Genomic DNA, 144179 nt, shown 5'->3' with positions numbered 1-144179 from the left:
CCTCTATTGTCTTGAAGAGACACAAGGGGAGAAAACTTCCCTCCCTTACAAGGAGAGGCAAGGAGGCAGCCTTTAAAGAAGTGTCACAACTAAAGGCCTATAGGAACAGACATCTCTAGGAGCTGCTGTGAATTGACCTCTGTGTGCTCTGCCCTTTCCCTATATCTGGGCCTTCACTTGGGTGTTGTGAAAAGTCACAGTGTCCCTCATGCATATGAAAGGAAGGATGAGAAGGCTTGGCCAGAGATGGTAGTGTTTTAATAAAGAAGTGGCTCCTGAGGAAGGCATGACATTACAGCTTGGGCCCAAGTGTGTTCTTAAGGTCCTGATCCATAGGATGCTCTTGCCAAGGGGTGGGAGGTCTGGCCTGCTGCCAGAGATGGGATCAGAAGTAAGGGTCTTCCTAACACCCCTAGGATAGAGCAGAGTGGGCCAGGCAGGGACACATAGGGAGTTCTGAGGTTGGGAAGTAATGTTACAGAGAATCTATCTGGGGTCTGGCTTTCCCACAGGTGGTAGGTGTTAACAGAACTTCAGTTTTTCTAGTAGTGGAATTTCACCTATACCTATAAACAGTAGAAGCCTAGAGATACCCGGGTGGCTCAGAGGTTGAGCGCCTGCCTTTGGCCCAGGGCATGATCCTGGAGTCCTGGGATCGAGTCCCACATCAGGCTCCCTGCATGGAGCCTGCTTCTCCCTCTGCCTATGTCTCTGCCTCTCTCTCTGTGTCTCTCATGAATAAATAAATAAAATCTTTAAAAAAAAATAAATAAATAGTAGAAGCCTAGAAGACATTTCGTTTAGGTTATTTTTTTCATATTGCATAGTAAGAGGTGAGAACCTCATAACCAAAAAAGCCCAACCAACCAGCCAAACAACCAAAGAGACTGACTGCCCAGACTATGAGGATAACTATTTGATTATGCTTTTACCTGTCAGACTGTCGCTACCTTAGCAACAGGGACTAGTCATTTTTAGCAGTTTCTCTCAGTATAGTGTGTGCAGTAAATGAGTTTTCAAACTTACAGTTGACTAGCTGAAAAATGGACTCCTTTATAACTTAGCACATAATAGCTGAGGAGATCCAGATTTCTGTGGTTCTCCAGTAAGTCTCATTAAACATTTTATGCTGAAAGGTTTTGGGAGTGAAGAAGTTTTAACCATGTCTCTGGATTTCTAAAAGGGCTGACACATAAATTAGAATTCTTTTAGAGTTTTGATTTACATTTTTTTCTGTTTATTTTTTTTTTTTAGCCTGTTTTCACTTTCCAATTGGGTATTCTCTTTTATAATACTCTTACCTTCTTTAATTTAAGGATGTTATATTCTAGAGAAAAATGATCTTAAGGGGAAAATCTTGTTAGTGAAATCCTTTTGTCAGTATTTTTATAGTAGGCACTATTACTCAAAGGCAGTATTTCTGGGTGGTGTGTTTTCCGGTAGATTTCTTTCTCTTGCCTTCCAATGTCTCTTCCTTCCCGTTACCTCATCTATACTCCCTGCACCCATACCAGAAATACACACATGCACACATCACATCTTTGGCTATTTTCCTTTTCATCATTTGGGCTTTTGTATTCAGGGTGCAATCACAGAAGAGACTTTTCTTTCTTTCTTTTTTTTTTTTTAAAGATCTTATTTATTTGTTCATGAGAGACACAGAGAGGCAGAGTCATAGGAAGAGGGAGAAGCAGGCTCTCTGCAGGGAGCCCGATGTGGGACTCGATCCTAAGATCCCAGGATCCTGACCTGAGCCAAAGGCAGACGCCGACCACTGAGCCACCCAGGTGCCCCAGGTTTTTCTTATTATTATTAAAAAAAATTTTTTTTAATGATTTTATTTATTTATCCATGAGAGACACAGAGAGATGCAGAGAGAGAGGCAGAGACACTAGCAGAGGGAGAAGCAGGCTCCACACAAGGAGCCCAACATGGGACTCGGTCTCGGGTCTCTAGGATCACAACCTGGGCTGAAGGCAGAGCTAAACCGCTGAGCCACCTGAGATGCTCAGTATTTATTATTATTAATAAGCTGATGTAAAGGCTTCAGCTGGGAGGGGAAATATCAAAATTGTTGCTTAAAATGACATTTGATGCCTCTGTAAAATTTCATGATATACACGTGCTCCTGTGCCTATTTCCTCATTATTGCTAGAACATCCCTAAATGTTTTTAAGTCGAGAAATATAGTGGCACAAAGAATGTTTGAAAATATTACTATGTACATTAAGAGAAATGTCTTCACCCTGTGGCTCTGTAGTGATGTGGAAACAGATACCTAACAGCTGATAGAATTAGAATATAAAACATTAGGTTTTCTAGAGATGTTTGAGTTTTATTTGTAGCTAATTAACATGGAGTTTTCAGTGGGCATGACTCTTTTCTCAACTACAGCTCGTTTTATCACTTAATATTCACAATAAATATGCTACAGTATAGAAATAGACTCTCTGGAGAGCAGCAGGAAAATTAAACCACCAATCTAAGCGAGCCAGGTTTGCCGCAGAGCCCATACCCTTCAGCATCCAGGGTCCAGTAAGCATGGAGGCTGACATACTAAACCACAAGTAATAACACGGTCACTCCTGTGGAGCAAATAGGTCAGGACTGCTGGCTGGATCTTTGGAGACCAGCATACACCCTCATTCCAGGCACATAATCTCCCACGGTCTCCAATCTTGCCTCGGGTCCTAACACCTGTCTGCAGTCTCTGGGATTTTTCAATAACATTAACCTTTCTTCCTGCTTCTTTTCTTGCACATGAAGAGCTGCAGAGGCTCCATGTTGCCTTCTGCTTTCCAATCCCTTTCTGAGCAGGCTCTGTGTCATTGTAGGGCTTTGGAGGACCACTGTGACAGGAAAGCAGATAGTTTTAATTAGGTGTAATGATTTTTAAAGTAAATTTTAGAGGGTTGGGGAAAGCCATAGCTGCAGAAGCACAGGCATTGTTTAGAGCAGAATCTATGGAATGGGTGTGGCTATTCACAGAGAAAAGAGGCCTTTTCTTCTCCCTCCTTCCCTCTTGAGGAGTAGGAGACTGACTACCTTCCTCATGGAAGAAATCCACACCTCCCCCAGCACACACAGGCAGGTACTTCTTTTCTCTTTTAAGTCAAACTGGAATAGAAACCCAGTTTGAGGGAAATTGCAGATGAAACAGATAGGCTCTGGAGTTTGCAATCAATTAGAATTTAAATATCTAACTTATTTATGCTTGCTTACTTGGTTTGTTTTCAGCACAACCTGAAAATTCTTAGATTTGGTCTGCCTATGAGGTCATGTGAAATCATTTACAGCTTAATGAAGAGAAGCAATGCAAGGATATAAAAGAAGTTCTCAGTCGATGGATATGCTACTTTACGCAATAAATGTGGGAAGAATTTCTTTTTTTCTCCAAAGATTACCTTTAAGGAAGGTCACTTAACCCTCATATTTGCAAACTTGGATCTGTGTTTACCATATATGAAAAAAATCGAATAAATGGAATCAATTTGAACAGCAAGATTCTCCATCTAAGTAGTTTTATCAATGAAATCACTGCTTGTCTTTAGCCATAAAACAACCTGGACTATTTGGAACAGATATCTCATTCATCCTTATGGCTTTATTACTATTTCTTGCATTCCAGCCATGATAATAACCTTGATGAAGTAGGCCCAAAAGTCAAGTTGCATTCTAGGGACAAAAATTTAAGTTGGAAATACATACTTCATCAAAATCCTCTTTTGTTTGTTTATGCAGGAGGAGGTAGGAGGTGAACTGCCCAGGAATGTTAACTGAGTGGATCATGGCTTTCTGTACTTGAATATATATCTTCTTGTCACCTCAACTCTGCTCGCACTAATATTCTGTGTTTGAAAGAAATTAGGTCTACAGGGAAATCAAGCTTCTAGACCTCACAGATATGAAATATTCAATACTCTGCTTTTCCCCATATTCCCTATACATTTCTCTGAGAACCTGTGAGATGAGTTTTAAAATTACTGACAATGTTTGGATTATTATTATTATTATTGTTGCTATTGTTATTAGGATCCAGGAGCCATACAATTAGCTAGAAATAATTGGAAGAAGAAAGAGTAATATTGGTAATTGTTGTAGTTGGCTGCCAATAAATGACAGTGTGTTTAAGAACTATTTGAAAAAAATACACAAGAGTTAGGCAAATATCAAAATAGAAGCTTTATTGATGATAGAGTTGAATTAGAAAAGGTAGATTGAAAATATATCCATAATAGGATTTCTTCATGTATTTCTCTCAGAATTAAATAATCCTCCAAGGCACAGTCAGAACCACAATCCTTACTATCCCTATCCCCATTGTGTTCCCCAGTGCTGGAAATTCTAATAATGGATTACCCTATACGAGAGTCTAAAGCCAAGGCCACATGTTTGCAGACTCTTTTTCTAATCTCACCAGTCAGATAAGCAATGTCTTTTCCTTTGGGAGGAGTAAGTAAACTCGATGGACGGATGCATGGGAATTACTTTCTTAATAGTTCCAGGAACAGGAAATGTTTCATTGGCCTGCTTGGGCCAATGCCAAAAAAGAATGAAAATGATTCCTTTAACAATAAGCCTCAATGAACCTATATGAATTTTATGGAGGGACTAGAAGTATTCCAGAGCTAGCGATATTTTAAGACTTGATTTAAAGCTAAATTATGAGCCTTCCACCAAAGGTAAAGAATCTTCTATACTAACCACTACAATGAAGGCACCTAAAAGAAACAAACAAGCAAAAAATTGAGTTCTAGACCAGTACACAATCTTACTCTTTTTACTTTTCATTAAGCTTTGTAACCTAGAAGGAAACCTCAATTTTCTACTTTGCTGTATTTCTTGGGCCTGAAGCCAGTCCTAAGAAGTATTTTTTTTTAATTTCTTTCCTGTTTCTATTCATACTCCATCCCAGAACCCCACTTTATTTTTATTTATTTACTGATTTTATTGAAATTCAATTAGCCAACATATAGTATATACTTAGTTTCAGTTGTAGTGTTCAATAATTTATCAGTTGCATATAACACCCAGTGCTCATCCCAACCCTGCCCTCCTTAATGCCCATCACCCAATGACCCCATCCCCCCATCTACTTCCCCTCCGACAACCCTCAGTTTGTTTCCCATAGTTAAGAGTCCTCATGGTTTTCCTCCCTCTCTGATGACTTCCTATTCAGTTTTCCCTCCCTTACCTGCACTGTTTCTTATATTCCACATATGAGTAAAACCATATGGTAATTGTCTTTCTCTGATTGACTTATTTAACTTAGCACAATACCCTCCAGTTCCATCCATGTTGATGTAAATGGTAAGTATTCACCTTCTCTGATGGCTTAGTAATATTCCGTTGCGTGTGTGTGTCTGTGTGTGTGTGTGTGTGTCACATATTCATTATCAATTCATCTGTAGACAGACATCTTGGCTCTTAACACAGTCTGGCTATGTAGACATTGCTACTATGAACATCGGGGTGCAGGTCCCCCTTCGGATCACTATATTTGTATCTTTGGGTTAAATATCGAGTGGTTCAATTGCTGGGTCTAAGGGTTGCATATTTTTAACTTCTTGAGGAACCTCCATACTGTTTTCCAGAATGGCTGTCTCAGCTTGCAACCCCACCAACAATGTATGAGGGTTCCCCTTTCTCTGTCCCCTTGCCAACATTCGTTGTTTCCTGTCTTGTTAATTTTAGCCATTCTGACTGGCGGTATATTGTCCTGATGGCAAATGGTGTGGAACATTTTTTCATGTGTCTGTTGGCCATTTGTATGTCCTCTTTGGAGAAATGTCTGTTCATGTCTTCTGCCCATTTCTTGACTGGATTATTTGTTTTTTGGGTGTTGAGTTTGATAAGCTCTTTATAGATCTTCGATGTTAACTCTATCTGACAGGTCATTTGTGAATATCTTCTTCCATTCTTTAGGTTGCCTTTTAGTTTTGTTGACTATTTCTTTGCTGTGCAGAAGCTTTTTATCTTAATGAAGTCCTAATAGTTTATTTTTGCTTTTGTTTCCCTTGTCTTTGGAGACCTGTCTAGCAAGAAGTTGCTGTGGCTGAGGTCAAAGAGGTTGCTGCCTGTGTTCTCTAGGATTTTAATGGATTTCTGTCTCACATTTAGGTTTTTCATCCATTTTGAGTTTATCTTTGTGTATGGCATAAGAAAATGGTCCAGTTTCATTTTTCTGCATGTGGCTGTCTAATTTTCCCAGCACCATTTATTGAAGAGACTGTCTTTTTCTGAACTCCACTTTAAAGAGCTAGATACTCTCCAAGCAAAAGATAGTCTTCTGCCACTGATTTTCTCAAATTTTATCTACTTCAGTCAAAAACCTCAGAGGTCAGATGCCTTCAGGTTCTCCAGATTTTCTAGTTTATAATCCTCACACTATAAGCACAAAAGACCCAATTTTGAATTCTGTGATATCTCCATAAAAGTACTACATGTTCTTTTATGTGATTCAGCATCAGCAAATACATTCCTTATGTTGTCACAGCCGATTTCTTTGCTTCATGCAGACATCATTGGTTAGCCATGTTGTGGCAGGTGTGGCTAGCTGATCACAAAATTATTTCTCTTTCTTTCTTGGACTCAGCTAGATCACATTCCCTAGATTTCTTTGCACTTGGTTATGCCATATGGCTAAAGTCTAGAACTAATGGAATGTACAGGGAGATGATGTACTTTGCTTCCATTCCTACCACAATAAAACTATCTATGTATGATCCTCTATATTTTTTCTCCTTCTAGAATGAGGGTTATACATAGGGAAGTGGAGATGAACGAACCTCCAACCATCTAGGTCTTTCAGTGACTTTATGGAGCAGAGAGAGTCCTGTCCTCCTCATCTCATTAAGCAGAAACACCCATTTTTAAGACTTGACAATTGACAATAAACAAACTTCAATTGTGTCAGGTCACTGAAAATTTGAAGTGTATCTGTAATAGCAGATAACATTGTCTTAATTAGAACTCATGAGGATGAGTATTAGTTTTATTTCTTAATGAGTCCCAATTCTATTTTTGCCCTAATTTCCAGGCAACTCCCTCCATTATAGTTGGCAACTGCTTCCCATAAACCTACTTGCCATTCCCACTACAAGGATGTTGCTGGCATCATCCTTCCCTCAGACTGGCTATTGTTCTGATTTTCTCTCCCCATTACTTGCTTCCCAATTTTAGTAAGCTTCTTCATTTCAAAATTGTTCAGTTTGCTGTAATAAATATTTAAGAACATGACCTATGAGCAAGTTACTCATTATGTTGATGTTGTTCTCATAAGAATATGATCAGTTACTTACCTATCTGTCGTCTTCTATGTAACTATTGTTGGCATGCTTTCTAGGTCTCCTCTTTGTGACAAAAGAAATGAGTTTGATCAGGTTGCAAGGCAAGTAATATTTATCAGATAATGGTCTTTTGCTTGGTGATGTGGCATATTCTAAAGTATTAAAAAGGAGCTTTGAGTCAAGAAATTTAGATTTTTTTATGATAAAAATTATTCACATATTACTATCAAGAACTATATAAAATAAATCAAAATAATTTTTTCTTGCTTAGCTGCCAGATACTGAGTTAATCCTCTCTGTATATTACCATCTTAATCCTCACAAAAAAGCTTAGCAAAAGATGAACCAAACCTCAGAAAAGTTAGTCATTTATGTTCTCACATAGCTAGTGAGTAGTGGAGCAGGACATGAGCTCAAGGATCTGATTGTAGAGAATGTATTCTTATCCACTACACTATATTGCATTGCTCACAGTGACAATTATAACTATTAATTTAAATAAAATTACTTTGAAATTATTGATCTAAGCCTTTAATAGCCATTATCCTATTTAACTGTCACAACTGCATGAGGTGGGCATCATTATTTATTGTCATTTTACAAGGGAAATTGAGTCAGAGACAGATCTTGTACAAAGACACATGGCGATAAATTTTGGCAGTAGCATTTGAAAATAGGCTATCTGATTTAAGAAATTTCTTTCCCAACCTTTTGAAAAAATTTTAAGTCTACAAAAAGGTACCAGGAAAAATCCAATAATCACCCATATACCCATTACGTAAATTCACTAACTATAGTATTTTCCACATTTGTTGAGCCCATACTGCTAAACAGTATGATTATGCAGCTAAATTATTGGTCAGATTAAATGCCATTGATTTTATTCAATTTTATAGAAAATCAAATGAATAGGTAAGGGAGGCTTTATAGACGTGTGTCTTGAACTAGTTCCTGAAAATTGTAGATAAATAGAAAAAGGAAGGTATACTGAAATAGAGACATTCAGCACAGTGGGTTGATCATGCAGACATATGTGGAGGGAAGATTTGAATTTAAGAGCATTTGGAAAACTAATTTGGGACCAAATTAAGAATATCCAAAAGCCAAAAGTGGGGGGTTCAGACTGATTATTATAGAAAAAAGGGAAACTTGGCAGTTTTTTTTATTAGGGGGAATAACAGCTAAGTATTGGCATTTATGAATAATTAACTTCTCATTGCTTTTTAAGAGCTTCCATTGAAGGGCACCTGGGTGGTTCATGCAGTTAAGCATCTGACTCTTGATTTTTTTGGCTCAGGTTATGATCTCAGGCTCATGAGATCAAGCCCTGAGTCATGCTCCATGCCCAGAAGGATTCTCTCTCTCCCTTTCCCTCTACCCCTCCCTTCATCTCTCCTCTAAAACAAAACAAAAAAACAAAACAAAGCAAAACAAAACAAGCAAAAAACAAAAACAAAACAAAACAAAAAAATACCTTCTATGGAATACCATGTCTCTGAGGGAGCACAACACTCTTCTCATTCAATTTCAAGAACTTGGGACTGAGATAATGCTTTTGAAAATCAATACAAATCAAAACTGCAACGAGATACCACCTTACACCAGTCAGAATGGCTAAAATTAGCAAGTCAGGAAACAATAGATTTTGTCAAGCATGCAGAGAAAGGGAAACCCTCTTATCTGCTGGTAGGGTTGCAAACTGTGATAGCCACTCTGTAAAAGAGTATGGTAGTTCTTCAAAAACTTAAAAGTAGAGCTATCTTATGACCCAGCAATTGAATTACCAGGTATCAAAAAAAAAAAAAAAAAAAAAAGAATTACCAGGTATCTAGCCAAAGTGATACAGTGATCACTTTGGATACAAACAGTGATCCAAAGGAGTGTCTGCACTCCAATGTTTATAGCAGCAATATCCACAATAGCCATAATATAGAAAGAGTCAAGATACCCATTGACAGATGAATGGATAAAGAAAATGTGGTATTCATATACAATGGAATATTACTTAGCCATCAAAAAATGAAATCTTACCATTTGCAACGATGTGGATAGAACTAGAGGGTATTATGCCAAATGAAGTCAATCAAAGAAAGACAATTATTATATGATTTCACTCATGTGAAATTTAAGAAAGAAGACAAAGGATCATAGAGGAAGAGAAGGTAAAATAAAAAAGATGAAATCAGAGAGGGAGGCAAACCATAAGAGACTAAACTATAGGAAACAAACTAAGGGTTGCTGGAGGGTAAGTGGGTGGTAGGATGGGGTAACTATGTGATAGGCATTAAGGAGGGCATGTGATGTAATGAGCACTGGGTGATATATGCAACTGACGAATCTTTAAACTCTATCTCTGAAACTAATAATATATGTTAATTGAATTAAATTTAAAACATTAAAAAAAAGGAAAATCAATAACCTGAATAATCCTTGCAATGACATTGCATTGAGTAGCCCTTGGAAGAAATAGCAAAATTGTAAAAGAAAGAGAATTTTTTTCATGATTCCATTGTAAATACTCCTCCTTCCTTCCTTCCTTCCTTCCTTCCTTCCTTCCTTCCTTCCTTCCTTCTTTCCTTCCTTCCTTCCTTCCTTCCTTCCTTCCTTCCTTCCTTCCTTCCTTCCTTTTCTTCTTCTTCTTCTTCTTCTTCTTCTTCTTCTTCTTCTTCTTCTTCTTCTTCTTTCTTCCTTCCTTCCTTTCTTTCTTTCTTTCTTTCTTTCTTTCTTTCTTTCTTTCTTTCTTCTTCTCCTTCTTCTTCCTTCCTTCTTTCCTTCCTTTCTTTCTTCTTTCTTTCTTCCTTTTTCTTTCTTTCTTTCTTTCTTTCTTTCTTTCTTTCTTTCTTTCTTTCTTTCTTTCTTTCCTTCCTTCCTTCCTTCCTTCCTTCCTTCCTTCCTTCCTTCTTTCTTTCTTTCTTTCTTTCTTTCTTTCTTTCTTTCTTTCTTTCTTTCTTTCTTTCCTTTCTTTCTTCTTTCTTCTCTTTCTTTTTTGAATGCCAGATGGTAGTTTTATGGTTTTGTTAATACAAATGCGATGGGCACATAAGCTGTTTACTCATTTTATTTGCTGCACGGCCTAGCATTGACTGATGATTCTGATGGCCAGCTATGCTGCTCTTTTCACAATGGCTTTGTGGTTCTTAGAAGAAACATTGTGAGCAATCTCTGCACAGTATGATTTGTTGCTGATCAGCCGAACTTCAAGCTCCTTGATGTTGTGGACCAGGAACTTCCAGAAGCCACTGGGCAGCGTGGGCTTTGTTTTCTTGTTGCTACCATAACCAGTGTTGGGCATCAAGATCTGGCCCTTAAATCTTCTGTGTACCTTATTGTCAATGCCTTTGGGTTTCCACCAGTTGTGCTTAATTTTGATCTATCAGTCTGATGGGTGCTGGATGAACTTCTTGGTCCTCCTTCTAACAATCTTGGGCTTTACCAGAGGTCTGAGGGTGGCCATGATTCTGTGCAGGAGATGACTGCCACCTCTAGATGTTGCACTGAATAAGAATAACACCATTTCTTTGTTTTCCTTAATCTAGGACAAGGAAAAGATATCACCTTTTTTTTTTTATTGCTGTCACTGAGACTGCAGATATACTGCAGAACTGTATTTTATGTTCCAGAATATTCCCTTTCCCCCAAGTCAAAAATTTACCTGACCTATACCTTGTTTTCTTGGATCCCTCTTAAGTCTTATTACCCAACTAGCTAACCTAAAGAATTTAGGTGCTAGCATATAAAAATATAATATATTCCTCTTAACTGATGTATAGGGGTAAAGAGATTTAAGAAATGGTAAACAAGCTTAAGATATGAACCCTTCAAATGTTACCACATAGGAGACCAAAGATTAGATCTATGCTTGTGTTTATTCTTGAACATGGCCACTGGTTTCAATAAATGGAGAAGCAAAAAGTGAGATATAACACTGAATCATTGAAAGTTTTAGAAGCATGGATTCAGGAGGCATGGCTTTATGGTCACTGAGCAGAGGAGTTGTAAAGGAAGGCTCTTTACCACCTGTATCTGAGAGTCATATTGCTTGTACTTCCCATGCTTGACGGGAAGAACTGAGATGAATACTGCACAACGAATATGCTGGCCATGTGTGTGATATGCTACTAACATTTCAAACATGATGCAAATACATGACATGCCTGTCATCCTAACCTTGTAAATCCTTCTGAATCCCAGTGTGGTGAGTTGTAAGCAGTGATGTTTCCAAGTCAGTAGTACTCTCTGCTATTTCAAGGTCAGAAAACCTTGAAGTAAACAAAAACCACAATAAGTACCAATGTTTATTTGTTAGTGTTAGGTTACACCAATTTCATGCAAAGATCTAAATGGTAATGCTTTCCCTACACTATCCTTCACCAAAACAGAGCCCACCGTAATTGAATTTCTGTAGTTACATTGTGAGATTAAAAAAAAAAAAAAAAAAGTTCTTCTTCTTCTTTTTTTTTTTTTTTCAAAAATTAACCCAAGGCAAGGTGAATGATTTTGGCTTTTATGACTGCAATTTTTTCCTATTACTAGAAAGTGATGGCATTTAGGAAGCCTTAATATTGAATCAAAAAGACCAAGAAATGAATAATCTAGAATGATTTCAATGATGATGGATTTCAATCAATTGCCAATCAATTGAGGTTGAAGAAATCACATGAAAGTATAATGGTACTAGATAATTATGTTGTCCTCTTTCCACATTCTCTTAACTTTGTACGTTTTTACTGAATTACCGCAAATCATTCTTTTTTTAAAGATTTAATTTTTTTTATTTGAGAGAGAGAGAGAGAGAGAAAGATCATGAGCAAGGGGAGAAGCGAAGGGAGAGGGGAAAAGGAGAAGTCTCCCCCTTGAGTGCAGAGCCTGACATGGGACTCCATTCTAGGACCCTGGGATCATGGCCTGAGCCAAAATCAGACCCTGAGCCACCCAGGTGCCCCCATAAATGGTCTTTTTAGGCCAGTGATTCAATGGTTATTGAGAAATTTGCTTTTGTACTAGATTTAGAATAAAATAGTCCTAAATATCAATGGGCAAGAATTATTGTTCTAATTTTATCTGTGAAATAGAATCTATAGCTAGATAGGTAATAATGGAGAAAACCTTGCTTGTTAGTAACTTTATTTTTTAGATCAGATTTAGGTTCACAGCCAAATGGAATAAAAAGTACAGATAATTTCCATATACCCCTATCCCCCACCCCTCACATACACAACCTTCCCACCACCAACATCCTCCACCAGAATGGTACATTTATAACAGTTGATGCACTTACACTGACATATAATTATCACACAAAGTCTATAGTTTACAGTAGGGCTCCTTCTCGGTGTACAGTCTATAGGTTTTAACAAATGTATAATGATATATATCTACTTTTCTGATATCATGCAGAATAGTTTCCCTTCTATGTAAATAATAGTGAAAGGGAATATAAGGGAAGGGAGAAGAAATGTGTGGGAAATATCAGAAAGGGAGACAGAACATAAAGACTCCCAACTCTGGGAAACGAACTGGGGTGGTGGAAGGGGAGGAGGGTGCAGGGTGGGGGTGAGTGGGTGACGGGCACTGAGGGGGACACTTGACGGGATGAGCACTGGGTGTTATTCTGTATGTTGGTAAATTGAACACCAATAAAAATTATTTTATTAAAAAAAAAAAAAAAGAATAGTTTCCCTTCCCTAAAAATCCCCTGTGTTTGCCTATTCATGCCTTACTTCCTCCTAACACATGGCAACCACTAATATTATTACTTTCTCTGTAGTATTGCCTTTTCCAGAAAGAAGATCGTACAGTTGGAATCTTGTAGTATGTTACGTTTTGAGATTGGCTTCTTTTACTTGGTAATATGTGTCTACGTTTCTTCCATGTCTTCAAGGCTGGATACCTCATTTCTTTTTAGTGCTAAATAATATTCTATTTCGGGATGTACCACAGTTTATTTAGCCGCTTATCTATTAATGGACATCTTGGTTGCTTCCAAGTTTGAACACTTATAAATAAAGTTGCTATAAATAACCATGCATAGGTTTTTTGTGGGAACATCAGTTTTCAATTTATTTGGGTAAATATGAAGGAGTTATGATGGCTGGATTATATAATAAGTATATATTTTATTTTTGTAAGAAACTGTCAAACTGTCTTCCAGAGTAGATATACCATGTTGCATTTCCATCAGCAATTAATGGGAGTTCATTTGGGAGAAGGCTTACAGCAGGTAGGAAGAGTGACTTCTCTTATAAACATGTAGGATAAAGAACTAATCATATTTGGCTCAGTCCCAACTGGGATCTTTCTTTGTTTCAAATATCCTATTCTTAGAATATAGGTCTTCTCTATTCTCAGGCTGCTGGAAAGTAGACCTATGATTGTCCAGTATAGTCTTTGATTGAATAGTTTAGTTTGTCTATTGTAGTAGAGTGAATTCAAGACAGTTTGTTTATAATCCTAAAGCTAAATTTTCTATTTGTCTGTCTTATTATTATTGTTATTTTGTTTCAAATTCAGGCAGGCAAATAAAATCAGTGTTACATATTTCCTTTCCCAATACCAGCAGTAGTATTTTTAACTGGAAAAAATAATGCATGATATGATTTAAAAAATGAAATATAAAAGGTTGTACATTGAAGAGTTAGTATACTTCCCCTTTTGGGTTCTAATTAGACTTCCTCAAGTCAAAAACTATTTAACTTTTTTTTTTTTAAGAAATATTCTATGTAGATAATTGTGTGTGTGCATATTCTCAATAAATTGTTTCTTAATCCTGTTTCTCTCACACATGTATCTTAGTGATTATCAACAGAATACATTTGAGGTCTATTTCATTCTTTTTAATGGCAGAAATATATTCCATATTACAGCTGTGCTGAGGTATTTAACCAGTATCCTATTAATTGATATATAGGTTGTGTCCATTCTTTTGTTGCTGAAAAATTGCTTCATTAATACCCTTTGGACCAGTGAGTACATTTATAAACTAGATTCCTCGAAGAGGATATGTTATATCAAAGGGTATATGTAATTAAAATTTGATACATATAATTATTGTCAAATTTCTTTCTAAAGAGATTGCACCTACTAGTAGCATTTGACAGTGCCTGTTTCTTTATACTCTTATCAGTACTGCTATAACATCAAGTATTTTGATCTTAAAATTTTTGCTTTTTAAAAATGGTAGTAGATGTGCCATCAGAGAACAAAGTGATGGTTCCCAGAGGGGAGAGGGTAGGGAATGGACAAAATGGGTGAGAGGAGAGGGAGGTACAGGTTTCCAGTTATGGAATGAAGAAGTCATGGAAATAAAAATACAGCATAGGAAATATAGTCAATGGTATTGCGATAGCATTGTATGGTAACAGATAGGAGGTACACTTGTGGTGAGCATAGCATAATGTATAGACTTGCTGAATAGCTATGTTGTACACCCAAAGTTGTAACATTGTGTGTCTATACTTCAATAACATTAATAGTAATAATAATAATAAAATGTTTACAGAAATGGCTACAGTAAAAAGACCACCAGGAAAAAATAAATAAAAAATCAAAGAGTAGCAGATTATTAAAGATATTTTCTCAATGTTGCTACAAGTACTATCAGGATATAGTTTATTTACTTTATTGTTTGGTATAAAAATCAAAGGGACAAGTCAATGTATCAGTTTTCTTTAACTCTTCATGAAAGAAGTTTAGAGAAAAAGGTGCATGTGTGTGTGTGTCTGTGTGTGTGTGTAAATTCTTTTTCTATTGTCATAGCCCAAACTCCAAATTCAAATGTACTCTTAAGTTCCTTTAAAAAGTATGCATTTAGATACAAAACATTCTAATTTCCAGTGTGAACAGTTCCATTTGCAAAGAGCAAAACTAACAGGTATGTAATTTCATGGTGTCTTATATAAGTGGTCATATTTTGTGAGGAGAAAATGCCAATGAGGCATAGTTAAAGGTCACCTATTTTAATGAACTGGTTTATGACTCATGGTTTTATCTTTACTTTTCTTTTGCTTTTTTTCATAGGTTATACTTTGATTAGCATAGAGATCGTCTAATAATTGTAGTATTTCAAGTTCAAATGATTCCTTATCCAATATGTTTCTTCATGCAGAATTAAAAGCAGGTGAATTCTTACAAGCTGAGGGAGGGGTAGGGAAGAGGAGGGGAAGGAAGGAAGAGACAGAGAGGAAGACATGATAATGATGAACTGGGTTTCTGGAGAAGGAAGCTTAGGTCCTATTTTGTTAGAGTCTCTGGTCCTAACAGCCTATTGAGGTATAATGGTTTCTCAGAGAAAAGGAAATTAATCCTGTGTTCCAGAATTAGAGGTGCTGTGACTTTTAAATGACATCATTTCATCTGTTATATTTAATTAGATTCAGTACATCTCTATTCCTGACTCTGTTGGTAAGAGGACATAGATGTCACGTAAACAAATAGTCAACTAAATTCTTCCTAAATATTAGTAGCAGTCTTTCTACTCATTCCCCAGTCCCGACAGCAACTCCCCCTCTAGATTTTTGGGTAGGTAACATGGGACCCCAGCTCTGGTGATTTTCAAAAATAATGAATTTGCTTCATTGAATCGTATTTGAACAACTTGAAATTCAAATTCACAATTCACACTGCAGAGTTTCACAATGTGAAACAGTGTACAGAGTTTCACACTACAGTCCCTGTGGATTTCTGTAGGGTAGGTATTAAGTGAACTCATATTTGTGAGAGTCTTCTATATGCTAGCTTTATGTGCTGTTATATTTAATCATCACAATATCCCAATGAAGTAAGCATTTATTCTGCTTTTATAGATTAAGAAACTAAATCACTGAGGCCAAGGTCATTGACTAAGATCACATGGCTTGGCTCACTAGAGCCAAGTTTTGAGCCTGCATCTAACTTAAAGCTGCATTTTTTTCTACCACACTATCTTGCTTAAATGTGGGTTCTTTGAGATCATGTACACAAAAAATATCCATAAATTATTATCTTAGCAAACCATTAATGTTTAATGGTAGTTTTCCTATGTGTGTTGTGTGACTTTATGTTTCCTCTAACAGAAGAAGAAATGGAAGTGTACAATTAAATTAATGTACAACTTGTCAGACCTAGAAAGAGCTATAACAATGTATATCCATATACCCATGACTCAGCTGAGTAAGCAAAAATCAGTGATGATTGGAGCCCTACCCCATCCTGTATACTGCTGTTCACAGCATTCCCTCTCACCCTTCCTTTCATCCTCCTGAAGAAGCAACTACTGACCAAAGTTTGGGATTTACCATTCTCTATTAGTTTTCTCTAAGCCTTTACTAATGTGTAGGAGTATTCTTGTGTTTTTAGATCTCCATACACATTCTATCATGCTTTACAGTTATTGACAACTTGCTTTTTCTGTTGTTGTTCAACTTCCAGTTAGCTAGACTTATATGTATTTGTCGAGACTTTTAAAGGGAAACATCTAAAATGCTCTTCTGAAATGTGATAATAAAATATAATAACTCAATTCTATGAGCTAGGCACTGAAACAGGACACTTTACATATTAATTAATTTTATAATACTAGGAGATATATATTATTCTTATTGTGAAGCTCAGGGAGTTTCAGTTATTCACATCAGGTAATGGCTAGTCAGTAGCAGAGCTGGAATTCCAGCATAGTATTTATAACTCTAATTCTGTACTTTTTTTCTATTACACTGCGCTGCCTACCTTTACTGAATTTCAACTTTTGTCATTTAATTTTCTTCAAGACCAAGGCTCCAAACTCCTGGCCAAGGGCAAAGCATAGAGCAAGAAATGGTGACCCCCATGTGCACAGAAGCTGCTTTAGTAATGCAGCGCCCAGGGTTACTGTCTCCTCATCGCCTCTCATTTACAGAGGCAATTACCCTTTACTGTTACTGTGCTGTGCAGTGACATTTGGCATCACCTAGGGTACCTGTTTCCTGAGACATTCTACCTATTGAAAGAAATAGCTATTCCATGACTCCATCCCCCAACTAAAACCTGGGCCAATTCACCACCATATCCATGATTAAAAAGATTCTATAGAAAAATGTAACAGGCCTTCCCAAACCAATCAATGGCTTAATTGTTAAGCAAAATTGCTGTGTCTTACAATAACTACTATTACAAACTATCCATTAAAGAGCAGCCTCTGCTTCCCTCTTGACTCTTTCATTAGCATAATACTCCCACATTAGTACCCAATTATAAACAAGCCCTATCCAAATTTACATTACTCTCCAAATTACATACACAGACTGATTACTGTTTCTTAAAAGAGCAAAATCTACGTGAGCACTAAATACTCCTTTCCTTTTCAGTGTATTGTGGTTTCACGGTCAGTCCCTTTTGAATACATGTGGCAGCAGCCTTTTAACTTGGTCTGAAGAAACAGGCATTATGCTTGGAAGGGATTTCTTCAAAAGCAGGATTCAAGAGCAACACCACAGGAAGACGTGTGTCATCGAAATATTGTACATCTTTCTTTTTCTATGCTCTTCCTTTCTTCTCCCCATTTTGTTCTTGTCTATCATCATTAATGTCTACAGTTCTCTCACTTTTAATAGCCTGGCCCTCTCCTCTTTCTGATTCCCTTTTTTATCTACCTCAGGTATATTTTTGTCAATATGCACTGTTCTCAGCCAGTTTGATCTCAGTATGTTAGTACTTCTTCTTTCTAACAGTATTCTGTCCTTCGTGACTCTGGCATGCCCTGCCATACTATCTTGGAAAGGTGGCCTTGCAACTGGTGGGTCTGGTCTTAAATCTACTCTCAATGGAAGTCAAAGTTCTTTCATGACTTTGGTGCTCCAAGACATCTTTTACTTCTCAGAACATGGTGTCTTCTGACATAATAGGTGAAAATTACTCTGTCTGAGAGTTATTTGGAATGGCCATACATTTATTTTTTTGTTAGGCTTCTTTACAGGTGAAGAATTCTAGTGGCTGGAAATGGCAAAAACAAAATTTAATCAGTTCTTTCCAGAGGAGGATTAATATTATATTGAGTACTGTGAACTCTGCTCTTTTCTCTTGAAACCCATCTAGTTCTTCATCTCCTAGTGATTGCTCATTTACCACTCCAACAAAGCGCCTGAACTTTTTGCTGAGCAGGTAGTTTTAGTCCTCAACTCAGGACCCCTTTCAATGGCTTCTATTGTCCTCTTGGACACCATCATGTGCTCAAAACAGGGTTTCTTTAAAATGTAGTAATTTCTAATTTTGCATTTGGTATGTTTTCCAATTCCTTTTTTTTTAATATTTAATTTATTTATTTGAGAGAAAGAGAGAGTGCATGCGCATGGTGGGGGGCAAAAGAGGAGGGAGAGAGAATCCTCAAGCATACTCCCTGCTGAATGCAGAGCCTGAGGTGGGTCTCCATCTCAGGACCCTGAGATCAAGACCTGAGCTGAAATCAAGAGTCAGCCATTCAGTCAACTGAGCCACCCATACACCCGTTTTTCAATTCTAATCTAAGACATCTTACTCATCTTTCACCCTCAAATTAGAAGGAAGGTATCTTTCTTTATTAAAATGAGGTTAATTTTCCCAAATTGTAAATAACATAATCGTGATTTACTTTAAAATACTCCAGTTTCTATCATTGCCCTTGGCACGTCATCTACATTTTCAGTCATAGTTTATATGTTTCTGCTTGATAGGCCCTTGCTCCCTGATAGGAGCATGCTGTCTCACTTAATATGGACCCATCACATTGTCCTTAAAAACTCTCAGACTTACCAAGTTCACTCTTGCCTTAAGTCCTTTGCTGTTGCTACTTGTTTTCTGTCCCTGGAAGATTCTTTTCCTAGTGCTCAGGAAGGCTGACTTCTTACCAACCACATCTCAGCTCAGATCTCATCCACCCATTTCCAGGTCTTCCCTAGCATGTAATATGGTGGCAGTCAATACATACTTATAGTTAATACACACTTACTGAATTGACAGATTAAAATTTGCCAATGAATTTAATTTCCATACAGCATACATTCTGTTTTTGCTGACATGATGATGCCATCTGATATATGTTTTCAGAAAAAACTCGTCTGAAGTTTTGAATGGGAGGAAGAGAAAGGCCACTGAGATGGTAAGCAGCATTCTATGTGTTTGTCCCCTGGCCCCATCAGATCCCACACTTCCTTTGCTGTTCTTTTCCTGGGAACCTCCAGCCTCCTGTATGGCATTATAGGGGAGGAAGACATTTTACTTGACCCTTCTAGGTTCTTTGGCTTATCTATTAATTTAAATTGACATAAGACTAGCAAGAGAAAAACAAATTTAACTTCCTACCTACAGGAGCCTCACATAGACATGAGAGGTTCAAAGATAGCCAATTGTGGCTTATTTGCCATGCTGAGCTAAGGAAACGATGGTAGGGGTCTGGGGCTTCAAAGGGAAGGAAGACAACTCACAGGAAGATAGGAAGAACAAATGTTTGGTAAATGAATGTTTGTCATTCCATGCAGGGACAATGAGACAGAGAGATTTGAACAAACAGGCCCTGCTGAGCTTTTCCTAGCTCACCATGCCTACCTAGCTCATACTCTGTATCTTTGGTGATAGTTCTCTTCCTCCATCAGGGCCTCTATCTAAATTCTTTTAGGCAGTTAAGGGGAGGAAAAGCTCTTCCTAAGGCTTTGGGGCTTGATTATCTTCAGCTCAAAATAATCCACATACCAAAATGGCACATTTTAGGGAGACTTGTTCTGAACCCCTTCAGTATTGAAGTTTGGTAGAGAGACATAAAGTGGCAGAATATTTTCTTTTTAAAGATTTTATTTATTTATTCATGAGATACACACACAGAGAGAGGCAGAGACACAGGCAGAGGGAGAAGCAGGCTCCATGCAGGGAGCCCGATGTGGAACCCGATCCCGGGTTGCCAGGATCACACCCTGGGCCGAAGGCAGACGCTCAGCTGCTGAGCCACCCGGGTGTCCCATCAGAATCTTTTTTATAAACATTACTAGAACTTGTTCAATCATGGCTACATGAAGAAGAGGCAATAAAGCTTTACAAAATTTTTTTTAATTGAAATGTAGTTGACACACAATGTTACATTAGTTTTGGGTATATAACATAGTGATTAGACAGCTCTATACCTTATGAGGATGTGAAACTTTGAAAGTAAAGGGATATTAAGTATTTCTATATTTTTCACAGTCATGTAATTTCTACATTATCTACCCATCAACAAGTAGAAAGCAGGTATTCATGGGGCAGACAAGGTAATCAATTATATCATCCCATCTTCATTTCTGTTGTGCTGTTTGAGGTTGTAGATCAACATTTCATCAATTTGTGCCTTTTTAAATCAAGAATAAATTGTGAGCTTTTTATATATGTAAAACACATTTTAATCTACTCACCATGTCCACAAAAACAACTTATCACTTATCGTCCTAGTAGCCAGAGTATATCTAGTTTCTTCTGCATGTGCACAAACCTGACAGGTGGTACCCCCTTAAGTTCTAGCCTCTTCACTCCCGGTCTTGATTATGAGAATGAAGCTGAACAAGATGGCCACACACTTAGAACAGGTTTTGAGGTACATTCTCACTGACATAATAAGAATCCTCTTCCCTCATTGCCATGAGATAATTCTTTTCATCCAGCCCAAAATAGAACTGGCCTTTTCTTTCCTGTTTCTTTGTCAACAGCTATTTTTGCAAGATTTTCATTACTTCTTAATTGTTCAAACTTCCTAACTTCATTTTTCTTGTTAAGGACCGATTTTACAAATGAGTTCATTATCTCTACCATTTTAGACTCATCATTAATTTCATGCTCCTCATTTATTAGTGGACCTATTTTCTCTCTGGTACTTCTTTCTCACTGCAGTATTTGTAAAATGCCCTTGTTTTCTTTGAGTCCCCTTTACTGGCTTTATTACATTCTCCTATGCTACTGGTATCTTTCCTATGTTTAATTGATACATCTCTCTTTTTATGCCAAATAGCAATTTTTCCTTCATTGACTTTAATATAAGGTGTTAAAAGACATTCATGTTTACACTTCATATTTGCACATCTCATTCTTCAAATACATTTTAAATCTGCTCTAGTCTACCTAAAATATCAATAGAAGGAGCACTGCCAGAAAGAAAATTGAGACAATTCTACATCTTATAAATGCCTTACTGTATGCAATAAATTTCTTAATCCTTAATTAGAGAAGAGATTCATAATAGTTTTATCGGTTAGGCTGAAACAGAGCAGTATTTAATAACGTCCTTAGCTAGGGCATCCAGCAAAGCCGAGGTATAGAATTTCAATCGTTTAACTTGTGGCCATTTGAGGTAGGAGTGTGTAGGGTAAAAGTAGATAGCATGCACCAAGATATGGAAGACTGAGTTCTAGACCATGAACAATCCTAAATAATTTTTAACCAAATCTCTGTTCTTTCTCTCTGCCAGAGTCTCTTCATCTCCATTTTGATTCTCACTTTTCTGTATTCCTTAGAAATATGGGCATAGGGTGGGAAAGGGAGAGGCCTGCATTTGCATGTAGAGCACCTTTGCAGAATCGAGGCAGCAAAAAATACTGTAATCCACGATTCCTACTGAGATACAACAGAGCATTGGATGAGGAAACAGGAGGCCTGGGGTTTTATTGCAGGTTTCCTATTATTTGACTCCTTGGCAAATGAGCTTCCTCATTTGTAAAAAGAGGGAGTTGAATTGGATGATAGTTAAGGTTCTTTCTATTTCTAAGTGGTCTCTATTATTCTTCAACTTCAAAGTCTATTAAGTCATTCGCTGGGAGGTTTATTTATGTATTCCAGTCATTAGGCTCCTGTTAAGTACTTTTAGTCTCCTCCTTGGAACTCTAAATGAGCATGACCATTCCATATACCATATGCGTGCCAGCCCACAAAAGTAAGTCCTGGATTACAGCCTTTATTTGAAGTTAATGCCCGCGGTTCCTGTTTTTCCTAATCTCCCACTGATTTGGGTTTTTATTTCAATGGTACTTAGCTTTGAACTCTTCATATTGAGGTCCCTGCCTTGAGCTGACCTTTAACCTGTCCAGAGTTGGTACCCATGATGGCAATCTGTGGTGTATGGCCTCAGTGTGCAACTCAGATGAACGGGGGCACAACTTTGACCGCAGGCATAGCCTGCTACATGAGAGGGTGCACCGGATTATTATTTATTATATATTTTGTTCTTGGGAAAATGTTTCTCTGAATTACAGCTCTGCCATTTGTAAAAACTGCTAACATACTTTGTCAAAACTGCTGTGAAAATCTGGTGAAATAATTTCTGCAGGGTTTTTTTGTCAAATATCTTATGCATCTCTACGTACAAGTCTCCAAAATGATACCACTGTACTTCGTTCTTTTTAAACTTCCTTCCTTGCTTTTTTTTCTCTTTAGATGTACATTCACATCTCTCCCACTCCTTGAAATGATCCTCGAAATCATGTCTTTAATTTTTTTTCCAATCTGGTAGGCTCCTTCTCATCCTTCAAGACCCAGCTCAAAGGGTACCTCCTATGTGACATCTTTCTGTCTTTTTCAGGCAGAGAGAGCTGTTCACGTCCATGCTCACTTGTTCCTTTGTTGACACCTGAGAGTTACAGCACAGCAGCAGTCCCATAGGTCCCATAGGCTTCAAGCATTTCTTATGTGATTGCATTGTACTTGCCTTATTTCATCAAAAGAACAGGTAAGTTTATTTTGGTGGAAAACTGGGGGCAAATAATTTGCTGAAAGATCTTCTCATTAGAAAGGGTCTGGACCTAGAGCTGAACCCAAGCCTTCGTCCTCCTACTCTAACATGACCTTCCAAAGCATCCTCAGGAGGGAATTAGTGGAATCCACTCAGATGGTTGTGACTAAGGGCAATAACTCCGTTCTCACCCAAAGCTTTACTCTATTCTCACTATCATGGTTTTATAATGCTAGATTTTCCTGCTCTGTATCTTCTAATGTTCTACTTCTTTGCTATTTCATGTTTTAGGTATCTTGCTTTCTTGTAATGGGTAGGACTTTTTTTGTTTTAAAGATTTTATTTATTTATTCATGGGAGACACACAGAAAGTGGCGGAGACACAGGCAGAGAGAGAAGCAGGCTCCATGCAGGGAGCTGGATACAGAACTCCACCTCAGGACCCCAGTATCATGACCTGAGCAGATGCTCAACCACTGAGCCACCCAAGTCCCCCTGGGTAGAACTTTTAAATAATACTCATGTTAAAATTCTAAGTCTCTCTGTTTGGAATTCCTCTATGTTTATACCATGTTCAGAATTTTTATTTTTTCCTTTTTATTTCCAAGGAAGTTTACCTTCCTTGTAAAATCCCTTCATTTGTGTCTGTACATCTTTATTTGACCGTTGTCTAATTTAGTGTAATGCTGGATGTGGGTATCTCTCTAATCTCCATTGTGGTGGGAGGCGTAATAGAGTCTTCTGGGTTTCTGTCAGGGAAAAAGGAGTTTCCAGATTAATACTAATCTTCAAAAAGAAGCCCTGTGTACAAAAAGAAGCCCTGTGTACAAAGTTCTAGTTGTTCTGATACTTCCCATGATATATTGTGGTACTGGCATTCTCAACTAGAACCATGAAAAATTTGACAGTTTAATGTCCACTGTGTGAAGGCTCTACCTGCATTTTATTAATTTCATTCCTGTACTTTTTTAAACAATTAGATTGTGTCTCCATCTAATGCCAAACAGCCACAAGGTTCAAGTCATCATATGTGCTTCCCTAAGTGTTGCCCTGCTTCCAAGGACTGGTTTATTAGTCTGTTACTAAAGTCTAAGAATAGTACACAGTAAATCTTGATTAAGTAGGTAATGCAACTCAATTATTTATATGAAACATACTCAAGGAGGAAAGAGTAAAAAGTCAGATTAATAAATTCATGGAGACTTTATATAATCCATAATTTGCAACAGATAGATAGGTAAATGATGATAGATAGATAGATAGATAGATAGATAGATAGATAGATATTCATGATGGTTAATTCCAAAATTTTCAGTCATCAAAGAAAAATGCATTTTTGATCCCTATGGTATTAAGGAAAGAGGAACCATGTATTTGAGAACCATTTTCAATAACAAGAATTAAATAGAGGTGTTTGTTTCATTACAGAATTAAATTAGTCAAAATATCCTATTCTTCAAGCATTTCCATTTATCAAGGTTTTACTATGTTTTTTGATAGGAAGTCTACTCAAGACTATCTGAGAAGTCAGTGTATTGGAATGTCACTTACCAAAGATTTCAAATATACTTTTAAGAGATTTTAGACCTTGACTTTTAGGGAAAGTTCTCTGGTCAAAAGACCATTCGCCTGCAGAATGTCACATAGTATCTTAAATAATTGTCACTAAAATCTCATTTCCCTGTCAGGCAGAAATGACATTGTTTCTACGATTGGGTGTATCTAGATACATATGACTAATATGATACAATAAAACCCTGAAATGTGTTGATATATTCAAGGCATGGCTTGAAAAATGAAGAGACCTTCCTAGAATCAAGATAGCCTTGTTTACTGGATCCAACCGCTCTTTAGACACTTGAGCGATTTAGGCAGAGATGCAGTTTTTGGATCCTTTTGTTTTAAATTGTGTCATCCATTACCTAAATGCATTTTTACCCAGCAAGAAATGGCAGAGCCCAGGATTTATAACATCAACACAAAATCAAAATCAAAATCAACACATATAACATCAACACAAAATCACAAAACTATACAACAACACAACATGCACAACTATACACAACACTATAACATCAACACAAAATCACAAAAAGATGGTGATTTTGATCATGGTTTTTGAAAAGGTATTAACATGCCTACACATGCCTGTCCTTTCTACACACACCCCCAAATCCCCAAATATAATATGAATATTTTATAGTGATGTTTAGTAATGAGCACCCAATCCAACCTTAAAATGACTCCTCTTTTAATTAGCACATTAGTCACTCAGTAAAAATTGAGTTGGATGAATTATTCAAACAGAATTCAGCAGAGATTCAAGAGCAAATCTTCGAGACTGCAGAAAGAAGGAACAAGGCTGCATGATTGTTTTTCCACTCACAGAAGGTTAAAGAGGGATCCTGCAAAGCTAAGGAGAGGAAGTCAAAAGGGCCATTTGTTAACAGAGGAAGCCCTAGAATGAGTCTAAAGCTACCAGTGTCGAGGATGACCTTGAAGCACTGATAAACACTAAGCAAAGGGGGGGGGGGGATGTGTTGCTGAAGTAACGCTACTTTATTTTTTGCTCTCATAGCTTAAATTAAACCCCAAAGAATTACTACTGTGTACATTTTGGGATGAACTCTCACTAGGCATTCACCTAGTGCCTAAAATACTTTTGAACTGCAAAGAAACATTCATGTTGAAGTTTTGTTGCCTCAGGATAATTTTGTAATTTAGTGTGGAAGAAATGGTCCGATTAACAGTTGGGACCAGCAGGGGGAAACTAACTGGAGTGAAGAGGTGAGAGAGAGAGAGAGAGGGAGAGAGAGAGAGACAGAACTTTATTCCTCAACCACAAAAAAACTGCTTAAGGGAAGGAGAGGAAGTGGGAAAAAGCAGGGGGAAGTAGAATTCAGTAAGTCAGTGGCAGTGATAATTGGAAATAAAAATGACTTTTAAAATACTGCAAGGCCAAAGTCCATAAAAACAAGCAGGGGAAAATCCCCTCAAGGATTTCGACTTTCTCATGAAATTGTTCAGAAGCATGGACAATAAACAAAGCATGAATCCTGCAGGATAGATCCCTATCGCACAGATTTGGGCGAAGACAAGAAATAACCCAGTCGAGAAGAGAGTAGCCATGAAAGTCAGCCTGGCTCTCCAGGTAATTTATCTGCAAAAGACATTTGGTTGAACTATTTGTTTTTGGTTGCTATTCTCTTTCCATTTCATGTTGCTTTAGTCAGAGAAAAACACTTGAAGGCAGGAAGCCTGCTGGGTTGTACTTTTTTCATGCTGAGTGAGCCATTTCCCTGGGCTCAGTAGGAACTAGTTTGACTTTAGCCTGATGTACAACCTTCAGGAGAGAGGTTGGCTTCAAGAGACTAAGAGTCCTTCTGTGGCCATTTTAAGGAGGTGGGTTATTTTATGACATCTATAGTTGGCCGCAAACATTTGAAGTAAATTAGGGTTTCGGGAGCATCATCTAGTGGTCAAAATCCATGACAGACTCTTACGACTGACCCAGATTCACTTCCACCCTCAGAATGAATGGTCATCCATTTACCTACATGCCCACCTGAGCTGTCAGACCCACGCTTAATCTGTAGGCCTAACCCAGAAATAATCATCATTTGACCCAAGCATACTGTGCTTCCCATTGATCATTTTTCTGTAATTGTTTGCCTTTAGAATAGGCTTGAATCAAATAAATCTGTTCCTACCTGCAGGATATCACTGAGGGCTGCAGAAAGCTATATAGATCAGGGGTTTCCTTTTCCCACTGGGCCATCACAGGAGGTGAAATTGTGTTCCCAGCTCCAGCCTACAAGGGATGTACAGAGACTGGTTCATTTTAGCTGGAATTATGTTGCCTTTTGACTTATTTATTTGACCCATGCTAATGTGAGTAGATGTATTTGTTGCTACCCTTGTTATCCATCAAGACTTTAAGCAGCCCTGGGAGAATGGGGGATGAGATTGGGTATTTGTCGTGCTGGGAGTACCCTGCATACAGTGAAACAAAAAAAAGTGTCTAAAGTTAAAATTAGAGAATAAGTTTTTTGTTTTTTGTTTTTGTTTTTTTTTCACATTCTGCAGAGTTAACCACAGTTAATATTTCTGGTAGCTAGTGTTATGTTTTATTCCTTGACCAATTTCAGATAGTCATAACCTCCTGGAAATATGAAGATTTGGGCACTATAACCCTACATCTTATCTCTGATTTTTGTTAACTGTATGATTATTATTTCATTATTAACTTATATCAAATGTATATTCTAACCTACAAATATAAATAATGCTCCTGTTTTCTTTGTCTACAGGTTAGGTCTAATAGCTTAAACAGAATGAAAGCCATATTTTCAGTTTGTTGTTATATAAATGTTATTCACTCTAGATCTCTGTAGTATGACTGAATGGATAGAGAAGAAAATATAATCCTGTCATTAAGTCTCTGCTCCAATAGGAATGATTCATGTGTGAAGGTCCAGTGGATTTCCTTTGAATTTCCCTTCTATTCTCTTTATTTTATCCAAACCTTATTCTGCCCTTGTTTCTTTTGTACCACATCATCTTTTGTTTTGTTTTGTTTTTTTGTATGACTCTTTTGCTGCTTGGGAGTGCTACCTTGAGAGGCTGGGTAATTTAAGAGTCCATGCATGTCCAAAGACGTCTTTATTTTGACTTCACATTGATTGTGGAGTTCATTTGAACTGGAATTCTATTACCTTTTCAGTTGTTTATTTGATTCCTGCTAATATGTTCATTGCTAGTCATGTTACCTATTAAGATTTAGGCAGCCCTGAGGAAATGGGACATGGGGTTATATAAATTTTTTGTGGGTGGGGAGGAAAGATCCACCTGAATGGGGCTGAAAAGCAAAGACTCTAAAATAGGTACTGGCACTGTAAAGGACCAGAAAAATCCATGTTTTCGGGTTGAGAGACCATACTGTCTGTCACAACTCTGCTATTGCAGTACAAAAGTCGCCACAGATGATATGTAAATACAGAGGTGAGACCATGTTCCAATTAAACTTTATGCGTGTACACAGAAATTTGAATTTCATATTGTCTTCATGTATTGTGAAAGTGAATTTTAAAAAATTATTTTAGAATGTTAAAACCATTCTTAACCCTCAGATCACACAAAGGCAGGCAGCACCTGAACCCTGGTCTAGCATGAAAACAGCAAGTAAAAGTTTTCCTTTCATTCCCTGTTCTGATTTAAAACAAAACAAAACAAAACAAAACAAAAACAAAAAACAAAACCTAAACCTAAATACCTAAATAAGTTTCAATTAATTTTTTCCTTAATACTCTGAAGACTTTGTTCTGTTGTTTTCTAGCATCCCAGATTGCTAATGAGAAGTCTAACAGCAGTTTAATTCTCTTTCCTTCACAGGGAACCTACCCCCTCGCTCTCCAAAGATTTAGCATTTCCTCTGGATCTCTGAATTCTCAAAATTCACCAGGATCTTTAAAATGTCTTCTGCTTGAAACTTGGTGGTTTTGTTCTATCAGAAGGCTGTTACTTTTCTTTAACTCAGGGAAATTATGTTGTATATATGTGCCTTTATTGCTTTTTCCTCTCCCTTGCTTTTTCTTTTCTTTTTCTCTAAAATTCCTAATAGGATGAGATTACATTTCTTGTATCTATCATTCATGAACCTTTATTCTTTCTGACTCATTCTCTTGTACATTTCATTCTGGGAAATTTCCTCAATTTGATCTTCTCAGCAATTTCTTATTGTTCTTCCCATTTAATCATTTTATCTCTTCATTGGATTAAAAAAAATGTCCTCGTTTTTAATTTAGAAGAATTACTGTTCACTGACAGTGAATTGCTGTGGTTTATTTTGCTGCTTTGAGTTTTTGGAGCTTTTTCAGAACACAAGGATGACCCACTCATATGCCCATTGTCTTCCCCAAAGGTTTCCTTCTTCTTTGTCTCCTTCAACCTGATTCTCTACACTTTCTTTCAGTAAGTCCTCAAAACTTGCTTCACTTCTGCTTTCTTTTTATTCCTTCTTTTTGCTCCTTCCCTCGCCTTTACCTTCCGATAACTGTTATGGTTTCTCTCTATTTACAAATATTGTTCCTGTCATTTTCTTCTTAAAGAAGAAAGAAATTGAGGTTAATCCTCAGTCTGTTATCTTGAGCAGGTAGGTAAGAAAGACAACAGTGGAAGAGTTGATGAGAGTTTTGGGGAAAAATAAAAAGAAAAGAAAACTGCTTGTCCCTGTGGTACTTCACCTGGGACAAAATGGGAGGAAGTGAGGAGACTGTAGGAAGGGGGTAACTAAATCAAACTTTAGCCCCTTGGCAGTTTTGGGAAGAGGGTAGAAATGGCAAGACCATTCCTAAATAAAGCCAATAAACTTCCAACCAATGTTGTATAGCTAATAGATCCTATTGTTAATGTGGAGCTTCACAAGTTAAGGGGGCAGCACTGATTTGTTATTAAGATGTTGCAAACACATTTGCACCAACCAGTGAATTCAGTTCTATAGAAGAGACCAGGCTAGTTTTATTTGATTTCCCAGAGTCCTAAGTAATTAACCATGAATAAGAACAAGATAGCAAGTATGATAAATCCCACTGACGTCTCCTCTTCTGTATGATGAAGTAACGTCTAGTAATGTCTATTTAATGTTATCAAATCACCCCAGTATCAATGCCAGTAATTTCTCAATTAGTAAACTGTTCCACCATTTTAATGCTTTCTTATTTTTAAAAGCATTTTCATCTTTATGTTCTCTTTGAATGTCATAGGTACTTCACAGTGAAACCACATTTTGGTGTCAAAATATTTGTGATAGTGGCTCAAAGTAGACATGGTTTAATCTCGTTCCCCAGACTCCTTCATGGTGTTAATAATCACCTTCAGAGTGCAGTTTCCTGGCCATTCTGTATCACCTTTATGCTCTTCCTTTTGAATGGTCCACAATTTGCATAAATGGGGCCCAGAAGAGTACTGTGTCTGAGCTTTAGTGATGAACTGGGTGGAACTGGGGAGGAAGAGGAAAAGAGCATTAAAAAAGCTACCCAACCTAAAACACGGAGCTATTCCCAAGCAGAGTGTACAGACTGTGGATGTTCATTTTGTGCTCAAATAAAATCTAATCTTTCTCTCTCTCTCTCTCTCTCTCTCTCTCTCTTTCTCTCTCTTGCTTTATAATGCAGAGCAGATGTAGCAGTTTGGTCTTTTCCTCTGAGCTCTGTGTTGCTGAATTGAATAGTAACTTGCAAACTGATCTGTAGCCCAGGGAAGAAAAACTGAGAAATTAATTCCTCACCCCCTACTCTTTATATCATATGTGTGACCCTTAATTACATTCACAGGGTCCTATTCAGAATGTGTAATGCAGGTTAGGAGACAAGGGAGCTACCAGACAAACCAGACAAAAAAGATAACCTTGCAAAGCTTTTGTTTGTGAAACAATACCATAACCAGTTAGAAGTTTTACAAGGAAAAACTACATGAGAATAATAGGGCTTTGTAAATCAATTTGGGCTTCAGAGTTTCCATTTGGGGTTCACCTATATAAATGAAAGCAGTGACATTAAACTTACTTCAAATTTTAATCAGTGCTGAATTTAAATAGTATCATATATATAATAGAAAACAATGCATTATCTTCTCAAGACAATCTTCTCTCTCTCGGGATGAGGTCATACCCAGACCCCAAACCATCGTTATTGATGTTCAGGGCTAATGTGTTAATTTATATGTTCCTAACAGTTTTTTTTTTTTAAATTCAGGTGTTTATCCAACTATTTTAAAAGGATAATAACAGGGAGTATACACCAATCTATTACACCACTTTTCACTCTGTGCACATTTCATATGTGCATATGTTAATGACTTTATAGGAAGGAAAACTCATGAGGACAGCTATTCACTGATCATTAATATCTTTGATATAATCTCACATTTTTCTTGTTAATGTAACTATATAAGCTTGTCTGCTACTTGCCCATAGTACTTCAGCTGGTATCTGATTGGCATGTAACAGAAACTGATTAAAATGTGTTACGATGTCACTCTACCTTTCTGTATCTCAGTTTTCTTATCTACAAAACGAAGGGATAGATTGTCTCCAAATTTCCAGTTGGCACTTAGATTTTTTAGTGGGGAAACTTGGACTCCTCACTTTCAACATACCAGTTGGCAAAATTCACAGAGACTTACTTTGTCTCATTTGAAATCTTAAGATTTGGGAAAAATCAAAATTGATCTGCAAATTAGAAAGGAGGAGGGCCCACCCTAGTCTCTTAGCTCCCCAAGTGACTGGTTCTACGCACAGTCAAAAATGTAAATGCTTAAATGGTATGCATATTTGTCTGACAACATAGTCCTTCCTCAATTCAGAAATCATTATGATTGCCTACTATATGCTTGCCTCTCCAGATATACTCCCCATCTGCTTGCTAAATCTTGCTGACAAATTCAAGGAATTAAAGCCCACTGTTCTAAAATTAGATGCAAGATTTAAAAAGCAATTGCCCCAGAGGGACAATCATTAGTTTAAATTTGGGGTAGCATGTAAAATTTATAAAATTGTTTCTGAGGACAGGTTTAATCTCTTGCAATGTTATTTAGGTATGGTTGATATAAGGTACAACTTGACATACACAACGTAATGAGTTTGACACGTGTATATACTTCTAAAACCATCATCGCAATCAACATAGTGAACATTTCTATTACTCCTAGAAGTTTTCCTGTGGCCCTTTGGAATCCAGGCCTCTCTCACATGCCCATCTCTCTCCAGGAAACCACTGTTTTGCTTTCTATCACTGTAGATGAGCTTGCATGACATAGAATTTAATATCAATGGAACCATACTGCATATACTCTTTATAAATGGTTTCTTTCACTCAGCCTAATTATTTTAAGATGCACTCTCTGTTGTTGTGTGTACTGATAGGTTATTCCTTGTTATGGCTGAGATTCCATTGCACGGATATGCCACAATTTGTTTATACATTCACTAATTGATGGAGATTTAAGTTGTTTCCAGTTTGGGGCTACTACAAATAACACTGCTATGAATATTCAAGCACAAGTCTTTGTGAGGTTATATGCTTCCTTTTCTGTTGCATAAATACCTAGGAATGAAATGGCTGGATTGTATAGTAGGTATATGTTTAACTTTTTAAGAAAGACAATTATTGTACAAACTCACTCGTATGTGGAGTTTAAGAAACAAAACAGAGGATCATAGGGGAAAAGAGGGAAAAAAATTAAACAAGACGAAATCAGAGAGAGAGACAAACCATAAGAGACTCTTAATCATAGCAAACAAACTGAGGGTCACTGGAGGGGAAGGGGATAGGGGTTGGGAGCACTGGGTGATGGACTCTAAAGAGGGCATGTGATGCAATGAGCACTGGATATTACATAAGGCTGATGAACCACTGACTCTAGCTCTGAAACCAATAATACATTATATGTTAATTTATTGAATTTAAATAGAATTTTAAAAAAGAAACTGCCAAACTGCTTTTAAAGTTTTGTACTGGAGCACCTGGTTGGCTTAGTTGGTTAAGCACCTGATTCTTAATTTTGGCTCAGGTCATGATCTCAGGGTTGTGAAATTGAGCCCTGCATTGGGTTCTGTGCTGAGTGTGGAGCCCGCTTAAGACTTTCTCTCTCCCTCTCTTTCTGCCCCTCCCCTGCTCATGCTTGCTCTCTATCAGAAATAACTAACAGTGGTCATACTATTTTAAATTCCCACAAGCAGAATGTGACTGTTCCAGTTGCTCTACACCAGAGATAATGTCCCATTAGCCAGATCTGGTCTACCATCTGTTTTTGCTTGGCCCATGAGCTAGGAAAGGCTTTTATATTTTCAAGGGGTTGGGAAAAAATTCAAAAGAACAATAACATTTGTAATATGTAAGAATTATGGAAAATTTGAATTTAGTGTCCATAAATAAAGTTTTATTAAAACATAGCCCTGATCATTTGCAGCTGCCTTTGTGCTCCATGGTTGAATAGCTGTGACTGAGACCACATGGCCCAATGTGGTCAAAATGTCTTCTCATTTTGATATATTTTTAGATTCAGTAGCTAAAATTTTATTTATAATTTGTGCATCTTTTTAAATAAAGAATACTGGTGTGTAGATATGTTTTATCAATGGCTTTGTCTTGTTTGGTATCAGGGTAATACAAGTTTCACAGAATGAATTGGAAAGCTCTCTCCTATTTTTGAAAAGAGTTTGTATAAAAGTAGTATCTCTACTTCTTTAAATGATTGGTAGGATTCACCCTCGAAGCCATCTGGGTTTGAACTTTTCTTGTTCAAAGATAACTAGAGTTTCAATTTCTCCAATAGCTACACAAATATTAAGGTTATCTGTTTCTTCTGGAGTGAGCTTTGGTAGTTTGTCTTAAATTTTTCTGTTCATCTAAATTGTCACATTTATTAGTATAATGTTCAAAATATTCTTTCATTATCTATTTGATCTCTGTAATATCTGTAGTGATAGTTTCTTTTCATCAGACATTAGCAACTTATGCATTTTTCCTTTTTTTCTGTTCAGTCTAGCTGGAAGTTTGTTGTTTTTATCAATTTTATAAAGAGCCTGCTTTTGTTCTATTTATATTCTCTCACTCCTCTCTTTCCTTTTAGTTTTTTTATTTGATTGATTTTTGCTCTTATCTACATTATTTCCTTCTTCATCTTACTTTGGGTTTCATTTCTTCATCTTTGTCTATTTTCATTAGGAAAAAAAACTCAGAACATAGTTTGGAGAACTTTATATTTTGCTACTACAAGTGTTGAATACTAGAAATTTTCCCTTATGCATTGAATAAAATACCACAAATTTTAATATATTATATTACCTTTTTCATTCAACTCAAAATATATTCTAATTTCTCTTGTGGTTTCTTCTTTGAACCACAAGTTGTTTATAAGTTTGTTTTTCAGTTACAATGTATTTGGGGGTTTTCAGAGATATTTTTATTATTTATTTCCAAAATAATTGGAATGTGGTCAGAGAACATATTTTGTAAAATTTGATCATTTTAAAGTTCAATAAATAAATAAAGCTCTCAATAGAGCTGTTTATTGGACTTTCAGAATATGGCTTATCTTAGAAAATGCCTTCTTTATTTGTGCTTAAGGAAAATGTGAGGTGGAATGTCTTACAAATATCAACTACGTCAACTTTCTTCACAATATTATTTGTATTTTCTGTATGTTTATGGACTTTTGGTCTAATTTTCCTATATATTATCTAGAATAGAATGTTGAAATGCCCAGGCATCACAGTGGCTGTCTCTGTTTTTCCTCGCAGTTGTTTCAGTTTCTGCTTATAATTTGAAGCTTATTATTAGATGCGTAAATGTTTAGGATTTTTACATCTTGACCCCTTTATTATTGTAAAATAACCCCCTTAATCCCTGGTAATAGTCGTTGCTCTGAATTCTACTTTGTTTGATATTAAAATAGCTAATCCAGCTTTCTTTTGGTTAGCATTTAGCATATTCTATTTTTTACTGTCCTTGCACTTTTAACCTATTTGCATCTTTGTATTTAAAGTGAATTTCTTTCTACCTCACCGTCATTTTCCTCAATCTCCCATAAATTTTGCAGGGCTTTGGAGCCCAGTCCTATGCTCTACCTATACTCATTTAGATGACAAATACTCCACGTTTTATATCTCTATGCTGAAATTGTGCCTTAACTCCAGATTTTATATAGCTAGCTGCTTACTAAAGATCTCCATTTGGATGTCTAGTAAGCATCTTAGACTTTGTTGGTCCAAAACTAAACTCCTGGTCTTCATCTCCAACCTATAGTCTTTTTTTTTTTAAGATTTTATTTATTTATTCATGAGAGACACACAGAGTGAGAGAGAGAAGCAGAGACACAGGCAGAGGGAGAAGCAGGCTCCATGCAGGGAGCCCGACGTGGGACTCCATTCCGGGGCTCCAGGTTCAGGCCCTGGGCTGAAGGCAGGAGCTAAACCGCTAAGCCACCCAGGGATCCCCCAACCTATAGTCTTTTCTATCTTAGGAAATGGTAAATCTATCCTTTGGCTTGAGTCAAAAATTTTGGAGTCATTTTTTACTTCATTCTTTGATACATACCTTATCTCCATCTCTCATCAAATCCTATTGACCTTACCTTCAGAATATGTTCATATTCCAACAGATCATCACAGCAACATTGCTACCCACAGTGCAAAGCAGCATCATTGCTCTTTCAAATGACAAACGGTCTCATTATCATTTCACCATTTCTACTCTTACCTACCTACTCTACTTTCTGTATAGCTGCTAAAATGATCCTTTCAAAACTTAAATCAAATCATATTTTCTCCTCTATTCAAAACCCACTAATGACCTGCCCTTTCACTCAGAGTAAAAGCCAAAGTCCTTACAATCACCTCAGATTGCCCTATGGCTTTTTTATTATATCCTTCAGCTCTTTTTCAAATGTCAACTCCATAATAAGGCCTTTGCTGACCACTCAATTGAAACTTGTAAAACATCTCCCAAGACCTGGCACTGTCCATTTTCCTCCAAGCTTTATTCATTTTTAAAAGAACTTACCACATCATTGCATACCATGTATTTTATCTATTTATTTTTTATGGTCTGTCTTTCCTAATAAAAGATGAACTCACTGAGAACAGGGTTTTTTCTTTTTTCTGTTTTCTTTCATATTGTAATCCTACCACATGGAAGAGTACCTGGTACTTAATCAATATTAGTTGAAGAAAGAAACAAAACTTTTAGAAACTAAACAATATACTGAGTTTTCAAAAATACATTTGCTAGATATAGAATATTAAAAGTTGTATATGACTCTCACAATTTTGTTCATACTCCTAAGGTATCCACTTATTGCTAACCAAATTAAAGCATGAGTGTCTATTCAATAGTGATGTTGACTAAGGCATGAGAGTTTATTGTGCATGTGTGTGCGTGCATGCACCCTTTGTTCATCACCTCTGCCCACAATATATCATTATTTTGCTCAAGATTCATAATGGCTCCAAACTTACATACACACACACTACCTTGACTTAGGCACACCTTCCTTTCTAATGTAGTTTACCTCACTTCTTACCAAGGACCCATCATTTCTTTAACTCCTTTTCCTGTCTCTAAGAGCACTAAGCCATCACCTGTGAGTTTTCCTCATCCAGAATGTCCTGACATTTCCCATCTATCTTAGAAAACTCTCACTGTTTGCTTTGACAGATGCATGCAATATTGACTTGCCTCTTCTCCGTAGGCTTATAGACATCATTGTTTGTATCATTCATGTAACATTTATCCTAACTTGCCTTATATTGAAGCATGTGTGTCATATGGCTCCATCGTCCTTCTAAAATATCTTCCTGGAAGAGATAATTCTGACCGAATTTAGCTACCTTATCTTCCTTGAGTTTATATCCCTAATGATGAGCACTGAGGGGAATAAACTTACAACCTAGCATATTGATGCTATTCTAAATTCATGACATCCAACTTCCACTGGGCTGCCATTGAGTTCCTAATTAGTTCTTGATCTCATTTCTTTGTAACAGCTATTTCCAACCTTCTCCTTTTTCCTTAAACCTCTGTTCCTGCCAGTTTGCTTCTTACCCCTCAGCATATGTCTTAGCCTCCTACTTTAAGGAGAAAATAGAAGCCTACTACCAGTGTTCTCAACTTCATGCAACCAAAGCAGTTTCTTTGCACCTGCACTTATCCTCTCCTCCTTTCTCTCCATTTCATTTCAGTACATGAATTAACTGTCTAGTGCTAATGTCTCTACCTGGGCTCTTGATCTCTTTCCTTTTCACCTTTCAGCATTCTCCCTCAATGAATGGGGGAGGATTCCTTCTCCTGTACCTTTAGCTCTACCATTTTTTTTGAGCTTACTCCCTATCAGGACTAACCATGCTCAAGTGTTGCCTAACTTTATAACAACCTCTTTGAAAACACATTATTCTCCTAGCCACCAAGTCCTTATCATCTTTCTTTCATAGAAACAGAATTTGAAAGTGTTAAACATCTTTATGGCTATTCTCTTCCCTCTCATACTTCAATCCACTATGCAAATTTTCCTCAACTTCTGATTGGGTTATGTTCCAATAAATCCATTTTAAATTGAAAACATCCTAAGTAAAAAATGTATTTACTATGCCTAATCTACTAAACATCATGGTTTAGCCTAGTTTAGCATAGCCTGCCTTAAATATGCTCAGATCACTCACCTTAACTTGTAGTTGGGCAAAACCATCCAGGACAAAATCTATTTTATAAGATAGTGTTGGATGTCTCATGCAATTTATTGAATACTGTACTGAAAGTGAAAAATGGAATGGTTGTGTGGACACCGAATCATTGAAAGTGTATAACATGAATTGTTTACCCTTGCAATTGCAGGGCTGATTGAGAGCTGTGGCTTGCTATCCATCCAACATCATGAGAGTACTGCACTACATGTGACTAGTCCAGAAAAAGATCCAAAAAATTCAAGTATGGTTTCTACTGAATTCATATCACCCTAGCATCATTGTGAAGTCAAGAAATCATAAGTCAATTTATCATAAGTTGAAACTGTCTATAGCCTAGCTTTCACCCCTACCACTATACTGAAACAGTTATTTTAAATCTTCAAATAAAGTCTTACTTTGTAACATGATGAATAATACTTAGAATCCTGCATTTTGATCCCCTGTATGTCTTCCTCAGTGTTTCTGTTCTTACTCTTCCCCTTCCTCCAAACACTATGCACCACAGTTTCTTATAAATCTTAGAACATATAATGATGTCTCTCCTTCTCTGACCTTCAGGATTTCATATCTTATAATCTTTGCTGATTGGTTAGCATTCATATATTTTCCAAGTCTCATTTGGGAAATTGATTTATTCAGAAAATTTCTCTTCTTGATTTTTTCCCAAGTCTGAGGTTAAAGTTGTCCAGTATGTTGTCCCATAGCAGGCCATACTCCTCACATCGTAATTGTTCATTTAATTGTCTATATCCTCCACTAGATCACAAATTTCATTATGGCATAAAGCTTTGTTTGTCATTGTCATCCATGGTTCCCAAATATGATGCTCTAGGCCAGTAAACACATACACACACACACACACACATACACGCACACACTGTGACTTTAGTCACTGTGATATTTGCAATATACATATATTGTGTGTGTGTTTATATACATAGTAATTTCTAACAATAGACTTTTCATGTTCTCATTTACAAACAAATAGAATTTGTGAAGCAAAAGATGAAAACATTTTGATGTTTTCATAGGTTACACTGTCACTGTAAGTTGTCACACTGGCTTAACATTTTTGAAATATAAGAGAATCCCTTCCGTAGCTATTTTTAACTACAAAATATTTTTCCAATAATATAGTCAAAATTTAATATAATATGCATGTAATATTAATATATACTAATGTAGTATAGATATTAACTAAATATTAGAGTACCCAGGACTTAGTCCTTGATCCTCATCCTTTTCCTGTCCATCATTCTTTAGATTTTCATAATCAATCTCTTTGTTTAAATATTCTAACAGTTACCTATTGCTCTGCAGCCAATCACCCCAAAATTTGGTGGTCTAAAACATAATTTATTGTGTTTCATGGTTCTGTGGAAGGTTATTCCTAACTTACTCACATGACTGCAGTCAGCTGAAAGGTATATTGGAAGGTCCAGGATGGCCTCACACATCGGGGTGGCAGTTGATTCTGATTGTCAGCTGGTATGTTTTGGTTCTCCTGCTTGTTGCCTCTCATCTTCCTGTTGGTCAGACTGGCATCCTTATGTGGCAGTCTCAGGGCAGTGTTCTTAAAAGGGTAGAAGGGAAAGCTGAAAGGCCTGTACAGATCTAGCTCAAAAGTCATATTATCCCTTCTGGCACAGTCTGTTGGTTGTAGTAAGTTGCAAGACCACATTCAAGAGACAGGAAAATAGATTTCACATTTTTGGTGAAAGGAAAAAAAAGTCCTATCACAAAAGTACAGGCAAAATGCTCCAAAAACCACCTTCCCCATCCCAATTAATAGCAAATCCATCCCTCTCTCTACCTGTTCTGGCAAAAATCCTTGATGTTGTCCTTGTCTAGAATGACTATATAATTTATCATCCAAACTGGGTTACACTTGGAAGAGAAAACAGAAGTGAAAAATAATTGAAATTATATAATTTTTGAAATGGGTATTTTGCAATGGAAAATTAGACTTTATTGCAGATCTAGAAAATAATTCATTCATAACTACTTTTGAAAACACATTTCTAAAGTAAAATTTACATATATCCTTATATATAGAAAATATGAAACAGTAATTTGAATTACTGATACAGTCAGTAGATTCTTCTCTGTATAATATAGTATTTTTAAATGAGAAAAACACTATATCCACAAGTGTCAAGAAACCGGGAAGCTCAGAGTAAATTCTATTAAATGGAAGAGATCTCAATTCTGCTTTCTTTCATTAAAGTATACATATAGTTCATTTAAAATAGGCCACAAATTCGTTTTGCCTCCATCAAGTGCCTCCATCAAGAGGACCTTTCTTTGATAAATATTTTTATGATAAAAATTTGTCAAACCATTTTCTCTACATATACTTCTTTTGAGTGTTGCTCCAAATTTAGATACCGCAAAACCATAGGACTTTGCAATTTTATCCCACTGGCACAGAATATATAAATATACAATTAAAAGTTCTATGAAATGAATCCTTCTACACTTGGAATATTTCAAAGTAAAGTTGTAAAATTTCAAAATGAAATTGTGTACTTCATTTGATCCATCATCATTTATTTTGTCTGTTATTCTTTCGTTTTTATAGAGATAAATATAAAAGTCTTTCTGTTTTCAGGCTTTAGTTTTATTAGCTGCAATACATTAAAAACTTCAGTAGCTGGAGTTTTGTTTTGTTTAGGTTTTCTCATTACTGAATACTTCAGTTAAACACTTCCAATGCTTTTGAAGACAAGAATTAGAAGACACAGTCAGAAAAGTTTCATTGCCATTTGGAATACTTAGTAGTATTTGAAGGAATCAACTACAAACTACAGATTTCACTAATTTGCCGACAGCAGCTATCTGTCTTTTTAAAAAATTAAACATCAGCTTTATAGCTCAGTTTTTCTCTGTGTCTATAAATTATGTGTAAATTTTGACAACTTTCATTTTTATTTTTAGAATATCACCCCAAATTTGGACTCAATTTTGAGTTGTATATATTCTACAATCAATTCCAATATACTTCTACTTCATGAGTATCTTAGTAAGCATGTTGTTATTTTCATTTTGATTATGAAACTGTATTCCCCAAAATCTCATTCAAATTTTCACTGTAAAACAAATAATTCTATCTTTATTGCTGCATTTAACCAAGTGGAATTTGAAATAATGTCAGAAATTTCACCTTCAAAGAAATGAAATTTTAAAAGCTTTACTTTGAACTGAAGCTGAATAAAGTAATCAAACCATTACTGAATTAATGGATTTTCTATTTGAAAAATTTGATGACACTCATAGGGCACCAACATCACTTAAAAGCTCTTCAGCTGTTGAACCATAAGAAAACTTGAAATGGAAGATGAGCAAAAGTAGTTTAAAATAATGAACATTGATCTAAATGAAAAGTCATTCTTCATTTAGTGATCTGTGAACTTGTATTTGGCAGGTGCACATATAAAATCGTTTTGAAGGACAATCTTCTTTAAAAAAATAAACCTTAAGGTTGATGCTGATACTTCATCACAATTTTGCCCTGTTTTTATTTTCTTTTTTTAAAAAAAAATCTCAGCACCAGTATCACCCCATTTGATGTTGGTAGAATCTAGGGTCTCAATCCTGGAAGATGGAGATGGGCTTTCTATGATGACATGTCTCCAGTTTTCAGCCTTGACTGTGTGCTGTTGAATTTTCTGTGAGTGGAATCTCATGGGAACATGTTCACCATTGTGTCCTGGGGGCATAGCTGGCACTGTACCAGGAGATACAGCTCTGTGTAGAATGAGGAGGAGCAGAAAACTATCCTCTGTTTTTCATGGGACTTGTAGTATCATTAATATCCCCATGAAAGATGGTAAATATCATCAAGAGTTTATGCAGGTTGCATATTTATCATCAAATTTCTTGAGGAATGGAGACTCTGTACCCCTTTTTTGAAAATTGCTAAACATGAATTTAGTGTTTTCTAGTTTAGTGAGACCAAAAAAAGCTTATTGGAAAGAATTACAAAATAGTAAAAAATAGTTTTAGATCTATGCCATATAATAAATGATAATAATATATCATAGATTATAATAATATATAATAATATATCATATCATAATAATATATCATAATAATATCATAGATTATCAAACTATGTAGCAAGCATACTCAGATTCCTTTCTACACAGGAATAGCTAATTTCTAATCTCCTCTCATATTTCAGAAGTCACTGTGACCGTGGACACTACTGACTGGTGGTCTGGGGGCATAGCATGTCTCCCGGCCTAGTGGGATAACTGGTTACTATCAGGTAGTCAGTAGGAAGGATGGTACTGAATACTTCTGTCCACTGGAGAGCATGGAGTTACTGTTTCTAAGGGAGCACACTTTGATCAAAGAAGCATAAAGTCTTTTCTTCTTTCCACCCCACACCCAATCCATCAGCACATCCTGTTTTCTCTATCTGCATCACTTGTCTAGAATCTTACCATATCTTGTGATCTCCTTGACTACCTCTATGGTTCAAGTAACCATTTTACATAGCCTGGATTCCTGTGCTAGCCTCTTATCTGGCCTCCATGCTCTACTTTTGTCCCTCAAAAGTCTATTTTCAATACAGTAGCTTAGTGAAATTCTAAAAATTTAAGTTAACACCTTTCATTCCTCTATTAGAAACCCAGTAATGGCTCTCTAGTTAGCTCAAAGTAACCACCAAAATGCTGCTCTTGAACTCCACACCCTTCTCTATTTGGCACCATTCCCCTTTTATGAGCCACGTCCAGCCACAGACAATTCTTTGAGGGCCTTTTGTCTAACTGGTGCTTTTATTTGGAATTCACCTTCCCTGTATATTCTCTTGGCAAAATCTCCTCACCTTATTTCAGAACACAAATGTAAATCGCATCTCCTCAATGGGTTTACTTTATTATTCTACTTAATACAGCTATCTGAACACACCCCTACCTTACTATGAGGGTCTGTACTCTACTACTTTTCAGCGTCTATACACTATATGAGCTCCAGTACTGGTCAGCTTAGCCTATCATATTACTGTCATACCGTAGTAACACAACACCTCCATTACTTACAGCAACATTTTACATCATAGATTGACTGAGGCTGTGCTTCAATATCACTTTCATTCTGAATATTCAATGCTGAATTGTCTTTTTCACCTGGTAGAAAACAGAGGCTCCTGCTTGGAATAGCATCCATTATTCCCACTGACATTTTATTAGCTAAAACAGGTAATATGGCCAAACTTGAAGTAAAAAAATGTAGGAAGAAAATCCTCCATAGAAAGGGGCTTAATACTAGTTGATGTTTTTTATTTATTGTGATCCCCCCTAGCACCTCAAGGGCAGGGCTCTTTTTCTCTTTTGTTCATGTTTTTTTCTCCCCCTGGTAAGTATTGAGAACATAGAACAGACTTGACACATGGGACCTATTAAGTAAAATTTTATTGAATAAGAAAATGAACAAAAATGCACCACTATATGGTTTTACATTTCCAAAACTATCTAAAGCTCTTTAGAGTTGCCATGGCTAACTATAACTTAAAAAAAAAAAGATCATAGGCTTGTATATCAATTTATTGTTGATAGCTAACTTCAGTGAGCATATAAGAATATAGTGGAGGGTCATAAATAACATTCCAATGATAAGGGAATAAGGGGAGTGTTGCTATTTCTGTAGCTTTGTAAGTGGTTACTTGGCTTCAGACATCTTTCCTTTGCTAATAGTATTCATATAGCACTGTGACTAACCCAAAGGGGCATGTCATGATTAGTTTAGGCCAATAATGGCACTTATTTTCTTCTCTTACCCCTTGCAGAGATTGTTCTGGGATGATTTCTTAAAGAAGTAGTTTGGTGAGATCATCTGGAAGTCAGTTTGCTCCCTAATGAAAGAGACAGTTGTGTAAGGAGAATATTTTTCTTAGCCCTCTTCTCCCTCTTTTTTTACTTGGGTGCTGTTGGATAAAGATGATATGACTAGGACTATGGCAGCCATTTTGTGACCATGAAGTGACAAAAATGGGAATGAAAACAAACACATGGAGAATGAAGGATTAGACCAATGGAAAGAACCAGTGTCTTTTATCATATCATTAAGCTGCTAAAACAATTCTGCAATTACCTGCATATAGCATTCGTGGTAAGTAAACAATATACATACTTGCATAGTGGTTCAAGACACTTTGTGTCTGGCAGCTGAAGGTGTCCCAAGACAGATCTCTTGGGTCAAAAAAAAAAAATCATTAATAGATATTGCAACATCTCATAGTATGGTATGTTTCAAATATGTTTAAAAAAGATCTGAAAAAAGTAAGGAGCAAATTGAAACTGTAACTTTGGCATTTTGCCAATATATTGGATGTGGTCAAAATGCTAGAAGGTAAATTGGTTTGATCATCTATAAATGGGAAAAAATTTTTAGAATTGACCAAGAGAAGCAATCTGAGTGGTTTTTGTTTGTTTGGTTTTTTGGTCAACCAGCTATTCCAAAATCATTTAGATCTCATCATAAATTGAAATGTTCTAGACCATGCTATAGTACTACATTAATGTAGAAATACAAGATACATGGTAATTATTTTACTATTTAGCATATATGCTTGACTTTAAAAGGGTCTAGTACTAATTTGGGGCTAAATATGGTTTTATAATTTCATAAACAATGGTACATACCTTTGGAAGCATTTGGTAATCAATATGGGATTTTGAATATTAATATATCATGTGTAGAAAATGGATGTTTTCCTCCAAATCCAGGAAGACATTATGGATTTTAGAAAAAGTCATAAAGGGCAGCCCAGGTGGCTCAGTGGTTTAGCACTGCCTTCAGCCCAGGGCGTGATCCTGGAGACTCGGGATCGAGTCCCACGTCAGGCTCCCTGCATGGAGCCTGCCTCTCCCTCTGCCTGTGTCTCTACCTCTCTCTCTCTCTCTCTCTCTCTCTGTGTGTGTGTGTCTCTTATGAATAAACAAATCTTTAAAAAAAGTCATAAAAACTTAAAGAGCTCTGTTTGCCCCTATGAGAAGATGTCAGTGACATAAGGAAGGGAATAAATGGCATTTATATTGAATTGAAACATGTATTAGATATAAATTCATTTAGGAGTAAATAACAGACAATTCCATTACCATAACTTAAATAGGGTTTTGTCTCATGAAACAGGAAGTTAAAGGGTGGAAAATTCAGGATTGCCATGACAGTTCAATGATGCCATTAGGAACTAAAACTCTTCTATCCTCAGCTACTCCATCCTTATTACGCATTTACTAACCTTTATTATTTCCTGTCTCGGGGTTGAAGAATGGAATTTTTATCTTATGTCACCATTCATGGACAGAGGAAGGGTAAGGTCTAAATCTCATTAGGTAATGCCCCCCCACTTTTTTTTAAAGATTTTATTTTTTTATTCATGAGACACACACACACACACACACACACACACACACACAGACGCAAAGACACAAGCAGAGGGAGAAGCAGGCTCCATGCAGGGAACCCGACGTGGGACTCGATCCCAGGTATCCAATCATGCCCTGGGCCAAAGGCAGGCTCTAAACCACTGGGCCACCTAGGGATCCCCAGGTAATGCCTTTTGATTTGGGGAAGCAAACTCCAGACTTTTGGTGATATTTCATTGACCAGAACTGTGTCACAAGCCTACAACTGGCAGCAAGGTAGAGTAGGAAATTGATAATTTTAACTTCCTGGCCTTTATAGTAAAATAATGCAAGGGTAAAAGAATTACAAAGGGGTTCTAGACACTTAAGAAGGTATGATTATATGGAAAATCATAATTATTTTTATGGTCTTTCATTGAAGCTAAGAAAGTACTTACGAATCTTCATAAATACAGTTGGAAGAAGCATCTTTTTCTACCAAGGTAATGTCATTTTCCCTTCCTGTGATTCATTGCCTTCCTTCATTTCTCCTATATGAACATTACCCAACTTTTGAATTAACTACATAATTTACAGTGCCTAGCACAGAATGAAAATGTAAGGCCCTGACTAAGGGTTAGGAAGTCTGTCTCCCAGTTTGATGCAGCTGCTACCCCAACCCATGGGGTTAGGTGATCCTTCTCCCCCAAGAGATTGTATCCTCTGTGTTGGGACATGCTTTACCTAAATTGAGAGATGGTGAGATGCCGCTACTGAACTGCCACTGAATATGCCTTTCCTGACTCTTCTAGTTTTTCTTAATCCTCAATTGTGCCCTATGGGTAATCATGATTCCCTAGACTGATTATAAACTTCCTGGGTAGTTTCAGCTGTGTCTTACACTGTTTTTAGCATTATCCTGGAACTCAGCCCTTGGTAGATCCCTGAGACATCATTAATTGTTCTTCCATTTGTCCTTAACTACAGCAGGTGATCTCTTAGTGGTAGTGGTGAATCCTGTTATTTAGTGGCCAGCGGTAAGGTCCTGACATATATTGTAGAGCTAAATGTTTGACACAGAGACTTTTCCAATGGTCCCTACCATGCTCTAGGTCAATGCTCTCCTTGGTGATTCCATGACCACAGCTTCATGGTCCTTAAGGCCACATGCTGCATCTCCAATTCAAGAAGGGCTGTAGAGACAAAATTCACTCCTTCCTGGCTTTAGACTTAGGTTCTTCTTTAATTCCTATTATAAGCTGGGTCCTAACAGTGTCTATTCTCCATGTACTGTATATTCAGAGAAAGACCTCCACAATCAGAAAGTAATTAGATTCTCTATTCTGTTCCACTGATCTATGTTTCTGTTTTTTGTGCCAGTACCATACTGTCTTGATGACCACAGCTTTGTAATATACCTTCAAATCAGACATTATGATGCTACCAGTTTTGATTTTATTTTTCAACATTCCTTTGGTTATTTGGGGTCTTTTCTGATTCCATATGAGTTTTAGGATTATTTGTTCCAGCTCTATGAAAAATGTCAGTGGTATTTTGATAGAGATTGCATTGAATGTATAGATTGCTCTGGGTAGCACAGACATTTTAAAAATATTTACTTTTCCAATCCATAAGTATGAAATGTTTTCCATTTCTTTGTGTCTTCTTCAATTTCTTTCATATGTGTTCTGTAGCTTTTAGAGGACAAATCCTTTACCTCTTTGGTTAAGTTTATTCCTAGGTATCTTATGCATTTGATGCAGTTGTAAATGGGATTGATTCCTTAAATTTCCCTTTCTTTAGTCTTAGTGTATAGAAATGCAACTGATTTCTGTGCACTGATTTTATATCCTGCCATGTTACTGAATTCCTGTAAGAGTTCTAGGAATTTTGGGGTGGAGTCTTTTCAGTTTTCCACATAAAGTATCATATTATCTGCAAAGAGTGATAGTTTTTCTTCTTCTTTGCCAATTTGAATTCCTTTTTTTTTTTTTTTTTTGTCTGATTGATGAAGCTAGGACTTCTAGTACTATGTTCAACAGTGGTGAAAGTAGTCATCCGTATCATGTTCTTATCTTAGGGGAAAAGCTCTTAGTTTTTCCCCATTGAGAATGGATATTTTCTGTGGGCTTTTTGTAGATGGTTTTTATGATATTTAAGTAGGTTCCCTCTATCAATACACTGAGACAGGAATCCGTCAAAACCAAGAGGACAACACAGGCAGCAACCTCTTCGACCTCAACCACAGCAACTTCTTGCTAGACACATCTCCAAAGACAAGGGAAACAAAAGCAAAAATGAGCTCTTTGGACTTCATCAAGATAAAAAGCTTCTGCACAGCAAGGAAAAGTCAACAAAACTAAAAGACAACCTACAGAATGGGAGAAGATATTGTAAATGACATATCAGATAAAGGGCTAGTGTCAAAGATCTATAAAGAACTTCTTAAACTCAACACCCAAAACACAAATAATCCAGTCAGAAAATGGGCAGAAGACACGAACAGACATTTCTCAAAAGAAGACATACAAATAGTCAACAGATACATGAAAAAATGCTCCACATCACTTACCTTCAGGGAAACACAAATCAAGATCACAATGAGATACCACCTTACACCAGTCAGAAAGGCTAAAATTAACAAGAGAGGAAACAACAAGTGTTGACAAGAATGTGGAGAAAGAGGAACCCCATACACTGTTGGTGGGATTACAAGCTGGTACAGCCACTCAGGAAAATGGTCTAGAGGTTCCTCAAGAAGTTAAAAACAGAGCTACCCTAAGACCCAGCAATTGCACTACTAGGCATTTACCCCAAAGATATAAATGTAAGGATCCAAAGGGGAATCTGTACCCCAATGTTCATAGTAGCAATGTCCACAATAGCCAAACTGGAAAGAGTCAAGATGTCCATCAACAGATGAATGGATATATATATATATATTCAGAAAGGATGAATACTTACTACCATTTATGTTGACATGGATGGACTGGAGGTATTGTGCTGAGTGAATTAAGTCAATCAGAGAAAGAATTATCATATGGTTTCACTCATATGTGAAATATAGGAAACAGCACAGAGTATCATAGGAGAAAGGAGGGAAACTTGAATGGGAAGTCATCAGAGAAGGAGAAAAACCATGAGAAACTCTAAAGTATAGGAAACAAACTGAGGGTGCTGGAGGCAAGGTGGGGTAACTGGGTAATGGGCATTAAGGGGGGCATGTGATATGATGAGCAATGGATGATATACACAACTGATAAATTGTTGAACACTAAATCTGAAACTAATGATGTACTTACTATATGTTGGCTAATTGAATTTAAATTAAAAAATAAAATAACAAGTAATTAGAAGCAATCCTACCTTTTTCCTGATGTTTCTTAAAGGTCCAAGGAATTCAATGCATAATTCATAGCAATATCCTCACACTCTGTCATTTCCCCCCAAACCTCTGCATCCACACCTTATATCCTCATCCTACAAAAACTCCTAGAGGAACACATTTTATTTGGCTCTTGGAATCTTCACTGTATCCCTCACTTTATTAGATCTTCTCTTTCACTTTCCTTTGAGTGTGGACATAATTTCTCCTGAGCTTCCCACTCTAATGGTATTCCCTCTTCCCCACAAGACGCATAGAAAGGCCCAGAGATTTCTCTTACAGGCTCAAAATCTCCCTTTGAAGTTTGGAGAGACAGAGAGACCCAAAAGGCAAGGGGGGTTGAGGGAGAAGGTTGAAACATTCATAATTGAGTATCTTTTAAAATCCCGTCTCTCTGAAAATCACTGCCCATGCTGCTGCTCGGACTTTCTTTCCCCAGACAAGAAAGAGATCTGTCTCAGTGAGTACACACAGAACTGTGCTGTGCTTGGGGGCAGAGAGCCAAGATTAGTTTCTGTTTATCATGGGAAAGAGCTCAAGGTAGTTAGTTTTAAGCTGAACTGAATCTAGTATCATTCATCTGTTTATGTTCTTTTAAAAAAGCCTTTAAAAATTCAGTGCACAACAACAACAACAAAAAAGCAAATTGTCCTTTGATTCCATAATGGCTTTTATTCCCCAGAATTGCAGTGTGCAAATAAAGGAAAGCAAATTATGTTCTGAATTAAACTTTTCTTGCTTCAGCTAGGCTGAGTCACCTTTGACGTTCCATTTTTTGAACAGAGCCAACTGCACATCTAGAGCTATTTTCAAAGATGTCACGTACAAACCTGCAAACTTTAGGATGTTCCACTTCGGGCGTGTCATCTAAAAGAACGTAACTGGGCTGCACTTACCATATATTTCCCTAGGCTTTGGTTCCTTCTGAAATCTATTGGTATCTACAATAGCATCCAGAATATTAAAGTACAGTCATTATGGATGCAGGCCTCCCTGGTCCTCTTGGATGCACCACAGATGGCAAGATGCAATCAGAGGGGGAACATAAGTACATTAAGCTTCTCCTTGCATATATCCCATGGTAGGGAGATAAGCAAATACTAAGCAATTTTTCCATAAACAATTTCAGAAAGTTTCTTAGGCTTTCAAATAGCCAAGAACATAAGCATTAGCTGATGGTCCTAATAAGTAAATCATTATAGCACATTCAGAAAGAATGTTCTCTGTAGAGGTTGGAAAGAGAGTGATATAGAATGTATATGATTAACATTAAGCAGAGGACCTAAACAGTAATAATCTACATTTCTGTGTTCTATAGAATCTGTTTTTTCACTAAATGCTGGACATGAAGGCATCCTGTACAGTCAGCAGAAGGTCCCAAATTTCTCTACAGGAGGGACTGGAGGTATCAATCTAGAGAGAGAGTAAATGCAGCTAGTCTGGAAACTCTGTTCATTTATAAATGCCTAATTTTATTTAGATAACATAAATATTCAGAGTACCTTCGAGAATGCCAATGGAGATTATTCAAGGAGGGGAAGCTGGCTAGCACCCTTCCAAGCCACCCGTACCTTGGTGCAGAATCTGTGCAGAATCCAATCTTCCAAAGAGTGAAGGTATCATTTCAAAATATTTCTGAGAAATATTAACTTGCAATGATTGGAAACCAACCTCCAGGGAAAGACCCAGAATCAACTGAATACCTCTGATTTTTTTGAGTTTTAAAGGAGGCAGGTGGATGTATTGTTTGGAGCATGAGTTTTAGAGTCAGAGAGAATTGTTTTTAAATCCCAGTTCCACCATTTATCTGTTGTTTGACCTTGGGCAAGTCGCTTTATCTCCCTGACTCTCAGATGCTTTATTTGTAAGTAACCTACTGCCTAGGGTTATTTGGCTCAAGATAGTATGCGCATAGCTCCTAAGACATTGCTTTGGCACCTCTTTGGTGCTTAGAAATGATGGCTTTTATAGTCACTGTCATCATTGATGTTATTATATTGAACCAGTATCTGCCCTTCACTGTATTATCCTCTTTCATTCACCTAACAAAAAACAGAGTCTTTATCTGGACTCAGGCCTTGTCATAGGTCAGGAAGACACCACGTTGAGAAGTTGAAAGTTTGGCAAAATGGAAAGACGTGCACATTAATTTCTAACAATAACTTGGCAATTATGTACGAAGTGCAAGGGGTGTGCTGAGGAGCAGACCCTGAATCCTGACTGTGGCAAGTCGAGTATGCTTTGTAGAGGAGTTGACATATTTTAATTGGTTCTCAAAGATAGATATAAGTTCATTGGCTGGGGGATGGGGTAGAGAATTTCAGACTGAAAGAAAGAACAGTGTGAGTAAAGGAAAACAACTTTAGAAGTATCGAGTTTCTTAGAGTGACTAGTTCTTAGAAACCAGAGCATAATTTTAATGAAAGGGAGATAGTTTGGAGGTTGGGATAGAAGAGGAGTGGCAGGAGAAGAATGTGAGCTGTAGTCAGAAATCCTGTAAGGCCACTGGGTTCCCACTTATGCTGTGTGTATGCAGAGACACTAGGAGGTTTTTAAGCCAGTAAGATTTATGTTTTGGAAAGATAATTCTGATATGTTGTGAAGGATTTGTGTGGGAGAAATACAAGATGAGATGCAGGGACACTAATTACAAAATTATTGCAACAAGGAGGCATTTTAGGTCAGAGCAATAGCAATAGAGAGAGGAAGGTGTATTTCAGGAATAGAAAGGCAGGTATCTGCAGTGAAAATATTTACCCTTCACCACCAAGGCTTTTTCAGATATTCTAAGACAACTGTTATGAGCTTTCTAATCTTCCATTTGTCCAACCAATCATCTCCCGCCCTTTTGTTGTGATTTAGAGATGCCTTGTCTTCCCTAGCATATTTTTTATGAGTAATCTAAGTTTGTCATTTTTCTCTCTTAAAATGAGGTGCCTGAACTGAAATCCATATTCAAAAAGTAGGCCCATCACCCTACCATGACAACCCTGACACTGTACATTTATTAATTTAGTATAAAATGGAATTATCTTTTCAAAAGTCTTATCATAATCTTAGCATCTTTTGAAACTATAGTCAACTAATACCCCTGGACCTTTTTTCCCCCCTTTTAGCTGCTGTGCTATTTTTTAGCATTTGATTTGCAAGATTTCCACTTGTCCACATAATCTGATATTTTGACAGGCTGAATTAGTTGGACAGTGTCTGGGAAAAATCCCTAGAAGAATATTTGATGAAGTGGTTTATGTTTCTGAATAAGAAAGAGTGATTTATGGATAATCACATCAATTAAGCTATTTGGTAAGCTGTTTGTATAGGCTTACATAAAATAAGTTGTGATTCAAAACATTTATCTTAAATCTGGAGTCTAAAACACGTAGTTCTGGAATGCACCCCCACCCACGAATTATTTCATAGCAGAGGAATTTTTAGGCAATGGGGAACCGATCTTAAAAAAATACTTTTAAACTTCATTTGATATCTAGAGCAACAAATTTACCTGTACTTTCTCATAAACCCAAATCATCTAGATAAATAGAAGGTAGAATAATGATAATTCATGTTAAAAAGAAACCAACTAAATATTCTTGTTGGTAAATTCATAACGTTGCCTTGAGCAGATCATCCTCACAGTGTCTCTGTTTCCCCCTATGTAAAATAGGGAAAACAACAATAAAAATAGTAACAGTAACTCAAGGAGGCATTATGAGGAGTAAGCATATTTGTAGGATAATTCAAATTCCACCAGGCTTATAAAAAGCACTATGTAGTAAGCATAATGTAAATGTTTGTTAATTAGATAAGTATAATTTTTTTTTTTTTTTTACATCACTACCAAACTGAAGTAGCCACTACTCACATGGAGAAGAGCAAAGACCTCACTCATATTCTCTTTCTCTAGTTTACCTTCAGCGGAATAAGAATATTTGATCATTCACCCAGAAGGGTTTACTAGGCACCTACTATATTCCAGATGCTGTATTTAACTTGTGCTTATAAAATATTAATAAGACATGATCTTTGCTTTAAAAATGTAGAGTCTATTAATTTTAAACCACAAATACTTAAACCACAGTTACAGCACAGGCCATAGCATCAATGGACAAATCATTGCTTTCAGCCATATACACTTGGGTATCTCTATGCTTTTACATATTCTCTCACAAAAATGGGTATAGAAGTTTGACTATTGCATGTGGTAGGGAGTTGGTGGCTGTGTATATTATCCAAAAAATAATCCACAAAAATGTAGCCACTGTTGACCTCTTAGAAATGGATGAGAAATTCTGGGTGCAGCAGTGACTAGAATATAATGGGGATAAAGCTAGTGCCAAATTAAAGGTTGAAAGTTATTATGGGCATATTTATGCATTGTGGAAGTTGTCTTTGCTAGACTGTTTCAGACACTGTTATCACAATCCTTTTTTTTTTTTTTGCAATGAGATAATAAACATAAATATGAACTGTGCATATTTGGCACACAGATCAATAAAACACCTCCCATCTGAGCCTTCTAGTACCCGACACGTGAACCAGAGGTCAAGTGCCATTGCACAGACATTGATCTTTCACTACCCTACTGTGGTCCTCCCAAACATTTCCAATCATTCTTCATTGACAATACTATTATGTGTCAATTCACCTTGCAGTACTCTATACTTATTAGGATGACAACTGAAGTGGTGAGAGTAGTGTGTAGCACTTCCCTGCCTATAGCCTGAGTATACACGAAGCTGGTATAAAAGCCTGCATCCAAACTCTGTCCCAGCCTAGAGCAACTTAAACTGGTTCTATTAAGTGCCACTCCCTTGGGAGAGTGGCACTTAATAGAGTGGAGATGGAGACATCTCCCTTCCTTCTCTTGGGATCATAGCAGGATAAATGGAGATGATAAACTGGACAGGGCCAAGCCAGGTCTGTAGGCACACAAGGGTGCCACTGCCACTGGGGGACTTCAATGGGTGCAGCTGGGATGCCCATGAAGGCCAGTGTCCCCCTGCAGCAAATGGGAAGGTAGCCCAGTTGAAGCCTTGGCTTCAGGCTTTGGATGGACTTCACTGGAATGAAGACTGGATGTTCTGCAAATTATGATATGGTGTCCACAGACCTTTTGGACACAGCAAAAATATCCATGCTGGGAGTAAGTTGGCTGAGACATCTCTCATTCCGGTATGAACCCTGCAGATTTACCAATGTTTCCAGAAATCTTTATTTTCTATCCTTCTCCCTCTCAAATACATTGCCTCCATTTTTGTGCTTTTGACACAGAGGCATCTAAAATAATGCATCTAACAGAATTTAAGCATTTGAGAACACTAGAGACAGATTGCAGGCTATTTCTGCTTTCTACTCTGGCAAACTTGAGGACATGGACCTGGAACCTACTAACTGCCTGAATGGAGGTATTTAGGAGAAAGGATGGAAAGGTTGGGAGCAGGTAAGGAATATAAGCATGAGAGAGAAATACTGGCCAGCGTTTCAAAGAACTCTACAACAGCTCAATCAGGTGTAGAGGCCTCCCCTGTTCTGTGGACCTTAGAATGAAGTTGAAACTGTTCTGGAACTTGCTAGTTGAGTAACTTTCAGCAACTGATTTCCTCTCTCTAGGCCTCATCTGTGTATGAGAATAACAACAGCACTCTTTCTCACAGGTGGTTACAAAGATTGAGTAAATGTGTAATGTACTTAGAAACATGCAATAATAAGCATGCAAAAAGTTGAAATGTTTTAGTGACTTTTATTTTTTATTTAACAAACTGATGGAGCCATTATTATAAGTGAACTCATTTTTCAGAATCTCCTTTTCATAAACCTCAAAAAATATGTATGACTAATCCTAATACTGACCGCAATTTAGGAAGGGTTAGACTAGTAGTGTTGTGATTATGGTCTCTATTAAAAGGTAACTTTTAAAGCTCGGGAAAAAATGAAGACAAAAGGAGCTTTGAGATTGAGCTCGAGCTCCCATGTATGTAAAGACAAAGGAAAACTTCTCAAGTCTGGGGAAGAAGAGAAGAATCTGTAACAGGTGGAAAAGAAATTTCAATGCTGCACCAATGGTGTAGAATGTCTTAATTTGCCTTAAATTTAACCACCCCCGAAACTATTTCTTTGCTGGCAGGTATTTTTTGCCTTTATTTTGTTTCGTTTGTTTTCGACTCTTAACAGAGGATATTTTCCATGGGAACATATTTCTGGTTATAAATAGGAAATCAATGGAAAAGCAGGTTTCACTTTGCTGAACTTATCGATTCTATAAAACGAAAGCAGCTCGTATATACATCTGGCCCGGGCAAAGGGCACTCGGCAAGGAGCCAGGCTTGTTTCTTTCTAAACTGCCTTTCTTGGCCCTTTCAAATCCAACAGGGCTGAAAAGGAAAAGGGGTGTTCTTTAGTTTCACACAAACTCACAGCCATTTTGATGACAAGAAAGCAGTGTTGCTTCCCAATGCGTCTTTGTTCGAGTGATAGCAGGCCCATTGAAGCCTCCTGATGGAGCTCATTGAAAATAATAGGCCCCATTATCTTCACTGGCAATGCTGCCATGAGAGCTTCAAAAACTGAAATAATGACAGCACATATTGGATGTACAGTAGAAAGGCATAGCGTGATTATGGGCAATTTCTGGCTCTTTCCGACCCACCTCAGTGGATGAGGAGGGGGCAGTGGGGTGCGGCTGGGGCACACAAGGAAGGGGCATCTCGTCGCTATGCCCTTTGGGGATGCTTGCATCTTTCAAACTTCACTGCTTTGTCTTAAATAGTCAATGAAAGTAAAATATCAATTTCAGAATCGCTTCAGAAACCGGGCTCTGGAAGTTACGGGTTCTTCGGTTTGGTATTGAAATGCTGCCGTCTTTGGTTATTCGGTGAGGCCTGCTGCGGCGCACTTGGTGTGTACCTTCTTGCTGAGAGACGGCGGTAACAACAGGGTGACCCTGACTCAGTCGGTGGAGGACGGTCTCTGTGACCCTGCCCCGCGCTTCCCTTCCCGGGGCAGCTCCCTCTGGAACCGCACATGTCCCCAGCAAATCGGATTTTCTGGAGTCCAGAAAAACCAGTAGGAAAGGGACAAACCTGGAAAGGAAGAAGACATCAGCTCCCAGAAAAACCCACCGAGCCAAGAAGAGGCCTGTTAGGCTGTGAGAAGTCACCAGGAGGAAAGGTCCCCTGAGGACTGGTGACAGATGAGCAGGAAAGAGCTCCATCAGTGGGGGGTGGGGTTGGGGGGTGGTGGCAACGAGCCCTAGCTCCTGACAGAGGGGGAAAAAGGGAAACACTTGCTTTTTGGGAGCCTTTTTGTCGCTTGTTATTATCCTTATGTTTTCAGAAATGAAATGTCTTAAAACCACCAACCAACACACACAGACATTATTTTTTCATTTGAAACAACTCGAAAGAACACGGAGTGCTGTGTACATCACCCTTGGGGCTTATATTTAATATAAGAACAAGATGGTCTCCTGGCTTCCCTTGTGCCTGACTAGAACTGGGGAGAGGCCGGTGGCAGTCACAGCATCGTCTGACTGTTGTGGCAAAATGAGAAGTGACAAGAAGGGAAAGGATATGTGATAGAAGCTGCCCACAAATCTGCCCAATGGTTGAGGCTGGCAGTTACATTCCCCTAGTTCCAGGCAGGGAATATTGAGAAGCGGCTTACAGCAGCTTATTGGGACTTACATCAAGGAAGTGAACTTCCTCTCCCCACTCATCCTTCTTCTGGCATATGCTCTTCTATATTCAATCTGGCGTGTGAATGCTTCCTTCAAGGGATGCGGCCCAGGTGGCAATGTTATTTTATTTGAGAGACATCACCCCTTGGGAAGCACGTGCCAGGATACCTTACCAGCATGTACGATCAAGTGCATGTACGCACAAATGCCACATGCGGCCCCACCTTGTCACTCTAAACCACAGAGGGGCCTCAGCCAGCAAACGGCAAATGGTAATCCTCTGGGCTGCTCAGTATCTGCAGAGAATGGTTCTGAGCAGGCCTCAATACCCTTATGCCCTATGTCTGTAACTAGACTAAAAGCCCCTTCAGAGCAATGCCAGTTCTGTCTCCATGCTTGGCACCCAATGGGTGTCCAATAGAGATTTCTGAATTAAACTGAATATAAAAAATTTATTGAATATTAAAATTAAAACTTATTACTACTAAAAGTCAAATGTGAGAAGGTTTTAAGGAAAAAAGAATACACTTGTTTATATTTATAGCTTCTTAATTTATGTAATTTTTGCCTTTCTAAAAACTCTCAGAAGTGGAATCCAACGCCAGAACTTCATTATATTTATTCAACTGTCATATTTCCTTCAGCCTACTATACCAAAATATCAGATACTAGGTGCCTTCTAAACAAAAGAAATTTATTTCTCATAGTTGTGGAGACTGGGAAGTCCAAATCAAAGCACAGGCAGATCGGTGTCTGGTGAGCTCCTGCCTCCTGGTGCATAGAAGACACTTTCTTACTGTGCCTGCACATAGCTCTGTGGGGTCTCTCTAATAGGGAACTAATCCCATTCATAAGGGGCTCCACCCTCATGACCTAATCACCCTCAATGACCTCACCTTTTAATACCGTGACTTTGTGGGGTGGGATTTCTACATATGGGTTTTGGAGGGCCACAGACATTGAGGCGATATAAAATAACAAAATTCCTTTTCTTCGCTTTGAATCTGACAGGGTATTTTATTCTCAGACCTTTTCACTATCATAGATGCTTTCCCCTGAATTGTCTCTATCAATAGCAACTCTTCTTGTCTACTGCTTGTTTTGTCCTCTTATTATTGAGGGGAGTGCGTGTGAGTAGTATTTGTTTATTTTATTCCTTTCCTTATTTATGTGTCTGTTTGTTTATTCTTTGTGCAAAATGCCGGTTTGCTGAATTAAAATTGTTAGTAGTCAACAGGAAAACGTTACCAAAAGGGTTCCACTTTTCGGCGAGCTTCAACATTTATTAAAATTTAGTCCAGGAATAACCTGAGTGGAATCAGTGGTGTGCTCATTTAAATCATAGATTCCAGGCTCTATCCCAAATCTTTTAAATTGGAATCTTTGGGGATGGGCTTCAGGAGTCCTGCATTTCCAGGACTCCGTCCAGCTGGGAGTATTCCAGATGGTTCTTATCCACAAAAGTGTGCGAAGACAGCTAGAGTCAGGCCTCAGAGAGCATAGCTAGAACCATGCTTCTGGGGAAATCCTCACAATTTATACCTCCCAAACAAAATGAATAAGTTCTGTATTATCTCTCAAAAGCAATCTCAAAACTGCACTCTTTTCTGCTTATCGTGTAAATCGCAGTAATGAAGAGTTCTCCAATACCATAGATTTTGTTTTAAGGGGCTGTAGGGAAGATATGGCACGATGTATCAGAGAATGTGTTTTCACTCTTAGGGAATGTTCTACTGTAGAACTGACCATGAATTAAAATCTGCTGAGTGTTCAATAGCACTGTGTATAGATAACAGACACAAAGCACAAAACTTCCTTGAAAAAAAAGTACTTAGGGGTCTTTTGAGTCTCTCCCTCTGACATACCTAGAATGTTTAGCCCTCAGAGTGGACCAGTTGTAAGATCTTTCCCTTTTATATGACAAAAATATTTTGTGATGATCATATAATAATCAGTGGTAATCACTGATTTCTTGATTCCTCCTTAATTTTTTTTTTAAATAATTAACAACTTAGAATAAATTTCAACTTGGGAGAAATTATTCAACTTTGGAAACTTATTTCATGTATGACCTAAAATTGGCACTTCCCAGCAATGTGGAGTTCATGCTCTATTTCAAGCTTGTAAATTTTAAACACGTATGCCAATGTAAAGTGGTCACCAGAATGATAGAACTAAATAACTTATGTTCTCTTTCTTCATGTTATAGTCATGCGTGATCATGTTTTCTTTACTGTTTAAACTCAGGCATATGTAAAACCACAGCATTTGGATCTGCACTTGAAGGATGCCAAACTATTAGGAACTTCTTTCGAACCAACCTTGAGTAGCTGAGTCCACATGTGTCAGGGACTCCTGTATAACGGGGAGTTCTCTAAAGTAACTTTCATGTAGAATACAGTGTTTGTTAACTAATAAGTAAGAAAATATGCTAAGTTCATTTATGCATAGGAATAGGACTCAGTTGTAACCTCAGTGATTGTCTAGAAAGGAGGCCAATGAGACATTTCTTTGCAGTGGAGTATTTCATCACTGACATTGTTTAGAGTTGCTGGTGTACAGTGATAATGAAAAGCAGACAGTCTTTTGGTTGCTGGTAGAGCAATAAATTTCTCATTCTCTGTCAACAATGCATTTCCTTTTTGCCTGCACCTGGGGCGGTAGATCATATTGCACAGCTGCGACTGGGTGGTGGGGAAAGTTCACTGTTTGTGTTTGTGTCCCTTTAATAGATTCTATGCAGAGTTTGCATAATTTAAGACTTGAACTGTCTGCCTCACCTTGGTGGTTAGGGGGCTCTCTTTATACTCTTCTTCATGATCGAGCTCCACTGGATGGCAGCCCAATAGCACCAATGGTGGGTGACTCAGACTCCTGTACTGATATCACTTAATGACACAGAGAATTGGAATTCCTTTGCCTCCAAGGAGTCACCTGTTTTTTGTTTTTTTTTGTTTTTTAACATCCTATGCCTCATTTAGCCTCCAGCTCACCCTCCTTCTCCAGCCAGTCTGGGATCCTTACAGCCAAGAGAACATCCTTTGGAGGAACAATCTGATATCTGTGATTTTATTTCATCCTTGTGTCCCTTGGGAGCCACTGAAGGGGCTATTTTTTTTTTCCAACTTTGTGAATGAGGAAATGAAGGTTCAGTGAATGACTAATTGGCAGAGTTACAAGTAGAGCTCGAGAGTTCTGCCCGTGTCCTCTGTCTTTGCTCCTATTATCTCCCTCTTAGGAAATATCACTCATTTCCTGGACTGTGTAAATCCTTTCTGGTTTTTTATTCTCATTCTTTTTCTCCTATGGAACATTTTCACAATCATGAAAATGATAGTGTAAATGTGTATCTAATATTTAAGAGTTCCAAAGACCTTCCATATTTTCCTATCTGCCTTTTTAAATTAGCTCTTTCCTGAGAAGCAGAGGTTTGTGGGACCTTTTGTTTATACAGATTATAGTTCTGCAACTGGAGTGAGGTCTCTGATTTCAGTCCTAGACTCTTTCTATCATGCATCCTACCATTCCAGTCCTGAAACACCTTTATGCCTCTTATCTCTTGGCATTGCATTCCATGCCCATTCAAATATTGTTCATTTTTTTCTGTGTTAGTCTCTTCTCTTTTCCCCAACTGGACTCTAACTTAACTGACTAAAAAGGTGATGTTTTATGATTCTTTTGTGTCTTGCTCTTCCCTGTGTAGCACTTGGCACATTTCTAAGCACATAACAGTTTTCAAGAAACTATCCAATTGCTTAGATAGCTGATTGAGAATACCTCTTTGTCATTATCAGTCTTTGGCTCTTGGCATGACTTATTTTCTGAGTCCTTGATCATATCACAGGTACTTTCATTAGCATATCCTTATCATTCCCCAGGGCTTCTGAATTGAGTGGAATATTTTGACTTCTATTTAAGTTAGCATTTGAGCACATCTTTCCATATTTTGCAGCATCTTCTTGGCCTAAATCCCTCCACCTACATGTTCAATCCTTCTTTTGAATTGTACCCCATGATGTGTCACTATGCATTTGGTTTTCCAGCTTTAGACATGTGACCACCTCACACTATCTCAATGCAGCCGTCGTTCAGATGAAGCATTAAAAAGAAACACTCGCAGAATTGCCTTTGTAGAAGGAAGGGTGAAATGTTCAGAAAATTCTGGTTTTGAAATTATGCTGGAAATTTCCATTCACATCCTAGTAACAGATGAAAGATACATCTTTTGATTAGGCAAATGCCCTTGAAATCACCTGCATTTGGAGAAAAAAAAAAAAACATAGCTCACATGACAATGGCTATCAGCAAGAAGGTAGACTGATACAATTAAAATGCCACTGAACTGAGAGTTCAAGGATTATGAACTCACTAGACTGTGAGGTCCTTGAGAGCACAAACTGTCTAATCATTAATATTTATATTGCTGGCGCACAAGCATTTCTGCCTAAAATAGATTGTCAAAAGTCTGTTAGATGAATGAATGAATAAATGAACAAAGAAAGAATGACATCAAGTGCAGCTTCAACTCAGGCTCTGCCACATACTCACTGTACAACCCAAGCTAAGTCAACAACTTGCACTGTGTCAACTTCCCCATTTGTTAACTTGGGATTTGAGGTGATCGACTGCATTCACCTCGAGGTTATTGTGAAAGTAAAACACTGCATGCTTGTTGATGGTAACTAGGCTTGTTAAATTGTAGTGCTATATATTTTATATTAGTTAAACATGGATTTGGCTGCAAGTAACAAAATTTTACTGTTATTTAAACATACAGTTTATCTCCCCTATGTAATCTAAAGATAAGTGGTTAGCTAATGCTGGTCTTGGTCAGTAGCTTGGTGGTATTGAGGTCCATGGCGCCTCAATTTTACTCACCTTTGTGTCCTGAGTACAAGTGACCACAGCAGCCTAGCTGCCAGAGTATGTTCTGCAAAGGATATGCAGGGCATAGGAAGTATGACACTGCTGTTTTTTTTTTTTTTTTTTTTTTTTATCTGGAAGGCGAATTATTTCCTCAGAAATATACCAGCATACTTTCTTTAAGGTCTCATCAGACAGAACTTGTCATATGACTATTCCTAGGAGTTTTTAAAGTATCAGAAAGGACTGTCATGATTGGCTTTAGCCAATTATGTTTCACTGCCTAGTGATAGGCATACTCTGCCCCAAACTAAATTAAGACGCTATTAGCATGGAAAAATGCTAAGAGGGGCTCTTGGGTAGATATCTAACCATGTCTTCCACATAAATTTCTGGAGATGTTATGAGGAACAAGATTTTAGAAAGAGAGAAGAAAGAACATGTCAGTGCTTCCACTCAGCATAAACATGCACGTATAGTGATAGTGCTAATGATGTTGAGTTTAACCTTTTTCTTCCTTGATTACTAACTTCCTCATTTGGAAAAGGACTGGCAGAAATTCATCTGGCATGTGTTGCTCCTAAAGTGATGGATTTTTTTCAGAATCGGCCAATTATGGATGCTGCCCTTGGGAAATCTCTGTTGCTAGCCTTGCCGTGATAGAGTGATGGCCACAGTCTATGCAAGAGTGGGAGAGTTAGTTGATCTCAGATCTGTCGTACACCTCACTCTAATTGTGATACTGACAAGAGAAGGTCTCACATCATCACTTCACATCATCGGTGTAAAATACCTACTGGAGTAAGAACGTAAGAGTGATAATAACTGCAGTGTATGGCAGAGGGGCATGTTTCATCTGAGATGCTCCTGACTTCTGCCTTTTCTCTTAATTATGGGAGCAACCCAATATGTCATTCCTGTAGTTGCTGGTGACCCACAGCTTCTTTTACATGAATATGTCTGGCACACTTAAATAGGGTCTTCATTCCATTATCTGTTTGACTAGAATCCTAGTCTCCCTCCTTCCCCTCTCTCATCCCCTGTTAAATTGCTCTGGTTACTTCCTATTATGGAAGTGACTAGAACCTAAAGTGCTCTGACTCCCTGCTCATTTATGAAGTCAGTGTTTACTCTGTTGAACCCATCAGTGTTTAAAAAGGAAAGGAGAGGGACATCTTTGACCCAGCCAATGACAAGAGGGCACAAATTTACAACTGCCATATTACCAAGTAATTTTATTAATACCAGTCTCTGAAGCACAAGGAAAAGGTCCTTTGAAAGCCCTTTAGTCACATGACAAGAATATAATCCTCTATGAGTTATCAGCTAAGTTGCTTTTTCTTCCCTCTTGCACACACAGAAGAGCCTGGATTATTTACAGTTCATGAGGATGCTTCAGGGTTATACTGCTGTCATTCAACAGATTTCTTTGTTTTGAGATTGCAATAGATACTACATGTTTTCCTATAGTAAATTTATTTCCAACTATAGCTACATAAAAGTCAAAAGTCCTTTAAATTAGCCAGAGGTCCCTTGGTAATAATTTATATCTACCACAATAATTATAGCCTCATCTTTCTATTAATTATAAACACTCCCTCAAGATATTTCATTTGCAATATTGATGGAAGTTTTCACTTTGTTAGGCTTCTGTAGATTGCCTTCTGAATTCATATAGAAGCTGTTTTTGTGTTTGTTTTGCTTTTTTTCCTCCTTAACAAAGTAAAATCATTCTGTTCTTGGCTATTCTTTTGAATTTGATTCTTTACCTTGTGTTCCATTTGGAATTAACATGATCTGAACTACTTGTTCCACATGAATTAGTAGGTATTTTTTGCTTATTTGTTTTGTCTATTACTTGCTTTGATATTGTGGTTTATCTGAATCCAGGAAGGGTCAACAGAGAATTCATACTTGGGAGCCCTAGTTGTTGATTTAAAGCTAAAAGCAGCAAGACTTTTTCTCCTTAAAACTTGTCAATATTAATTGAACAAATAAGAGATCATAGACTCAATATTTCAGAAAGATGACTGATTATCTTAGTCTGCTCAGGCCACCATAACAAAGTACCATAGGCTGGGCAGTGTAAATAAAGGAAATTAATTTTCTCACAGTTTTAGAGGCTGGAAGTCCAGATTAGGTGGTCAGCATGTTCTGATTTTGGTGAGAACTTTTTTTGTAGCTTGTAGAAAACTGACCACCTTTTCACTGTGTTTTCACATGGCAAGGAGAGGGAGAACGAGCTTTCTAGTATATCTTCTTCTAAAAGTATTTTTCCCATGATGGTGGGGGGGGTCCCACCTTTATGATCTAATTAACTCTCAAATGCCTCATCAAATACCTTCATATTGAGAGCTAAGGCTCCAACATGTGAATTTTGAGGGGGACACAGTTCGGCCCATAACACTGACTAAAATAAATACTGTCCAGTAATAAACATTTAATATTGTTAATTTTGATACATAAAAAAATATCTGAATGTCATCTGAATATACTAAAAGAAAAGGAAATCTTCAGATGCCGAAAACAAAGAACAGAAAAGGTACACTGGCAGGTTGTGAGTTATTGTCCAAGTAACATAGCAGATTGGGTTTTAGTTCTTCACCAGAGAAGGAATATGAGGCTTTGGATCCATATAAATCAGCGATGGCACTAAGATGTCTGCATAAGTCTAAGAATTTTAATTCTTCATCCTTTTAAGGATGAACTAGGAAAAAAAAATCTAGCGGCCATCTCCAGATGAGAACAAAGCTTGCAGTGTTCACCAGTTTCTGAATGAGAAAAAAGTCTTTCCGGAGGCTTGAAACACTGAGCATGGGCCTCTTATAAGTTTAAGATTCAAGTTTACAGTATCTGCATGGTCTGGGAAATCCTAGATTCAAGAACCCCAAACAATGACCCTTGTGGTGGGAACCCTGGGACTGGCAGAAATATATTAAAAACTTTTCTATAGGGATTTTAATGGGAGAGAGGAGGGATGAATGTATAAAGACAAATTATAATCCACCATGAGTGAAGTTCATAGGTACAAAACCAAGAATATCAAGGGCCTGGAATTTGAGATTACAGATTAACAAATACAAAGAGAAAAAGAATGAAAGAGGCCTAAAGTATTAAAGACATGAAAGAAGAAATCTAAGAATGTAAGTTACCATTAAATAGGGAAATTTCAAGTTAATAAAAATAGAATATGTAGACGAAGAATTTCATCACTGAAGTTAAAAACTATCAAGATAGGGTTAAATAGTAGATTGAACATATGTAAAGAGATAGTTGTAATTTGTAAAATAAATTTGAGGAAATTACCAGAAAGAAGCAAGAGAAATACAAATACAGAAAATATGCACAGGAACTTAACAGATAAAATAAGGTTGTCCAACATTCTACTAATAGAATTCTGAAAAGGAAATATAAACTGGCCAGGGAATCCCTGGGTGGCTCAGCGGTTTAGCACCTGCCTTCCCCAGGGTGTCCAGATCGAGTCCCGCATCAGGCTCCCTGCATGGAGCCTGCTTCTCCCCCTGCCTGTGTTTCTGCCTCTGTGTGTGTGTGTGTCTTTCATGAATAAATAAATAAAATCTTTTAAAAAAATAAATAAAAAATAAACTGGCCAAAAAAAAGAAAATTCGAAAACAAAATGTCTAAAAATTAACAGAACTGATTCATGACCAGAATCTTCAGATAAAAGAAGTTCAACTCAACACAATATATATATGTTACATATATATGTATATTTATATATTCATGTGTGTGTATATATACATTTACATTCACATGTATATTATATATTATATATAGGGCTATATGTTTATAATATATTCATTCTACACCTAGGCATATTGTAAGCCAAGTACAGAATACCAAAGTCAGAAAGCAAACCTGAGAAGCTAATAAGTAGATCTCAAAGGACAATTTGACTGCCAACAAACTTTTCAACTGCAATAACACAAATAAGATGATAATAGAATCATATATTCAAAGTGCTGAGTAACATTATCTTTGAGACTAGAAATTTATTTTCAACCTAACATTCAACTGTGAGCCCAAACTGAAATTAATGAATGTACTTCTGGGGATCCCTGGGTGGTGCAGCGGTTTGGCACCTGCCTTTGGCCCAGGGCGCGATCCTGGAGACCCGGGATCGAATCCCACATCGGGCTCCCGGTGCATGGAGCCTGCTTCTCCCTCTGCCTGTGTCTCTGCCTCTCTCTCTCTCTGTGTGTGACTATCATAAATAAATAAAAATTAAAAAAAAAAAAATGAATGTACTTCTGGAACAAAGAATGTTAACTTAGAAGTACGGTGGGTGATGCAATAAATAATAGGATGTAGTTCATTATGTTTTACAGTTTATGTATGTTTGAAATGTTTCATAATTAAAAATAAAAATTATAAAGACTCTTATTTATTTTTTAAACATTTTGTTTATTTCTTCATGGGAGACAGAGAGAGAGAGGCAGAGACACAGGCAGAGGGAGAAGCAGGCTCCATGCAGGGAGCCCAATGTAGGACTCGATCCCAGGACCCTGGGATCATGACCTGAGCTGAAGCAGACACTCAACCATTGAGCCACCAGGTGTCCCTTATAAAGACTTTTAAACTAAGGATGAAAACATGGTTTTCTGACTCTCTTTCTCTTTCTCTCCCTACCCCCTCCTGACCTTTTTTCTGTCTGTGTCTTTCTGTAGAACTTAAAACTTATGCATGACGGTTTTAAACATTATGTAGTATGGTAATAATATCTGGGATCTGTAAACTTTTCAAAAACTTTTAAGAGTATTTGCAGCCCATGAATAAACTTTACTGACTCCAAAATAAACAAAAAATGCAAATTTTAAAATGTTTATTAGAATGTCTACAACACAAAATATTGACAGTTTCATTCAACATCAAATTTAAATTCCATAAAATTTACAGTTCACTAGAAAAATTTTAAATTTTCTTACTTTGAAGAAATTCCTAAAATTCCAAGTCAGTAAGTAGCAAATTAGTTTAGAGCCAAATAGTTTCAAAAGCAAAATTGGAAAGTAAAAGATAAACTTTCAGAACTGTTTAGCATCTGAATTTCTCTTTAATGTGGGCGCTGAGTGTATTTTAATGAAATGATGAGGGATATGACCTCCAAAAATAGAGAGCATAGGGTTTAGGATGGTTCTTCAATAATTCTAATATTAACTTAGTGGTCTCCTTACCAAGAATACTCATTGTGCAGCATGTGGAAGAATATTCATGGATGGATTTGGTACAACAGCTATTCCTTTTGCTCTGACTCCTTTTCTTCTTCCCGTGACTATCACAAGAATAATGTTTATTGAGTTATCATATGTCAAACACTGTGACCCGAGTTCCAAATGCTTTAACTCCTTTAATCCTCAGGTTAGTGCTAGGAAATAGGCTCAATTATCTTTAGTTTATAGCTATGGAAATTGTGGTTTAGAAAGTTATGTAACTTGCCAAAAATCGTACTGATAGAAAGTATTAAAAAGAGTTAAGCAATGAGCCTTTCTGACTTCAATGCTTTGCTCTTGCCCATTATGCTACGTTGCCCTCTCATTCTCTATAGAAAGTAAGAATATTGTTGGCAGGCCTAATATTTGCCAAATGAATTCAATTCACTTTCATTATAACTTCTAAAAGATTGGACAGGAAAAAATTCATGTAATGATGGTTTGAAATATCTAGTGATGGCCAGAAGGCAGGCCCTTGGAGGTCCCAAGCACTAAAATGTTGTGGTGATTATGGAAATTTTTTTCGGTCCCTCTCCACCCTGCATCTAATCAAAATACAAAAAATGCTAAACTATAAAATAAGGATAAGATAGCCAGAATCATAGTTTTATCCATGATGTTTTGTTTTGGTTTTTTTTTGGAAATATCACATATTAAGTTCTTTTAAAAATTTTCTTTTGATGTACCTTATTTTGCCAGTGTCCTAAATATAAACTTGGTCTGTGTAATGGTTAATTTTGTGTGTCAACCTACAGGGCAGTTTTGAATGAAGTTAGCATTTAATCGGTGAGCTGTGAATAAAACAGATTGCCCTCCACAGTGTGGGTGCGCCTCATCCAATCATTGAAGATCTGAATAGAATGAAGAGACTGGCCTTCCTGTTCCAAAGGGAATTCTTGAGCAGACTGTCTTTGGGCTTCATCTGTACCTGCACCTCTTACATCTCCAGCCTGCCAGCCTACACCACCAGCTTCCCACACACCAGCCTCCATAACCATGTGAGCCCATTCCTTTCTAAGGGGTGTCTTTCCATAAATTCACACATCCCATTGGTTCCATTTCTCTGGAGAGCCTTGAATATAGTCTATCTGCTGGGTAATCCACATTTTCAAAAGGTCTGCCTTCAGTCAAATGTTCTAAATCTGTCTTTTCTTTTTTAATGTTAATACTTGAACTCTCCATTCGGTATGGTCCCACTTACTTTGCAGAACAAGCAGCAAAGTATTTATTTAGAAAACTAGAATTTGTCCCTCTTCCCTCTGAGGTGCTAAGGACACACTCCACAATTTCTTTCTTCAGGTCTCCTCTGGAAACTTAACCTTGGTTTAGGGGACAAGATAACATAATCGTGACCGTGCATTTGAGAACCAGTCACTTTTTCCAGTCCCCATGTCCAGTGACCTTGGGCAGGTCACTTAGAGTCTCACTGCTCTCACTGGTAAAATATGAAGATCAAAAGAGATACTGTCTGTAAGGATGTTTCCCAGAGCTGCGCTAATGTAAGTCATCAATAAACATTGATTATTTGGATTATTATGGGTATCAGTAAGCATGTTAAGTATGTATATCATTCCTCATCTTTAAGCTATAGTTTTTGGTCATTGAAGTGAAGGTGGATTCATGAACAACTGACCAACAGGTCCTTTTGAAACTGTCCCCTGGGCCTCTAATGGAAGGGATTTCAGAACCTGCATGCTAACTGGGAGGCCTTAAGTATGAACCAGGCGTATATCTTACATTTCATCTATATGCTGTCTGAAGTATGGTGGCAGTCTCCAAACAATTTAAAACTCTACAGTAACATATTACTTCTTATCCTACAGTCACATTTTACTTAGCTCCAGTGCTAAAAAAACAATCAGGGCTACTTTTTTTCCCACCTGCTATCCAGCTGCTGAAGACTCTGTGGGAGATGGCACTTGATGCCGCTGTTCTGTTTTCTCATCTTTTCCCTACGCTGGTCTAAGCAAATGCAAGTTTGGTCACTACCTATACCAAAGGTACCCCTGAGCACTGAGTAAGAGACCAACTCACCTGCTGGTGGGCTTTCTTTTTTTTTTTTTTTTTTTTTTAATTTTTATTTATTTATGATAGTCACACAGAGAGAGAGAGAGAGGCAGAGACACAGGCAGAGGGAGAAGTAGGCTCCATGCACCGGGAGCCCGATGTGGGATTCGATCCCGGGTCTCCAGGATCGCGCCCTGGGCCAAAGGCAGGCGCTAAACTGCTGCGCCACCCAGGGATCCCTGCTGGTGGGCTTTCATGTCAGTGTCAAGCTTATGAAAAACAAGCTTTCCACTTTTTAATATGCCAGATACTTAACTGGTTCTGATTCCAGGAGACCCTACCTTTTACTGGAAAACATCAGAACATGCAGTCCAGTGCTCCTATTAGGATTTATTTTTTGTGTCTAGATTTTTTTTTTTAATCTAAAAAGCAACTTTAGGCTTTTTATTTTAAATTTTATTATTTTATTTTATCTTGTTATTTTTACATTTAAGCCCCAATCCAGCAAGTTTCAGGGTTGGTCAGAATTTGTCTCCATCCTCAAGAATGTGTCTCCATCCTCAAGAATAAAGGGAGCTTCCATTTTAAACCGTTGGAGGTTCCAGTGCTGTTTGAGTGGGGGTCCTGAGTGCCATGACTTATCATGCATTTGCTGCAGTGTTTGGTTCTCAGAGACAAGGGTCAAAATGACTTTCCCAAAGGCTTTCCCAAAGGCTTTCCTGAAGACTATATATTTTCTTTTTTATGTGGAAGCTCTCACTCATAAACAATTGAATTAGTTTGCATTAACCACGATCAATGGCAAAAGTACACAAAACATAGAGAAATCACCTAAAATAATGTTTTTGAACCAGCTGCTAAATTAAGTAATGTATTTGTTTTATTGCACATTTGCATAATAGGGCAAACTAGAAACTCTCTGTAACAGATGTGCTGGTGGCAGGGAGATTTGATTACTGGCTTCTGTTATTAATCACTGCACAAATCTTAAATGATTTGTTTCTACAGTTTGATCAATTTACATCTCAGAACGTACATTTATGCACACAATGTAGAGATAAAGCATCTGTTCACACCTTTCTGGAGGCATCAATAGATTTATGGAAATTGAAGTTTTGTTAACCAATGCACAGGAAACTTTGGCCAAAGACTGACAACTTTTGGAAAGATCTCATTATTTATTCCTTATAGTTAATAAATAAAAACCATTTTGCTATTATTTTGTCTCTTCTATGAAAACAAACAAAACATGACATTTAAAACTCATAGGATTTGAATCGTGGACATTTCTATTTCTTACAAATCATCCCAGAATTTTGAAGAATTATAGGGTACTATGGTATCTTTGAGAACTCCTGCATAGAGTCTTAAAAATTACCCTTTTCCTTATAATTTTGCATTTGACATTTTATAATCCTATATCTATGATTTCCATCAGCATTTTAAATGGGGGTAATACATTTTAAGATGGCATGCCTAAATTAAAAAAAAAAAGCAAAAACACAGGCAATATAAATATTGTTTCATTAATTTCCAATTAAGCATGATAAATGCATTGGTTCTACACATAAATGTTTCCCCTATAAGTCAAAACACTAGATAATGTGATTTTTTTCTCCAGTTGTGAGTATTGCAGTTCTTCTGTAAGAAAAAAAAAAAATTCAGTCAAAACAGCCATAGAATGAAGTTAACATTAAGTCCATTGATTTCAGTGGCTGATTTACATTACAAGAATTTCTTATTATCATTACTTGTTATAATGATTTACCACTTGGAGTCTAACATTTCTCTGAATATTTTATACATTTTCATTTATATCCTATTTGATTAATTTGGTTCCTTCCAAAATCCCAATAATCAACTGGTACAGAAGAGAAAGCTTTGGGGATTTTCTTTCTCATACTATTCTGTTTTCCTAGTTTGGCATCCTATTTCTACACACTGGAGAGAAAAAAACACATGGGGGAGGGAGAGCTCAGTACTGAAATTAAATGCATCATTTCTGAAAACTGGATGAAATTTCAGATAAAGGCTTTGTTTTTAATGCCTAGGAAAAAATTAAAATGTATATATTTTTCTCAGTCAGAGGCAAGACTGTTATGGTTGCAACCCCTGCCTTTTTATAGTTCATCCTGGGAGCTAATGAAGCGTTGCATATTGGTTTCAAATTCAAAGCATATGTAGTCACTGAGGCATTTTTTCTTTATATAGCATGATTTCAAAAGGAGCCCCAAATGTGGTCATCTTAGAAAATGTAATTTGGTCGAGTACTAAAGAACTTTTTCCCAGATGATAAAAACCTTTCCCTTTGAGTTGCCTATGAGAACACAAACTAGCTGTGAAGTACATCCACAGCTCTCTGAAAAATGCACAGGAGCTGATGAAAATGTATGAAAGGACTGGCGTGTCAAGGCCATGAAGGGCGTTGGGCAAATTTGGATAAATGTGTCCAGGTCTCACAGATACAGGATCAGAAGTGAGTTAGAGGACAATGTAAAAAGATGTTGAAGAGGATAATGTAATCCAGACAACAAACTTAACAGCATTACACATCCAGAGCCATCTCCGAAGTCATTAACGCTGTTGCCGGGGGTGTCTGCCAAAGAGCCAGATGTCATTCTGCCACAACTTGGCATCTGATGGTTGTCATTTATAAGAGGGAATCGAGTGAGGACTGTAATTAGGTGTGTGTTGAATGGAACCCTTCCTTCTGACTCTGTCAGGGGCTTTTCTTGTCCTGAACACACAGAGGGTGCAGAGCAGGGGAACTGATCTGCCCTTCAGACTCCTAAAAGCTCATGTGTGTTTTTCCCCTGGGGGAACTGTATGGCTTACACTTTTTTTTTCCTCTGAACATTTAGCATTTGTTGTGCTCTTTGGAGATGACAAAGACATGTTACTGGACCCCCCCTAAAAACATACACAGCAGTGGAAGAATCGTGCAAACTGAACAAACCCTGGTAAGTGCCGTGTTGAGGATATTGGTTTAAAAATGGTGTTGTGGGGGCGCAAAAGAGTGGAACAACACCTCTTTGGAGATTTGGGCAAGGCCTCCCCAGAGGAGGAGATATTAAAGGAAGAGCAAGCATTTGGCGGGTGGGTGAAGAAGTGAGGGGGTGGGCATCTAGCAGAAGAAATCACGTGTGGACAGGGATTATGAAATCACGCATGGAGAGGTCTGTTGTACTCTGGGAGTGATGAGGGCTTACACATGGTGAGAGTCTGAGGCATGAAGACATTCTAGAAGGCGGCCACTTGAGTGGGGTCGAGACGAAAAAAATGCCTCCTGAATCCTTAATTCCTGCTTTTTTAAAGGATAGTTAGATTAATGAAGATGAGTACAAACTCATGGTAAAACCCCTAAAATTTCAATAATAATAATAATAAATGTAGCTAACATTTCAGAATTATGCCCTAACATTCCCACCACAACCTTATGTAATCGCTTCTATTTTTATTTTTGTTTTACAAATGAGGAAGAGGAGAATGAGGGAGGCTAAATGGCCTGCTTAAGTTCATCTCACAGGCAACTAAGGGGAAAGCCAGAAAGCCTAGGGCCCTACTCTCAGACACTGGACTGGGCAGAGCTCCGCAGAGTCATATGGTTAATACTTACACACTGGCACCTGTTTTAGAATATTTTCTTTTTGTAAGTAGAGAGAGCATGGCCTAGCAACTCAGCCATCAGCATCGCTCATCCCTTCGTCAAGATTAAATCTAGAAATGGTACTGAGAAATAAGAGTTTTTTAAAAAATTAAAGATGGAAATTACTGCTCACTGGAATACCTTGGAGGCATTGCTCAGAATAAAGGGCATTTTTTTTTTTTAGCTTTCAAAATACATTTAGTAATATATAGAGATGCTCATAATAGAGTCATGAGTTCAAATAATGGAATATAAAACTACAGATACAGTATGATGATCAAATTTTTGAAAGGGTAAAATGAATCAGATACACAGACACATATATAGTTTATATGCCATGATAATACTAAACATTGTCTGAATGCCAGGATTACAAGTGATTCTCTAATATTTTTGCATCTTTTTCCCATTAACAAGTGGAGTTTGTGTAAGCAGAAAACATAAAACAGGAAATGGAGAGAGTCTAGAGGATAACATATTCTCAGGTCAGAGGGGACTTAGTGAACCTTCAGAGCAGTGGCCCCTGATCTTCCCTGAGAAGGTCAAGGCTTCCTACAAATCAGCTGAGAAATGAGGAGTCATGTGCTATCACAACACATGAGTGTCCCTGGAGTATCTCTCAGGTGCCTTGGTCCCTCTACATTCTGACATGTTGAGGTTACTCTTTGCGTAGAATTTCAGGAGCCCAAAGCCCTTCTTAAACACGAAGGGAATCTTTTCTTACCCACTTAACTAGGTTGACAACCTAAAACTGAGATAATAACTGGCTTCAACCATAAGGAACTTACCTCCCATAAAAGGAGTCTGAGAGAAAAGGAGTCTAGTAGCTCCTAGATAGGCTTGAGGATGCTCAGAACCCTGTGTGACCATCTTTCTAATCAGCTCTGACCTACTTCCTTCTCAGTCCTTAGGCTGGTCTAGTCATTCCAAGCATCATGTTCAGGCAGGGTGTCCAGAGGTAGACGTGGGTCCACCCCTTTCTCATGACTTTAAGAAAGAAGACACCTTTCCTAAAAGACCTGAGTGGCCTCTTTCTCGTATGTTGTCATGTCCACTAAAAAACAGGTTTTGAATTGAATTTTTGACATTCCAGTTTCCACTCACCTTCTTTTGGATGTGAGCTATGCTTTATACCTCCTGGAGACCCAGTTTCTGACTAAGCAGAAAATGTACCCATCATATTAGAGAAAAACAGAAGAGGGCAAGGATCCTATTCTGTCAATCCATGTGGCTGTAGTAATTGTGGTAAAAGCGTAGTAGGTAGATTTTTTCTTTTGCTGTATGGGACACCAAGAAGTGATAGTAGTGCAGGTGAACAAACCACAAGATTTTTAAAATATCTACACATGGGGCACCTGGCTGGCTCAGTCAGTAGAGTATGTAACTCTGGATCTCAGGGTCATGAGTTCAAGCCCCACATTGGTTGTGGAGCCTACTTAATAAATGGATGGATGAATGAATGAATGAATGAATTCACATCTGCATGCAATTTGTTAGGTTTAATACAAGTTTGAAAGGGTAAAATTTCTGGCTTGGCAGCATTTATCATGGGAGGTATGCGGCAGTTTCTCTGCCTCCTGGCATCTGAATACTTTGGTAAGCTAAAACCCAGGCACAAGTGACATAGACTCTGCACCACTTATTTACTTTGCAAACAGCATAGGTGGCCATGGATGAGGATAAACATGGGCCCAGCCCTGCTGATTATGATTCCACGGCAGCCAGGAGGATTGGGGTTGGACCTGAAACAAATGGGAAGAGCAGCCTGGATATGAATGAACCCTTTGTCAGCAGGCCAAGCTATTTCCCAGTTGTAGGAGTAGGTTGATCCCAAAGGATGTGGCCTTCCTGCCATTTTAGAATTGCTTCTGGTTGAATCCCAAATGTTATGTTGGAGGAGGGGGCAATGTTCTAGAAGCTACAGAATTCGTTTTTTTTTATCTATGTGGTATGTAGGGATCCAGCCTAATGTCCATCTATAAATGATGAGTCACTCTCCTGGCCAGATTGGTTACCTTTAATAACAAAGTTATTAAATTATGCCAGACTAGATCCTAAGGTAGTTGGAGCTTCTTGACATTGTAGAAGAGCAGGAGCCATTGCTGACAGAGCAGCAGACAGCTGTGTTGTGGAAGGTCACTTGAGGTGTCACCATGTATGGCTTATGGAGACCTAGAACATTCATAAACTTCAGCAGCAGTCCTCTTCCAAGCCACCATAAATAAAACAGCATTCAAATAGAGAAAAATGAGTTTCCTAGGGGAAAAAAAAGAAAGAAAAGAAAGAAAAAAAAAAAAGAAAGAAAAGAAAAGAAAAGAAAAGAAAAGAAAAGAAAAGAAAAGAAAAGAAAAGAAGAGAAATCCTTCCAGCTTTGATTTGAGGCATAGAAGAGCAGAATTCCAATATTCTTAAAGCTCAAAGGGCTGCTAAAGGGGCCATATCAGGTTTCAGAATGGAAGGCTGTTGAGTTCTCTCCAATTCTGCTACTTTAACCATATTCAAGCAAGTATCATTTCTTCTCTGGGTTACTTGCCTTCTAACTCCATACTCTTGTCAATCCATTTTCCACAGAGCAACCAACGTTCTGAAAAAATATAAACTAGTATATCATGTCATGCTCTTGCTTAAAAACCTTTAACGTCTTCTCTTATACGTATTTATTTTTTTAAGATTGTATTCATTTATTCATAAGAGACACAGAGAGAAAGAGGCAGAGACACAGGCAGAGGGAGCAGGCTCCATGCAGGGAGCCCTATGTGGGACTTGATCCTGGGTCTCCAGGATTAGGCCCTGGGCTGAAGGCAGTGCTAAACCACTGAGCCACCCAGGCTGCCCTTTCTCTTATACTTGAAATCTGAATCCCCTCCCCAGAGCCCTTTAAGCCTTGCATGATCTGGAGCTGATCTACCTTGCTAAGCTCATCTAATCATCCCCTCCCCTTTGCTCCAGCCACATGACCTTCTGTTCATTCCTGGAACAAAATAAGATCATTCTCCCATAACAAATTTTGCAGAAGCTCTTTTCTTCTTCCTACAATGTACCCCCATTTCCTTGCTCCCAACACTTTGTATCAGTTCCTCAGAAAGGCCGTTTCTAATCATGCGACGTAAAATTAGTCTCTAGTTCATTCCCTTTGTAATTTGTAATTCATTTATTTATCAGTGTGCATTTGTCTTTTTTTCTTATTTCTATAATAAGAGTGTAAGTTCCAGAGTAGCAGAGTTATGCCTATTTTATTCTTTTTTGTGTCCCAGTCTCTGGCAAGGTGTGGCTTACAAGAAATCAATGCATATTTATAAAATGAATAAATATATAGTCAGGAGAGAAGTAGGCGGTAAAATCTTACCTCTTCTAAAAAACATTTTCTGACTATGCATCCTGAAGTTATCATCCTAGCTTCCTTCCCTATTCTTTTTTTTTTTTTTTGCATTATTATCATTGTTAATATTAGCTCCCATTTATTGAGTGCATGTTGTGAATGCTATTCTGGGGATTAGACATACTTAGTGATGTAAGACTTATTTTCTCTCCTGATGATCTAACGGAAGTGTAAACAATCAATGTGAAAAGACAATGACCACAGAGGACTAGAATTTTGAGGAGATCTTCATGAAGGATGCTTTTGGAATTTAAGATCAATATTGAAGGAGGAATTACAAAGTAGAAACTATATAAAGAAGAGGAAAAGATACTCAAGAGAAGGCAAATAGGAAGTTTGGAAAGAAATTGGAATGTGTGAAAAAATAACGTGATTATAATTGCAATTTATAAACTTGATTTGACAACAAATTTCTGGACAATTCTTGTTGACTATATAATTTGTACCATTTATATTGCCATTAATTGTACCCTACTTTGTACGCATCTCCATTTGGTGTCTTGAACTACAGTCTGAATTGAGTTTGTCTATATTATAAACCTGCTTTTCTTTCCAATGAGATTGTAAACATAATACAAACAAAAGCCATGTCCCATTCATCTTTATATCTATAGAATTTCAGATTATACAAATTGGAAATCACTCTGGTAATCTTTAACTGTGTCTTCTACCTGAGAATGATGCTTCCCTGCAGCATACCTAATAAAAAGTTATCCAGCCTCTTGATAAACTCTTCACAGAAAGATTCTCAAGAGGCAGCTTGTTTCAATATCAATTTTTTTTTTATGGCAGTAATTCTTAAATTTCTTTCCTTCTCAACTTTTCATCATTAATCCTAGTTAAGTCCTCTGGAATTATACAGAAAAAATATCTTTTCTGCAAAATAGCCCCTTGCATATTTGAAGACATAATTATTTTCCCTTTTGCCTGTTATTTTTTTAGGCTACATATTCCTATTTCAATCAGCTATTTCTTGCCGATAATAACACTTATGTTCAAATACATCTATTTTCTTAAGCAATTGCACAATTGTTATAAGCTCCATGACAATACATACTCTTCCTGTTTTATTCACATTACATTCATCTCACTTCAAATCATAGCTGATGTATAATAGGCAATTTGAACATTCTTTGTTAGATGAATAAATGAAGGGCCAGGAGTACAAGCTTTAGCCAGTGCAATAAAGCAAGAAAAAGAAATAGCAGGTATCCAACTGAAAAGGAGAAGTGAGGGGTGTCTGAGTGGCTCAGTTGGTTAAGCATCAGGTTATGATCTGCTCAGGTTATGATCTCCAGGTCCTGTGATTAAGCTCTGTATTGGGCTTCCTGCTCAATAGAGAATCTGATTATCTCTCCAGCCCCTCCCCACTGCTCATTCTCTCTCTCTCAAGTAAATAAATAAAACCATTTTAAAAAAAGAAAAGGAGATGTAAAACTCTATTCACATAAAACATTATCACTTATGTAGAAAATGTATGCAATATCTAAAAAGATATTAAACTAATATATGAGCTTAACAAGGTTGCAGGATATGAGATCAAGTATAAACAATTATATGTCTATATGCTAGCAACAAATAATAGGAAATTAAAATTTAAAATATCATAATATTCAAAAATGAGAGAAATAGGAATACATTTTATGTAAGGTATGTAAAAGTCTTTAAGCTAAAAGCTATCAAACATTATGTAGTGAAATTAAAGTGAACCTGAATGAAAGATAACCACCTTTAAAGATTTGAATTCTCAATACTGCTAAGATGTCAGTTCTCCTTGAATTTGCCTACCTAGATTCAACACTAGTGCACTCAAAATCCCACCGGAGTTTTTGAAGGAATTGATAAACTGATTCTAAAAGTCCTAGGGAAATGTAGAAGGATAAATCTTGAGTAGTCCAATCTTTGAAGGATAAAAAAAAAAAAAATCAGAAGACTAACAATACTCTGAATTCAAGACTCAGTAAAAGCTAGTCATCAAGATATAGAACTGGCTTAAATATAGACAAATAGAGCAAAGGAACAGATAGAAAGTCCGGTATAGACCCATACATATATGGAAAATACCAAAGCCAAATTCAGTGGAGTAGGGATAATCTTTTTAACAGATTGTGCTGGAACAAAAGGATACTCATAAGCAAAACAAATGAACACCAACCCATACCTTAAATTATAAATAAAAATGATTCCAGATTATTCCAAATACATCTAAATGTAAAACCTGAAACTATAAAATCTCTAGAACACATGGGAGAAACTATTTGTGACCTTAAGTTAAACTGATTTCATTGGTTGGACACTGAAAGCATCATCCATGAGATAAACAAAACATTGATAAATCAGATCTATTGAAAGTAACCATTTCTACTCTTTGAAAGACATTAGAAAAATGAAAGTCTTTAAAAGATATTAGTAAGTAAATGAAAAAGTAAGACACAGACTGGTAGAAGATATTTGCACATCATAGATCTGATAAAGAGAACTTGTATTCAGAATATACAAAGAATGCTTATTAATATTCAATGATTAACAATCCAATTTAAAGAATGTACAAAAGACTGACACTTCTTCAAAGAAGATTCACTGATAGCAAATAAACACACAAAAAAGATACTCAACATCATTAGTCACCAGGGAAACACAATTTAAGACCATAATGAAATATCTCAATAAGATTAGGTAGGTTGTTAAAATACTGGTCATACTAAATATTGGTGAAGATGTGGAGGATTTGGAATTCTCATATGCCCAGAGTAAACGGAAAATGGTAGAACCACTCTGAAAAAGTTTTGAAGCTTCTTAAAATAGTAAACATATACACACAGTATTGCCTAAGAGAAATGAAAGCATAAGTCCTACAAAGATTGCACATTGCATGTGAATGTCCAGAGCAGCTTTATTTGTAATAATCCCAAACTGGAAGCAACCCAAATACCCATCACTTGGTGAACAAATAAATAAAATTTGGCATATCTGTAAAATAGAACACTCTTAAGCAGTAAATAGGAATGAACTTTTAGTACACAAAATAGTATAAACAAACCAGAAATAATTATGCTAAGTAACAAAATTTAGAGGAAAAGAGTATATATTACAAATATTCACTTATATAAAATTCTAGAAGATGCAACTTAATCCATAGTGACAGAAAATAGATGAGTGGTTGCCTGGGGTTAGAGTGCTGGAGACAGGAAAGGGGGAAATATTAGAAAAAAGCATAAAGAAATGTTTGTTGGTGGTGCTTATTTTCATTTTCTTGACTATGATGATACTTTCATGGGTATATAATATGTTCAAGCTTATCAAAATTCACACATTAAATGGGTAATATATTGCATGACAAGTATACTTCATTAAGAGATTACAAAAAAAGAAAAAGAAAGAAAAGAAAAAGAAAGGAAAAATGAAAAGGAAGGAAAAGAAAAGAAAAGGGCCTTGAAGTCAGTTAGGTCTAGATTCAAGTCACTGCTTATCCACTCATGTGCTACGTGCTTTCAGACAAATTATTTAACATCTCTGAGGATCAATTTTATCTTAAGTTGATTCTATTAGAATCTTTTCAAACTTCATAGAAGTGATGTGAATGTACATAACAAGGTGTCTTAGGTTAGGGATCCAGCTTTTATGCTGGTGAAGTTGCATAGGCTCCACCCCCCTCCCCCACCCCCATTTGTATCCATTGATTTGCAAAGGGTGAATGGTTTCCTGGGGAACATGACCCCTGTCCTCCATTGAGCTTCGGCCATATTCACCTACCTCTGATGCATTGACAGGGCAGTGAAAGAAGCCAGGTAGCTGAAGCCAGGTAGCTGGAAGGACAATGAGAACCCCTGAGGTGGGGGACGCCTGGGTGGCTCAGCGGTTGAACGCCTGCCTTTGGCCCAGGACATGATCCCAGGATCCAGAATCAAGTCCCACCTCAGGCTCCCTGCATGGAGCCTGCTTCTCCCTCTGCCTGTGTCTATGCCTCTCTGTGTGTGTGTCTCTCATGAATAAATAAATAAAATCTTTAAAAAAGAGAGAGAGAGAACCCCTCAGGTGGAGCTTCCCAAAATGGAAGGAGAAATCCAGGTAGTGATGCATGAAGGAAAAATATTTGCCAGCTGCAGCAATGCTTCGAAGTTACCAGAGCTCATGCTAAATCCAGCCATCCTGAAGACAGGTGTGCTTTCTGAGGATAGGAGTAACTGTGTGGGGACTGACAGGACTGCCTCACTACAGGATAAACACATTAGTGTTCAAGTGACTTTATTATGATGTATTCCCAACTGAATACAACAGAGGGGTCTATCTGACTCTAGTCACAAACATGTCACTACAGCAATCAGGTCTTCAGTGTTACACACCACCGTCATGTTTCATTGCCAATGGGTGTGATGGATTTCCATTCCCACTGCTGGCAAGGAATGGCCAGTACTGATTCATAGATAATGATAATGTTAGCATCCTTGGAGATGCCCCAAATAATTAAGGCGTGAATTTCCCTCAGGCAAACAGGGGATATTCTGCAACAAAAACAGCCATGTATTAATTTTGACAAAACTACATCTGTAATCATTACAGGTAACAGTTAAGAAACTGAAGTTACAAATAAGGAAAAAGAAAAAATTACATTGAAGGTATTTTTCCATAGCATCTCACTAGATTATACCATATCTTCAAACCTAATGGAAGCCTCATTCCTCATCTTACTCAACTCTTTAACAACACTCAACACATTTGCTAGAACAAAACCTTCTTGACACATTTTTTTCTTGACTCCTATGACACCACATGATCCAATTTTCTTTTCCTATTTCCTCCTCTCCTACTTCCCCATCCACCTTTTTCCAAATGCATTTCTCCAACCCAAACTTGTCTATTGATCTCCACATTTTTATATCTGGTTGTCTACCCAATCTCTTGGCATGGATAGATAGCTCACAATATCTCAAGTTTAATTTATTCTTTTCCCTCTGAATTTCTCCCCCTTTAGTGTTCATCATCCTTCAATTATCCACCAAGTAGTGAGCTCAGAGACCTGGTAATAATCCACTGGTCTAGCAACTCCAGACAATAAAGTAATAAATTCATCATACTTGAATAATTGACAGTAAACCTGTATTACCCTTGTATCTTACACCTCCTTCCTATGAACTTACGAAGTATCAATTCTAGGAAATTTTCAAAGAATCATTGTAAAGTGTTCTGATACATAGTATATAGCCTAACTTCTATTTCCTCATTCCTCTATTCACCCTCACTGAAACATTTAGAGTTTTTATCTATTTAGCTCATTTCTCATAAATACTGAATGTATAACGTCACTTCTATTGGATTTTGAACCATTTGTGGCCTCCTGAGGCATTTTCTTTTATCTCCCCTCCTTCACTAGTGGCCTTGATAAACCTGCTATCCAGGACTGCAATTTCATTCCCAGAGGTAGCATTACCTTTAGTCAGTGTGGCCACTAGGGAGTGAACCAGGATAAATGGGATTAAACTGAAACAATAGGAGGTTCAGGTTAAATACTAGGAGAAACATGTTGAGAAAAGGTCGCTTAGACATAGGCCCAGTTTCCCTTGAGATTATAGGAATATCTTAATTGTGAGTGTTTTAGCATAGTTTGAAGCTCAGCAAGAGTCCCCATCTCACAGTGGACAGTTCAGTTGTTTTCCCTCCCTAATGAAGAGATGAGAGGTATCTCATCTCAACTACTTGAGTGTGAGATTTACTACCATATGGAAAGGAAGCATTTCATGGCCCATCCTATGTAAAATCTCCCCTTCTCTTCTTCTTAAGCATCTACTTGTGACTCTGGAGAACAATCTGGAAGCACCAAATTTATTACTAAAGTGAAACTCCATATTTGTTTTGAATCTTGGGTTACTCATTTGTTTTGAAGGATTTGTTTGAAGCTATTAGTCTGTGACTGTTTTACAAGGCCTGATGGAGTTGTCTATACACACTTAGCACTTAGTTTCTGTTGATAATGCTGTTAAATGAAGTTAGTTCTCTAATAAGTGTAACAGTGAAATCAAATCTCTCTTCCCCACAGGCTAAGGCATGATGCATTCCTCCAGCAGAATGGTGGTGTCTATCAGTCAGGGGATTTGTAATCAGATCTGCAATCAGACAGGTAAGAAGTGCTGGTATGGAATCTTGCTTTATCATTAATGCCCCTTGCTTTCCATCTTCATTGGTCAGAGGCCTGTACAAATCAGATCAATTGACTGCATTCTTAATTGTTTTTCTTTTAACCCATCAATTCTTAATTTGGCAGTCCCTCTATTGACACATGTCACCCTTATTGAGGACTAATCATGTTAGTTTTAGAATAAATATATCACTCTGACATAAACAAATTAACATATTTAATAAACTCACAGTAGTGCAATTCCCCAGCTTCCCCTTGCTTCACCTGTGGATTTGCAATGAAGTTCATTAGAGGTGATGGGAAGGAAACAGCATCCTTCTTCGTAGCTTTTATAGATGTTGAATGGATCTAAAATAAGGCTACATGCTGATTGCCTGTGGGCAGGATTGAGTCTGTACATACATTTTGTTTTGCCCATGTAATGCTGTCAAGAAATGTGATGAAGAGCTCTGGTTCTATTGGTAATGGCTCAGGAGGTTGAATTCTCCATTGAAACGTTCTTATAATCTATAACAGTAGTGCCTAGACTGGCAAAGTAGATTTGTACAAAAGACATAATTGTGTAAAAAAAAGAGCACAGATTTTGAGTGAGTTACAACATAAACTATAACTCAGGTTGTGAGTTTCAACAAAAGATGTTTTATCCTTGTCCATTGTTTGTTTATCCTATGGCTTATACCTCTTTGATTTCATGAGATACCTCTATTAGTGTTTTTTTCCAACTGATTGGCCTCCTGTACATCAAATCTCAGTTATATTCTCCCATTAAGCTGAAGACTTACCTCCTTACTTTACTGAAAAGATTGAAGGGATCTTTTGGGAGCTTACTCAACTTTCCTTTTCTCCACTGCATCTTTTCTGTTTCTTGAGGATTTGTCTTATCCTCTTATAGTTTCCTTCCATTCTATAGCCATGCTTAGAATTCATCTACCAGCTTTCTTTTTTGCTATTATTTATCTCATCACCCCTTATTAAAGAAGATTCAATAATTTAAAAGAAAACACTTATTGTACTCCTTTTTGTAGTTGTGTTTCATCAATTGCCTGGTTTTATATCTTTATAACTAACAAAATGAAGATCTATAGGTAAATGGCTTTTAAATCATTAACAGTACTATAATGTGAAAGTACTTAGAGAAGATTCTTCAAGGAACTATAACAACATAGAAGGGAGATGGATTAATTCTGCCGGTAGTGTGTGAAATGTAAGGAGCTAGATCTGGGGGATAAGAGATGCAAGGAGAGCACGTAAGATGTGGCAACTTGAATAAATACAGAAGTGGATTTACTGATGAAACTTCTCTTTCGTGGCCCTGCACCTGCATGAGTCTCTTTTGAGGTATGCTTATGGTCACCTGTTTTAGTATAATATATTTTAATCCCTATTATTTGAGATCATTTTCTCTTTCAACTCCAACATCCCCTCCAACATATTTCCCTTCCCCTTGGCTCAGGTGGTCTTGGAGAAGACACAAGAATTTTAAAGATATAATTAGGGGACAGTTGACTTGGACAAAGGTAGGGTTAGTGAGATATACTTCTGTGGTCTGCAGTTATATATATATGAACCTACAGCTAACCATTCCAGGGTGGGCATAGATTCCATGATATTCTTCCCACATACTATGCCAACTCATCCAGGATTGGGAGACAAAGGTGCAGGGCCAGAGGTCATATCTCGATATGAATGTTTTCTAGATGTCTGGTACTATAATACTGTAGATGGAGGAGGAGAAACAAGATTTAAAATGTGCAGAACCAGAAGTTAATTTGTGCAAAGTTCTTCCAGGCTTTTGATGTGTAAAATTATAAATAAAAGAAGATTTGTTTCATTGATGAGTGGTCAAAATGAAAGTCTTCTTTTGCCAGGAATGTACTCAATAATGCCTCTTAGAACTTATATGATACTAGAAAGAATTTCTCCCAAATTTAACAACATTCTTAATAATTGACATGATCTTACCAGTAATAAGTTGTAAGGCTTAAATGAACTTCTCTAAACTATCAATTAAAACATTTTTCACCCATGCTAGAGGAAAGATCAACTTATTTTTATATTCTCTCTATTGATGACAAGATTATTAAATTGTTTTCATATAAATAAACAGAATATATGGGCAACTAATATTTTAAAAATTGTATTATAGAGCTCTGTCATAAGGTTAATTTATTAAAACACCTTTTTTATTCAGGAAACTATAATTAATATAAATTATTTTAAAATTTATAGTGTGTTTTAGTTGATTTTTCTCATTGTAAATACATGTTATTTTTCATACCTAAATTTATATTTATAAATTTGTATTATTTTTCTTAAATAGGGCTCTTAAAATTGTAGCAGCACAAACCAGACCATTGTCCCACTCAAATTAGGCAAACTCAAGTTGAAATAAAGCAAATTCAATAAAGAGACATTTTTTAAAAATGTAGACAAGATATAGGGAAGCCATAAGGGATAATGCATCATACCTGTTATCTATCTGTGATCAGCTCTGGGCCCAAAGAAGTGAGGCAAAACAAGAGTACTGGAACCCAGGAGGAGAGAACCTTGTAGGGAAGAACCCAATGTGAATAGGAGTTGAGTACTTTGTTTGCAGAATCCAAAGAGACCAAGATAATCAAACTAGGATGGAGTCAGGGAAACATATATGCAGATGCTCATTCCCTTTGCTCTGTCCACTCTCCTGCCTTATTCTCCCATTGTCCCAACTAGCCTACACAGGAGATCCTATAGAAGTAACCAAAATATATCAGAGAGCAGGAGGCAGAGAGCAAGGTATACTAAGTGTATAGTGGGTTTGAAAAAATAAGGATATCTGGATGTACCTATCATTGTATACTTCTCTACACATATGTATGCATGTGTATACGAGTGTGTATTGTGCATATAAGCATTTACAAACAGAATTATGTTTGTGCTATGTATAATTACACTTAAAATAAAATAAAACCTTGCTTGCTATTTATTACCTGTTTAATTCACTTAATAACAGATAAAAAATTATAAACTTTCTATGCCACAAGGTTCTTCTTTTTTAAAGCAACATATTTTCATAGGGATATATAATTCTATGTTTTATAGTGGATGTATCAGAATTCATTTAGTTTACTTCAGTTTTTCAGCATTATATAAAGACTTGTAATAAACATCCTATAGATAAATTTTTAAAGGATCGGTAATATATGTTTCCTTAAAATAAATTCAAAGAAAACCTAATTGAGATCAAAAGGCTCTCCAGAAAGGCTTTGCCTATTCACATTGCCATCATGCACATATCAGTGGCTATTCCCACAACACCCCCACTAAGTTACATTACACAATATGTTAAAGACAGAACTATGAGTCTGCTTCCCTACCATCTCTCACTCCTTAATGTTTGTAATCTGAAACTCTTCTCTTGGGGGTGAACAACTACTTCCTGGTTTTGAATCCCAGTGGCTATTTATCACTATTATCATTGACCTTACAGCATTTGCGATTATTGACCTTGAGCTCCTATTTGAAAAAATCCTTCTTACTGGTCCTTTCATATGCTCAATGCTGATTTAAAGCCTCACTTTCTGTTCTTTCTCTGTCTTGCTTTTTTTTTTTTTTTTTTTTTTTTTTGGGTCATCCTCCTCTTGCTTTCTATTGGGTGTGGCCAACCATACCTCCTGCTTTCTCTTGGGTATGGTTCAGAGTTCCATTGGCTCTTTGTAAAATTGGCAGAGTCCAGCAAACCTACCATATTTTTCACATTTGTGTGTCTTCCTTTTGCAATGCTCCCACTCTCATTTGAGCTCCTATTATTTTCACCTGGAATATCAAGTGCCTTTGAATCGATTCTCCCTGCCTCTAGTACCAGATGTATGTTTCTAAGATATGACTTGCTCATAGTACCCTCCTGAGCAATAGTCAGTATCCTCTATGCCTGCCATCTATCAAATGAAATATGAGTTGGTTTTGGGTATCCCTCTTCTACCCCTTCTGAACATATAGCCTACATTCCAGCCAGCTCCAGTTTTCTTTTCTTTTCCACCCATCCATAATTCTCTGTCTCTGCTCTTCAAAATTCTATCCTTTCCTTAGGACATAACTCAAAAGCATGTTCTATAGGACTCCTTCTCTGCTGTCACTTCCACTGAAATGACCTCAGTCTTCCAAGGTTTGTAATACAGATCTTTGTGATAGTATAGCCAGTTTGGGAGGCTGATAACCTCTACCAGATTATAAAATTATTGAAAGAAGAATAATTGAAAGAAGAAGTTCATTTTCCCCCTAAGCACCCTGCATAAAGTTCTACTGCTGGTAGGTGATGAATAAAAATTAATTGAGTGAAAAAGCAGCCCTAGAACAATTCTCCTGACACTTTGGGTTTAAGAATAGTTAGGAAAAGATCAGAAATAAGGTAACCATAGGTCATCTCCAGAGTCAGTCCTATAAAGTATCTGACACTACAAAAGTTTAAATTTTAGGTCTTGAGTTAAGTAATGAATATGTCCAATATGGCTGTATTGGCTGCTCCAGAGTTCTGAAAACTGCAATGGATTTGTGTTGACTTTCAAAGATCTAACAATTTACTCATATTTACACTGCTGAGCAATTCAAAGCTGAACAGATTCTTAGAAGGTATGTGGCAACATTTGCCACATGTAAACACGGAACAGGCAGTTAACTTCTCTGTCCCCGTTGCTACATTTGGTCTTGCCCAGCGGGGACAGACTTTATTGTCCCTTTCCCCCAATAGTGTTTCATGAGGAGAAGTTAAAAATATGTCCTGGAAGCATTTATTTACCATGGGATGGCAAACAGGGAAGGAAAACCTCCTGCCCATCATGAACAACGCAAGAGCATTTCATTTTGCCACTTTAACAAAGCCAGACGACATACAGGGGTACAATGTGGAAGACGCAAATGAATTCTGGTCCCCTTCACTCCATACATGCCTTTTCTTTAGCTCTGTGCATGCCTGTTCCTTCCTGTGTGATTTCAGACTAGTCATTTCACTATTTGTGCATGGCATGAGGAGTGTACCACCTTCCCACCTCCTACTCTTACCTCCCAGGCTGGAGGCGCGCCAGTTGCTAATGCTGTGAGATCTTCCTGGCCTGGCTCAGACTCCCACACAATGAGACATCCTCTGTGCAATTTGTACGGCACCTTTCCCAAGCGTGGAGATGTTGCACAACCCAGCAGTGAACAATGAGGCAGCAGGAGGCAGCACCAACCGGCGACATCTAACATGTTCAGGAAAAACAAAATTAAGCAGCGAAGCTCTTTAGAGCAAGAGAGGCTTTTAAAGAGAGTTCTCCCAGGTAATGTGAGCAGCTGCTTTCTCACTGCCCTCACAAGGGCGTGCCACGGGGCCAAACAGGCAGCCCCTCCAGCCCCAGGAGGAAGAGCTGAGCTGTGATGGGGACCAAATCCATTTATTTTCATGTTGCAATGAAAATACTGGATGGTTTGTAAATCATACATGCTCTGATCGCATTCCTTTAAAGAATACACAGCAGATTTTCTTACTCTGGGCGCAGCCAATTTATTCATATAGGGGAGGCCTTTGATCAGCCTCCCTGCACAGGGATTCTCAGATGAATGGGGTTGCTCTGTTTCTGACTACATTAGGAGTTGCAGAGCAAGTGTGACCAGAGACTGGGTGCTGGAAAGGTGTAGGGATTTTCATGTGGAAAATTTGGCCTGTGAACTACAAGGACTATGCAGGTGGGAAATGGTATTCACGTCTGGTCAGTTTTAATTTCTGAACCCAACTTACAATCTCTAGTTCAACCACATGTTGACCCCCAATTAAACCATGCCACTGAAGGCTCCGATGGCACGGATACAGAGCAATCCCATTCTCCACAGTGCTGTCAGGAGCAGAACAGAATGGTAATTTTGCATTTGGTCTTATTTGTCAGCCTGCATTTTAATGCATTTTCTAATATGACCACCTGATCCAGAACCAAACCCACATTGTTCTCCCTGATAAGCCGGGGGGGGGGGGGACGGGGGGGGAATCCTCTAAGGCATCTTTCAAAGGGACTTATCTCTTCAAGTTTGCTGAGTTTCTGAGTGGGTGGAATAGGTTATGCTTTGCATTTCAAGAAATAGAATGAAATGCCACCAACAACACAGAATTTAAATAGTGGCATAGCTGGAGCTCAGAGTATGCTCTTCAAAGACAATGTGAGATTTGACCCACACCTGAGATGTGTGTTGTTATGACTATTAATCGGATCCAAAGTCATTGTTCTAAAATGGCTATCAACACAGCTCATATTTGCTTAGTAGCTGTGATGGATTTTAGTTGGCAAGTGGCTGGGGTTAGGTAGTGTTAGCTTTGTACAAGAGAACAAAAAAAAACTTTTTTTTTTTAATTTAGGTTTCTTATCTACTCTGAAGCCATTATAACTGGTATAGTGATTAAGAGAATAGGCTCTGTAGAACAACAGACTGGGTTAAATCCTGACTCCATTACTTGGTAGATTACTTATCCTCTCTCTGTCTCAGTTTCCACCTATTTGAAATGGGGTGGTAATAACCTAGTCAGACTGGTGTGAGAATTAAACGAGATAAGTCATCTTAAGTGCTAAGCACTGTAGCTTCCATAAAAAGTGCACATAAATGTTTATTTCTATGATGATTAAAGTTCAGATTAATATGATTGAGAGCCCGGTAAGTACCAGCAACACCACCAGTCTCTGTCTTTGAAAACCTTACATCTAGGAGGAGGGCGGCACATTCTTTCATGGTCTTACCGCCAAAAATTTTAGTATTGAAGTTCCCCCAGCCCTTTCACTAGTTTTCTTAAGGGCTTCTTTCCCTTATTTCCCCTCCTTCTGCATGCAACCTTCTTCAACCAGGGGTATTACCTTTCCTGTAGATCTATGCCCCTGTCACTTATTCAGCTCCTAATACTTAGGATATTTTTCATTGTGTGTGTGTGTCTGTAAATATATATACACATATATAAAATATATGTATATATTTATTATTAATATATGTATATATTCATTATTAATATATATGTATATATTTAATATATATAAATATATATATTTACTTCCATCTCTGTGTGTGTGTGTGTGTGTATATATATATATATATATTTACTTCCATATCTCCTTTTTAAGATTGTATGTATGCATGTATGTATGTATGTATTTAGAGAGTGTGAGAGTTGAGGGAGGGGCAGAGGGAGAGAATGTCAAACACCTCACTAAGCTAAACATGAAGCCCGCCACAGGGCTCCATCTCACAACCCTGAGATCACGACTTGAGCTGAAATCAAGAGTCAGACACTTAACCGACGAGCCATCCAAGTATCCCTCGTGTCTCTCCTTTCCAACGAGAGTATAAGCTCTTTGAGCACAGGCAGCATATCTGTATGCACTACTTTAAAGTTTGTTGGTGAATTTTCTCTTAGGATGTAAGAGGATAGGAACTAGCTCTTAGAAAGGTAAGTCTGTTGCAGCAAGTGCCTTCCTAAGCTTAGAGAGAAATTCAAGAACTTTGTATACCTTCCACACACTCAGCCTGCTTCAGCACCGGGAAGGTCTTAGCCATCCTGGAGAGATTTTCAAGATGGAAAGACTACAGAAGTGAGGGGAGGAGAGGATTAGAAAGACATATTTCAGCTCTTCACACTTGTGCTTTAAGCCTCTCCACAAAAGATCTCATTCTCCACACATGGAAAGAGAATTAGGTACATTATATTAAATTAGGAATTCAAGGCAAAGAAGCTCTGAGCTTCTTTGAATAGAATAAAAGTCTATTACCTATCATCTGCCATCTATCTATCTATCTATCTATCTATCTATCTATCTATCTATCTATTATTATCATCATCATCATCATCATCATCTATCTACCAGTAGTCAGTGCCTCCCGTTGGAGTCTATGCAAGAGTACAGCAAAGCACAGGGCAGTCCTCTTTTGCACTCTTCTGATTGTCCTAATGAGAAAGCCAGTTGGCCATCAACATAACTAGGTCTCCGATTCCTACAACGTGGGTTGTTGCTCTCAGCAGTCGGCACTAGCCTTCTGTACCTACAGAGACTCTGCGTTCTTGCTTTCACTGTGGTGCTGCTCACACAATCCCTGGGAAACAACTGCAAGCTTGTGGGTGATGGACCAGACGCCAGGGGTGAGGAGTGCATTTCCAGTGTGTCTGCCAGTGTTTTCTTTAATGATTTTTCAAATGAATATGGTCTCCGTCCTTCCGTCCTTTAGACTGTGTATGTTGGGCCTCAACGATTTCAAAGCTAATAGTAAAATATGCACTATGCGGCACTGCTCTGCCGAGGAGATTTGAATCATTATTTGTCCTCCTCCTCTGGACAGACTATAGGGTTAAACGGCTGGGGTTTTGAAACAAAAGATTTATACTCCATTTTCTTTGTGCTATCCATCCACGCCTTCTGTAATAGGAGCCGGTTGGAAAGCTCTGCGTCTGGGTTGTCATTTCTCTTGCACGGTATATATTAGAGTCCAAACGACCTCTATACCATCAAGGTTCCACAAACCTTAAATTTAAGCTACCTGTTCTACCAAAGTACCTAAAACAATAACTTTTTTATGTTGCAACAAACATTACGTTTAATGAGTACAGTGCACATGTAATGATACAGTGAATCAGTGTGAAGCCTCAAATAATGATTTCTGTTGGCACTATAAAAGGAATGTAATTTTTCTTGTTGAAATACCATTTTTCAGTTACTGCATGAGTGATGTGGTAATTATCCCCTACACCTGGGATTTAAATCCAATCCTACAAGCCCATTTTCTGTTTGCAAGCTGTCAGGCTGATGCATAGGCTTTGTTCTTATCTGGCAGTAGGCAAGGAATCGGTAATTCAGAAACAACAAAGCCACTGATGGGTCATCATGTAATCTGCACTGAAAATTGCAATCTGTAATGAGATTGGAAACGCAGATGAGGTGACTAAAATTGATTACCTACCGTATCTGAAAATTTCAATTTTATTGCACAAATATGATCAAACTAGTCCATAAGTTTGGGGATTAGTTGAGAAAGAATAAAGATTACTTTTAAATTAGGTGAATGCAGATAAGTTATTTAAATGTAAATTATTTGCTTTATAGCAATATGGTTGGTCTGCAGGGTGATTCGCACGGTCACATATTTTAAGTTCCCTGATGGCATCGTTTCTGTCTGGGTGTTCCAATTAGAGATGACATATACACTTTCAACTCTTAAAGAGAGTACGGCAAAGCAGACCATGAATGAAAACTCACACCAATCCCCAGACCATAAAAATTTACCTTCATATGCCTATTATGGAAAAAAATAATCAGCTAGAATTCTTGGGAGCTTCAAGAAACACACAGCAGACTGTGCTTGGAATATTTGCAAATATTTTCTCCCCACTTACACTATCTTCTGAGGGGTTGGGCTTTGTGGGTTTAGCTCAGGAGCCAGATTGACAGACTCACGGCTCTCTGCTTCCCACAGGAAGTATGGACTTCATATAATCTCAGAACTGTAAGGACTATTGGTGGCATTCCAGTCCAGCTACTATGAACATCTCTATTTCTTGTCAGTGACATGGCAATAATTCTTATCACTGGAAATTTGGCAGAACTTAGTGATCGTGAAACAGACAAAAATCATCGCAATGACAAAATTCAGAAATGGGTGACAATATATTCTTATTATGCCACCAAAATATTTTACTTGTGAATTAGGCTTCCCAGAAAGTATGCACTAGGGCAGCAAGAAAGAGCACTGAGGGATCAATTTCTGCTTGAGGAAACATCCTCTAGGGAAAAACATATACCACCTAGGCTCAACTTGCCTTGCCTTTTGGGGTACTGAGGTAAAAAAAAATGTTTCCACCCGCTGAGCAATGATAGTTGCTTTTGTAGCTGCAAAGCACTTTGGAAGTTTTTGTTTTTGTTTTTGTTTTATTTTAATTAGGAAAGAAGTCTCCTCTGACCCTCATATTCATGATCTTTACTCATTGTTGAGGAACTGGAAGGAAATATTAGTGAGAGCTGGTCATGTGCTCCAAATTACTTTCCAGCATGAAAGTAATTGCCTTCATAGAAGTGCCTTCAGAGGTTCGCTGGTGTCCTGCCTGTGAGTATCATCTTCTTAGGCCTTTTTTCTTAACCATCCCCATTCAGAAAGGTCTTTCTTAGGAGGAATATTTGGCAGTAGTACTTTTGTTTTACTACTTTATTTTTGCTTTAAACCTCTTACACTGTGACTTTCCTGTTCAGTTCTTCTGAGACCCAGAGAAAGTCTAGTGGCAGCTGATGCAGTAAGTACCCATTGATGTTGATCTGCAGTTTCCAGAATGAATGAGGCTCTAGTGGTACAAATTAACGTTTGCTAAGCTTTATGTTCCATTGTTATTTAACAATTGTGTATGCTCTTCTTCCAGAGGAAAAAAGAAGAAATTGCTTGTTCATTGATGAAACTGTAAAGGTTTACAATATTCCAAGCACCATCTGCATTCATGGAACTGCATTCTCTATTCTTGCTCTTTTCTATTTCAAATGTTAAACCCTTTCCTTCTGCAGTGAACTCACTTTCTCCTTTACATCCATTCCTCTCTTCTGAATATCTCAGTCTTCCTCTACATTAAGTTTTTTAATGCTTCTCATTGCTGGCCTCCAAATCTCAAATTCAAAGCATGTAAGCAAAGATGATGTCTGCTGCCCGGGCTCCCACATCACCCATCTTCTTCCTCTCAGCACAAATCTGACTCCCATCCTCTCTTTTTTATTGAAACTGTTTTCTTCATGAACCCTAGTCCAAGCCATAGCAGTCTCTATCTAGACTTGCAGGGTCCCAAAAGGTCTCTCTGTTTCCCATCATGCATCTCTAGAATTCATTCTCCATAAAGCTGTCAGAATTATCCTTTTAAAACATAAACTGACAATGTCACTCTTGTGCTTAAACCTCTCCAATGGCTTCATGTCACACTGAAAATAAAATGCAGACACCTTATACTGGCTTGGTTTTATGGTCTCCACTGATCTCATCTCATACAATTCTCACTCACTGTGCTATAGCCAGGCTCTGCATCTTTGAACTCAACTAGAATGTTCCTGCAATAGGATCTTTGCCACAGTTTATCAGCTTTGTATGGCTGGCTTCTTCTACCCAATTTGCAGCCTAATTATCCCTTCCTCAGAGAGGCCAATTGGATCAAAAATATCTATCCAGTCCTTTCAATTGAAACATTCTCTTCAAATTCCTTGATAGCATCTATAATTCTTTCTATTTATTTATATTGTTACTTTATTTTTTGTCTTCTCCAAGTCAATGTAAGTTGCATGAGATCAGGCACCTTGTAGGTCTTACTCAACTTTGAAATTCAAGCTTTGAAAATGGCATGGCACCCAGTATCCATGCAGTAAGATGTTAGAATAAATATCAGCACTTATTTCCCACTTGTTTTGGCCAATTGCTTTTTTTTTTTTTTTTTTTTTTTTTTTTCAGGAATCACTGTCCTATATCTTAATGCAGAACTGATGCTGTTGACATCTCCCTTCTTGAAATTCTCTTGGACTTTAAATCCCATGTTATATATTCTGGTTTTCTTTCCACTTGTACAATTCTTTCTCCAGCCCTCTAATTAAAAAGTTGAGTTCCTCTGATCTACGTAATTGTCCTTTATCTCTTTCTCACTGCCTTTCTTGGGTATTTCAAATACTCTATGAGTCCAATGGATTTATCAAAGGAAATTGTACTAGATAAGTTAAACAGATAAGAAAGACTTTATTCATAACCATTGTGATAGATAAATATTGAACTCAACTCTGCAGAAACAAAAATCAAAAGCATTTTAAGCACTGAGGTGAGCTAGTGGAAAAGTACTTGAGAGAGAAAGTATTAGTGGGGAGGTTGATCAATGTGATTAGCTCATCTGAGTGTGCTAATTGGTGTTTATAGAAGTTAGGCTTTTACCCTCCCATAGAGACTGAGAGATAAAAGCACTCTTTCTTGATGATTACATTTCAAAGGGATGGTTCCCAGGTCCTTGAGAAAGACAGTCCTGGGTTACAAAACTGGCAAGAGGCTGGAAAAAGATTTACATCTCAAAGGGGCAGAGAAAGAATTTACAATTGCAAGTTTCTTAAGTAAATGCCCTAAAAAAAGGGAGGTCAGGATCTTTAGAGTACAAGAAATCCATCTAAAGTTTAGTTGAACTGAAGAGAACATTAAGGGCATCTTGGTCAGAGGCATTTATCAGGTCACCTTCCACATGTGGATGTTCAGACCTGATGGACTTGACAAGCTCTTGCTTGTTGCCTACTGAATACCTCTGCTCAGGTACCCCTTGTTCATCCAACTCTTTATGTTTAAAACCAAATCTTTTCCTTTTAAAAAAAAATTGAGATGTAATTGACATAAAACACTTTTCATTTTAGGTGTACAACGTAATGATTGATATATGTATGTACTGCAAAACGATGACCACAAGTTTAGTTAACATCCATTGCCACACAGTTACACATTTTTTTCTTGTGATGAGAATTTTTTATTTACTCTCTCAGCAATTTCCAAATATACAATACAATATTGACTACAGTATAGTCATCATGCTATACATTATATCTCTAGCACATATTGATCTTATACCTGGAAGTTTTTACCTTTTGCCCACTCTTACCCATTTTGTGATTTCCCCACCCTCCACTTCTAGCAATCACCAATCTGTTCTTTGTATTTATGAGTCTGGGGTTTTTGTTTGTTTGTTAAAGATTCTCCATATCAGTGAGATCACATGGTATTTGTCTTTCTCTGTCTGACTTATTTCACTTAGCATAATGATCCATCTATATTGTCCCAGATGGCAGGATTTCCTTTTATTAATGGCTGAATAATATTTTATATGCAGACACACACACACACACACACACACACACACACACACCAGATATCTTTATCTATTCTTCCATCAATGGACACATAGATTATTTCTATATCTTAGCCATTGTAAAAAATGCTGCAGTGAACACAGGGATACAGACATCTTTTCAAGATAATTTCATTTTCTTTAAGCAAATACCCAGAAGTGGAATTGCTGGATCATATGATATTTCTATTTTTAATTTTTTGAGGTAGTGCCATACTGTTTTCCATAGTGGCTGTATCAACTTACATTTCCACCAACAGCACACAAGAGTTCTCTTTTTCCCACATGGTCATCAACACTTGTTATTTTTTGTCTTACTCTTAATAGACATTCTAATAAGTTGTAAGGTGGTATCTCATTGTGGCTTTGATTTGCAACTACCCTTCTTTTCTTTTGAAATGATTCTTACATTCATTATTTTCTTTTCATTTTTTTTGGTGCCACTTTTATTAACTGAATGTCATTTTAGCCACTTTTTCTAGCTCTATTCTTTCCTACTCAAATTGGTCCTCTGGTAATTTTCCCAAAATACCCTTTAAGCACAACCCTGTTCTACAAAACATTCAATGACTGCTCATTGTATGCATGGTCATAATAGTATCCATTCTAGAGCTAAAAGTATTCCTTAATGCTCAGGATAGCAAGACTTCCTAATTATATAAAAGACCCTACTGGTTTTAACTACTTAGGGTGCTTGCAGAATTTTTAAGTAGTATTTAAGTAAGAAAAATAGTAACAAGAGGAGAAGGCAGTCCTATGTATTGGAATGGTGGCTTTACAATAGCATAAATGATATTAAGTAAAAGAGATTAAGAGAAGAAGAGAGTATCTCCATTCATGGTCTTTAAAAAGTATCCATTAGGTCAGATCTTAGAATTTAATCTTTTTGTTGTCCCCAGTCCATCTGGGCTTACTTATCTTCTAATGCTTCACACTACCTAAGTCAGATGCAACTTCTGCCTGTTTCTTTATTTCAGATGACTGAAATGCAAAATGACTCCTAGAAATTTATCCACCATAATATACCACCAATCATATGACTATGAGATGTAATTACTTATAAGCTTGCTTACAAGCAAGGAGAAGCTGGTAAAATTAGCTACTTATTATGCTTAGTCAAGAGAAAATTCTAGGGTTACTAATGTGCTTCACATCACCAATTGGCATCATGGATAGTCATGGGAGAAAACATGTTTCTGTTCTTTTGCTGACCTGTCTCCTCAGACATTTCTGTATTGTGACCAAGACATTTTATTTTTTGAAATACTGACTTTTATGGTGAAAATCAGGATGGACATGGCATCTAGGTACTTAGAATACAGATGCCACATTTCTCTATTTGTGTTTATGTATAGGGGTTAAATATTCAAACTAAGCCTAAGGAAAGGCATTTACAGAAACTAAATTGGCCAGTGTGTAACCAGCTAGCTCCATTTAAGGATGAGAAGCTTACTAGATTTGAAGACACTTGTAGTTCTGTCAAATAGAAGAATTATCTATTCCAAAGTAACTATTTTATGAAGTTATTCTATATATGTAGTCAACTATAATATCTGAACCATTTTGCATTCATTAAGCATTGACACATTTCATTGTATTATAGAACAACATTCATTGAAAGTGCTTGTAGCATTCATTTTCAGAATTTTAATATTTCAAATATAATGTTCTATTTTTTAATTATAAAATATTAGAAATGTATCTCCAAATATATTAGGTTTTTCTGTGGTTGTTTAATATTTTATTAGTTTAGGTAATACTAACAAATAAAGCCCGAGTCTTGGTGACTGAATCCAACAGAAATTTATTTCTTATTCAGATAAAACCCATTTGACAGTAATACTACCTTCTAATGTCAATCTAAGCTTTGATATCAAACCTGCTGATTAGAAGAGAGATGATGGAAAAAGCACACCTACTTCTTGAACGTTCTTACCTGGAATTCACACAAGCAATGAGAACTGGTTTTACAGCCCCAATAGGCTTCAGTGACTTGGGAAATGTGCTTTCTGTCCAGCCACATGCTTCCCAGTGATTCTACGGCTTGAAACAGGATCATAGATCTTCCATATCCAGCTAGCTAGTCCTGCCACAAATCCCTGTATTTAGGTATTTAAGCAAAAATCTGACAACTTAGTTATTTACATCTTTAAAAAAAGATCCATGACTCATTCAAATTATGCAAAAGAACATACATTTGTAGAGATTACAAGTTTAGATAGACCCATCACTGTACAGTTTCATTACTAAAAGCTTATGTTGGTAGAATAATTCTTTCTTGAATGTGAAGGCTTCCAAAACTGGTATTCAAATTGATACAGGTAATTCTGCAATAGATTTCCATCTACATAATAGAAAACTAAAGAAAATGAAGAAATTTGGATGTTTAAAATAAAACATATAATCCATTATGAGCTTTAAAATGTTTTATTCAATAAATATCTCATTCAAGTTATAAAGCAAGAGAGGGGATTATTTAAAGATGGAGTCAAAAGAAAATATTTGGAGCTAGAGCACTGGTTGGAAAACTATGGCCAACACGACAAATCTTGCCAATAGGCTATGTTATAAATAAAGTTTTATTGGAACAGAGCCACACCTATTCACTTACATATTGCTTATGATTACCTTTACATATTGTCTTTTAAATATAATAATCAGAATTAAGTGCAAAGCCAAAAATATATATTACGAGGCCCTTAGCAGAAAAACTGTAATAAAGGAGTAACTCACCACACCATTCCACCAACTAGTGTAAAGTAAGAGATTTATCAGCATCTAGAAAAATATGCACAAAAATACTCTTAATTGAATGATGACATGTTTGACTCACTTCATTTTTAATATCACACTTTAGAAAAAAATCAAAGAATATTATTTTATTTTTTCATTTTAATGACTAATTAAATCCCTTAATTTTAGATAGCACTTATCTTGTTATTTTGGGAATATGTTAATTATTTTATCTGCTAAAAATTATATCAGAAAGATAACATACTTTAACATATTATACATTTGTATTTTCATCTTAAAATTTGCAGTGTATTTATTCATTTTGTATTTAAATTGTATTAGATATTTAGTTCAGTAAAATATAAATTCTAGTCAGAATATCTATTATTCTCATTAAGCTTCAGTATTTTAATCACTAGAAAACCCACTATCCACTGAGATGGATGTTTGAATTAAAATTAAAGGAAGTATTAATCCAGTTACTTTGAAATCACCTAGCTATTCATACGAGTCTCTGACAAACATCCACATCTCCTTCAGAAAGCTTCTAGAAATGACTTAGTAAACAAAAGTAGTGGGCAATGAATGAATGAAGGCTCCTGAGATCTGGGGACAAAACCAGAGTACAGTTGTCACTGTCTTCCCTTGTCAGAGTTGGATATGAGAATAGCTCATCATATTAGGTGTTACTACTCATAGTGACTACAGGAAGAAAGTGGAAGTTCAGATTCAGCTTTTAATTAACTAAATAACCTTGGAAAGGTGTTTTGACTCCTCTCTCTGAGCTTTGGTTTCTTCAACCATGGAGAAAAAAGAACAGACTGGTGGTTTCTCACATATAGTAAATCTAAAACAAATTATAGATACATGTATTTCAAGGCACGCTCACTCTTATAGATAGATGATAGATGTATAGACAGATGATGGAAAGACCTTTCCTTGTAACAGGTGGTTCTGCGAAAGAGTGATTAGCAGTGTCACTTAAAATGACTAAAGGAAGAGGTGGAAAGAGAATTGGCATGAAAGGCAGAGTTTTAGAGTTCTAAAGTTCAGATTCTGATTTTATGTATAAATACATACATAGAAAGGGAAAGTGAGACAGTGAAAGTAAGAGCAAAAAGCCATGGAACCCCTTTCCTCATCCCCTCACAATCTTATAAAATGTAAAATACAGTACAAACAGAAAAATTCAATGACTGAAGTGGAGAATGAGAGGTCTAGGTGCCCTTCTTCTGGTCCATCCAACTTTTCTATAGCTATTAAGGCTTTTTTTTTTTAGGAACCAATAATGGAAAGCAGTATTTGAAAACTACTTTTAAAAATAATATCTAGCCTTCTGCCTTTTTGTTTAAAGTCTCTCTTTGTTAGTGAAGCATTTCCTGACCTTTTCCATTCTATTTCTTCTAATCCTCTCAGTTTCTGCAGTACTTTTTTAACTCTTCCATGACCTGCATTTCGAAAGACCATCTATGATTATACTGACTTCTTGAATTTTTAATTACTTTTCAATTCATTTGGTCTGGTCTTACCATAGACAGTAAGGTTCTCATTTCCCCCCCTGCTGCTACCCCAGCACTTAGCATGAGGCCTTATTGACCATTGTAGTATGTTAGTACTTACAGAAATTAGAAAGAGGTATGGCTTGATCCATCACTCTATGCTATATCCATGCTTATGTTGGATCTATTCTTGAGTATAGGGAGTAGTTTAATTCCATACTCTAAGTGCTGTGAAAAATAAACACATAGGAATCCTATAAGATTTCCTTTCCATACTACATTTTATTTTAGTCAGGGAAATGGAGTTACTAATCAAATTATTTAAAGTCATGGTACCCTGTACTACTTGTCCCTTACCTACTACTACTTTGGTGGGGAGGGTGGGGGGATGGTTAGTTGTCAGGCCTATGAGATCTCTCAACAGTATGTATTGTAGTTAGACTAATCGAATTCCTGGGTCCTGCTACTAAAAAGAGTTCTGATCATTACTACTCATCCCTGAGAAGTGAATGACCCAAAAGAGAATATTCTAAATATTGAAATAGTAATTTTGTACTTTAATGGATTGTACTAGAAATATACTTCTAGCTGATCATTCAACTAGGATCCCCTGCAGCTTAAACAAATTAAAAAAGATCACTAAATATAATGGCTATTTGAAATTTAGGAACAGAATTGAAAAAAGAATATATGTGCATGTATATATGGGATTTAAAATGAAAAATCACCTATATGCCAGGGAAGATAAGTGAACTTCAATCTCAAGATGAACCCAGCTAAGTTACATAGATACTAGGACCCTATGAAAGGTCTACTAAGCTGTCCCGAGTCTTATTTGTACATTACTGTCAGGTAAAGCAAAGCAGAGCATATTTCAGCATTTGAAATCCCTCTAGTGACTAAATTGCTTATCTATAGTCATTTTTCAAAAGCCATAAAATCACTTGATGTATTAAAAACAAAAAGTTCCATTTTGGTAGTCTGGAAATACTCATAGGGACTCAAAAGCTAAAATAAACTGTTGTCTTTATATCAAGCTGTTACCAGCGCCTATTCAATAGTGCAGGTATTCGGCATTTTTATTTCAGTAGTGAAGACAGAAGATCCATCCACATCATCTTACTAGTTGTTCTTTAGTATAATGGCCTTTATTTATAAGATGAGTGATTGTGATGAGACTTACAGTCTTCGACCAGAGAATAGGATAAAGCTACCAATCTCCTCTTATGATAAAATGAACATTGGCTATATTAAAACTCTGAATAGTAAGGGACATATTTCTGGCTCTGGTGGATTAATTTGTGAAGACTAGCTTTTCCTCCCATAAGAATTAGAAAGGCTGGATAAAACAAAAGAAAAAGAAAAGAAAATCTATTTGAATGCATTGGAAAAAATACAAAGTCAGCAAGGACTAGAGAAGCCAAGATCTTGGAGAAATATTGAAAAGAAGGGAATAACAGAGAAGTGAGCCTAATACTCAGTTCTAGTTTTTCTTTCCAGGTGTTTACATATTAATGTGGCTGAGTCATGAAAAGCTAAGCAGAGCTTTATTCAGTTTCCTAAAGCATGGGAAATAAAAATTAGAGTTAGGGGCTGTCAAAATAGGATGCCCTGGGCTTATCATTGGGACTTCTAGAGGCACCTCTTCTGAGAGCAAGAGTGAGGGAGCCACAGAGTATCTTGTGAGAAAAGGGCAAATCAGAAGATGTATTAGTTTTCATAAAACTAAAACCTGTCTTGGATCAGCTTAATCGCAGTTTGGGTTACTCTACTTTCTCCCTAGCCTAAAATCATTTCAAAAAACAAAAACAGGGACAGCCAGGTGGCTCAGCGGGTTCGCACTGCCTTTGGCCCAGGGCCTGATCCTGGAGTCCTGGGATCGAGTCCCACACAGGGCTCCCTGCATGGAGCTTGCTTCTCCCTCTGCCTGTGTCTCTGCCTCTCTCTCTCTCTCTCTCTCTGTGTCTCTCATGAATAAATAAAATCTTTAAAAAACAAAAACAAACAAAGAGAACAAAAAGTCCTTGGTAGAAGAGGACAAAATCCTTCATGCTTTCAAAATACTTCTACAGTTTTTCTCACACACTTATTATCATTTGGTGAAAAGTTACTGTACATACCAAGAGACATTGCCAAATGCCAAAATTATAAGAATATAAGTGGCAATAGGAAGATACCCACAGGAGACACAGATTTTGCAGTTATTAAACACAGACTTTTAGATAACCATGACAAGTATGTTCAAGAATATGGATAACAAGATGGGGGATCTATGAAAAGACATTAAATGAAAGTTTTAGAATTGAAAACTGGGATAACCATAATTAAGAATGCAATATATGTATGTAAGGTAATAGAAAAGCCAACAAATCTTTATTTTTCTATCTTCCACCACTAGCATATGTTTCGTAAGAACAAGGACTTTGTTTATTGTTCTTCTGCAATATTTAAAATAATACCTGATAAATAGAAGACACTCAACAAATGTATGTGAAATGAATGAATGAATGATAGCTTATCAAGAAGCAAGTACAGTGGCATAGCCATTTAAGGCCAGAATTGTAGGCAAGGAGACGAAAAAGAAAGGACATGAGGGGAAATATTTCTTGGCAGAAGGGCAGCAAAAGATGAAGATAGGAAAGAGCTGCAGATTCATAGACCACGCTTTACTTGATTTGTTCTCTTATTTGCTGCCCTCACAATAATGAGACTTCTAGTTGAATACAGGAAATGGTTGAAGGCCACCTGTGGTTATGCACCTGCTACCCAATTATGGGCTGCCCAGAAGAAAGAATGAGTTACTAAGTTGGTTTGAACCTCAATAGGAGACTGATAGAACTAGTAAGTGCCATGATAAAGCTTTCCTCATTCAAACAGTGCTCATCTCTGAACCTCTTGTGGAGGGGTTAGAGGAAAATCCTGTCTTATAATCCTCTACAGCTTTGCATTGGTCCAAGAGAGGGAGTTTCACATGAACCACTTTCCTTCCCAAGGAGATAAGATTCCTCAACTTAGGCAGCAGGACAAGGTAGTTTTATAGTACCTGTGTTTTCGAAATTAGATGTTAGTGAAGAGGAGCCATAATAACTGGAAAAGCAGGCAGAAAAAAAGGGGATGGGTAGGTGAGAAACACAGGGGGGAACCAAGTAGCCCAGATGGTTTATAGGCAATGGTTCTAACTTCAGAGCCTTCTATTGCAGCTTCTTTAAATATCTTCAAATTAATAGTAAGGGGGAACAAAAAGGATTAGCTTTAGTTACAAAGTAGTTAGACCATACAGAAATGCTGAAAGCAAAAGATAAATAAATAAACAGCTAACGTTAAATGTCTCCAAAGAGCTTTTCCTAGTCTTGGTAGCACACAGATTTTTTTCTTTCAGAACTTTCTCCATTGAAGTGCAGTGCTCATGTCAGATGGGCCTTCCAATTTAGCCTGCTGTTTGGTTTCTTTGCTTTGATTATCAGTGCAGTGTTAGTGTTGTCTCCTTGAGGCCAGTGTCAGACATCCACGTTGAACCTTTGCTTGGTCAAGATAGAAGAGTCTGAAAGGACATAGTTGAATTCCAAGTCCAGCTCTTAGGAAGAGAAACGCTGGGGTCCATGACCAGGAAGCCATTCTTAAAAGGTTAAGAAGAGATACCAGAATCCTAGAGGTCAAGTGCATGAGGCACACTACCCTTGGCCATCTAAGTGAAGGCTTCTTAGAACAAAAACTGGCCAGGAGCCAGAGCTCAGGCCATGCATTCAAGCCAGTCTAGGGCATTCTCCCTAATTTAAAGACACTAGCACTCTCTTAAGGTGTTGGAGTGACACTTTCAAACTCAGCTCAAAGGTCCAACCTACTCTGTCACTGTACATTTTATAATACAAAAATCATTATGAGGATGATGACTGATTCTCTCAATCAGTCCAATTCCCAAAAGCTATGTATAGCAATTAAAAGAACACTTGGAGGCCTGTGAAAATATTATGCTTTCCAGAGTTTGAGTAATTATTTTTGCTTAGCTTATCTGTGATTTTACATAGTTCTAGTTATAAGTGGTGTTGTTTTAATTACAGAAAAGAGGGCCCTCTTCAACGAGACATGGCATGAGAGGAGGTAGAAGTCAGTGACAGTGGCTTGAAGAATGTAGACAACTCCTTGTTAAAATTGTGCTACAACACACACAAGTACACAACCTATACATAAACATACATACACACACTGTGAAATACAAGTGATTCCACTAGAGCCCGTCAGCTATTTATTTTATTCCTTTAAAACAGTTCCTTGCAATCCAGTAACACCCCAAACAACTAGGTAAGGGGGCTGTTTCTCATCAGTCAGTGTGTCATGGTATAATTTTACCCATCATTATTTCAGTTGAAGGTGGCATTTAGGAGTTTATTAGTGATTAATAGAGCCGTTCATTGCCCAGTGATGATCTTAGATATTTAAGGAAAGCATTTAGTTCAGATTGACGGTTTTTCTATCCTCACAATGTTTGTAAAACACACAAACTAAAAAGTTATGGTGAATTCCATTTAAAAATGTATATTTCATGTAAATTTCCCATAAACTGTAAGCAGCAATGACAATAAGACATAGCTCTCTCTCTCCCAGCAAGCTTCATTTCCCTATCAAAAGAGAGCAGTGCCTGCAAGGTCTGAGTAGAAGACTCTTACCATTTTTCAGCACCGTCACTCTTCCTTTATGTTTTGTTCATAATGGCAACTGTCTGGCTTGATACATTGGTTCTGATGCTTTCACCTGCTTGTTGTCATTCAGGTGCTAAACGAGGAGGATGAATATGTATAATTCTTTCAAGAGTGCATTAGAATGACCCATCTTGGCATATTTTATGACACATCCCACCAGACCCTGATTATTTTGTGAAGTTGGCATTCAAGTTATACTGGTTGGCTTTTGATAGCTTTTGCCAACTTCCTCCGAGCATATGATTAATCAGTACAATAAAATGGGACACTCTAAAATGCAGGATTGATGCAGTAAGGATTTTAAAACTTTCATTCCTTTATCAGTCATTTGAGACAGTTTTAGTGGCTCGTTACCAGAAAGTATTTTAGGAAATTTTCCCTGTTTGAGCGCTGTGCCAGCATTGTATAGCCTCTCTGGGAAGAAACAGATCTTTTGATTTTGATCAAGTTTCTTCCTTACAGGATGAGGATGTAGTGTTTTCTTCTTTGGAATATTGTCAGGTGCCTTTTGATAGAGAGAAACCAGTAGTAGCTGGTGAATCTTAGGCCAAATTACTTCAAAAGGCCTCTTGAGAAAGAAGCTTGGGATAAAAATGAGAGAAGGCTCTTTTCTATATGCCTGCAGCAGGCTACCAGGAAAAACACATTGGAAGTTGGAAATCTGCAATTGTTTTTATTCATTCATTCACTTAACAAATTCTTAGTGAGGCCTGTATGTCAGGGACTATGAAGGAAATGATGGTACAAAGTCAATGAAGAGTCCCTGTCCTTAAGGTATTCATAGTTTAGTTGCGGAGAAAGGATGAATTTATGGAAACTGTGCATTCAATCTTAGAGTATCACATTAAACACAATCTTTCTGAGTTTAAGAGATGGAATAAAAGTGTTCAGAGAAATCAACCAATAATTATTCAGACCTTAGAACTCTGCCTTTAGTAAATGCCTTAGCAAAGATCATGACTTTACATTGATGATCCTAAACCACAAAGCAGCAAATGCAGCCCAGACCAGCTCATCATGTAGGAAGACAAAAATGTGTATATTATAGAAAATAAGATTCAGTTTGAACGATTATTTTCTTAGTCATGTTGTTTAAAAGTTATTTCCTTGGGATCCCTGGGTGGCGCAGTGGTTTGGCACCTGCCTTTGGCCCAGGGCGCGATCCTGGAGACCCGGGATCGAATCCCACGTCGGGCTCCCGGTGCATGGAGCCTGCCTCTCCCTCTGCCTATGTCTCTGCCTCTCTCTCTCTCTCTCTCTCTCTCTCTCTTGTGACTATCATAAATAAATAAAAACTTTTTTAAAAAAAGTTATTTCCTTCCTCTGAAGAATTTAGAGTTTCATTTAAGAATACACTATGTATCTTTCAAATTTGGTTTTCTTTAGGTATGTCTGTTGAAGTCTCTAACACTTTTTTAAAGATTGATTATTAAGTGATTTGGGGGAGATTATTTTTGTCATCTTGTGTGTGTGTGTGTGTGTGTGTGTGTGAGTGTGTGTGTGTGTGTATAGCCCAACACAGAGCTTGAACTCACAACCTTGAGATCAAGATCAGAGCTGAGATACAAAGGCCTCGAGATCAAGACTTGAACTGAGATACAGAGTTGGAGGCTTTACCGACTGAGCCACCCAGATACCCCTGTTTCTGTCATCTTTGTGCAGTGCCAAGTCAAAGAATCTTTTAGCTATTGCATGTACATTCTGGGACTGGGTGAACAACCCTAATTAGTAAGATACAAATTTTAGTTGCCAGCAGCACCTTTCGCAGAATCCCATCTTACCTGGGAAAGTTAAGTATTGGATTTCCATTCCTTAAAAGGCCTCTCAAGGGAGAGGAGAAGTGAAAAGGGATCTGTAGGATTCCAAGAAAAAATAGAAGAGGACACATATATTTCTTGGTTTTTAGGATAGTTTGTCATATTTTATTACTTCTCAGCAGAAGTAGCAATACTGATTCACCAGAGCACTGTTGTATGTCTCTTTCCACATCTCTTTGTATTCATCTTCATTCCTACTACTGGCAACACCAGAGGGTGAATGAGTTGGAGGAATTTTTAGTTCCCTGTAGTTTCAATCCATGTCCTCTCAGTGACCCCAAATAAAATACTCAGTAAAAACGTATTTGTATATAAAGTGTCAATATAATTCCTCTACCTCTTCCTCCTCTAACTGAATTTGGTCCCTAAGTGCCTCTTAGATAGAAATCTTGAAGACATTACTATTTCTTACCCTTTTTTTGTTGTTTGTTTGTTTTGTTCCCAGGCAGAGCAATGAATGAGAATTATGTGGGATAAACCATGACAGGTGGAAGGTATATCCACTCTGCTCCCCTACCCTACCCTCAATGGATTTCATGGAATGAAATGAGCACAGAGAGGTGCTCATGAAGGAAAAACAAGTCATCAAAAGGCCACTCTTGTGAACAATAATAATAGTCAATGCTTATTTAACACTTACTCGTTGCAGTTACTGTTCTGTATTCTTTGGTGCATCTTAGAACATTAACCCTTACCCCATTTAATTTACATTTATACTCTCAGTAAGTGGAGGAGCTAAGGTTTGGGCCTAGGTGGTCTGACCCAGGAGCCATTGTCTTATACCTGGAAAGCGAGTTAATTTCCATCCCACCACTACTCTTTCTAGCAACACAGTGTCCAGAATAATCACTTTGATTGGTAAAATGTTAGTGGCAGTCTCAGCTTTAGAGGAGGAAGTGCTGGGATGCCTGGGTGGCTCAGTGGTTGAGCGTCTGCCTTTGGCTCAGGGCGTGATCCTGGAGTCCTGGGATCGAGTCCCACACAGGGCTCCCTGCATGGAGCCTGCTTCTCCCTCTGCCTGTGTCTCTGCCTCTCTCTCTCTCTCTCTCTCTCTCTCTCTCAATCTCTCTCCCTGTGTGTCTCTCATGAGTAAATAAATAAAAAAATCTTAAAAAAAAAAGATGAGGAAGTGCTTTTGGATCCTTCCTTTCTCTCAAAACTTTGAATTTGGGGCACCTGAGTGGCTTGGTCGTTAAGCATCTGCCTTCAGCTCAGGCTCAGGTCATGACCCCAGCGTCCTGGAATGGAGCCCCACCTGCACTTGGCATCAGGCTTCCTGCTCAGCAGGGAGTCTGTTTCTCCCTCTCCCTCTATCTCTGCTCATTCTCTCTCTCACTCTCTTTCTCAAATAAATAATTTTTTTTCAAAAAAGACTGAATTTGATTCCTCATTTGATATTTAACAGGGAGTCAATGCCCATGAAAACTGGTTGCGTTACTGCTAGCTCTAGAGCCTACGAGATAGAAAAGGCTCTATTTTCTTAATGCTCTGTGGAACAGATTGCAAAGTTAAAACTGTTGAGTTACTGATTTCATAGACCAAGAATTCAGAAAGGAGGCCATTTTGAAAATTAAAAACTCCATGAGGATTATGGGGTAGTTAAAATATATGTGATAGAACTATATGTATCTTTGCCTTGCCCTCCAGGTACCAGTGCATTCAGATGGGGAGGGAGCTCTTCAGCAACAGAGACTCCCTCCTTATTTGTTGAGGATGAGTTTATCAACATGAGATTAAGCACATCTGCACCTTCTCATATCAGGGGGAGTCTGAGAAAAAGCAGGTAATCTGTGCAGGCTTTAAGGGGTAAGATACCGCTGAATGTTTGATTTCTTATTTTTCTTTTTCACGAAAAATAATAAAGGGAGGTGCCTAAAATTAATACACAGTGTTCAGAACAGAAGCTTGCTAAGTAGAGGCTGACTTTCCAAAGTGCAAATGCACAGGGCTCCAGACAAAGCTGAGAAAAGGAAAGCCCAGCCTGCTTTGCCCAGTTAAACAGTTATATTTTGAAAGAAGCGACCACAACTGGTAAAACATTTTTTTTAATCTATAGAGAAAAGACATCTGATACCAACTATCCTCAGCTTTCTGGTCTTTTGAGTTCATTTTCCAAATCTATATGCTAAGGCAGCTGAGAATACAGTGGAATAAATGTGTCCAGGGAAGAAATAAGTGCATTGGGGAATTGGATGGAAATGATAAAAATCACTCACACTTCTTTATTGAAATAATTAAATATGAAGTGGAGTGGAGAGTGGCAGATGAATTCTAATAGTAATTGAATTGGCACTTAGGAGTTACCTTATCTGCATTGCCACAATTCAAAACTCCCCACAGTGCTTCCACTCAGTCCACATCATATTAATTATGCCTCTCGTCCACCATCTTGTTTGTGAGCAAAGTAGTTAGTATGCATTGAGAAGCATCCAGCTATCCTAATGGGGTTCCAAAAGTAGTTATTCCATCCCTCATGAAAATGGCATTCATTTCTCTAGCACACAAGAAACAGCTAACACACACACCAACTGCCATAGGGGACTTTCCTTTCCTGCTTCAGGAAAAGAACAAAGGTTTCTGTTTTGTATAACTCAGATGGATGATCCTGCTTCCTCTATCTGAGAGAAAATCTTGGGGCTTAATTCTTGTCAACTCCATCTCCAAAAGTATTTGGCTTTACACAAGTAAGTTTTCTCTTTAATGTATATTTTCACAGATCCCACCTATTGCATGTTATTCATGCAGGATACTTACTGATATCCTATCTGAAAGTAGATTTTTAAAATAAAATTATTCTAACTATGCTATTGTTTTAATATACTTCTTCATCTCCTAGAGAAGAGAATATTATTAACCCAAGTTTTTCAGCCAATCAAATTATTCTGCCTCTCATGGTCATCCTTTCTCTTTAGATGAGGGGAGTATAATGAAAGATGATTGCCTCAGTAGGCAAATTCTTTCCAACCTAGACTAGATGGACCACTTTCCTGTTTTTTAGGATTAGCCAGTGGGAATAGTGGATTTGAGGAGTGAGGATTTTGCTGGCCGGAATCCTATTTCTCTTGTTCTGCTTGAACAGCTCTAGAAAAAGAAGGAGGGGGGAGATTAACTAAATTTAACCTAAGGCCAATTAGTAAATTAATTGCTAGTGGGAAGAAAAGAACAAACAGAGATGACAATAGGAAACATTGTGTATGGAACTGACCTATAGCCTTACTCACCCCTTTGTCTTGGTGTGTATAATTTGTCATCTGAGATGACTCTTGTTCCTTGTCAATGTGACTTCATTGGCCAGCAAAAAATGACGAAGATTTATTTATTATTATTATTTTTTAATGATGAAGATTTAATTCTTTGGATCAAAGTACTGAGAATTCCATGTATGCAACAATTTCCCTTTGACAGTAGGTGTGTGTGTATGATATAATAAACAAGCATTAAAACCTTAGCCATGAATATTAATTATACTGTCTCTCCAGCCATCTAGCAGGTGACCCAGTAATACCAGGACAGGAGGCAGAAGGTTTTAGGGGAATGGTATATTTTGTGAGGCATTGCTTCAGAGGTCAGTATAAGAGAAAATCATAGCAGCTACTGAGAAGAACATAGGCAAAACATACTGGTTGATTTTTTTCAAGATCAACTTTGTATCTCTATTGCTATGATTCCCTTACTATAGTACTCTTTCTCTGCCATTGTTATTTGACTCTTGCTAAATCTTCCTGTCTTGTCTATTATCCTTAATTTCTGTTCAGACTAAGCTAGGTTTCAACCAAGAGTAATTTTCAATCCCATCTGGGACTGTCAGACGTTTATTTCCACAGTCTGATGTGCAGAATGTAGAGCAGACTGAGAAGCTATGTCTTACACTCTGCTAGCCAGTAAAACGGATAATGGGGAGATGTCAGATTGCCCAAACAGGACTTTAAAATGAGAAGCACTAATTTTACATTTTAATTATTTTTATTTAATTTTAAAAATATTTCTTAGTATTTTAAGGTAGTTCCAAATATGATACAATGTGTCACTTTTAGTACTCTTCTAACAAAAGTAAAGCACTGAAGTAAAAATATGATACTGAATTACCTGATTAGATCATCTGTATTTATCATAGTAGTCAGTTATTTACTAAATCCACATTCTTGCCTAGACTTGCAGACATGACAGTAATTGTACAGGCTTCAGAGAGAACAAAACTATAAATGTTGTGTAAATGAAAGATTTAACATTGAATGGTGTGATTAGCTAATGGAACTGCATTGCAAATGGCAGCACAACAGGAAAATCCTTGCAATACTGTGGGGAAAAAAAATTAAGATGGATACAGCATATTAAATCCTACAAATGAGAAAGAAAAAAAATTGTAAGAAAAAAAATCTTAAATTCTAGTGCAGGAAAATCAGCTTAGTGAAAATTGAAAATGCATGTAATAAAACTAATTCAGGCAGGATATTAATCTTGTGTAAAAAAGATAAAAGCATGTTAAAGCCTGATTGTAAAATATTAATGTGCTAAACCATCATAAAACTTCACATATGCCCTTTAGCGATAGTATTGTTAATGATGATAAAAACTTATTTGCAAATTCTTCTTTTATGAAGTCTGGAAACAGAAAATCTGAAAAACGACTAATGTAGACATCTACTGTATATAGAAGATTGGAAATGGTGAAGGTTAATGAGGTTCAGGGCGACTGATCTCTTGACATTTAATTGTGTGACCATATCAAGGGCCCTCTGCAGTATGTGAGTGAGGTGATTCTGGGTAAACAAAAAGGGTTTGCACTTTGATAAAATTGGGGTATTCTTAGCTCTGTTCCTAATTTGTTTTCTGATGGCCCAAGTATACTTGGAATTATGCTTACCTTGGCCCAGTGTCTATAAGGCATCTACAACCCTAGCCTTTCTCTTTCCACTGAAGCCCCTTTTAACAAAAGCAAAAAGTAAATTTATTTTAAGCCTAATTCTTTTGTGTTAATATATTACTGGTTCTGAATGGTGGGGCTAGAGTTGCTGAACTTCTGTGATAGCTCAGGGCACTCTTCTTGTATAATGGGGAAGGCAGCATTACATAGCAGGAAGAAGTGAACTAGACTAGGGCATGTAAATCTTTGTCCCACTTACAAGAGGGTGTTGATAGTTTATTGAATGTCTCCAAGTCATGCTTACTTCATAGGAAAAACACATACCAACAGATAAGGGGATTGTAATCCCTATTTGCATGGTTTTGTGGAGGTCTATAGGGGGGGTGTGTCTAAAGCGTCTATAATGCTACAGGTGCTCAAATAACTATTATCAAAATATTTATTATTATTGGGTTTTTCCCTTTGCAGAGAGTTCTACTACCTGACCTCCCACATAGAACATATATTCTACATGTTAAGATTTATCCATCCATTTCTGTATAACTGGAATGCTTTTCCTCTTCACCTATGGTTAAGTAAACCTTATTCATGTGTTAAGACTCCAGTTATATCCTCCTTCCTCCATGAGGCATTCTCGATCTGCTCCATCACTCAATGATCAATATCTGTACTTTCTTTTCCTTGTCTGCTGTCCATTACAGTTACCTTCTCTGCATCTCTTGCTGAGTCATGTTTCATTTCCCCCTGGAGAGCAATGACTTGTACTTTTCTCAAATCTTACCTTCCTCACAGCCTCCTAAAATCTCTAGTATGTTACAACAGTCTATAATCTCCTATTTAATTAAGACAGAAGCCTTATTAAAACATGGTTAGCATGAATAAGCTTAAGGAATGATCCTATGGTCCTGTCATTCTGAATACTATTTGGATTAAACCACCTATAAATACAAGCTTTTGTAATATGATGTTTCTAGGTTGGATAAAGAAGCACCTTGGACATCATAGATTAGCATATAAAAACAATAACAACAACAGACAATAGTAGACCATTATTTTTCACATTTTCAAGACTTCAAACACTCTAGTTTGGGAACACACACACATAGACACCTTGATTCAGTTATCCATTTGACATTATAGATCCATTTTTTTATTTCTTCTTGCAGGGGATATATGTTTTCAGATACAGTGAGATTCAAATAATCTGATTCATGATGCCTGAACTTCTCCTTTTGTTTTGTTTTGTTCTTAAGTTTGGAGATGGAAGACAGTGGGAGCTGTAATAGAGTTCTCCAGAGAAACAGAACAAATAAAATGGATAGATTATGATGATAGGTAGACAGATAGATAGTTGTAAGAGAAGATTTGTTATGGGAATTGGCTCACGTGATCATGGATTTGAGATATCCTAGGATCTGCTGTCTGCAAGGAAAGTTGGTCGTACTTCAAACTCTGAGTTTGAAGGCCTGAGAACTAGGGAAATTGATGTCTAAGGGTGAAAAGATGGATATCTCAACTCAAATTCACCCTTTCCACCTTTTTGATCTATTTAAGCCCTTATGGATTGGGTGATCCCCACTCACATTAGTGAAAGCCATCTGCTTTATTCAGTCTTTACCACCCAATCTAAACGCTAACCTCTTCCAGAGACATTCTCATAGATGTATACCAAAATAATGTTTTAACAGTTTTCTGGGAAACTCATAACTCAAATAAATTGAAACATAAAATGAACCATCACAGGAATCATTACTATGGCACTTCTAAGGAAGAGACATTACAAACTATGACACCAGTGAAGTCAGATGTTTGTAGAATGAAGCATATTTAGAATTTGGTTGTGTATTGTTTATATTAATCTCTCATGTTTACATGCCTGATCTTCCCAACCCAGTCATAAACACCTCAAGAGAAAAGTTTATTTCTTTCACTGTTCTTAACATAGTGTTTGATGTTTACTATTGATGTCTAGTTGAAAATGTTGGTTTAGGAATTTGGAGACCTGAATCCCAGTCCAACTTCATTTTTTAAACCTAGTGTAATTGGACAAACTGTACAATCACATAGAACTTCGGTTTCCTTTCCTATTAAGTGACAGTAATTTTATTTGCCTTGTCTAATCCATAGGATCATTCTGAGGCTTACACAGATATCAGATCTCTATGTTCTTCATAAGTGGTAAAGTTCTATACAGAAATTAAATATTTTTATTGTGATAGCTGACACCCAAAAGTGTTTTTTTAACTATTATTACTATATTGAGATCAATAGCCCAACATTTGTCCTCTGAAATAATATTTTATTCGTGATGGAAAAAAGTAAACAGTTTCTAAAGTACTTCATGTAATTCTGATTGTTGCTTATAGACTCTGAAAATTGAAAATTTAATTTTATATACTGTTTCAGATTGATGAGAAAGAACCTACTTTATCCTCTGAAGAAGAAAACATTTTTTTTTCCTTCAAGCAGCATATTTCTTATAGTTCAATATCCAGACTCACAGAAGTTTCTATAAAGGTGAGAGATGGTACACTAGTATTTTCCAAAATCTCTTTCAACACATATCTTGAAAAACTGAAAAATTCTAATTAAAACTATTATGATTTTCATTACTAACATTTGTGTTTTCTATTTTTTTTTTGAAGGTAAGAAAATATCTATGACTCTTAATGTAGAAATCTCTTATAGAATCTTCTCTTTGCCCATAGGTGTGTGGAGGCAAATTCTAATGACTGGATTTGCTGAGTATACTATAGCAAAGGGAAGGGAAATATAGGGATTTTGATTTTTTTAATCCTAAGAAGTAAAGACAGGAGTTAATGTAAAAGCTTTTTGTTCTTGTTTACTGGGACCTCATATAAAATCCCAGAAGTATAACTGTGCCAAGTTAACGTGTCCGTCATTTGTGTAAAAAAAAAAAAAAGTTCTTATTTGCCAGTGCAAACCAACCATTCCTATATCAGTAAAACAACAAATAAAAGAACATAGAATATATTGGAAATGGAGGAAATTGAAAAACTTTCTTCTAATTCAGGTCCTTTATCCTGCCCTGCACAATCGAACTTCTTGATTATGGAAGATTAAATTGAATGAGATGTTTTGCATTTTACAGAAAGCTGGCCTGTGGACCCATCACACACCAGAGTTTTTTAAACTAAAGCCATCCATACTTTTTTTTTCATAAGTAAAACAAATGGAAACTTCATAGAACTTAACTTACTTGAAATCTCAACATTTAACACTGTTGCTGGCCTCCTTTTTGAAAGACTTTCTTCTTTTGACTTCAGTGACACTACATGCCCTACATCCCTGGTTGTTCCCTTTATAGACATCCATTTCTCTACCTGAAGATCAAATGCTTATTTTACTGAGGGTTCTTTCCTCTTCTTGAGTTATATAATGTCCCTCTGGGAAATCCCATTTAACATTATATGCTGATGACTCCTAATCCAGCAAAAACTCCTTTCTGAATTCCAGACTAAAAAACATAACTGTCTTCAAGACATGTGTATTTTCCTGCCCTATTGAAAACTTAATATGTCTAAAAGTGAATTTAAAATCTTTATCAACTCCAAAAACTATTCTTAACTCTTCTGTTCTTCATTTCAATAAGTGGTACCATCATCCTACCTGGTTGCTCAAGCCAGCAACTTGGTGAATTCTTAGAGAATGCTTTTTTCTCTCTGTGCCCCATGTCCAACCAAGTATCAACTTTAATTTTTGGCCTATATAAGTATTATCATGGCCAGGAAAAGTGGAGAACTTGAGGCCTCTCACTCTCTGATATATTCTATCACTTTCCTATTTCTCTAGCATTAGGAGAAGGATATTAAAAGAATTCCAGATTAGTTATATAGTTTTTTTTTTAATGAGGCACTGATTCCCTGCACAAATTTGGAAAATTAATGTAAAATAGCAGCCTAAATTTGAGACTCCTTGAGGCTTGAGATAAAATCAGGTGGCTTAGATATTCCCAAAATATCTCATTCACTGCCCCTTGCACAGAGCTGACCATCAGCACTTCTCATCTGGATCACCACAATAGCTCCCTAAAAAGTATTTCTGTTTCTAGATTTATACCTCCAGTCTACTCCCACTGTAATAAGATTGATCCCTAAATATTTGAGAATGAAAAATATGAGAGTATTTCTGAGAATGTTTCATTTGGGAATGAAACATGAGAATGAGTGATTGTAAATATTTTAGAGGTTTTTCTACTGTGAAATCTCATCCCCAAATAAGAAAGTTTAGTTACTTCTCACTGACTTGCTTATTAAAAAGATCCTAGATGTAGAGTGCCCATTAAATATCAGAATGTTTCTCTCCCACCACATTAAAAAACATTTGTCCTCACTTAAAAAAACAGTTCCAGTTACTGCACTCTTACTTCTTAAATACTTTATTCCAATAGACCAATAACTTTTTTCTCTTAGATATATCAATTCTTTAAAAAAAAAAAAGATTTTATTTATTTATTTGAGAGAGAGAGCAAAAGAGAACATAAGCAGGTGGGGAGAGGGAGAAGCAGGCTCCTAACAGAACAGGGAGCCTGAAATTGTACTTGATCCCAGGACCCTGGGGTCATGACTTGAGCCAAAAGCAGATGCTTAACCAACTGAGCCACCCACATGCCCCAGATATATTAATTCTGAAGCTAAGAAGAAATCGACAATAATAATATGCTTTTAGTGGTGCCATGTATGTATAATTATTTATTATTGTTGTTTTGTTGTTGTTGTTGATGTTCTCTTAATTCCTTCACAGAGAAAGTTACGATTAAATCACCTAAACTCCTCCATAAGTCTTTCTGACATCCCATTTCTTTCCAATCTAACAAAGGGCACATTTGTGATGGAACTTATGCCAATTTACTTTGGGTACAGTCAACTTTGCAGCTTTTGTGGTTTACCACTTCATGCTTTTTGTGGTTGGCATTGCCTAGATGACATAAAAGCAGCCTTAGGGATACCATGAAGAAATAAATACGTTACATAATTTTCTAGCCCTGATCCATTTTTTATAGGCTACAACACTATTTAAGTGGTTGACTTCCTGGGCTACATTAATTGCATTTAAGCTTTCTTAAATTTCTTACACGACCAAATTTTAACGAAGAAGCTATAATTAGAAGATTCATAAACTGAGCCAACTTTTTTTCTTATTCTAAAACTGAAAAAAAAAAAAAAACAAAAAAAAAAAACAAACCCAGTATATTCATGGCTTTGCCAGGGTTACTCGGAATTCATGATTCACAAATGTGGACGTTATCTATAATTCTTTTATGATTAAGTAGGTGTTCAATGGTGGTAATGATCATCATGAAGAAAATTTTTTTGTGTTTCAAGCTCTATATGGTTACAAAGATGATAAAACCAAAATAAAATTATGGCCTCAGCCTTCTCAGAAAGTAGACAACATATGGGCGTTTACATAATAACCACAGACAGAACTATAATGCAAAACTGAATCTAAACATAAATGTTTCCATTTATCAAGTCTTAATATATACTAAGAATTGACTAGAGCATTTGTATGGATAATCAGTAGTATTCACCAAAAAAGCATCCAGTGCTTTTCCAGATAAGGAAATGGATAGTTGGAGAAATTAAATAATTTACCCAAGTTTGACTGGGTCAGGATTAAACCTAATTCCATCTGCCTGTCTGTCCATAACACCTGTGCTGTTTCATAATTTCCCGGAAAGAGACTCCAGAGAAGTTTTGTGTGTGTTCAAAGTAAGTTGGATTTGTCCCCCATTGGAGCCATAGGGAAGACTTAGAATGAGACTTCAGTGGTATTTATCTTGAAAGGGTTAGTGAGGGATCTGGAAGAAAGTAAGCATTCCAGTCAGAAAGAAGGGCGAGAAAGGTACCACCATGGTAGTAAAGGGATGAGTATGTAGAGAAGCAGTAAATGGTATAGTTTCCTTGTAGGTTAAGTGAAAGATAGAAAGGGAAGCTGGGGTCAGCTCAGAGTTGGGACTTAATTCAGTAGGCTACATTAAGCCATCTCTGTTTTCCGAGAAGCGTAATTACTGGAATATAATTGTACTCAGGAAAATTTACCTGGCAACACATGTAAATGGATAGGTGCGTGGGAGGAGAGACTGAAAGATAGATGATAGATGTAAAAGATTATAAAGTAAAGAGATAATGACCTGCGCTGGGACAATGGAAGCGGGAAAGGGAAGGAAGGAATGTGTAGCAGCTGTCGTCCGAACTCCACAGCCTTGAGAATTGTTATTGCTGATCCTCAAATAATACATTGTGCTTTGAAGCATGGCTGGTTTAGAAACTACAAGCCTTGGGAACTGAATGGTTCCATTTAGGTCCAAAGTACTTTTAATTATTGGCCTGCCTTACATTCTAAAATGAAGGAAATTTTGGAATCGAATAAATATTCTTATGCAGACTGAGAAGCAATTCACCACTGAAAATGCTTGGTTCTCTATGATGTAGGAAGGGAGAGTTATTAAATGGTATAATCAAACCCCTAGGTGTTTTATTGAGGTCCTGGCATAACCAGTAGGGTGACTTCAATTTCCAGGCTACAGGTTTCTCATTTGGAAAATGTGTATAGTAATAATTATCCTCCTTCCCTCTCTTGGCTGTTGTAGGAAATAAAATGAGATAATTAATGTGGAAGTCCTCTAGAAAACACAAAATCCTCTTTGCTTTTAAGAGTAGGGACTATTTTGTTTATGCCTCTTTGTGGTTCTCATAGTACTGTATTAAACCCACAGTAGGGGCTAGGAATATCTGTGCAATGAGTGCTTGTATACAGGAGTTTTGGCTCTTGTACCAATGCTTTGATGTTGTATGCGATAAATGTGGGCCTATGCTTTGATCCCAAGTCATAAATTTTCATAGAAGGGAGAGAGAAGGATGCAGACATAGTGGTGACCAGCTCCATTAGAGAAAACAAGAAATACAGTGCAGCTACTACTGGTTCACTTTCTGCTAGAAATCCTTTAATGCCCACTAAAATTATATAACAACTACAAAGAAAAAACTCATTACTGACGAAAGCACATAGACTATTGACAGTATCCCCAAATAGGGGAAGAATTAGAATCTAGGAAGAGCATGTGCTTCATTTCACTATCCCTGGGGGAAGATGGGCCAGGAAGAGGAGTATCTAATCAGCGCGTGGACTGTGAAGGAGGAAATAACACTCTTTCCTGTGACATGACTTTAGTGCCCTGGGCATTATAGAGGGAAAACCAGAGTGATGTTCAAGGGGGAGAGGGAAAGCCACACACCTTCATTTATTCAACAAATATTTATTGAGCAGATAAGGTGGCGCTGAGGGAAGTGCATCTTGTGTGAGGTAAAGATACTGTTCTCCAGAAGACTCTCCCTTTAACTCATGGATTTTGAAGGCAATACCACACAGGATTAATTTATACGCAAGCACATAATAAATTATGTTTCTGACAAATACTGAATACAAATAGCACGCAACTTTTAAGCCATAAGAGGAATGGTTAATTTCTGAAGATGTTTTCACTAAATTGAAACACATTTACTCTATAACAAATGGAGCACAAAGGAAATAAAAATTAAACAAAAGAGGGACTAAAATCAATAAGCCTGCTTTTCATTTAGTTGAATAATTTCTACTCTAAGAAGATTCTCCTTTGATTATCAGGACGTTGGTTGTTTGAGTTTTGATTAGAAAAGGAAGGTAGCTTCTGTCCAAAAGTTTCACTGGCAGGTCTTTGTTTCTCAAGGTCATGGTGAACACTGTGTTTAAAAGGTATTAAATTTTACATAAAGGGTGTGGATATGCGTAACAGTCTTCTAGAGAGATGCAAACAGAATAAAAACAAAATTACAGGAATCCAGCTGGATCCACATTTGGACACAGAGCAAATAAAAAGGCATTGGCAATGTAGTTCCAAATGGAAAACATTCACAAAGAAGGAAACTAGGGAATATAAATTTCTGAGGAGAATTTGGCAATAGCCAAGATCATCTGTTTCCCATGATCTAACAGATAAGACATAATTTTCCCTTCCTTCCCACTTTCAAATTCCCCTCATTTTTAATCATACATTTATTTTCAATATATGGGATATATATCTAAACATGTAGCCTATCACATTGGTAAGATCAGACAAGGAAAGCTGACAGAAAAACAGAGACAAGCCAAAGACACAGGCAAATAGGAGACGAGATGCATTAAAGGAGATTACACTTGGTGTGTTTTTCTTTTTCCCCCCTGTTGACTAAAATCACATTTTTCTATCTTGAACCTAAGTCTTTGTCTGAGGTCACAGCTATATTTCTTTCCAGTTTAAATTACATAGCCACTTGTATTCTGTATTTTATTTTGTGTCGATCTATAATCATGTAACATTTCTACATACAGGAAATTGTGACTTCAAATAGGCAAAGTCCTCTTGTTTTCTGTTGATACAAATTATTTGGTGGCATTTAAAAAAATCAATTGTGAATTTTAATATTCATAAACATGCTACCCTAAAAATAGATGTTGCTTTCCCTAACCCCCCTCTGAATTTGGAAGCATGCGAGATATCTACCTGAACACCTTTGAGGGATCTGTCTTGGTTTTCAGTTTGATAATGTACTCTGCATCATACTGTGCATCTACACACCACTAACAAAGGAAAACATCAGAGAGCTCTCATTTCCAGATAGTTCAGACTGTTGCCCTTCAGAGACATTTTGAAGACAGAATAATGCGTCTAATAATTTCAGCCAACCTAGGTATTTATCACAGCTTCAAATAGGCAGTAATTCACTTATATTTATTTTCTCAGAATGTAACACTCGTCTGAATTAAACATTATGATACATACCTGCACTAGGATAAACTATTTTTTCAAATTTTCGTAGTCAAGATTTCTTTCTCAGAGAAGAAAATTAGACAGGTGCAGCACACCAAATGAGATGAACTTTGTCCTCAAAGAAAATTGGTTTTTCCTTTTCAATTTCATTTCAAAGAGATCTGACAAGTGTGGCTTTGAACAAACTTTAACAGCACAATATCCTTTGTGTAAGTTTTCCCTTGTCAGCTTTTCCATTCCAGCAGGAACTTAGAACAAAGTGGATGTTGCCCTTTGAGTTGAGAACTTCATCAGTTGAATGAACACTAGCATAGTGCAGTGAAATTGAGGGCATACTCTCTCCTCGAATCTCAACAGTGCAGTGTCTCAACAAATATAATTTCTCTATCTGGTACAAGGAGAGACACTAGCTATACATTTAGTTTCATACACTCTCCTTCTTCCTTTCTCACAGGAAAAGCCAAAGTATTTGGCAGTACACCCACTTGAAACTTTTGCAGATTATGCTAAGAAGTCTTCCATTGTGTGTGGAGCACAAATACACATTATTTTGTGATGTTGCTTCATCCTACACTATTTTATACCAGAATCACAGGGAGCCTGATGTTAGAGGTACCAACCCAGACTTTCAGGTGTGTTTTCTTTTCCTATGCATGAAAGGAAAAAAAAATGTTCTATTTGTTTTACTTTGTTTTGTTTTTAACCTGTTGTAGCTTTGCAACCATTTCAAGGTAAGATTCAAAAGCAGAGGGAAAATAGACACAGGAAGCTACTTCACAGAGATTCTGATCTTTATTGCACAAAAGCCTGTTATGGCTACTCATTCCTTGGAGCTTTCGATTGTGTATAAATTGTGCTACTTTTTTTTGGTAACTAACTGCTCTGACAAGTTTATTTTTTCTTTGCATATTCTCCTAACTTTCTTAAGGTTTTTTTTTTCTTTTTTATTACAATTGCCCCATGCTATCTTTCACTTTCTCTTAGCTCCAAACGTTCCTTTCATCTTCTTCTTTTTTTCCCTATGCATTAATATTTAAAGACTGTACTAGTGTCAAACATTCATGTAGAGACAACTTAAATGCAAAGTGGATAAGGTTACAGAATAAGTCCATGCCCAATTTAATTACAGCATTTTGATTAACACAGATTGTAAGTAGTTTGAACTAAGAATTTTAAGTTGTTCAGCTTGAATCTTACAAAGGCTAACCAGAGATGAAGTGTAACTTTGACTCAGAAACTTCCAGAAAACACTCTGATTAACCAATTTAGATGTACTATCTAATTAAGGATCTAAATATCTTTGGATCACAGAAATTCATGTTTATTGATAAGATAAAATATTTATTATCCAGAGAGCTGAATTAGCAAAAAGAACAGCTCTAATCAGGTGTTCACTCCCAGAGAAAAGCAGAATATTGGTTGGAACTGAAAATATGATACTTAGGAACAAACCTGGCTTGTTTACTCAAAGCTATGATTCTTGCAGCCAATTCAGTATCCTTGAAAGGTTGGAGTTGATGAAGTCTGTGGCCAAGTTTCTAAATGGGTTCGATAGATAATGACTGCCCATAGCTACTGCTAATTGAGAATAATGGCTGGGCAGGGAGGGAAGGACACAGAGCAAAGATGGAAGAAAACCACTATAAAGTAGGGCCCTGAAAACACCCCCAAGGACATGGGGAATGAAACTCAAGCCTTTTGCTGAACCTAACATTTACTGAATTTATTTACTGAGATAAACTTATATTTACTGAATTTAGTTGACTTAAATTTTTCTTTCTGGATGAATATAATGGTGTTTCTCTAAAAAATTATAAAGAAGACAAGGCTACATCATAAGCTTCTGTAATATATTTCCTCATTCTTGGCAAAATTTTTCTATAGAGAAAGCCATCAATAAATTTACAACTTTTTCATCTGAAGAAACATGAAAATAGAGGCTATTCCAATTTCTTTTTGCATAAGATTTCTTTTTGTGTTAACTTGTTTTTGTTTATTCAAGGCACCTCAAATGGAGATAACACTAGGTCTGAGTTGTATATACAACGATTGAGAGCAATATTAAGTAAGGTGATTATTGTTCTTTAGTTTTTTCTTTGATTTCTAAAGTTTTGAATATTGTGAATACAGAGGTTTGTACTCATGGATTTTAATAGATAGAATATAATTTTTGATGGAGTAAAATCACATGAAAGAGCATGCTATATCCTACACATTTTAATCATATCAAAGACAGAGTAAGTTCAAATACCTTTTCAAAGCAAGTACCCTTTCAAAATAGGATGATTAGCCAGGTAATACCACTTGCCTGCTGATGATTTTATTCAAATTATCATTAATAATGATAACACACACAACTCGCACACCCATACACAATCCTCATTCATTCTAGCTTTGCAGTCTCATCACATAAAAGAGGTAGAGTCTAAGACCTATCAAAGTATTTGACAATATTTTTTGTTCAGTTGAACTTTGCCTGGCAAGGCTTACTAGACAAAGTTTACAAGGGGAGTTGTCAGAACACTTGTGCATCTCATGACTGTAGTTTTTGGCACATATTCTACACATTTCTTTACCCTTAAAAGGAAGTTTTCTAAACACAGAGAAGGCATATCCTGCACATTAGGTCCTATAGTTAGCCTCACTCCTATTCTGGTCCATTATGGTTTGCTGAACATAAATTCTAAAGCTAGCGAATTAGTATCCACTAATTTCTATATTTAGAGGAATATAACATTAGGGGAATCAGAAGTGAAGAGCAGGCAGCTATTCAATGTAAATGTCACAAATATGTATAATCCAACCATCTCTTATCTACTTTTCATAATTGACAATTACACATAATTCTAGTGAGACATCTTTTTACTTTCCTCTTCTTTTGGGCATATGATGCCAAGGCTGAATAATACATTTATTCCTTAGAAATTAGAGTTCCATATGTTATCCTATTAAAATAATATATTGTGGCATTACCAGCATCATTATTACAAAAATGGATTCAGAGCAATAAGCCAAATTTGACCAGGGGACTGTGCAGCTATAAATCTACAGAATCTCATGAGGCATTGTTTTACTGACAAGAAATTCCTGTGCACAGGCCTCTTGAGACATGTTAGTTAGATTCGTAGGCCCAGAATGCAAGAATATCAAGCACTGTCTGAGTGCTAAAAAGGACACATTTAAGCCAATAATGTCCACCGAGAGCAAAAAAAAATGCAGCATTTCTGTATGAAATGCGAGTACCCACTAATTTCTATATTTAGAGGAACATCAAATGGACATTAAAGTAAGACTCCTAAAATGATCATATATAATAGTGACAAGCTTCACAATAAAGTTTAGTGCCCAGCGTGATGACAAATTATAACCTATCGCCCATAACTGAGGTCTGGTTCTAGGCAAAATTATAACTCAAATAAAATTTATCTTCTTTGTCCATGCCTTGCATTTCTATTCTTTTCCCCCACTGGCTACTTCATCTCTTCCATCCCAGGCCCAGTCATCTTGGGTGCTCACTTTTTTTAGAAGCAAAAATAACAGCCTATTGGGTCTGGAAATGCCCTTATTATAACTTTGTCTACAACTACTATTTATCATAAGGAAAGGGAACCTGACATGTTAGCTGAATTGCCCAACATCACTCAAACACTTCATAGCAGGTTCTCAAACAGAACTCCTCCTTTCTTGACTGATAGGATGCAATATGTCCTCCCCCTAGGATTGCTTTTATTAATAGCAGGCAAATCATTAAGCCAAACTTTGCGTCACTGTTGGTGAAACTGGAGACAGCAGTAGGTTGCAGGTGTCCTGTGTATGTTTGAGGTCAGGTGGAGCTTACAGTGGAAGCCTAGCAAAGTTAGGTGTGTGTTATGAAAAAAAGCCCCACCAGTAATTCCCACACATGGAAAGAAAAACAGTTCATATGGATTCATCAAAAATTCAGAGTAGTCAGAACTCTTGGTTAATGCCTACATTTTTCTGGAGGGAAAAAAGCTACTTAATGGACACTATGGAAGTCTTTTTAATCTAAAATGTTCTTCTTTAAAACACTTAAGAAAAACTGTTATTCCTTTAACATCCCATCACTTTATAAATTGTTGAAAGAATATCCAGACTCATGATTTACTTTCTCCTTGTTTCTTTTACATACAAATCCTGTCTGTTTCTTCACACTTGACTGTGTATGTGCTCTCAGCATGGTCTAAAGCAGCACCTCACAGATACCACTGGGCATAGATAGCCCCTGGCCAGAGAGCCTACAGCTCTGAAGAGCTCCCAGGTGATGCCCACATTGCTCCTCTGGTGTTGAGTACAGGTGTTATCATAGCCTGAAGGAAGGATTTCAGCCTAAGGAGAGTAAGATTTGGATTTGAGTCTACATCCTAGCTGTGCGCCTTTAGGTATGTACAAGTGTCCTGATGTGGTTCTACCACTAACAACCTGAACAACTTTACATGAGTATTCTTGTCTATAAATGAGAATTGTCTTACTTTTGCTGCTCCTAGAACTGTTGAAAAATCAAATGATATAATGCATTGAAATGCTTCATAAATTACAAAGTGCTATATGATTAACGTTAGTTATTAATGTATTATTCAAGGCCCTCTTCTAACTGCTCTATGAGGGCCAGAATCTACTCACAGAAAAAAAAAAAAACTGGGTTGTTACTACCCTTTATTAGTATCACAGAATCAAAGTTTAGGAAAAATATAGACAATGAACATTTGAAAGAGACTTGATCCCTAATTACTAAAAGTATGTAATTCAATAACAAGATTAATAAACTTGTTATACTGGCAAGATTTGTTCCTCAATATAATACTTAGTGATGGAGAAAGGACAATGAGATGGACACTATGATATCCTGCCAGGGAGAGTACAAATTGATACTTGGTTTCTAAGATAAAGCATCTTGGAAGTATGTTAAGGGCCTTAAGAAAATATTTATTGTTAAACTTAGTTACTTCACTTCTAGAAACCTACCTTAGAAAATAAAAAGAAGCATATCAGAACAATAGTTTATGTAGGGGCTCCTGGGTGGCTCAGTCAGTTAAGTGTCCAATTCTTGATTTTGGCTCAGGTCATGATCTCACAGTCTTGGGATGGAGCCCCATCTCAGGCTCTGCACTCAGCAGGGAGTCTCTCTTCCTCTCCCCCTGCTCATGTTTGCTCTCTCTCTCTCTCTCTCTCTCTCTGTTTCTCAAATAAATAAATCTTAAAAATTAGTCTATATATCAAAATGTCCATTACAGAATTAGTATCATAATAACCTTTTGCAAGACCCTAAATGGTGCAAAATAGGAGTACTGCTAAATAAATGGAGTCAGAATACTTGCACTTTTAAATTTTTAATTCAGTAATAAAAACAAAGCAGCTGCACTTTAGAGTACATTTTGTGAAATAGAAGAGCCTTAGTATAAGTAGAATCTCAAATTCCTTAAATATATATTAATATTTTTGACCTTAGTAGTATCACTTCTAGGAAGAAGATACTTCTTCCTGCTCCCATTCTCAGAAATGAAGTATGCAACTTCATAAAATTATGGCTAGTTCTGGGGTTCTATTAAGTCTACAACAACTTGTGAAAAAATGTGGTTCAACTACGGTTCTTTAAAATTCACAAGGTGGCATTTTCAGGGCTCTTAAACTACCTCTGCTCCACTTTCTGAAACTCTAGTTTATTTTTAATAGAGTGTACTGTTCAAGAGATATATATTGGCACCTCTATATCTCTGATACTCTGCTGGGTATGATAGGAATTCAATGACAAATATGGATGCAACCTTAATTTGGATCTCCTAGGAAAGAGCTAATACCATATAGTTATAGATAATGCAGTGTAACTGCAATGATGTAACCATAAAAGAAACACATACCAAAAAATTTACTGGAAGACCAGAGAGCATCACTTCTGGTGAGGTAATTATGGAATGATTGTAGTAAAAGTAGACTGAAGAATGAGTGGGGCAGATATAGTGGGCAAGAATGGACAGAGAAAATTTTCTGATACAGAAAATAATAAAAGCAAAGGCAACAAACAAACAAATAAAATCATGTCACATCTAGAAATATTGAGTTCTTTTTTTTATTACAACACTGGACAAGTTAGGAAAAAATGTGAGACAGTTTTGTTGAGATCAAATCATGAGTACATTATACTGTTTCAGAAGCAGACAGTACCTTTGTTCAAAGAGAAAAGCTTCCTCCATGTTACCAAGTAGATTTTTGCAGTGATGTGTGTGTGTGTGGGGGGGGGGTACATACTGAATATAACTTAGGTTAAGTTTTAGCTCTCACTTTTCCCTTAGCCAGGCACAGAATCACGGTTCACTTATCTGTGACTTGAGAATAACAAATCCTACTTTTTAGGATTGTGATTAGGTCATATACCCAGGGTCTATAAAAGAGATTTGTAATAGATATCCAGTGAATGATGATGGTGGTGATGGTGGTGGTGATAGTGAGCAGCAAGAGTAGTAGTAATATTAGTACTTGATAAATAGTTGTTTTTTTTTTTTTGCAAAGAATATTTGCAAAGAAGGAAAATAAATCAAAGCTGACTTTCATTTTGGTGAACAGAAGACAACTGATCATGCTCCAGACAGAAATAGTGAAGCGAGGAAGAGCTATTATGAGAAAGATGACAAGATCTGTGTTCTGTGTGTCATATGTGAAGGAAACAGGTGTCCAGTTAGAAATATTCATCAGGTGATTGAAAATATGGAATAAGAACTCAATGTGAGGATGGAGATAGACATAGTACATCCAAGATTCAAATGCAAAATAAAGCTATAAACTTTGCTATGATCACTGAGGGAAGGTACCTAAAGTAAGAGAAGAGAACATGGACAGAAGTAAGATTACCCTGATATTTGTTACAAATCATCTACTGCTCAATTCCAGAGGTTACCATTGACAGCATAGTTCAAATGATAAAACCCTCATGAAGAGTGACAATGTAACTCCCTACAGTCAAACATGGTGGTTCTGTTTGAGGATTTCCTATTCCTATGAAATGATGGAGAAATAAGCACACTCCACCCTGGGTGTAATGTGAAGGAAGGCACAGAAACCCAAAAGAAGGGAGGAAACCTCTCTATCCAGTTGACAGAGCTGTGATCCTGAAAAAGTGAGATGAACATTTGTTGCATTTTTTTTTTGTGCTCTCTGTCCTTCTGCCTTTTGGCTTCCAATTCAGTCATGGAAATACATGGCAGGATGAGGGAATTAGAGACTGAGATTTCTGCCTGGGGGACCAGAAAGGGGAGCCCCAGGGAATAGGAAAGTCACAGAGAAAGGGCAGAGAGAGAGAGAACCTCAAGAAAGCTACTCCATAAAGCTTTTTATGAACACCTGGGTTCTCTCAAGCTGTACACATATGGATCCCATCAGCATACCAACAGATAGGTCACTACCCCCAGTGGTAAGACAGATCTGAATAGCATTAGAAAGGCTTTGAACACTGTACTGTCACGGAAACCATGGCCCATAGAAGCAAAGCTGGTTGGAACTTGCAAACTGAACCTAACCATGCCAATTATCTACTAAAACAAAAATATTAGTATTTTCCATAAAACTTAAACAGGCCCAGAGTCTCATAATATTCAAAATGTCCAGGACACTAACCAATATTATTCAAGATATGAATAAACAAGGAAAACCTCAACTCTAAAGGGAAAAGACAATGCCAATGCCAAGAAGACACAGATGTTGGAATTATCTGACAAATGCTTTGAGGTAGTTATTATATAAATGTTTCAATAAGTAATCACAAATACTCTTGAAATGAATGGAAAACAAAGCTTTCACAAAGAAATAGGAGATATGTAGAAGAATCAAATGGAAATCATAGAACTGAAAATATAATAAAAGCTCATTTATTATATTCACCCAGTGAGCTCAATAGCAAACTGAAAGTAAACTTGAATCTCAACTTGAGTGAGCTTAAATGAGTAATTGAAATTATCCACTCTTAACAACACAAATAAGAAAAAAGTTTAAAAAATATATAACCTAAGCCTTAGGATGTCTGGGAGAAGATAAAAGGCCTAATATTTGTGTCATCAGAATCTTAGAAGGAGAGGAGTATGGTGCTTAAAAAAATATTTGAATAAATAATGACTGAAAACCTCAAACATGAAACCTCAAACCATAAATCTACATTTTGGGGCAGCTCAACAAACATTAATCAGTACAAATCCAAAGAAATCTATGTCTACACACATTATAAAGCACTGAAAACCATTGAAAGACACATACACATACAAACCATGAATTAATCCAGAGAAAAATGATGGATTATCTGTAGGGGAATAATGCTCAGATGACAATGGATTCTTCTTCAGAAACCATGGAGATGAGAAAAAAGTGGAAAAATGTCTTTAAAGTGCTAACAGAAAAGAACTATCAACTCAGAATTCTAGGTCAGAAATGAAGGGGAAAAAAGATAGAGCATGGAGGGTTTTTTGAGGGATTATTGGAACTGTTCTGGGTCCTGACTGCAGTGGTGGTTACACAAATAGACATGTGTTAAAAATGTATAACACTGTACATTAAGAAGTCATTAGCATGTGATAATTAAAAAGAAAATCAAGAAAAAATGATAGATATGAATCTCAAGTCAGAAAGTAAGTGTATCAATAGATGCCTTGATTGTAATGTACTGTTTCCCTCTCTACTGTATTTCTCTTCGTGAGTGACATCACACAGAATATCCAGTGAGGAGGACAAATTACAGTTATTTTTATAATTGGGTAAGATAGTACTTCCAAAACGATAAATTCCTTGTGGCAATTCAGAAGCCATATTCAGTGTTTCAAGTTATTAAAATATCATTTGCATTACTACAAATGCAGTGACTGAATATGTGGCAGCCAGTGGCTGGTGAGCCATGAATGGCTCATGAGAGGAACTTCATGGATCAGTAACCTGGACACAGGACAGTAGTAGAAGCTCTTGCACATTAATCCCCAGGGAAAGGTGGGAGCACCAAGGTCAGAGCTGCAAAGAGTAGAATGACAACAGGAGTGGGCTAGGAGGGCAGCCCGGGTGGTTCAGCAGTTTAGCGCCGCCTTCAGCCCGGGGCCTGATCCTGGAGACCTGGGATCGAGTCTCACTCTCACGTTGGGCTCCCTGCGTGGAGCCTGCTTCTCCCTCTGCCTGTGTCTCTGCCTCTCTCTCTGTGTGTGTCTCATGAATGAATAAATAAAAATCTAAATTAAAAAAAAAAAAGGAGTGGACTAGGAAGTGACTGGTAGTAGAATTCTATTTATGGAATCCTAGATTTTGATTAATACCTGACTAATCCATAGTCATTTTATGGTTCACAGCAGCATTTTTCAGGCACTATTCTGGAAGACCTAGAGCTCAGTGTGGATGTCCCAAGAGCATTGCTGATGAGGCTTTGCAGAGACCAGGTGGGTGGTGTTTCCATCCCCACCATAGCCTCAACAATGTATTGGTTACAATATTTTATTTCCATAAAAGTTTTTCTTGAAAGCCAGGTTGTATTTCTAGAGGAGGAAAAGTGTCTAGTGGACCATATTAAACATTAGCCTGCATGAAAGCATTGAGCCCAAAGCAGATACAGAAGCACAAAAACCACATTAGTGAATCTTAGTATGACTTCTAAGAAGAAGTGTAAGGGACTTTTAGGAACAGCCAACTTTCTCAAGAGGTTCAAGGACTGCTTTGAGAGAAAGTACTGCAGTAGGACAAAAGAAAGAAAAAAATAGTGCGGAAGTCTATAGGAGAATGAGATACCCAGTGATGAAACTCAGAGAGAAACATGTAACACAGTTTTCAGATTTCCCCACTGACTTGCCTGCAAATGAGTCCACAGTGCAGTATTTCCTTCTGGATTCTCAGCACAAGTAATTTCCAGCCACTTCACTGAAAATGTGAGAGAGGTTAAAAAGAATGGGAAAAGAAGAAGAGAGGGAGTGTATTATGACAACAAAAGAATAATATGGGCCTGTCCAGGTGAGCAATTTTAAAATCACTGAAGAACACAAAGAAAAGTCAGAGAAGATTTTAGAAGGTATGATGGGGGAGCTAAAGAAAGGGAGAGGGTGTTTGAACACCGTCAGATGACTAAAGGGAAGAGATGATATTCATAAAGCCAGAAATGAGAAGGCTGTAACCAGAGTCAGCCATGACATGACAAGGTAGGGTCTTGGGCCAAATGAAAGTCAGTAGAATTTTAGACTTACCTCATCCTCACAGGAGCAGGTTCACGACAGCCTATGGTAAGGTTAATAGGTAGTGCCATAGGACCCCAGTTAGTCTCAGAGACTCCAACAAAACCAGGACTGTGAACTCAGAGTCTCACCTCTTCTAAATGCTTCAAAGAATGAGGGCCAGGTGTGTAGCTGGGTGTAGGGGCAACATCAACTCACAGGAAGGAGTCCTTTGGTCTTGCTTTCAGTACAGGAGATAAAACATTATTTCAAGAATCGAAAAGTGAGAGGTTACAAAAAAAAAAAAAAAAAAAGAGTCTTTGTCGGCTCATGTTAACTTATGGCAAGAGAAACAGCAAGAAGCGCCAGAGAAGGGCATTGGCTATTTGAGGACAGACTGCTATAGATTACTCCTATCTCTAGCAAAAATCCATTCAGTAAGTCAAAAGATAACATGTTTTCAGTATTATATAATTTGAAAATTTCTAAAGCTTCTTTTCTGAGAGCTGCTGTTAAAGAGGATTTGTATTTAGGTTTACTTTTTTTCTTTGTTTATTTCTAAATGTAAGTTTTCTGTACCTAGTAATTGTCCTTGTGGTCTAGCAGGTCAATATATGTTTTGGCAATTTTAGAAAGCATGTTTTATTTATTTTCCCAATCAAACCAAAAAGCCCCTTAGGAGCCATTGTTGTCTATTGGTTAAATATGTTTTGATTCATATGCTTCTTTAAAAGGTTTATTATTTACAAATAGACAGTAATGACTTCATCTGAGCTAATCCAGTTCATCATGTCATTATATATTTAGGGCATGTCCTGCTCTAAATTTCCTGATTGCAGTGTTATATGTATTTTTTTTTTTTTCTAGCAAGAACTAGCAATTCACTTCTTGCTCCAGGAGTATTCAAGTAAAAACAATTCAAATACCTTGTCTTGAGGATTTTGTTGTACCATTCAAAACCAACTGGACAGGTACCAATAGATATTTTCGGTCATTAAGGGGGTAGTGAGGGAGAATATGATACATATTTGTCATTAGCAAAGTAACTATCAGCTAGTTAGAACCAAGGTATATGAATAAAGTACACCAGTTTCAGGGTCCCAGGCCAAAAGGAAATTTTAGGAACTGTGTAATATCATTTCCATTTAATCTCAACTGGGCTTCTTATAAGAGATGCTTCAAGTTTTATTACTCTCATTATAAAGTTAAAAAAAAAACCCTCCTTTTTTTATTAAAGAAAACTGGTATTCTTCAGTGGACTTTTTTTTTTTTTTTTTTTGTACCTGAAGGAAGGAGGCTTGATCAAATATTGATTGTATTGGCTAAATTTTTCCATATATGCATCTAGCCGAGATCATCATTCTGTAGGAGGTAAAATCTAAGGCAAACTCAGAGAAATGGTTATGAACCCCTAGGAAGGACACCACTAAGCAAACACATGCAGATCTGTGGCAATAAATGAGCTGTACCCATTCAGGGTTGATGCAGACCTTCCAACCCCAGCCCAACAGGGAAGTCCCAGGTAAGGTACTCCTTAGGATTTGGTTGCTTTGTTGGTCTCCATGCCTTGCTTTGTGACACTCTTCCTTAAAAGATATGTTATGTCCTCCTATTATCTGTTGAATTTAGTGCATTGTCATTGGCCCTTTCAAGTTAATGAACTAGGGAGAAAACAGAAAATGGAGAGATCTTAACATTTAACCTAAAGTCCGCTTAGGAGATAAAAGCTCAACACAACTCTCAGGAGAATGCCGTGAAGGAGGGAATCATAATGAAACTTCCCAAGAAAAGGGTGGCAATGACATATCCAAAAAGACTTCTGGCTTGCAGAAGTGAGGCAGAGGTGCTCTAAGCTCTCAGGTCCAGACAAACTCTTCAAAGTTACCCCAACATTGCATTTGAATACATACCGTGAATAATAACATCAAGGGGCCATGAGCAAGTATGAACCTCTGGAGGACTAGAGATGCTTAATTTTCCATTTGCTACATTTTTCTTTTGTTCCAGACAATTCCAGACTCCATTCCCAATTTTTTTTCTCTCTATGTGCAAAAACTAAGGCTTTGTGCACTCTGTTGCTATGGAAACAGGAGAGAGAGAAACAGTTTATGTATTTCAAAAGCTGTCAGCCTATATGCTGTGGATTTTGATAACTAAACCTACACACAAACCACCTTTTCTCTAGTCCCAAAGCCCAACACCATAACATTTATTTTTTATACATATGTATGTTGCTTGGAAAAATTAAAGGTCTATTTATTTAGCTTTGCTGCAATTCATTTTATACTTAATTTAATGTCCAGGGGAAAGAGAGAGGCTTTGGAGATGCAGTTAGAGAAATATAAAACTGTTCTTAATAAATGCTTACTAAATCAGAATGAAGACAGTTAGCAGGCATCACAACTCAATCTATTGACAAAATAAAAAAAAAAAAGATTGAAGCACTATTAATTTTAAAACAGATCTGAATGTTGCCTGGCTTATATTTCATAGAAATGTAATGTCTGCTATGCCCTCTTCAGCTCTCTAATAAAAGAGCTATTTTGAAATTACAAAATACACTGTGTTCTCCCCCAGAGAACCCAATTCAATAGCTTATTGATTTTTCCTGGCATCCTTAGTCTGGTGTGAAGGGGTTTCTGGGCTCCTAGACCTGGAAGGAGGGAGTTTGTTTCTAATTGATTCAGATTCTGTATAGCAGAGCACTCCCCCCTCAACAAACACATAGTCTTTATAATCGTCCAGCCCATTAAGTGCTCGCTCCCTTCTATTCTCAGTAGCTTTCCCGCACATCCTAATATTTTCAAGAAAATGACTGCCATTGTAAGGTCATTTTTATCAAGTTTAGATGATGCAGTTAAGTGGACCAGGAAAAATTCATAAGAACTTCGGCCTTCAAATCTAGAGCACACTCCAGTAGTTAAAGGATCTGTCAAGCTCTTGGCTATAAGGCCTGCTCTCCCAGTCTTTATAATTGAATGAATCACTTGAGCCTAAAAATCAGGTCTTTTCTGTTGTTTTTTTCTTTCCCCTTCTATGAAGACGTACTAGCAACAATTGATCTAAACGTGCATAAAGGATAAGTGAAGGATGAATGAGAAAATAATGAACAGTTGCTTTCCCATTGTCTTCCTTTTTAAAAAAACAAAAAAAAAAAAAACAAAAAAATGTCCTTTATCTTAAAAAAAAAAAAAATCCTCAAGTTCAAAATCTGTTGGTCACAATGTGTTTCAGAGTTGTATTAGCTTAGTTTCCTTGTCTTAAGCAGTCATTACCCAGTAGATGAGAATGGTACAGAAGGATTAGGATTCTCTCAAGTAAATTATTTTGTTATTCTTAATAATCATAGGTATATAGCCCATTTTCCTCCAAGGAACTTAAAGCATTCAATTGACCTTATCTCATAAATTCTTACCCTGCTTCTAAGAGGTGATGCATTTTGTATTTCTATTCAATTGCTGGGGGCAAATAAAAACCAGAGATACCAACTAGCCTGATCGTGAGGCATTTGACAGATAAGATGGAAGAACAAAATCTGGCTGATTGAATCTTAGGTATGCAGATTAAAATAATCTCCATTAATTTGGAAGAAGGTTTCCATGAAGTATAAAAGAATTCCATTTCAGTGGACCAGTCCTGCTCACAGATTTTGTCAGGTACTTGGATAAGAATATTGAATGCATAATTATCAAATTTGCAAATGATATATGCCATAAGAAATAGAAAATATATTGTACAGTAGAATAAGATTCCAAAAAGATACTAATGTCTTGGTACAATAGCTAAAGCCAACAAAATTTAGTAGGAATGCCAGTGCCTGATCTTAGATTTAAAAAGAAAAAAAAAATAGAGCTGGAAAAGGACAGCTTGGGGAAGATGTGAATATTATTTTTATGGATTTTTATAACAATAACACCAATATTAGCTTGCTATGTATTGTGTCCGATAAAAGAGCACACATGGCCTTGGGCTGCATTCATATAATACTGGTATTCTGAATAGAGAGAGTGCTGTTTGGCTGTAATCTAGCTGGTCTGACATATTCCTACAGGTTCACCTCTCTGATCTTAAGAATCACCAAACCTCTTGATACAGAATCTCCTAGGGAAGAGACTCAGACAAACTGAAGTTTATTCCAGAGACGTGAAGAGAATGCTGAAGGCATTAAACCCTATCCCAAGGGAACATCTGATGGAGATAGTGATATTTAGCCTGGAGAAAGACCAAGGGAAAATAGGATAGTTCTCTTCATTATTTCCTCAGAGGTGAAATTAGGACTGACATTTTGAAGTTAGAGAGGTGAGATTTTCATGTAATATAACTGTTTTTCTTTTTAACAATCTGGGAAATCTAAAGAGGAAATGTTTTGCCTTATGGGTGGTGATTTCTCATGGTTGCTTCCAACCATCAGATGGGTAATTAAATTAGCTAGCTTTTGAGGTCCTTCTGAATCTGGATTTATAACTCTGATTCTAGGACTTGCCCAGGGACACACCATATAGTTCTCCCTGACCAAAAATAATAAAATGTATAATGGATGAATATATTAAAACATATAATCCATAATGTATCTGGACAATTAAAAGTCTGGAGCTGCAGATTTAGTACTTCATATGTGTAACAAGAGATTTTATTGAATTCTTCACTTCTAAAAAGGACGCAATTCTACTTATCATGGGAAGAAGATCTTTGTATCAATCACTCTGATACAACTATATGCTTGAAGATGGTTAAGGTGGTAAATTTTGTTTTGTACATTTTCATCACAATAATAAAAAAAAAATTCAAAGAAAAGGAAAGCCCAAATATTCTCACTCTGAGTGACCAGATTCATCCCCTGGGCAGTGTCAATAAATTGGTCAGCGTATTCATCATCCTAAAGACCCAGTTACCAGTTCCTCCCAGGCCTTCTCCTTTTTTATCCTAGACTATGTCACTTCTGAGAGTATTCATGGATACAGGGATATATAGGTAGGTGCGCTGAGGGTGTACTTGAGTAAAAGAGAAAAGATTAGAATCTATCTTTTAAATGAAGACTTTTGCATATCAGCTATGATGAAACAAAACTGACCACTTACCTATGGGAGAGAAGTGAGGCTACAAAGTACAGAGGTTAAGAGAAGAGTACTCACAATGAGCTGAGGTTATTGCTAAATTAGTTGATATATCTTGGAAAGTATGGAGATTCTCCTGTGACTAGTACAAGACGGCATACTTTTTTTTTAAGATTTTATTTATTTATTCATGAGAGACAGAGAGAGAGGCAGAGACACAGGCAGAGGGAGAAGCAGGCTCCATGCAGGAGCCTGACGTGGGACTTGATCCCGGTTCTCCAGGATCCCGCCCTGGGCTGAAGGCGGCGCTAAACCACTGGGCCACTTGGGCTGCCCAGATGGCATACTTTATTATACATGAGATGCATCCCTCAGAGATTATTTGATATTCAGATTTACTGGCCCCATCTAGTAATTCTTATCTAGTAGCTCTTGGGCTGGAGGAATTAAATTTTTAAAAAGAAATCCAAATGTTTAGTTAGGAGCTTGCTGAAGAATAAACGTTGAGAAATATTAACCTAAAGTATAACTAATCCTTCTCAAATTTCAATTTTTTTCCTCCCATAATCCCTTTTATTTTTTTAAAAATCACTGAGGACACCAAAGCACTTTTGTTCATGTGAGTATATCACTATTTTCTGAATTAGAAATGAATACTGAGAAATTTTTTAAAGATATTTACTTATTCATATAAAATAACAATAATAAACCACTATAGGATATATTCAATTAATGAATTAATTTGAAAATCAATATTTTCCAAGCCAAAAAGTGAGAAGATTGACTTTGTTTTTTATTTTTGCACATTCCAGTGTCTAGCTTGACAGAAGACCTTTGAATTCTCACACTACATCTGCATTCAATTTGATGCAATATGTTGCTTTTGTAGAAACATATGAAGAAAATTTGGTCTCAAATAAACTTGTTATTGGACACAAGAAGAGTATTTCCATAACCTTTTCACATATTTGTAGATACTGCTCTTTGATGCTACACTGAAACACTAGCTGTTTCTTAAAGGTTAGTTGCAATGTGGAATCTGAAACCATGTCAATCTATCTTTCCTACTCTGTTACCCTAGACTTCATTAATCTATTTTGCATTTTGTGTGGACCTTTCACCCATGCATAGCATTTATTATTTGTAAAATCTTATTTTTTCATTATCTAGACCTTCCAAATGTTGATACACTTTTGTTATACAGCATCAAACAACCGTATCACACTTATTAATTTCACCACTAGTCTCATCAGAAAAGCCTCAAACTATTAGGAAGCTGCCAAGTTCATAATGGTGGATAAAATTTTTCCACCATTGTAATTATTACATGAAAACATTAACTTTGTATCCTGCAACAAATACTGAAAGTTGTTTTCCTTGAAGAAACAAACTCACTTACTTCATTTTAGAAAATGAGTGCTAAATCCACAAGTCTGGCAACCATAGTCTCTGTCAGTCATTCTCTGAAATGTAAAAAAAAAAAAAAAAGAAAAGAAAAGAAAAAAAGTAATCCATGAAAGTGGTGGCTAGCTCAGCTTGCAACTCAAACAAAAACTATATCCATGCTTTTCCTTGGGATAATCATGGTCTTTTAGTATGCAGTAAAGGTACTTTTTTTCCACATTTCTCATTGCATGACACAAATATTCAACAGATGTGTATCCTTTTTTTCATTTTGTTTTATTCATTTATTTTTTTTATTATCAGAAGTGTACTCTTTAATGAGAATCCCCTATTTCTCCAATCTCCTCACTCACCTCCCTTCTAGTAGCCATCAGTTTGTTCTCTATAGTTAAGAGTCTGTTTCTTGGTTTGCCTCTCTCTATCTAGTTTTCCTTAGTTCATTTTTTTTCATTTCATAAATTCTGCATATGAGTAACATGATGTGGTATTTGTCATTCTCTAACTGACTTATTTTGCTTAGCATTATGCTCTTTAGCTCTACCTATGTTGTTGCAAATGGCAAGATTTCATTGTTTTCTTTGGCTGAATAATATTCCATATGAATATAAATATATTTTCTTTATTCATTCATCTGTTGATGGACACTTGGGATAGTTCCATAGTTTGGCTATTGTAAATAATGCTGCAATTAACATAGGAATGTGTATATCTCTTAGAATTAGTGTTTTTGTATTTTGGGGGTAAATACCCATTAATACAATTCCTGGACCATAGGTTAGTTCTAGTTTTAATTTTTGGAGGAACCTCCATACTGGTTTCCACAGTGGCTGTGCCAAGTTGCATTCCCACCAGCAGTTCCTTTTTCTCCACATCCTCACCAACATTTGTTGTTTCTTGTGTTTTTTATTTTAGCCATTCTGAGAGGTGTCAGGTAATATCATTTTGTGGTTTTGATTTGCATTTCCCTGAGGGTGAGTGATATTGAGCATCTTTTCGTTTGTCTAATATCTGTATGTCTTCTCTTGAGAAATGTCTGTTCTTGTCCTCTGTCCATTTTTAATTGGATTATTCATTTATGGATATTGTGATATATATGTTCTTTACATATTTTAGATATTAACCCTTTTCAGATATGTCATTTGCAAATATCTTCTCCCATTCAATAGCTTGTCTTTTAGTTTTATTGATTGTTTCCTTTGCTGTGCAAAAGCTTTTTATTTTGATGTAGTCCCAATAGTTTATTTTTGCTTTTATTTCCCTTGTCTCAGGAGACATATCTAGAAAAATGTTGCTTCAGCCAATGTCAGAGAGATTATTGCCTATGCTCTCTTCTAGGATTTTTATGGTTTCAGATTTCACATTTAGGTCTTTAATCCATTTTGAGTTTATTTTTGTTTATGGTGAAAGAAAGTGGTCCAGTTTCCTTCTTTTGCATGTGGCCCATCAGTTTTCCCAACACCTTTTTGGTAAAGAAACTGACTTTTTCCCATTGTATTTCATTGCACCTTTGTCAAAGATTAATTGACCATATAATTGTGGGTTCAAACATATGTGTATTCTTAGGTTGAGATTTAATAGGATTACTAATTTCTGCCTTTTTTTTTTTTTATCTTTAAGTGTGTGATAGTAAAGAAAATAACTAGTACATTTGGTCACATTGTGCTGATCTACTATTAAGGTGACAGCAGTTCTTCCTAGGACTCCTTTCAGTGAGACTATACCCTGCACTTATGAATTTCACAAGGTTTCTTAGTTTTGTTTTGTTTTGTTTTCCCTCCCCACTTAGGTGGGACAGGATGGATAAAGTTGGCTGAAGTTGAGTATTTCCCTTCCCTGGGGTCAGTTAGGCTCTGATAAAACCTATGCAAATTTGACCCAGTTAACTAGTTTCCCCTAAGGCCAGGCCTTGTTTAAAAAAAAAAAAAATCCTCTAGCCTATTGCAGAATGGTTCCTTTGCCCCTCCCCCTGCTGGAAGCTAAGAGGATTTTTCTCTGATACTTTTACTGTGGGAACCTACTCAAAGTTCTAGTAGTAAAACACAAAGGGTCTAAGTGGCAGAACCTTAATGATGGGTCCCCCTGGATTTTAAAATCTGACTTATCCACACTGAGCTTCCAGCAATTTGTCAGTTACAATCCAGATTTTCCTGCTCTGGCTCTGGTTCCCACTACAGTGTCTGTGCTGAGTCTTCTCTGTGACAACCTGTATTTGCCTGTCTGCCTCCTCAATCTTTGAGACTGTGTCTTGACCTCTCTTATGGATCCAAGGAAAGTTGATATTTCCTTTTGTTCATCATTTTCTTGTTAGAAGGAATGGTGACTTCTAAGATCCTTGCATGTACAATAGAAAACTGAAAGTTCCTCATCCCTGGTTTTATATCATCTGTACAAGATGAACCAAGTATTCATCAATAGAGGTATTCAGATTGAAGTTAATGGTGATATTAACATGACTACAGTAACGAACATGTTTGTACCATGGATTTTTAAAAATTTTACATGTATTTCATTCAAACCTCATAAGAATGTGAGTGTAATATAACATACTATTGTTATCTTCATTTTATGAATGAAGGATATGAGGTACAGAGAGTTTAAGATACTTGCCCAAGATCACAAAGTTAATAAGCAGCAATGAAGAATTGTCTTTCAGGCCCTTTTCTGGAAGTGAAGAAAGCATGTACTGGAAGGAAACATCTCCCAGGGATGGAAGCCCAGGACATCTGAAAGGATCCACTAACAGGAACAGCATATGGAAAGTTATTAAGCTTATGCTTTCCTGGATAGACACTACCAACTTCTCCCAACAATAGTTAGGTTGTAGTTATCTTAAAGTAGAAAATATCTGTATCATAAACACCCATTTTTAAGTTTTCATCATTTTCATTTTATCTTAGTTTGGTTTGATAAACTTAACCACAACCTCTGCTCTGGCTTTCCTAGTTGTCTGCTTGGCAGATGATCTTTTACTTGACCCCAGTCACTACCACCTTACTCAGTTATGTAAAAAATACAGACATATTCATGTGACTGTTCACTAAAAACTAGAGGAGAGGCCACATCACTACACATTGAAAGAAAAGACATACCATATCAAGCTCTGTGTGACTCCAGAGAATCACATATTTACTTACAAATATTAGAGAGTAACGTTTATGTGAATCTGTTCCCTCTAATCTGTGCATTAGAGGCACCTAGCCCGCACATAAATGCCCATATTCCTTTTAAATATTTCATCCCCATTCTGCAACTAAAATTGTTTGCCTTCCCATATATTTTGACCTTGAAGTATATCAGTTTTATAAGGATACTAGTAGGATTCAAATATAACTGTCATTTATTGAGTTATCTCTGATATACACACGCAAATTCCATCCCCATTTTCCCCTTCCCCATTTAACAAGTCCTTTGAAACTCTTCATGTCTAGCGACTCCTACTGTGACTTTATTGACATATCTTTTCTCATGTGTTCTTCTCATCAACCTTCAGAGGAAGAAACCAAGCCTCAGAGAAGTTGAGGGACTGACCCATAGTCATGTGATCGTAGCCTGAGTTTTGCCCCAAGCCATGCAAAAACAAATCCAGAGAAATATGAGAACAGAACCAAAAAGAATAGTACATAATATTCTAAATACTAGGTATGCCCTAATCTGTTTGAACTGTGTAGTATAGTTAGGACAGGCTGGTCCCATTTATCCAGGCAAGCTGCTTTGGTATAGCCAGTAAACTGTATATCTGGAAATATGAAAGCACCTATGAGTTGATCTGAGCTATCTCTCTCTCAGCTATTAGAGGTTTTCTTTTCCCTGCAAACAACAATAAATTACAGTTAGAATATGTATGAACAGTATAGAGAAAGCATGTAGTACAAATGCTTCCATCCTCTTTTATGTAATTTATCATGGTTTTCTTTTCCATTGAGCCCTGAGGTTGCTTCAATATTCTTCTTAACACAGGACTCCAAGCACCACTACCAATTGATCACAGTTAACAATTCAAGATGAAAGCAATTTTCTTCTCTGGTTTAAAGTAAGTCTTCATCATTATAAACAGGTCAAGTACTATTTTTGTTTTTAGAGAGATTTACATATTAAAAGACCACATGTGTGATCTGTGTATGTTTAGGATCACGTAGATGCTCATTATCATAAAGGAAATAGTCTGACACCATGTAAGAGGTAGTTCAGTACATACACAGCCTGGGTAAATTTTCCATTACCAAACAGCATCTGTGCCCTCTTATCAGAAGTTAAATGCAGCCACTTGCCACTTGTTTTCCTTCTATGCCCTTCAGTAAAGGAAGGAAGGTGAGAATCAGAACTGTATACCACTGGGATCCAGAGAAAATGAGTCATACACACCTGAGCACTATGAGCTCCAACCTAGACATCCTCTCTTGCTCACTCATCCGCCCTTGCCTGTATACCCAAAAGACACAAGGAGAGAGTTGAAGTCTTGAAGGAGCTCCCCAGAAGAAATCCTTTAGCAATACTAGCTGGAGTCTTAATCAACTGACAAATTCCCTCAGGCTTTTTAGAAAAGTTAGGCAAGGTCTGAAGATAAACCTCTAATAAAAATTAAGGTGATTATTCATTGCAGTACAATAGGAGAATCAACATTTCCTGGTAGACAGCAGGGAGTGGTATACCCAACAGCTGTGCACTAACATTGAAGCTCTCCCATGGGTGTTTTCAAGCCTCAGTAGGACAGTGATAAGGGGAATGTGTAGCTTTTGATAGCTCAGGTGAGTCGGTCAAAACCAAAAAATCACACTTCAAAGGGTTGTCTGCATTAAGAGAAGCACAACAAAGGAGGAGACGAGAGAGGGCAGCCCTACACTACCAACTGTATCATGGAAGCCCTTCTTATCATTCTGCTCCAGTCCCTGTGATTATGAGGAGGGAGTGAATGCATCCACTAATCAGGGCAGTGTGGTGTGCTATTCACAAGCTCATAACTGGCAGTAAAACAGAAAGGCCCATGTCTGCTCTGCTGAGTAATTTCCACACTGAGGCCCTGAGCAGAGATGTCGTGTCATTTGTAACATCTGCCTTGGCATCCAGGAGCCAAAGTAAGCTAGTTAGGGAGTTTCATTGCTTCTTTCTCCCTCCTCTTATGACAAGTCTAAAGGAGTCAGGGTTATTTATTAAAAACAACAACAACAACAACAACAACCTCGTCTGAGCTCTTCAGAGAATTGTCGTTTTGGTGCAGGTGAGACGGAAGAGTGTACCAAAGGCTAGGGAGACACACTGACCCATTATTTACCCAGCAAAGAAGGGAGAACAGCATCAGGTGTGGATGGAGAAACTTTCAAGCATCAAAGCAGGAACTGGGAGATGGGGGCAAGGGGATGGTCTTCATAACGGCACAGGGGGTAAGACTCAGTCTTCAAGCCTCATTAGTTTTCTGGCTCCTCACAATTTCTTGGATAGTGAGAATGGATTATTATTTTATATATATATATATATATATATATATATATATATATATATATATGAGAAATGGCAGAACCCAATACCAACTGCTAACTGCAAGTGTAGTTGGCATGTAACTGGCCTTAACCTTTTCTAATTACCCTAAAACCAAGGTCCTAGACTACCTCTTAATATGCATACAAATTACCCAGGGTTCTTATTAGAATGAGGATTTTGATTCTGAAGTTCTGGGGGAGACTGTCTACAGCTTCCAGGTCATATCTATACTGGTGGTCTGCCCCTTGCCCTCCTCTGGAGCGAAGTACTGTGAAACACCTTTCCAGGCCATGGCAGGGTTTCTTTAAAAGCCTTTACATGTTTTCCCCTTGTTACTATGACTTCTCTTTGAAAAAAGAGGAAGCAAAAAGGTCTCAAGTGCACAAAAATCACATAATGCAACAGTGAGTCTCATTCCTCAAGTGGATGGGAGAAACAAAGCAGACTCCATCCAGGTTTAAATGGGTATAGATGATCATTTTCTAATGAGTTTGAGGGTGAAGTAAATCTGTATTAGATATAATGCCCAAGCCATACACCTGTGCAACAAATTGCATATCTAGAGAGCCCAGAGAAATTGGAGAGTAGAAATATGGAAGCTCTTAACAATTTGCCACTTAAGAAGTATGTCCAAGTAACACAAGGAGAATCAAAGCCATTAGCCAGTCTACCTAAAAATTAAAATTAAATCCCAGGGACCTTTTATTACAGTTTCTCTTGGCCTTGAACCATATCGTGACTACTGACTCTTTTTTGGTACAGGGCCCTGAAGTATATACAATAGAACATACAAACTGTGAAGAAGACATAGAATATGACATCAAGAAGCCTGCTGAAAGGCTAGGGAATGGAGTACCTAATACACATTTTTCATTTGACATATTTCCATTTTTGTACTACAAAATTTTTGCAGGGCAATTATTGTTTCAGTATTTCCTAAAAGGCTGGCTACATATAACAGCCAGTGCTATATTAAAGGTTTGCTGCACCAGGATTGCCAAATAATAAAAATTTTAATCACATTTTTACCAAATGATCCCACACTGAAATGGTTTTCAACTTTTCCATTACCCTTTCTATATCCCAAATACTACGTGTTAATCGTGCATGGGTTCTGCCTCATAGCTTCTCTGAGAAGTTCATCAGTATTTCTCTTTCCATTTTACAGATGGGAGGACTGGGCAGAGAGAAGTTAAGTGACCGCCCAGAGCAAGAGCTGGAATCAGAGACTGCCCAGGCCCTCTACTCTCATCCTTAACCACTGAGACATCCTGGCTCTGTCACTCTGACTTCCTGCACACACCAGGCCTGCCAACTACTTTAACAGCCAGTGACAGACGAATCATTATGAGCTGCTATGTAGGGAAAAGAAAATATAAGCCAGATTCTCATCCTATATAACTCTAGGGGAACTTTAAATTGCCAGATGTCAATCTGGAACCTTTCCTGAGTGCTAAGCTCTCATGCACAGATGGGAAAGCACGATTCCCTATAGAGGGTTGAACTTTAAGGATATACTCAAGGTAGACCTCAAGTCCAGAACACAGGAATGGCACATCGCTCTCCATGGGTTGAAAGTGGCCCCTTGCTAGATGTCTTTTAACATTTCCAGAGTCCAAATCTCATCTCCTGAGATGCTCTATCCAGCTCATTTGCCTGTGAGTCAGAGCATGGTGTTGGAAATATAATGGGCTTTGTTGTTGTCATACTTGGATTTGTATCTTGTCCCTACCTCGCATTAACTGTGCGACATTGGACAAGCTATTGGACCTTGCTGGACCCCACAGTCCTCAGGTTTCAAAATTTAAAGCTTCTGGAAGCATTTTCACAGTGATACCATGAGAGTTAAATATGACCACACAACTGATAAGCTGCTGGTACATAACAGACAGCAAATGCCCTATTCTCTCATTCTTTGTTAATATTCATGGAAAAAATATCTGGAAATATTTGACAAAGAAAAATAATGCTAATATATTAATCCCATTTAATAAGTATTCGCTCAGGGTCAAAAACGTATCAACAAGTTATCTCATAAAGAAGCAAGGTAATTGAGATAAATTAACTGGAAAAATAGAATACCAAAAAGGGGTTAGTTAATTGTCCTCAAATAAATGAACTGTTTTCATTCAATAAATTATGGCTTCCTATTAGTTTTCACCTCTACTGAAAGACGCAGTGAAATGTGTTCAGAATCAAGTAACGCATGAAGAAAAAGCCTCCTAATAATAATGGTTAAAATCTGGAAATTTTTCTAGAGAGAATTCCCAGAGATTTATGGAAAGGCAGATATATTCCCATTTTCGGCCAACAGAATCAATGAAAACCTGGAGTTACAATAACATTCTTAAATAATATATGACAAATAGAGGGAGTTGTTCAATTAATTAGAAAAGTATGAGTAAGAAGAAAGGATTCACAGAGATTGTCTAATATTGAGAAGAGAGAACAAGAGTAATGATATTGTAACTAGCCCTTGACCTCATGTCAAAAAAGGGGATGGTGAGTTATTCTATAACTAATCTCCTTACCTTAGATAAAGTATATATTTGGTCTTCAATCTCCTCATATAAATGGGATTGTTGAGTTAACTTATTTCTAGGATAACTTTAAGGAGTTGGTTTTTCTCTGATTTAAAAATGTGTCTAGCATTACAAAATAAGAGGACATTTTTATACTTTTTTTAGAATCAGACATACTTTGCAAAATGAAGTATGTCTGTAATATAAATTTCCATCTATCTAAAATGACCAAACTACTCTTCAGTCAGGCAAGATGATGGATTCAAGGTCGTGGTGCACAGCACATTGCATCTATGCCTGCCACCACATTCAATAAAACTTTCCAGAATAAAATAATGTACAACCAGATAATCTCAGACATTAGCTCTGCAATTTGATCAAGTATCCATTGAGCAAACCTACTACATGGCAGCCAGTATATTTATTATTTGTAGTGGTATTCGGATATGAGATGAGTACCCAATCTAATTCTTTCAAAGTAATTTACTTCCATTCACTCTAGAATTTTCCCAGTACTCTCAAAGGCAAATGAAATGGGGTGATTTTGGATAATAGAGTAAGAGCTGCAAAGGACTATTTGCTGACCTTGGTCTGCACGTTTGTCTCTTCCGTGGCAGATACTCTTAGGGAGAAAAGTCAGGATGAACTGGAGGATTTGTAAGATTCTGAAAGTAGAGGAGACCTCTCTCAGCCTTTAGGGAGTGGGATGTTGGAGCAGCAAAGCAAGTCACATTACCTATGTTAACTTGGAGAAAAGAAAATAAATTTTCTATTACATGTAGGCATGTAGACCTTGTTAATAAACAATCACTAAATTGCTAATAACTCTGCCTATGCTGAAAAAGGTGAAACGGACAAGGATGAACAGGAGAGATGTCTGCAAGTAGGTTTTCATGGACATTTGACATGCAGACTGATTTTCAAATGCTTTGACTCAGAGGACTCAGAAAGTAAAGGCAAGGAACAAGTAGGTGTATAGGGCGTCATTTGAGTGGGTGAGTGAGTCATCCCATAGGTTCCTTTCCTGCAAATGGTATTGTCACAGCGTCTGCTTAAGTTATTTGATCCAAGCTTTAAAAGGAAACATAGCAAGTCTTCCTTTCAGAAAGGAGAGCCTCAGGAGTTGAACAGAAATTACGGTTTCTTTTCATCAACATTGCTACAAGCCTTACTGCCACCAGCACTAATTACTGCAGCTCACAAACCCTGTGCTCCTTCTTCAGTTTTAAGGCTTCAAGAATACTCAACGCTAAACAGTGGAAATCAAACACTGATGTCGGCTTTTTGCTCTCATTTTAAGATGCATTATATAAAAGGGAGAATCCTTATCTGGAGCTACAGGTTTTAACACACCATACGTCTAAATTAGACCTCTCTTTGAAGC

The 144179-nt window shown here is 37.1% G+C and overlaps 1 long non-coding RNA gene across 1 annotated transcript; it reads left to right on the top strand.

Moving 5' to 3' along the window:
• The first annotated feature begins 22813 nt into the window (after nt 1-22813).
• On the top strand, nt 22814-80852 carry LOC140639348 (uncharacterized). Its single transcript, XR_012036087.1, has 6 exons — nt 22814-22956; nt 43144-43315; nt 66460-66702; nt 67004-67203; nt 70573-70671; nt 80771-80852. It is a non-coding gene; the product is annotated as an uncharacterized lncRNA (long non-coding RNA).
• The last annotated feature ends 63327 nt before the right edge of the window (nt 80853-144179 follow it).

Source organism: Canis lupus, chromosome 9 (genome assembly GCF_048164855.1).
Source record: "Canis lupus baileyi chromosome 9, mCanLup2.hap1, whole genome shotgun sequence".
Classification (NCBI taxonomy): Eukaryota; Metazoa; Chordata; class Mammalia; order Carnivora; family Canidae; genus Canis; species Canis lupus.
Note: the sequence above shows the minus strand (reverse complement) of the source record. Positions and strands in the feature narration are given on the sequence as shown.